This window comes from Zootermopsis nevadensis, unplaced genomic scaffold (assembly GCF_977971745.1).
Source record: "Zootermopsis nevadensis isolate Lab colony 2312 unplaced genomic scaffold, Znev_1.0 Znev_ptg000066l, whole genome shotgun sequence".
Classification (NCBI taxonomy): domain Eukaryota; kingdom Metazoa; phylum Arthropoda; class Insecta; order Blattodea; family Termopsidae; genus Zootermopsis; species Zootermopsis nevadensis.
In genome coordinates this window covers 2,625,450-2,769,628 of record NW_028259197.1, presented here as the reverse complement: position 1 = coordinate 2,769,628, position 144,179 = coordinate 2,625,450, and the positions used below count along the sequence as shown (strand labels likewise).

At 37.1% G+C, this 144,179-nt stretch overlaps 1 protein-coding gene and 1 long non-coding RNA gene across 23 annotated transcripts; one reads left to right on the top strand and one right to left on the bottom strand.

Moving 5' to 3' along the window:
- Nucleotides 1–4,092: 4,092 nt before the first annotated feature.
- Nucleotides 4,093–8,350, bottom strand: LOC110838895 (uncharacterized). 2 transcript variants are annotated; one of them, XR_015532820.1, is made up of 3 exons: nt 8,041–8,350; nt 6,699–6,838; nt 4,093–4,648 (listed from the first exon to the last, which is right to left on the bottom strand). It is a non-coding gene; the product is annotated as an uncharacterized LOC110838895 (long non-coding RNA). The 2 variants fall into 2 exon arrangements; XR_002546277.2 differs by lacking the exon at nt 4,093–4,648 and having other exon boundaries at nt 5,158–6,838; nt 8,041–8,348.
- Nucleotides 8,351–30,857: 22,507 nt separating this feature from the next.
- LOC147871101 (GATOR complex protein Iml1-like) lies at nt 30,858–90,792 on the top strand. Of its 21 annotated transcripts, XM_087341247.1 has the most exons (33): nt 35,038–35,281; nt 35,372–35,467; nt 36,182–36,306; nt 36,736–36,880; nt 37,741–37,911; nt 39,466–39,590; nt 40,622–40,809; nt 41,050–41,246; nt 41,508–41,575; nt 42,643–42,861; nt 43,963–44,204; nt 45,518–45,742; nt 46,387–46,560; nt 47,027–47,164; nt 51,056–51,110; nt 54,375–54,594; nt 54,899–55,119; nt 56,316–56,490; nt 57,385–57,588; nt 62,160–62,285; nt 63,020–63,093; nt 67,905–68,096; nt 69,125–69,335; nt 69,715–69,823; nt 71,566–71,717; nt 72,209–72,284; nt 74,015–74,808; nt 77,611–77,700; nt 81,853–81,985; nt 84,939–85,099; nt 85,328–85,466; nt 85,572–85,747; nt 90,391–90,792. In XM_087341247.1, exons 7-25 carry the CDS (start codon nt 40,797–40,799, stop codon nt 71,583–71,585), a joined length of 2,883 nt encoding a protein of 960 aa, XP_087197373.1. In that variant the 5' UTR covers nt 35,038–35,281; nt 35,372–35,467; nt 36,182–36,306; nt 36,736–36,880; nt 37,741–37,911; nt 39,466–39,590; nt 40,622–40,796; the 3' UTR covers nt 71,586–71,717; nt 72,209–72,284; nt 74,015–74,808; nt 77,611–77,700; nt 81,853–81,985; nt 84,939–85,099; nt 85,328–85,466; nt 85,572–85,747; nt 90,391–90,792. The 21 variants fall into 21 exon arrangements, with proteins under 21 accessions (XP_087197377.1, XP_087197373.1, XP_087197385.1 ...); XM_087341259.1 differs by lacking the exons at nt 85,328–85,466; nt 85,572–85,747; nt 90,391–90,792 and having other exon boundaries at nt 74,015–74,190; nt 74,612–74,808; nt 84,939–85,098; XM_087341250.1 differs by lacking the exons at nt 85,328–85,466; nt 85,572–85,747; nt 90,391–90,792 and having other exon boundaries at nt 74,015–74,190; nt 74,609–74,808; nt 84,939–85,098.
- The last annotated feature ends 53,387 nt before the right edge of the window (nt 90,793–144,179 follow it).

Here is a 144,179-nt window from a genome sequence, read left to right as displayed (position 1 = left end):
TTCATCAGTCAAATACTATTAATTTATGTTGTGTGCAGTAACCACGTAAATAAAAACAAATTTTTAAAATAAATTCAATTAGTTACCAATATTTTTTATATAAAATGACCACATGAGTTCTCTTAACATCATAAAGCATATAAATTTAAATTTTCAATCTTTCGGCCTATGACCGTGCCATACTGGAAATATGTTTGATATTAAACGTGCGACAAAAGGCAGTTCCACATTCTTCAAATTAAAACATGTCTTTATGTGCTCGTACTGTTCTGAGACATCACATCATCAAAGTAATATAATATAATTTCATTTTGTGTTAAAACAAATACTTTTCAATCAGATAATATATGCAGTAAGTGTGAAATTCAGTCAACTTCCTTTGCAAAACCACATGTAATTTAACCATGTTTAATAACCAATTCTTAATTATTTTCAGAAGAACCACGAATACCTACCTCGTTCTAATGTACCATTCATTTGTGCATTTTCCAGTTTGTCGTATGTGACAGCGAGCCTCTCCTCGGACGTCTGGATGGTTTATGCTTCAGTTTGCTTGCAGAAGGTTCTGGTGATGCTCCATTCATTATAAGTTCATCTGCTTCAACAGCATCTTCTGAATAACCACGCTGGAGGCCTAATAGAAACAGACTTGAAGTAAGCCAAGACTCTCTTAACTACAGGGTTATTACACAAGACCATATGGCTAGTTCTGAAGCCACGAGTGCGTCATTAAACTCGTTACAAAGAAAGGAAGGTCTTATTAATGGACAAACAGATACCATAAATGGACAAGGCAAGTGCTGCAACCTGTAACTACTGACAAGTGTGAAGACAGTTTCTTATTCCCAGCACCAATGTTAGTTCATGTGTTGCAAATCACTTCTTGAATTGTATTTATAAAATGATTTAATTTATGACTTCTCAGCTCTATAAAGAAACAAGTGTTGATGAGATTTCACTCCTTGGTTTTCCTTCTTTGTCACTTTTCACACACTCAGTTCAATGTAATTTCTCTAGAACAGCATTTTCAGCCCAATGTGGCCATCATCAGGTTCAATTCCCTGCATTGGGGATCATATCCATCGATTAATGTGATTCGTAGTGTATAAATCACATTCTGTATCAGTTATTTCAAAAGGCAGTTTGATTATTAGTCATCAAAATACAACAGAAATGGTCACAGAAGATCTACTGTAAAATAACTTACGAGACATCGCTCTGTAGCTACAGAAATCAAAATAAGGTCATCGCCGACTCTCACTTTCTCACCCAAACTTGAAATTAGCTTATTATTAGTATTCATATGCTGACATAACACAATTTGATTCATCAAATGATCTACTAAATCATTACAGCATTTCCTTAGTCTTCATTTGAAACAATTAAGAATAACTCCAGCAGCTACTGTGACATGATATATAACCAAGTTTTATTATACAATAAAATCCTCTCGAACTATCCACAAGCGTGGAGATGACTAAAGGAAGAACAAGAAAATGTAACTGACTCCTAGGTTGCTTTTATGGTACAGGTATAACATTGTAAAAATGTTAAAATATTGAAAAGAACAGAACTGGCAAGACTGTATAATGTATATTTCTACTATGGTAAATACAACTATATTTCTCAATATTTTCCTTATGCTTCCATAATCAGGGCAATGAGTGATCATCAGTTATGGATCACAACACTTAAACATTTATTTAATTTATAAATTCTATTACCTTTATCATTCGTAACTGAACCCCTTCATCTGTTTGTGGGCCACCGAAACATACACATAAGATATTTTCCTGGAGTAGCTGAGACAGGAATATTTCCAGCTTAATGTCCATAAGCTATGAGTTTCTGAAATGAATAAGTTTGATTTACAAATGTATGTAGCATGAGAATAAAATCTGTACTTTGCAAAACACGCAAGTTACGTACCTGAAGACAATCTGCTCTGACATGCCAATTCAAATGGAAGAAAGTATTTCTCTGCTGTAATGATATTGGCTTCATCATTCTTTGGTAATGGCAAGGCAGATGATGGATTAGGGGCATCCTGACCTGCACCTTTCAGTTCGTTTCGTATCTACAATGTAAGGTTATGACAATTAATCAGGAAAATTAACCAAGATTAAGAGCTACTACAATTAATGAAAACTTGACATAAAGATATCAACTATTCAATTACATGCAATGCAAAACTACTTACAGTATAACCGCCACTTACTGTGTTCAATCAAAGTATTTTTAAATAAATTTTGTTAATATAATTCGAAACAGAACGAGCAACTTACCAAGCACGTTTCAACCGGGAGTGGTGCTACCACTTTATATCTTGGTCGCTGAGTATCGTCTCTAGAGCCCTCACAATAAACATTTCTTTGGTTTAAAAGTCCTTTGCATCGTTACCTAAAAGAATAACAATAACATTCTTCAAATGTAACGTACTAAATAATATGAATCACTTTACGACGACATTATTCTAATCAATAAAGACAGGCAGCCATTTTGAACGGAACTAATATCGTAGTGAAATTTGAAACTATTGTTCCTTAATTCGGCAACTATTCTCAATATCACACTGATAGAATTTAAGTTCTATAACATGTATGTTTTTCATAATGTGAAAACATATGTCTTAATAACACGCTTTATTATACGGTCAGATTGTCGATTTACTTTCATTACCAACATTCAAGCATGGAAGTTCCTTTTATTTTAACTAATGTTTCAATGCAACTCTTTCACAAACTAAACATTTTCTAGCAGTTATAGGCAAAGTGGAATATCTGAAATTCATATAACTCAATATGTTGTCTTGCGATATTTCACTTAGTGAGACATTATCCCTAAAGTATACATGCCTTCGTTTACCACGTTGGTCACAGTGGATGGTGACCTTACGTACGAAATAAACATTGATGTTTTAAGTGTTAATTCTAAAATGATTATACATATCATTGTATAATATATAGTTACTTATAGTATTTAATACGTATGTACAGGATGAATTACATCTTGTGTGAGGTACACGAAATCCGTCCTGGAACTGGAATTTTTTGTAACAGAATTGGCAGTACTACATTAAGTTTGCATGTGTTGACAAAATATGTCTTATAATATTACAATGAAATTTATTGTATTATAGTTTGAATTTAAAACACAGAACGTATTGGTTATTGTAGGTTGTACTGGAGACATGAACATTGCATAGGTCAGGAACAGAGGTGAAGGAAAAGCTTTCACCTTTTCAACTTAAGTTATGCTAGTTGTGGTTTGTTACCTTCCCCTTAAAGTTATTATGACAATTTCCAGTGTTATGAAACCTTACTTCGAAGCTTTTATGACCAAATTCTGCCTTAAGTGAACTGTCTTTCTGTTGGGTTTTATTCTAAATAAATCAAGTTATTTATTTGCTACCTTGTGACTGAATTCCCTACTGACTCATTTAGAATTGTAAACTGTGAATACTACAAATAAATTTGTCGTCCTTAATTTTACAAGAAGCCCAGAGGAGAAAGCTGTTCCAGTTGTGAAAGTTATTGCAACTCCAGAGATAAAATCAACCGAAGAGTCTGGGATTGTCCCAGAAAATGTATCCAAATCAAAGACGACGAATGAAGTCAAGGGGGAAGGTAAGTTCTCTTCCTTTAAATTATTTAAATTTGTTCTGTAGCATAAGAATTTAATATTTCGTTACTGCCTCAGGGTATTTATATGCTAAGTCTGTAGCAGAAGCTGTGTGACTTCAATATAGAGATAGAATTTTCATTGTGGGTTTATTTGAGTCGCTATTACAAGTACATTGTTTGGTCATGCAAGGGGCCACTCATTTAAAGTTACAGTGCCATAATTTTATGTTGAAAGTAGAATATTTCAAGGCTTTAATGACAATTCAGTACTAATGAATAATGAATTGGACAGATGGATGAGGTATGCAAGTCTCAGTTAGGATAACCAGTCTCAGACCAAGATCTGGACCTTGGACCTCCCAAATTTGAAGCACGATTGCTAATCACTTGGCTTGCAATTTTTGTATCCATTATATATGGGATTTAAATAAGAGAGATTTGAAGGAAGTGGTTTTCAAAAGATCAGATATTGTAATAAATAAAATGTCTTTATTTTAGAACTCTGAAACTATTTGGGGAGACAGAATAAACTGTGTTAATTGTGCCCTCATCTTCTGTTAAAAGTTATTGTAATTTAAAAGTGTGCAAGGACTTATGAAGTATTACCTGGCCTATATTTCATGTTATGAGTTGACACATTTTAGTCTAGAATTTTGTTTTTGACAGTAATCTTTCTTCTGGTGTCAGTTTACATAAACTCTTGATTGACACATTTCAGAATTTTAAAAAAAAAAAAAAATATACAGACTTTTAATTCCATAATTATAATTTCTAATGTCAATTTATAATACATAACCCTAAAATATGAGGAGAGATGGAGACTTCCAGTTTCCCCAGAAATGATAAACACAAGCCTTAACAAGGTGAAAGCCTTCAAACTTCAATTTAGTTCAGTGTTTTGTACAGGAGTTAACTCTATTTAGATTTGATATGGGAGTTTACTGTTAAAATATATTGTTGTTGGTAACCTTTGGTTTCCAAACTGAAAGATGCCATTGGCTGATGAGCTGAGTCACTTATTCTCTCTGGAAATGAAAAAAAACGACAAATGACTGTCTGGATCAAATCAGGAGCCAGGTGGTTCCATCAATTTCCAGTGTACAGCATGTGGAAATATTTACAAATACAGGCGAAGTCTTTTGAGACACGTAAGACTGGAATGTGGAAAGGAACCTCTGTTTCAGTGTCCAGGCTGCCGCCCTGCGGTTTAAACATAGAAATCATTTAACTACTACAAAACATAGCAAATTAAATTCATAATTGTGTGCAACAACCAAGACTTAGTATATTTTGAATGTAAATTTAAATCATGTGAAGATATATATTTCTGTTTTTTTGTGATGTATGCTTGTATTGTTCTGATGACAGTGTGTTCCTGTTATAAATGTTTTTGATTCGTCATATTTTAAACTCTCTTATTGCCAAGCTGCATATTTTTTAAAAAAAACAACTGAGATGCTTTTTTAAAATTTCATAACGATCACAAGAGACCTTTATGATTTATGAAACAGAACATCGCACACCAAAAAATATATTGTGTGATAGTGTAATTTATTAAACGAAACACACACATATTTTTTTAAAATTAAATAATAAATAACAGAAAAGTAATTTTTAAGCATTAGTCATATAGGAGGCTTACAGAATCTGTCACACTGGTAGGAAAATGGGAGAATACATTGTATAAACTTAATTGTACGTGGACCGTCATCTTATCATTTACAAAGATTATCGATGGTATTAAACTTGTGTGTTACAAATGTTGTACCTTTGAAAGAAATTCTCATTATTCTTACACGAAATAATTTTATTTTCCAGTTACTCATCCATAAATCCATCGAGACGCTGTGATTACCAGGTTATAGAAATATGCGTAAGAAGACTTTGGTATATGTTACGTAGTCATCGCAGATGTTTAATCGTGTCTCACCGTAACACGAAGGCAACTATCCCATTGTGAAAGAAATCACTGACCAGTCATTTGCGCTCCTTTAGTTATCCGATGAGACGGAAATAACTTTGGTGGTTCAGAAGCTTCGACTCCGAGACACCCTCACACATTATCACTGGAAGCCTTTTGTTATATATAGTTATTATTTCTGTCAAGTAGAATGCTGTTTTCTTACGCATATTGATGGTTATAAGAGTTAATGTAGTGTATTATGTTGTAGACGTCTGGTCGTATTACAAAAAGGATAACGTTCACAAATGGTTTATTTTTATGTTGGATACAAGATTTTTTTTTAAAAAATATGTACCTTCAGTTACGCCATGATCGCTTCCATGGACGTCTCGTCAAATTCTTTGTTCATTAATAATTTTATCATTTGGTGTTATAGTCTGAGATTCTGACAGTGTTTTAAGTAAGTGAGAAAATATGGAAATGCCTTCAGTTTTCTCTGTTCTCAGTGGCTTCCTTCACTAAGTTATTTAATATTTTTTTTGTTTATTTAATGATTCTTTGTCAGTTGTGAAGATTATATTGACAATGTTTAGTGAGAATTGGCAGAATGATTAAGAGGAATGAAATAAGTTTACATAATTGTATTTGTTATGTGTACTGAAACACCATTTTGCAAGGAACTTGCAGTTTTTCTGAAGAACTTACTGCCTTCCTCTCCAGACTGGAATACATTTTCACTAGTGTGCTTTAGGTGTACTCCCAATACACCAGATGAGTTTTCTAATAATACTTTAATTTCGGTGTTAACAAATTATTTCCTTAAAGTAAATTTAATCATAGTATTGAAGTGAGATATATATTTCTTGTAGATATATTGAAGAGGAGATTTTTACTTCCCAAGAATTACAGAACGTCTGCTGGAAGGCTAATAGTATGAGACGTATGAACTACGGACGAAATGTGGGTGAAGATTTGCTTTATCTGGCTTTCTCACTAATTTTTTTTCATTCTTAAGAGTTATTTTATCGTGCGAACAGACGACGGAAGTTTCACCACTTATCGGAATACAAAAATAGAACATTTTGCTGACAGAACTATTCCATTGTGTGTTACAGAATTGAAAGAAAGCAAACTTCAGCAGTTGTAGTAATCAGAATTCTGACAGAGAGTACCTCAGGGCTGCTGATGGTCAGGAGGTGATATATCATGGCAGACGAGGCATTTCGGCGTATGACGTGGCGAGAGTTACCGATACGAGAAGAACATGGTGAGGCATATTCTCAGTTCCAGTGTCCGCATCGCCCACATCAAACTAAACACAAAAGCAGCATCCAAATGTCTCCGATTAAAGCCCATTAGAAGAGATACAGGTAAGTTGATGCGTACAAACACATACTCATGCATGGATGCATGAGTATGTTCTGTTACTTATTGAAGAATTGAGTTAGCTTCCTCTTGAGTATATGTCATACGGAGACAGATAATATGAAAGGTATATAGAGAGTTACTATTGGGAACAATAATTTATGTAGGATCAGTTCATGGTACGCCTGCATCATATTTTGTCAGTCAGTTTTGGCATTGGGTTTCATTTAAGGTTCTTATGGTGATGGCTGTCTTCTGGGATATTGTGTGGTAGATATTGATCAAAATATCAGAAGAGTTTACTGCCTCCATAACAAAAGCCCTGTTGAAGGAGGCTCTAAGCCCTTCTGTCAGTTTCTACTCAACTCAGAAGACAGCCATATCAAATTTTGATATTTGCAGAGTTTGGTTCATTTAGGCGTTTCTTTATTCAAGGCCTTGAATTAATATATTTAAGTCCTTAGATTCAGTTTAATAAAACTTTGAAAAAAAATGCCACTTCTGTTATAGGTGTCCTGAAAACTCACAATATTTTCATAAGCTCTGATTTTAAGAAACTCGTCGTTAACCTTTGTCAGACACACATCATGGCTTTTGCAGTAGTATATTGTTAAACCATGAACTGCGTAGCTCAACTCTGACTGGCAGCCTCAAATTATTGACGTTTAAATCCCCTGTTACTATATCGAAAAAGATTGCGTGCGCTACCAGAGGTGTTGTCCGAGCCTAACTGATGCATTCCTAAATTTATGTAGTGAATATGCTATATGTAAAGGAATAACAGTTTTGTGATTGTGATTTCGTTCCATTTCTTGTCTTACCCAAGTTTTCTATTAAAGCGTGATTTTAATTAATTTGAATAATTTGTAAATATTATAAATGTATTGTGTGTGATGTTTTATTGTAGCTGGTGGGTTGCATTGAGATTTTTGCTGGGCTCGTGTTGCACATAACTGTACTAGTTTTTTTATAGGTTAATTTGATCTGCGTCATTTCATTCATCTTAATGTTGATCCTTTTTCTTTGGAAATACAGCCTTCATCTACGTAATACAACCACTCAGAATCAGGAACTGCAGTTAACTTGAGAATATTAGAAATGGTTACTGAATTTCTAAAAAAAACTGTCATATGTCCTAAGTCTACTTACTAAATTACCAGTTGCTGATGTAAGGAGTTTGTTAGCAAGGGAAAGGTTAATTTTCTACATCAGTAAAATAACTGATGACTTTTTGAGAAGACTTCTTCTCCACAGTTACTGAGTAGAGTTTTAGTTCCATCCAGATGTGTCCAGTACGTAAAAGTGCACATAACTCAAAAAAAAACACCGTGAAACTGAACACTCATTTTGGCTTAGTGTTATATAAATACCGCATTTAATTCCAAACAATTAAATGGTAAATCCTGTAAGAACTATAATGGTCTTTTAATTTTATTTATTTGATTATTTTCAGCAGAGACTAGAGCAGAAACCGTCACGAATAAAATATTCAGCAATCCCGTTGCTGCTGATGGCTTTACAATTTGTGGAGTGGTATTTCAGGTAGCATTTCAAACAACAGTGCAATGGAGTGTGCTTCGACGTAGATCTACTTCAGACCCGTGATCGGTAGATGGCAGCAGAGTCTGTTACAGTACGCAAAGAATGATCATCAAATATCCCTCATTCTCCCGCGATCCCGGGATTTGTTCGCTGCTTTTCAGATGTTGCCATCCCTGCGTACGAGATAATGGCGTAAGTATTGTGTATATCTTCTGTCCACTGCATTTCTTCTGTCATATATTGCGAGAGCGTGCAAGTTAATGTTATGTTATTTGAGCGTGTGATGAATTTATGTGTGTCATCTTTCCCTTGTGTGGAGGACGTAAAGTAAGAACTAATTCGATTGCGTTGAAGGTCGGCTTAGTTGGCCAATTGATAATGATGTAGAGTGCCTCTATAGGAAAAATTACGTCTGTGACTTGCTTGTGGAAATGCTGTAGCTGATAATTTGTAGTTGTGTAAGAACTTGCTGCAATGAACAAAGTAAAAGTAAGTAGGTAGAGTGACAGGATGCAATAATGGTGATGTGGCACACTTCATTCTTACTGGGATTCTTAGTGACAAGGTATCTGGTGTTCATAAGATGCCTCATAAGGCCATTAGGAAGACCTCAGTCCCTCGTGCGTCTAGTTGCTCTCCGAGGATGTGTACAGTTATAATTTTGGTGTGAATGCCTTGTCTGTATCAAAGAGGAGTTTGAGATCAGAGGATTAATACTGAAGAGGATGTGCTTAATGGCAACTGCCTTGTGAACTGTATCTCCCCTCTTTTATGCATATATCGTGGAGTAATATTACCAAGAGATGGCAGACAAAGTTATCTGAATATTAGTGTTTCAGAAGAGCAGTTGTGTGTGTGATGGGGAACCAGCTTAGGTGGAGTTGGAGATGTGAAGAACCAGACAGAATGAAGCACCTGGAATGTTTGTGACTTGGATAAGGAAATGCAATATTCAGGTATGTTAGAGAGTAGAGTTTATTTACATTCCATAGATCCTTATTAGGACTAAACTAAAGGATGTTGTTAATTGATGAACTTGCAGGCACTGTAAAGCAACAGACTGGAGATGCTGATGTTGCAGCTGTAACTAAAGGAATTGAGACATTAAAGATCCCAAATAGGACAGGTTGTGGGACTAAAGGAAGAAAAACTGGACTTGTCAACGCTTCGGAACAAAATTGCCATTCATTATGATGTGGAATTTAAACCTTCACCATTTCCAAAGAGGCTTTTGAGGTGTGTATAGCCCCATTATATTTTGCATACGATATGTACAGGTAAACTTTGTATGATTTTTTTATGGGATAAAGAATAATAATTATGTTAACATTAGTTTCAAAATGGTTTTATTTGGTTTTACAATAATTCACTCTGATTTGCATTTTTTGGTAACTGGTAAGATTTTAATTGTAAATATTTCAGTGTACTGTTGTCTTTTTCAATTATTTTACCCACAAATCTAAGAACTAAATCAGTTTTGAAGATACGTTGCATGTGAAAATGTGTGCGCTATAATACTAATACGTTTGAATCCAGCAAATACTGAACTTTTCTGCCTTCGTAGACTTTGGACGTCCATGGATATTTGTGTAGCTAGCAGCAAAAATGAATTTCTTACCTGTTGTCTATCTTCTTTAGGTCAGTCTGAATAATATTAAAACTTTTAATGACTTCCGTGTAAAAAGACCTTTTGCTACTCTGATAACTCAGAATAATGTGATGTTAATTTTCTCACATTAATTTGTATGTCGTTGTTAATAAGTAGGAGGCTAAATGTTTATGTTTTGTGTTTATACAATTTGGTAAAATCAATGCATTGCTTATATACTTACAGGTAGATTTTGATTAATCGGGTGTTGAGGAGGATATTTGGGCCTAGGAGAGAAGACAATGGGGCGTGGAGAAAACTGCACAATGACGAGCTTAAAAATCTGTACTGCTCCCCCAGTATTGTCAGGGTGATTAAGTCGAGAAGATTGAGATGGGCGGGGCATGTAGCGCGCATGGATGGGACAAGGTGTGCACCGGGTATTGGTTGGGAAACCTGAAGGAAAGAGACCGCTGGGGAGACCTAGACATAGATGGGAGGATAATCTCAGGCAGGATCTATGGGAGATAGGAGTTGAAGGAGAATGGATTTTGTTGGCCCAGGACAGGGTCCAGTGGAAGGCTTTGGTTAATTCGGTGATGAACCTTCGGGTTCGGTAAGCCATCTAGTTAGTTAGTTAGTTAGATTTTGATTACAGTTTGTTATTGTCAGTGTTGGTAAAATTCAATACAATTTTAAGAGCTAGCCGAGATTTTAGGGACCAAACGTAATGTGGTTGCCATGTGTTGCTGCATTTAACAGTACATTGCAATCAGGTCTTTTCTCATTGTGATTATGAATTAATGACTGCTGCCTCCATTATAGCATTATTTGTAGATGAATGTTGACATCGAGGATGTATTAATTGGTACAGCTATTCTCTGGTTTAAGAGTATTACTGAATGTAATTGCACATTATGTATGAAGCTTCATTCTTTAGGTTTCAAAATCCTAAATTTTTGTTTCTGTAACAATACATGCTCTGGTCCAGTGGTTTTGAAATTGCGGGTCAGAATGAATTGTGAGGGTGCCTTGAAAGGGTCGCAAGCTTAACCTTTTCCTCACTGATTGTTGCATTTGTAACCACACTTGGAGGATACAATCAGGATCTTTGGTTAGCGTATGAACTGTAGTGATCTGATAAGAACAGTTCCATTATTTAATAAAACTATTAATAAGGTAGTATATTTGCGTCATATTGTGAATTAGGTTAATATTTTCTGTCAAATCACAATTTTAATAAGATAATAAAATATAAGATATTTAAAATATCATTTCACGTTCCGCATCGAATGATCGATTTACAAATTGGAACGTCTCTTACGACATGTTTCGGTTATATTTAACCGTCCTCAGGTATAAATTAGATTGGTAAATCTAAAACTCGAATTACAATCATTTACAATGTTATGCAGTTTATTGAAAATGTTATTATCAGATTACTCTTATATATTAGAACGAAGGTATTGTTTTTTATATGGCGTGGTTCATCTGATGTTCAATATTAGTCGGTGATGAGTTGATAGAGACATGACGTGTCTAGCGGAAGACATCTAGAAGTATTACTGTGTCGGGTCGAGGTTTAATACTGAATAGGATGTGCTGAATGGCAACTGCCTTGTGAACTGTATCTCCCCTCTTTTATGCATATATCGTGGAGTAATATTACCAAGAGATGGCAGACCAAGTTATCTGAATATTAGTGTTTCAGAAGAGCAGTTGTGTGTGTGATGGGGAACCAGCTTAGGTGGAGTTGGAGATGTGAAGAACCAGACAGAATGAAGCACCTGGAATGTTTGTGACTTGGATAAGGAAATGCATTATTCAGGTATGTTAGGGAGTAGAGTTTATTTACATTCCATAGATCCTTATTAGGACTAAACTAAAGGATGTTGTTCATTGATGAACTTGCAGGCACTGTAAAGCAACAGACTGGAGACGCTGATGTTGCAGCTGTAACTAAAGGAATTCAGACATTAAAGATCCCAAATAGGACAGGTTGTGGGACTAAAGGAATGAAAACTGTAGTAGAAACCAACTATTTATCAATTTTTCCTGTAGTGATGTTGCTTGGAACACAATTGAAGGTGTGATAGCGCATGTAATATAAACAAAAGTTTTGTTCTCACTGTAGACAGTTTTCCACTCTAAAATGAAAAAGATGTTTCTATCAGAAAGATTCTGATGTGTTTTTATGTTCAGTAAGACAAATATAATAGGAAGCATACTGGCAGTTTTAGTTATGTAATGTGATATCATCGAAGGCCAAGTTGAAGGAAAGCGAGGACCGGGAAGAAGACTGATACAGCTAACCGACGATCTGAAAGAAGGAAAGAAGATGAAGTTCCAGGAATTAAAACGAGAAGCTGAGAATAGGGAAAACTGGAGAGCTCTTTTTGGGCAGAGCAATGGACCTGTCGTAAGACAGAACACTGAATAATAATAATAATAATAATAATAATATAGTAAAAATTTGTGTCATGGTATTAAGCTTTAGTAAGAATCCTTTACTTAAGATTGAATGAAAATACACTTGTTCTAGTCACGCACAACAGAATAGTATTGCGTGCCCACTAAGCAGTGTTATAAATTTGTGTGTAACTAATTTAAAATTGAAATTCATTAGTAAACCACTGTCAGCATAAGGAATAGCTTTCTGTTTCTGTCCATGATAATGTCACGGAGGATATTTACTGACAGACTACCGACGTCCATCTTCTGGCATTCGAAAGAACAGCTTCATTATTGCTTTTCAGGTGATGTCATAGTTATCTTTAGTAATCTTCCACCTTGTCCATAAATTTGTTGGCTCTCCGGTCTGTATTCGGTCCGTGGCCTCCTCGATTCTCCTCTTCCATTCGGTCCTCTGTTAGGTCCATCTGTCCGAGGCTTTGATTGAGGTGTAGTATCTTAATTTGTAAGTATTCCTTTGAGATGGCCTCCGACATGTGTCTAGCAAATCTCGTGTGAGCTGCTTTTAGTCATATTTCTTAATATCCACTTCAGTATTATATCTCATTCTTGTTCTAACCAGGAAGTCTAAGTAATTACCTAGTTGGTGGGCGTGTGCTAGCATTAACAGAGTGACTGTGACTGGTTGTGCTTCAACTGGATATTTCTTGTTATGTTCCAGACAGGCGTTGTTACATCAATGGACAACATTGTTCCTTTTAAGTACCTGCAGTTGCCACAGACAGAGCAAGACAATACAATGGCCTTCCAACTAAGTATTCAACTATTTTCAATTGCCAGGTAATACACAGAATCTGTTACATGCAATATTGTATTCATATTGAATCAGTATATATTCATACGAAACAATCTCTACCAAAACGTACAGGGAAGAAACTACTGCTGAGCATACGGACCGAGCTTTAACACGACTTGTGTTCATGGTTCATCAATTTGATGCGTGCTCAAGGTTCTACTAGAAGGACGGTAGATTTATCACCTCCCTAAGCACTGCAGCTTACCTTATTTGATAGAGGAGTCTCAATGAGCTGTCCTCTTGCTTCTAAGCAAGCCTCGCTCTTCTTCTATGGCTCTCCGGTCCATATTCCGTCCATGGCCTCCTCAATCCTCCTCTTTCATTTGGTCCTATCCTCTGTTAGGTCTGTCTGTCCGAGGCTTTGATTGAGGTTTAACATCATCTTCCTTTTTAAAGTGCAACCCCCAACCTGGAGGACCTGAGTACCTGTCTTAGTCTGACCTCTCCCCCCTCGACCAATCTGGCTAGGGAGGCCCTACCAGCAGCTATGCTACCGCCAACATACCAAGCAAGCCTTGCGCCTTCTAAAATTATTTCTTCACACGTGATGGAGTTGCTATCTTGAAATATTAGCAGTCTCCCTTGGAATATTGCTAGTTTTCGCAAAGAACGCAAAGTACCATCTGCACAACAGACAGAACATCGCAGTCTCAAAATTTGAATGTAAGAATTTAAGAATTTTTGTAACATAATTTTGTGAGACAACAAAAACAGTCTCATGTCTTGGTAAATAGCGATACATAAAATACCAAAGGTGTTTCACACGACGTTAAGAAGAATAATGTAGTTGAATGCGTGTGTCGAGATAACGGACGACACTGCATTCAGCGTTAATAATTGTATAAATATTTATAATTCAGGCTCTGAATATCCAGGTGTGCATTCTAAGCAATAAATTTGAGACAAATAATTGCAAATATAATATAAATAGATTATGGACGGATACCAGTTAATATGACACTGTTGTGAGACAGTGGTGATGATGGAAGCCTGTTTGTCCTGTATACAAGGTGTATACTGTCCTGAAAAATGTAATAGAAGCTAGTTGGTTAAATTTGTGGCTCAATTCACAATCATCACAGCTATGCAATTCTTAGAGCATTGTTACATAAAATAAGACAAGCCTTTGCAATTTTCAATTGCCTCTGGAATGTGAGTAAAATTAATTGTTTACCCACACTCCGAGACACTTCATATTACAAAGTGAGAAAATGTCAGTGGCCTGAAGTATATTTTACTTTGTGTCCATATGCAAATTTTTATTTTCATTACAAAAATTCTGATATCGTGCTCAGGAAGGCGGTTGATCGATAACTTTGAAATTAAATTTTTGTGTTGGAAATTTAATTTTAAAATAATTTTTTAACTTAACTGTACTTTTCCAGATCAAATAATAAGTCACAAAATGGTTTGAAATGATCTCAGTTCTTATTTTCTTGAATAAAGAATATTTATGAATTTAAAATGTATTTTGTTGTTCATTGATGAAATCGCAGGCACCGTAAGGCAACGGACTGGAGACGCTGATGTTGCAGCTGTAACTAAAGGAATTGAGACATTAAAGATCCCAAATAGGACAGGTTGTGGGACTAAAGGAAGAAAAACTGGACTTGTCAACGCTTCGGAACAAAATTGCCATTTATTATGATGTGGAATTTAAACCTTCACCATTTCCAAAGAGGCTTTTGAGGTGTGTATAGCCCCATTATATTTTGCATACGATATGTACAGGTAAACTTTGTATGATTTTTTTATGGGATAAAGAATAATAATTATGTTAACATTAGTTTCAAAATGGTTTTATTTGGTTTTACAATAATTCACTCTGATTTGCATTTTTTGGTAACTGGTAAGATTTTAATTGTACATATTTCAGTGTACTGTTGTATTTTTAAATTATTTTACCCACAAATCTAAGAACTAAATCAGTTTTGAAGATACGTTGCATGTGAAAATGTGTGCGCTATAATACTAATACGTTTGAATCCAGCAAATACTGAACTTTTCTGCCTTCGTAGACTTTGGACGTCCATGGATATTTGTGTAGCTAGCAGCAAAAATGAATTTCTTACCTGTTGTCTATCTTCTTTAGGTCAGTCTGAATAATATTAAAACTTTTAATGACTTCCGTGTAAAAAGACCTTTTGCTACTCTGATAACTCAGAATAATATGATGTTAATTTTCTCACATTAATTTGTATGTCGTTGTTAATAAGTAGGAGGCTAAATGTTATGTTTTGTGTTTATACAATTTGGTAAAATCAATGCATTGCTTATATACTTACAGGTAGATTTTGATTAATCGGGTGTTGAGGAGGATATTTGGGCCTAGGAGAGAAGACAATGGGGCGTGGAGAAAACTGCACAATGACGAGCTTAAAAATCTGTACTGCTCCCCCAGTATTGTCAGGGTGATTAAGTCGAGAAGATTGAGATGGGCGGGGCATGTAGCGCGCATGGATGGGACAAGGTGTGCACCGGGTATTGGTTGGGAAACCTGAAGGAAAGAGACCGCTGGGGAGACCTAGACATAGATGGGAGGATAATCTCAGGCAGGATCTATGGGAGATAGGAGTTGAAGGAGAATGGATTTTGTTGGCCCAGGACAGGGTCCAGTGGAAGGCTTTGGTTAATTCGGTGATGAACCTTCGGGTTCGGTAAGCCATCTAGTTAGTTAGTTAGTTAGATTTTGATTACAGTTTGTTATTGTCAGTGTTGGTAAAATTCAATACAATTTTAAGAGCTAGCCGAGATTTTAGGGACCAAACGTAATGTGGTTGCCATGTGTTGCTGCATTTAACAGTACATTGCAATCAGGTCTTTTCTCATTGTGATTATGAATTAATGACTGCTGCCTCCATTATAGCATTATTTGTAGATGAATGTTGACATCGAGGATGTATTAATTGGTACAGCTCTTCTCTGGTTTAAGAGTATTACTGAATGTAATTGCACATTATGTATGAAGCTTCATTCTTTAGGTTTCAAAATCCTAAATTTTTGTTTCTGTAACAATACATGCTCTGGTCCAGTGGTTTTGAAATTGCGGGTCAGAATGAATTGTGAGGGTGCCTTGAAAGGGTCGCAAGCTTAACCTTTTCCTCACTGATTGTTGCATTTGTAACCACACTTGGAGGATACAATCAGGATCTTTGGTTAGCGTATGAACTGTAGTGATCTGATATGAACAGTTACATTATTTAATAAAAGTATTAATAAGGTAGTATATTTGCGTCATATTGTGAATTAGGTTAATATTTTCTGTCAAATCACAATTTTTAATAAGATAATAAAATATTTAAAATATCATTTCACGTTCCGCATCGAATGATCGATTTACAAATTGGAACGTCTCTTACGACATGTTTCGGTTATATTTAACCGTCCTCAGGTATAAATTAGATTGGTAAATCTAAAACTCGAATTACAATCATTTACAATGTTATGCAGTTTATTGAAAATGTTATTATCAGATTACTCTTATATATTAGAACGAAGGTATTGTTTTTTATATGGCGTGGTTCATCTGATGTTCAATATTAGTCGGTGATGAGTTGATAGAGACATGACGTGTCTAGCGGAAGACATCTAGAAGTATTACTGTGTCGGGTCGAGGTTTAATACTGAATAGGATGTGCTGAATGGCAACTGCCTTGTGAACTGTATCTCCCCTCTTTTATGCATATATCGTGGAGTAATATTACCAAGAGATGGCAGACCAAGTTATCTGAATATTAGTGTTTCAGAAGAGCAGTTGTGTGTGTGATGGGGAACCAGCTTAGGTGGAGTTGGAGATGTGAAGAACCAGACAGAATGAAGCACCTGGAATGTTTGTGACTTGGATAAGGAAATGCATTATTCAGGTATGTTAGGGAGTAGAGTTTATTTACATTCCATAGATCCTTATTAGGACTAAACTAAAGGATGTTGTTCATTGATGAACTTGCAGGCACTGTAAAGCAACAGACTGGAGACGCTGATGTTGCAGCTGTAACTAAAGGAATTCAGACATTAAAGATCCCAAATAGGACAGGTTGTGGGACTAAAGGAATGAAAACTGTAGTAGAAACCAACTATTTATCAATTTTTCCTGTAGTGATGTTGCTTGGAACACAATTGAAGGTGTGATAGCGCATGTAATATAAACAAAAGTTTTGTTCTCACTGTAGACAGTTTTCCACTCTAAAATGAAAAAGATGTTTCTATCAGAAAGATTCTGATGTGTTTTTATGTTCAGTAAGACAAATATAATAGGAAGCATACTGGCAGTTTTAGTTATGTAATGTGATATCATCGAAGGCCAAGTTGAAGGAAAGCGAGGACCGGGAAGAAGACTGATACAGCTAACCGACGATCTGAAAGAAGGAAAGAAGATGAAGTTCCAGGAATTAAAACGAGAAGCTGAGAATAGGGAAAACTGGAGAGCTCTTTTTGGGCAGAGCAATGGACCTGTCGTAAGACAGAACACTGAATAATAATAATAATAATAATAATAATATAGTAAAAATTTGTGTCATGGTATTAAGCTTTAGTAAGAATCCTTTACTTAAGATTGAATGAAAATACACTTGTTCTAGTCACGCACAACAGAATAGTATTGCGTGCCCACTAAGCAGTGTTATAAATTTGTGTGTAACTAATTTAAAATTGAAATTCATTAGTAAACCACTGTCAGCATAAGGAATAGCTTTCTGTTTCTGTCCATGATAATGTCACGGAGGATATTTACTGACAGACTACCGACGTCCATCTTCTGGCATTCGAAAGAACAGCTTCATTATTGCTTTTCAGGTGATGTCATAGTTATCTTTAGTAATCTTCCACCTTGTCCATAAATTTGTTGGCTCTCCGGTCTGTATTCGGTCCGTGGCCTCCTCGATTCTCCTCTTCCATTCGGTCCTCTGTTAGGTCCATCTGTCCGAGGCTTTGATTGAGGTGTAGTATCTTAATTTGTAAGTATTCCTTTGAGATGGCCTCCGACATGTGTCTAGCAAATCTCGTGTGAGCTGCTTTTAGTCATATTTCTTAATATCCACTTCAGTATTATATCTCATTCTTGTTCTAACCAGGAAGTCTAAGTAATTACCTAGTTGGTGGGCGTGTGCTAGCATTAACAGAGTGACTGTGACTGGTTGTGCTTCAACTGGATATTTCTTGTTATGTTCCAGACAGGCGTTGTTACATCAATGGACAACATTGTTCCTTTTAAGTACCTGCAGTTGCCACAGACAGAGCAAGACAATACAATGGCCTTCCAACTAAGTATTCAACTATTTTCAATTGCCAGGTAATACACAGAATCTGTTACATGCAATATTGTATTCATATTGAATCAGTATATATTCATACGAAACAATCTCTACCAAAACGTACAGGGAAGAAACTACTGCTGAGCATACGGACCGAGCTTTAACACGACTTGTGTTCATGGTTCATCAATTTGATGCGTGCTCAAGGTTCTACTAGAAGGACGGTAGATTTATCACCTCCCTAAGCACTGCAGCTTACCTTATTTGATAGAGGAGTCTCAATGAGCTGTCCTCTTGCTTCTAAGCAAGCCTCGCTCTTCTTCTATGGCTCTCCGGTCCATATTCCGTCCATGGCCTCCTCAATCCTCCTCTTTCATTTGGTCCTATCCTCTGTTAGGTCTGTCTGTCCGAGGCTTTGATTGAGGTTTAACATCATCTTCCTTTTTAAAGTGCAACCCCCAACCTGGAGGACCTGAGTACCTGTCTTAGTCTGACCTCTCCCCCCTCGACCAATCTGGCTAGGGAGGCCCTACCAGCAGCTATGCTACCGCCAACATACCAAGCAAGCCTTGCGCCTTCTAAAATTATTTCTTCACACGTGATGGAGTTGCTATCTTGAAATATTAGCAGTCTCCCTTGGAATATTGCTAGTTTTCGCAAAGAACGCAAAGTACCATCTGCACAACAGACAGAACATCGCAGTCTCAAAATTTGAATGTAAGAATTTAAGAATTTTTGTAACATAATTTTGTGAGACAACAAAAACAGTCTCATGTCTTGGTAAATAGCGATACATAAAATACCAAAGGTGTTTCACACGACGTTAAGAAGAATAATGTAGTTGAATGCGTGTGTCGAGATAACGGACGACACTGCATTCAGCGTTAATAATTGTATAAATATTTATAATTCAGGCTCTGAATATCCAGGTGTGCATTCTAAGCAATAAATTTGAGACAAATAATTGCAAATATAATATAAATAGATTATGGACGGATACCAGTTAATATGACACTGTTGTGAGACAGTGGTGATGATGGAAGCCTGTTTGTCCTGTATACAAGGTGTATACTGTCCTGAAAAATGTAATAGAAGCTAGTTGGTTAAATTTGTGGCTCAATTCACAATCATCACAGCTATGCAATTCTTAGAGCATTGTTACATAAAATAAGACAAGCCTTTGCAATTTTCAATTGCCTCTGGAATGTGAGTAAAATTAATTGTTTACCCACACTCCGAGACACTTCATATTACAAAGTGAGAAAATGTCAGTGGCCTGAAGTATATTTTACTTTGTGTCCATATGCAAATTTTTATTTTCATTACAAAAATTCTGATATCGTGCTCAGGAAGGCGGTTGATCGATAACTTTGAAATTAAATTTTTGTGTTGGAAATTTAATTTTAAAATAATTTTTTAACTTAACTGTACTTTTCCAGATCAAATAATAAGTCACAAAATGGTTTGAAATGATCTCAGTTCTTATTTTCTTGAATAAAGAATATTTATGAATTTAAAATGTATTTTGTTGTTCATTGATGAAATCGCAGGCACCGTAAGGCAACGGACTGGAGACGCTGATGTTGCAGCTGTAACTAAAGGAATTGAGACATTAAAGATCCCAAATAGGACAGGTTGTGGGACTAAAGGAAGAAAAACTGGACTTGTCAACGCTTCGGAACAAAATTGCCATTTATTATGATGTGGAATTTAAACCTTCACCATTTCCAAAGAGGCTTTTGAGGTGTGTATAGCCCCATTATATTTTGCATACGATATGTACAGGTAAACTTTGTATGATTTTTTTATGGGATAAAGAATAATAATTATGTTAACATTAGTTTCAAAATGGTTTTATTTGGTTTTACAATAATTCACTCTGATTTGCATTTTTTGGTAACTGGTAAGATTTTAATTGTACATATTTCAGTGTACTGTTGTATTTTTAAATTATTTTACCCACAAATCTAAGAACTAAATCAGTTTTGAAGATACGTTGCATGTGAAAATGTGTGCGCTATAATACTAATACGTTTGAATCCAGCAAATACTGAACTTTTCTGCCTTCGTAGACTTTGGACGTCCATGGATATTTGTGTAGCTAGCAGCAAAAATGAATTTCTTACCTGTTGTCTATCTTCTTTAGGTCAGTCTGAATAATATTAAAACTTTTAATGACTTCCGTGTAAAAAGACCTTTTGCTACTCTGATAACTCAGAATAATATGATGTTAATTTTCTCACATTAATTTGTATGTCGTTGTTAATAAGTAGGAGGCTAAATGTTATGTTTTGTGTTTATACAATTTGGTAAAATCAATGCATTGCTTATATACTTACAGGTAGATTTTGATTAATCGGGTGTTGAGGAGGATATTTGGGCCTAGGAGAGAAGACAATGGGGCGTGGAGAAAACTGCACAATGACGAGCTTAAAAATCTGTACTGCTCCCCCAGTATTGTCAGGGTGATTAAGTCGAGAAGATTGAGATGGGCGGGGCATGTAGCGCGCATGGATGGGACAAGGTGTGCACCGGGTATTGGTTGGGAAACCTGAAGGAAAGAGACCGCTGGGGAGACCTAGACATAGATGGGAGGATAATCTCAGGCAGGATCTATGGGAGATAGGAGTTGAAGGAGAATGGATTTTGTTGGCCCAGGACAGGGTCCAGTGGAAGGCTTTGGTTAATTCGGTGATGAACCTTCGGGTTCGGTAAGCCATCTAGTTAGTTAGTTAGTTAGATTTTGATTACAGTTTGTTATTGTCAGTGTTGGTAAAATTCAATACAATTTTAAGAGCTAGCCGAGATTTTAGGGACCAAACGTAATGTGGTTGCCATGTGTTGCTGCATTTAACAGTACATTGCAATCAGGTCTTTTCTCATTGTGATTATGAATTAATGACTGCTGCCTCCATTATAGCATTATTTGTAGATGAATGTTGACATCGAGGATGTATTAATTGGTACAGCTCTTCTCTGGTTTAAGAGTATTACTGAATGTAATTGCACATTATGTATGAAGCTTCATTCTTTAGGTTTCAAAATCCTAAATTTTTGTTTCTGTAACAATACATGCTCTGGTCCAGTGGTTTTGAAATTGCGGGTCAGAATGAATTGTGAGGGTGCCTTGAAAGGGTCGCAAGCTTAACCTTTTCCTCACTGATTGTTGCATTTGTAACCACACTTGGAGGATACAATCAGGATCTTTGGTTAGCGTATGAACTGTAGTGATCTGATATGAACAGTTACATTATTTAATAAAAGTATTAATAAGGTAGTATATTTGCGTCATATTGTGAATTAGGTTAATATTTTCTGTCAAATCACAATTTTTAATAAGATAATAAAATATTTAAAATATCATTTCACGTTCCGCATCGAATGATCGATTTACAAATTGGAACGTCTCTTACGACATGTTTCGGTTATATTTAACCGTCCTCAGGTATAAATTAGATTGGTAAATCTAAAACTCGAATTACAATCATTTACAATGTTATGCAGTTTATTGAAAATGTTATTATCAGATTACTCTTATATATTAGAACGAAGGTATTGTTTTTTATATGGCGTGGTTCATCTGATGTTCAATATTAGTCGGTGATGAGTTGATAGAGACATGACGTGTCTAGCGGAAGACATCTAGAAGTATTACTGTGTCGGGTCGAGGTTTAATACTGAATAGGATGTGCTGAATGGCAACTGCCTTGTGAACTGTATCTCCCCTCTTTTATGCATATATCGTGGAGTAATATTACCAAGAGATGGCAGACCAAGTTATCTGAATATTAGTGTTTCAGAAGAGCAGTTGTGTGTGTGATGGGGAACCAGCTTAGGTGGAGTTGGAGATGTGAAGAACCAGACAGAATGAAGCACCTGGAATGTTTGTGACTTGGATAAGGAAATGCATTATTCAGGTATGTTAGGGAGTAGAGTTTATTTACATTCCATAGATCCTTATTAGGACTAAACTAAAGGATGTTGTTCATTGATGAACTTGCAGGCACTGTAAAGCAACAGACTGGAGACGCTGATGTTGCAGCTGTAACTAAAGGAATTCAGACATTAAAGATCCCAAATAGGACAGGTTGTGGGACTAAAGGAATGAAAACTGTAGTAGAAACCAACTATTTATCAATTTTTCCTGTAGTGATGTTGCTTGGAACACAATTGAAGGTGTGATAGCGCATGTAATATAAACAAAAGTTTTGTTCTCACTGTAGACAGTTTTCCACTCTAAAATGAAAAAGATGTTTCTATCAGAAAGATTCTGATGTGTTTTTATGTTCAGTAAGACAAATATAATAGGAAGCATACTGGCAGTTTTAGTTATGTAATGTGATATCATCGAAGGCCAAGTTGAAGGAAAGCGAGGACCGGGAAGAAGACTGATACAGCTAACCGACGATCTGAAAGAAGGAAAGAAGATGAAGTTCCAGGAATTAAAACGAGAAGCTGAGAATAGGGAAAACTGGAGAGCTCTTTTTGGGCAGAGCAATGGACCTGTCGTAAGACAGAACACTGAATAATAATAATAATAATAATAATAATATAGTAAAAATTTGTGTCATGGTATTAAGCTTTAGTAAGAATCCTTTACTTAAGATTGAATGAAAATACACTTGTTCTAGTCACGCACAACAGAATAGTATTGCGTGCCCACTAAGCAGTGTTATAAATTTGTGTGTAACTAATTTAAAATTGAAATTCATTAGTAAACCACTGTCAGCATAAGGAATAGCTTTCTGTTTCTGTCCATGATAATGTCACGGAGGATATTTACTGACAGACTACCGACGTCCATCTTCTGGCATTCGAAAGAACAGCTTCATTATTGCTTTTCAGGTGATGTCATAGTTATCTTTAGTAATCTTCCACCTTGTCCATAAATTTGTTGGCTCTCCGGTCTGTATTCGGTCCGTGGCCTCCTCGATTCTCCTCTTCCATTCGGTCCTCTGTTAGGTCCATCTGTCCGAGGCTTTGATTGAGGTGTAGTATCTTAATTTGTAAGTATTCCTTTGAGATGGCCTCCGACATGTGTCTAGCAAATCTCGTGTGAGCTGCTTTTAGTCATATTTCTTAATATCCACTTCAGTATTATATCTCATTCTTGTTCTAACCAGGAAGTCTAAGTAATTACCTAGTTGGTGGGCGTGTGCTAGCATTAACAGAGTGACTGTGACTGGTTGTGCTTCAACTGGATATTTCTTGTTATGTTCCAGACAGGCGTTGTTACATCAATGGACAACATTGTTCCTTTTAAGTACCTGCAGTTGCCACAGACAGAGCAAGACAATACAATGGCCTTCCAACTAAGTATTCAACTATTTTCAATTGCCAGGTAATACACAGAATCTGTTACATGCAATATTGTATTCATATTGAATCAGTATATATTCATACGAAACAATCTCTACCAAAACGTACAGGGAAGAAACTACTGCTGAGCATACGGACCGAGCTTTAACACGACTTGTGTTCATGGTTCATCAATTTGATGCGTGCTCAAGGTTCTACTAGAAGGACGGTAGATTTATCACCTCCCTAAGCACTGCAGCTTACCTTATTTGATAGAGGAGTCTCAATGAGCTGTCCTCTTGCTTCTAAGCAAGCCTCGCTCTTCTTCTATGGCTCTCCGGTCCATATTCCGTCCATGGCCTCCTCAATCCTCCTCTTTCATTTGGTCCTATCCTCTGTTAGGTCTGTCTGTCCGAGGCTTTGATTGAGGTTTAACATCATCTTCCTTTTTAAAGTGCAACCCCCAACCTGGAGGACCTGAGTACCTGTCTTAGTCTGACCTCTCCCCCCTCGACCAATCTGGCTAGGGAGGCCCTACCAGCAGCTATGCTACCGCCAACATACCAAGCAAGCCTTGCGCCTTCTAAAATTATTTCTTCACACGTGATGGAGTTGCTATCTTGAAATATTAGCAGTCTCCCTTGGAATATTGCTAGTTTTCGCAAAGAACGCAAAGTACCATCTGCACAACAGACAGAACATCGCAGTCTCAAAATTTGAATGTAAGAATTTAAGAATTTTTGTAACATAATTTTGTGAGACAACAAAAACAGTCTCATGTCTTGGTAAATAGCGATACATAAAATACCAAAGGTGTTTCACACGACGTTAAGAAGAATAATGTAGTTGAATGCGTGTGTCGAGATAACGGACGACACTGCATTCAGCGTTAATAATTGTATAAATATTTATAATTCAGGCTCTGAATATCCAGGTGTGCATTCTAAGCAATAAATTTGAGACAAATAATTGCAAATATAATATAAATAGATTATGGACGGATACCAGTTAATATGACACTGTTGTGAGACAGTGGTGATGATGGAAGCCTGTTTGTCCTGTATACAAGGTGTATACTGTCCTGAAAAATGTAATAGAAGCTAGTTGGTTAAATTTGTGGCTCAATTCACAATCATCACAGCTATGCAATTCTTAGAGCATTGTTACATAAAATAAGACAAGCCTTTGCAATTTTCAATTGCCTCTGGAATGTGAGTAAAATTAATTGTTTACCCACACTCCGAGACACTTCATATTACAAAGTGAGAAAATGTCAGTGGCCTGAAGTATATTTTACTTTGTGTCCATATGCAAATTTTTATTTTCATTACAAAAATTCTGATATCGTGCTCAGGAAGGCGGTTGATCGATAACTTTGAAATTAAATTTTTGTGTTGGAAATTTAATTTTAAAATAATTTTTTAACTTAACTGTACTTTTCCAGATCAAATAATAAGTCACAAAATGGTTTGAAATGATCTCAGTTCTTATTTTCTTGAATAAAGAATATTTATGAATTTAAAATGTATTTTGTTGTTCATTGATGAAATCGCAGGCACCGTAAGGCAACGGACTGGAGACGCTGATGTTGCAGCTGTAACTAAAGGAATTGAGACATTAAAGATCCCAAATAGGACAGGTTGTGGGACTAAAGGAAGAAAAACTGGACTTGTCAACGCTTCGGAACAAAATTGCCATTTATTATGATGTGGAATTTAAACCTTCACCATTTCCAAAGAGGCTTTTGAGGTGTGTATAGCCCCATTATATTTTGCATACGATATGTACAGGTAAACTTTGTATGATTTTTTTATGGGATAAAGAATAATAATTATGTTAACATTAGTTTCAAAATGGTTTTATTTGGTTTTACAATAATTCACTCTGATTTGCATTTTTTGGTAACTGGTAAGATTTTAATTGTACATATTTCAGTGTACTGTTGTATTTTTAAATTATTTTACCCACAAATCTAAGAACTAAATCAGTTTTGAAGATACGTTGCATGTGAAAATGTGTGCGCTATAATACTAATACGTTTGAATCCAGCAAATACTGAACTTTTCTGCCTTCGTAGACTTTGGACGTCCATGGATATTTGTGTAGCTAGCAGCAAAAATGAATTTCTTACCTGTTGTCTATCTTCTTTAGGTCAGTCTGAATAATATTAAAACTTTTAATGACTTCCGTGTAAAAAGACCTTTTGCTACTCTGATAACTCAGAATAATATGATGTTAATTTTCTCACATTAATTTGTATGTCGTTGTTAATAAGTAGGAGGCTAAATGTTATGTTTTGTGTTTATACAATTTGGTAAAATCAATGCATTGCTTATATACTTACAGGTAGATTTTGATTAATCGGGTGTTGAGGAGGATATTTGGGCCTAGGAGAGAAGACAATGGGGCGTGGAGAAAACTGCACAATGACGAGCTTAAAAATCTGTACTGCTCCCCCAGTATTGTCAGGGTGATTAAGTCGAGAAGATTGAGATGGGCGGGGCATGTAGCGCGCATGGATGGGACAAGGTGTGCACCGGGTATTGGTTGGGAAACCTGAAGGAAAGAGACCGCTGGGGAGACCTAGACATAGATGGGAGGATAATCTCAGGCAGGATCTATGGGAGATAGGAGTTGAAGGAGAATGGATTTTGTTGGCCCAGGACAGGGTCCAGTGGAAGGCTTTGGTTAATTCGGTGATGAACCTTCGGGTTCGGTAAGCCATCTAGTTAGTTAGTTAGTTAGATTTTGATTACAGTTTGTTATTGTCAGTGTTGGTAAAATTCAATACAATTTTAAGAGCTAGCCGAGATTTTAGGGACCAAACGTAATGTGGTTGCCATGTGTTGCTGCATTTAACAGTACATTGCAATCAGGTCTTTTCTCATTGTGATTATGAATTAATGACTGCTGCCTCCATTATAGCATTATTTGTAGATGAATGTTGACATCGAGGATGTATTAATTGGTACAGCTCTTCTCTGGTTTAAGAGTATTACTGAATGTAATTGCACATTATGTATGAAGCTTCATTCTTTAGGTTTCAAAATCCTAAATTTTTGTTTCTGTAACAATACATGCTCTGGTCCAGTGGTTTTGAAATTGCGGGTCAGAATGAATTGTGAGGGTGCCTTGAAAGGGTCGCAAGCTTAACCTTTTCCTCACTGATTGTTGCATTTGTAACCACACTTGGAGGATACAATCAGGATCTTTGGTTAGCGTATGAACTGTAGTGATCTGATATGAACAGTTACATTATTTAATAAAAGTATTAATAAGGTAGTATATTTGCGTCATATTGTGAATTAGGTTAATATTTTCTGTCAAATCACAATTTTTAATAAGATAATAAAATATTTAAAATATCATTTCACGTTCCGCATCGAATGATCGATTTACAAATTGGAACGTCTCTTACGACATGTTTCGGTTATATTTAACCGTCCTCAGGTATAAATTAGATTGGTAAATCTAAAACTCGAATTACAATCATTTACAATGTTATGCAGTTTATTGAAAATGTTATTATCAGATTACTCTTATATATTAGAACGAAGGTATTGTTTTTTATATGGCGTGGTTCATCTGATGTTCAATATTAGTCGGTGATGAGTTGATAGAGACATGACGTGTCTAGCGGAAGACATCTAGAAGTATTACTGTGTCGGGTCGAGGTTTAATACTGAATAGGATGTGCTGAATGGCAACTGCCTTGTGAACTGTATCTCCCCTCTTTTATGCATATATCGTGGAGTAATATTACCAAGAGATGGCAGACCAAGTTATCTGAATATTAGTGTTTCAGAAGAGCAGTTGTGTGTGTGATGGGGAACCAGCTTAGGTGGAGTTGGAGATGTGAAGAACCAGACAGAATGAAGCACCTGGAATGTTTGTGACTTGGATAAGGAAATGCATTATTCAGGTATGTTAGGGAGTAGAGTTTATTTACATTCCATAGATCCTTATTAGGACTAAACTAAAGGATGTTGTTCATTGATGAACTTGCAGGCACTGTAAAGCAACAGACTGGAGACGCTGATGTTGCAGCTGTAACTAAAGGAATTCAGACATTAAAGATCCCAAATAGGACAGGTTGTGGGACTAAAGGAATGAAAACTGTAGTAGAAACCAACTATTTATCAATTTTTCCTGTAGTGATGTTGCTTGGAACACAATTGAAGGTGTGATAGCGCATGTAATATAAACAAAAGTTTTGTTCTCACTGTAGACAGTTTTCCACTCTAAAATGAAAAAGATGTTTCTATCAGAAAGATTCTGATGTGTTTTTATGTTCAGTAAGACAAATATAATAGGAAGCATACTGGCAGTTTTAGTTATGTAATGTGATATCATCGAAGGCCAAGTTGAAGGAAAGCGAGGACCGGGAAGAAGACTGATACAGCTAACCGACGATCTGAAAGAAGGAAAGAAGATGAAGTTCCAGGAATTAAAACGAGAAGCTGAGAATAGGGAAAACTGGAGAGCTCTTTTTGGGCAGAGCAATGGACCTGTCGTAAGACAGAACACTGAATAATAATAATAATAATAATAATAATATAGTAAAAATTTGTGTCATGGTATTAAGCTTTAGTAAGAATCCTTTACTTAAGATTGAATGAAAATACACTTGTTCTAGTCACGCACAACAGAATAGTATTGCGTGCCCACTAAGCAGTGTTATAAATTTGTGTGTAACTAATTTAAAATTGAAATTCATTAGTAAACCACTGTCAGCATAAGGAATAGCTTTCTGTTTCTGTCCATGATAATGTCACGGAGGATATTTACTGACAGACTACCGACGTCCATCTTCTGGCATTCGAAAGAACAGCTTCATTATTGCTTTTCAGGTGATGTCATAGTTATCTTTAGTAATCTTCCACCTTGTCCATAAATTTGTTGGCTCTCCGGTCTGTATTCGGTCCGTGGCCTCCTCGATTCTCCTCTTCCATTCGGTCCTCTGTTAGGTCCATCTGTCCGAGGCTTTGATTGAGGTGTAGTATCTTAATTTGTAAGTATTCCTTTGAGATGGCCTCCGACATGTGTCTAGCAAATCTCGTGTGAGCTGCTTTTAGTCATATTTCTTAATATCCACTTCAGTATTATATCTCATTCTTGTTCTAACCAGGAAGTCTAAGTAATTACCTAGTTGGTGGGCGTGTGCTAGCATTAACAGAGTGACTGTGACTGGTTGTGCTTCAACTGGATATTTCTTGTTATGTTCCAGACAGGCGTTGTTACATCAATGGACAACATTGTTCCTTTTAAGTACCTGCAGTTGCCACAGACAGAGCAAGACAATACAATGGCCTTCCAACTAAGTATTCAACTATTTTCAATTGCCAGGTAATACACAGAATCTGTTACATGCAATATTGTATTCATATTGAATCAATATATATTCATACGAAACAATCTCTACCAAAACGTACACGGAAGAAACTACTGCTGAGCAGACGGACCGAGCTTTAACACGACTTGTGTTCATGGTTCATCAATTTGATGCGTGCTCAAGGTTCTACTAGAAGGACGGTAGATTTATCACCTCCCTAAGCACTGCAGCTTACCTTATTTGATAGAGGAGTCTCAATGAGCTGTCCTCTTGCTTCTAAGCAAGCCTCGCTCTTCTTCTATGGCTCTCCGGTCCATATTCCGTCCATGGCCTCCTCAATCCTCCTCTTTCATTTGGTCCTATCCTCTGTTAGGTCCGTCTGTCCGAGGCTTTGATTGAGGTTTAAAATCATCTTCCTTTTTAAAGTGCAACCCCCAACCTGGATGACCTGAGTACCTGTCTTAGTCTGACCTCTCCCCCCTCGACCAATCTGGGTAGGGAGGCCCTACCAGCAGCTATGCTACCGCCAACATACCAAGCAAGCCTTGCGCCTTCTAAAATTATTTCTTCACATGTGATGGAGTTGCTATCTTGAAATATTAGCAGTCTCCCTTGGAATATTGCTAGTTTTTGCAAAGAACGCAAAGTACCATCTGCACAACAGACAGAACATCGCAGTCTCAAAATTTGGATGTAAGAATTTAAGAATTTGTGTAACATAATTTTGTGAGACAACAAAAACAGTCTCATGTCTTGGTAAATAGCGATACATAAAATACCAAAGGTGTTTCACACGACGTTAAGAAGAATAATGTAGTTGAATGCGTGTGTCGAGATAACGGACGACACTGCATTCAGCGTTAAAAATTGTATAAATATTTATAATTCAGGCTCTGAATATCCAGGTGTGCATTCTAAGCAATAAATTTGAGACAAATAATTACAAATATAATATAAATAGATTATGGATGGATACCAGGTAATATGACACTGTTGTGAGACAGTGGTGATGATGGAAGCCTGTTTGTCCTGTATACAAGGTGTATACTGTCCTGAAAAATGTAATAGAAGCTAGTTGGTTAAATTTGTGGCTCAATTCACAATCATCACAGCTATGCAATTCTTAGAGCATTGTTACATAAAATAAGACAAGCCTTTGCAATTTCCAATTGCCTCTGGAATGTGAGTTTACCCACACTCCAAGACACTTCATATTACAAAGTCAGAAAATGTCAGTGGCCTGAAGCATATTTTACTTTGTATCCATATGCAAATTTTTATTTTCATTACGAAAATTCTGATATTGTGCTCAGGAAGGCGGTTGATCGATAACTTTGAAATTAAATGTTTGTGTTGGAAATTTAATTTTAAAATAATTTTTTAACTTAACTGTACTTTTCCAGATCAAATAATAAGTCACAAAATGGTTTGAAATGATCTCAGTTCTTATTTTCTTGAATAAAGAATATTTATAAATTTAAAATGTATTTTGTTGTTCATTGATGAAATCGCAGGCACCGTAAGGCAACAGACTGGAGACGCTGATGTTGCAGCTGTAACTAAAGGAATTGAGACATTAAAGATCCCAAATAGGACAGGTTGTGGGACTAAAGGAAGAAAAACTGGACTTGTCAACGCTTCGGAACAAAATTGCCATTCATTATGATGTGGAATTTAAACCTTCACCATTTCCAAAGAGGCTTTTGAGGTGTGTATAGCCCCATTATATTTTGCATACGATATGTACAGGTAAACTTTGTATGATTTTTTTATGGGATAAAGAATAATAATTATGTTAACATTAGTTTCAAAATGGTTTTATTTGGTTTTACAATAATTCACTCTGATTTGCATTTTTTGGTAACTGGTAAGATTTTAATTGTAAATATTTCAGTGTACTGTTGTCTTTTTCAATTATTTTACCCACAAATCTAAGAACTAAATCAGTTTTGAAGATACGTTGCATGTGAAAATGTGTGCGCTATAATACTAATACGTTTGAATCCAGCAAATACTGAACTTTTCTGCCTTCGTAGACTTTGGACGTCCATGGATATTTGTGTAGCTAGCAGCAAAAATGAATTTCTTACCTGTTGTCTATCTTCTTTAGGTCAGTCTGAATAATATTAAAACTTTTAATGACTTCCGTGTAAAAAGACCTTTTGCTACTCTGATAACTCAGAATAATGTGATGTTAATTTTCTCACATTAATTTGTATGTCGTTGTTAATAAGTAGGAGGCTAAATGTTTATGTTTTGTGTTTATACAATTTGGTAAAATCAATGCATTGCTTATATACTTACAGGTAGATTTTGATTAATCGGGTGTTGAGGAGGATATTTGGGCCTAGGAGAGAAGACAATGGGGCGTGGAGAAAACTGCACAATGACGAGCTTAAAAATCTGTACTGCTCCCCCAGTATTGTCAGGGTGATTAAGTCGAGAAGATTGAGATGGGCCGGGCATGTAGCGCGCATGGATGGGACAAGAGGTGTGCACCGGGTACTGGTTGGGAAACCTGAAGGGAAGAGACCGCTGGGGAGACCTAGACGTAGATGGGAGGATAATCTCAGGCGGGATCTACGGGAGATAGGAGTTGAAGGAGAGTGGGTCCGGTGGAGGGCTTTGGTTAATTCGGTGATGAACCTTCGGGTTCGGTAAGCCATCTAGTTAGTTAGTTAGTTAGATTTTGATTACAGTTTGTTATTGTCAACATTGTCAGTGTTGGTAAAATTCAATACAATTTTAGGAGCTAGCCGAGATTTTAGGGACCAAACGTAATGTTGCTGCATTTAACAGTACATTGCAATCAGGTCTTTTCTCATTGCTTATTATGAATTAATGACGGCTGCCTCCATTATAGCATTATTTGTAGATGAATGTTGACATCGAGGATGTATTGATTGGTACAGCTCTTCTCTGGTTTAAGAGTATTACGTATGAAGCTTAAAGAATATTGCCTTCATTGTTAAGGTTTCAAAATCCTAAATTTCTGTTTCTGTAACAATACATGCTCTGGTCCAGTGGTTTTGAAATTGCGGGTCAGAATGAATTGTGAGGGTGCCTTGAAAGGGTCACGAGCTTAACCCTTTCCTCACTGATTGTTGCATTTGTGACCACACTTGTAGGATACAATCAGGATCTTTGGTTAGCGTATGAAATGTAGTGATCTGATAAGAACAGTTCCATTATTTAATAAAACTATTAATAAGGTAGTATATTTGCGTCATATTGTGAATTAGGTTAATATTTTCCGTCAAATCACAATTTTAATAAGATAATAAAATATAAGATATTTAAAATATCATTTCACGTTCCGCATCGAATGATCGATTTACAAATTGGAACGTCTCTTACGACATGTTTCGGTTATATTTAACCGTCCGCAGGTATAAATTAGATTGGTAAATCTAAAACTCGAATTACAATCATTTACAATGTTATGCAGTTTATTGAAAATGTTATTATCAGATTACTCTTATATATTAGAACGAAGGTATTGTTTTTTATATGGCGTGGTTCATCTGATGTTCAATATTAGTCGGTGATGAGTTGATAGAGACATGACGTGTCTAGCGGAATACATCTAGAAGTATTACTGTGTCGGGTCTAGGTTTAATACTGAAATTCGATGCGGAACGTGAAATGATATTTTAAATATTTTATATTTTATTATCTTATTAAAATTGTGATTTGACGGAAAATATTAAAATATCAAAACTATTAATGATAAACTGTTTGCACAGCTTTATTCAGTCAGACATTTATGAAATTTTACTATACCAGGTGATCTTAAGGCAGTAAATACTAAATGTATAGTAATTGCTACAACAAAGATATGATTGAGCATTAATTCATTTACATGTGTGGATCCATTGCATGGGCTTTGTATGAACTATGTTTGTCATAAGAGATATTTTGATAGAGATAATTTGAGCTTATGTACAAATTATATAAGTTGAAATATAAACTTATGGTATGTAACATCTAGCTTTCTTGAATTTAATGACATTTCCAGGTACTAGCATTGTTAAGACCTCAAGTAGTTTGGTCTGTAACTTCAAAAATCTTGCTGTTTTATTATGCGTCGTTAGGATCTTGGTAGATTAAAGGTGTTATGCAGATTGTGTATGCTATTTTGAATTTTTATGCTTATGAATATGTCCTGTTTCTCTACGTTTCTAGTTTATGTTAGAATTTATTGAACATGATGCTGTAGAACAGGAATGTATGGGCTATCTGAATCCTGTATTTGAAGATTTATTAGACGAAGATGAAGTTAGAAAAATTCAGGGTGAAGGAGCAAGTAGACCTCTTGTAGGGAACACACCAGAAAAACCTGAGGAGCGAATGGAATCTGAACCACCAGCAGAAGTAAGGCAGTATCCGGAAATTGTCATTTATGACGATACTCAGCATAGATATTTTGTGAGTGCAGTACAAGATGAAATAAGAACAGTGAAATTACCTGAAACAGATGGAATAATTATAAATAAAGGAGAAGAAAAAGATAAAATTAGCATAGCAACTGAAACTGAAGTTATTGCAGATCGAAACCAAGGGGATATTGTGAAAACATTAGAATCTCCTGCACATTCTTCTCAAGATGCAGATGAAATGGATACATTTTGCTTGGCAAAGGACAGTATACTCTTCTCTCAAGTGTCAACGAACACACTTGTGACCAGTAATGCCAAGGTGGAGCACGTAGGCTCCGAACAAGAGGCAGATCCTTGCCAAGTAGTGGAGGTAAAGGGAATTTTAAAGTCAGTAGTCTCTTCTTTGGAACCCATTAAGCATGTGGTCTACCCCAGCAGAAGCATAGAAACAATGGTACAGTTTGGCCCCCATTCCGTTGAAATGTTGGAAATCGTTGAGGAGTCTGCACCAGAGACTGATTCTGAGTCACCTGTTAAATCAACTAATGTCCAAGGAAACACAAGGAAGATGTTGCATGATGTTCAGGGAGGTGCTACTTTGACAATTATCTCTAACAAAAAATTTGCTAGATTATCACTGGAAAATGTTGAGCAACCACGATCTCAACGATTATCAGATGAAGAAATTATCAGGGTGAGTGCAGTTACTAGTAGCGATCCAACTGCATGTCTCCGTCTAACTCAGCTTCAAGCAGAATCAGTTGATAAATTGAATGATTCCCCACGTAAAGTGTCCGATCCTGGTTACTGTGTGAAAATGCATGCAACCTCAAGTGATAACCCACCTTCACTCTGCCTTCAGATGATGGACAGAATCGACAAAACAGAAGAGATCACTGTAACTGCATGGCGTGATTCTGAATATGTAATTCTAGATCCAACTAACAGACAGATTTCACATGCTGACAGCGGTTTGAAAATAGTGGGTAGATCTTCACAGTTTGCTGTTATAGAAGTTGGACAAATATCTGAACATAACACATCTACCGATCTAAAAGAATTAATTCTTAAAAAGGAAATTGAAGTGTCTAAAACATATGAAATAATTGGCAACTTTAGTGACCCAAATCCTTCATGTAACACTGCTGCAGTAGAGTTAAGATATGACTGCAAGAGTTTCTATGGGAATGACAAAGAGACTGATGATAGTGAACCTCCTCTTGAACTGAATGACAGTTCAAGCTCAGATGATGAAAGTCCATCTCTTGGTCACAGTGTGTCTGAAAATATTTTATCTGCTTTTGGTTTTGATGAATGAGAATTTAAATAAACATTCAGTTTATTGATTATAGTATATAAAGTTTATTCTGTAGTTATTCTTTAATATTATATAGAGGTTTTAACATGATCCACTGTGGATTACCCTGAAAACTGAATGATTTGCTACATCACAGGAATATAGCTTTTTACCACTGTGCGTACGCTGATGGGTCTTCAGGTTATGCTGATCGATGAATGACTTGTCACACAAATCGCAGGAATATGGCCGCTGGCCATCATGTAATGTGTTCTCTTCTTTTGCAGGACTGTAGCAAACAAATCGAAAGTCTTCAAAGCCTAGAAAATTTTATTCCATTGTGTGCTGATCATGCATTCGCGTTCACTGGGCGTTGACTGTGACGTCACAACATGGCGGATATGTTTCGTCAACTTTAAAATTTAGAATTAATATAGGTATATGTGCTTGCGTTTCAGATTTTCATTTATTTATATTTATTTATTTATTGAAAATGTACTACATACCGAAATCCTGTATCATTTCAGAGGGTGAATCTGTTAATTTTTTAAAAGATAAGGACAGAACCAAAGCATCTGATACAGAGTTGGATGCTGAGATAGATGAAGAAATCTCAACATTAGGTGAGTGGGTTTTTGTAACACATAGAACAGAGGCGCTGGATACATTAGCAGTTGAGGTGGGGGAGTATAGTTTGGACATTGAAGGAATACGGGAGGTTAGATGGCCTGATGATGGAAGACCAACAAAGGGAACTACGTATTACACGAGACTTGCCAAACATTCTTCAGGGTGTGGGCAACTTTGGCAAAATTTGGTCTGTATGCAGGCAACGTGAAGCTCAATACGTGTGTGTGTGTGTATATATATATATATATATATATATATATATATATATATATATATATATATATATATATATACACTTTTATCTGCATAATTTTCTATACATTATATACAATAAAAATATAATGATGATAACGTGAAAAGTTAGTAAAAAATGCAATTCCCAACCTAGGCTAGGGTGTGTTTATTTTTAGCACATTTTACGTGGTCACCACACCAACAGGTACACACTTTAGATTCCTAGTGACAAAGTATCGGGTGTTTGTAGCATGGCTCACGATGCCACAAGGAAGACCTTAGGCCCTCGTGTGATCTCCTTGCTTTCCGTGGAGGTGTACTGTTATAGATTCAGTGTGAGTGCCTTGTCTGTCTCAAAGAGGAGTTTGAGATCAGGGGATGTGCTTAGTGGCAAATTTCATGTGAACTGTATCTGTAGTGTGTGTTTACTGGCATCAACGAAGACATGGAGGACCAATTTGTCTGAATATCAGTGTTTCAGAAGATCAGTTGTGTGCGTGATGGGGAAGCAGCTTTTTTGGAGTTGGAGTTGTGAAGAACCAGACAGAACGAAGCACCTGGAGTGTTTGTGACTTGGATAAGGAAGTGCAGTATTCAGGTATGTTAGGGATTAGAGTTTATTTACATTCCATAGATCCTTATTACGACTAAACCAAATGATGTAGAACATGTCATTTCATACAACATACATGAACCTCAGTACTTTCGACACAATTACAAGGACGTGTTTCACATGTGAATGTACATAACCTGGAAAATAAGTTTACAAATTAGTTAGTCAATGCTTTTTGGAGGAAATAATCTCTTGTTTACTGTTAAAATAATGTGAAACCTATAAATACACTCTGTGAGCAAACTGCAATTTCTTAATATTAAAGCAGATAGTACATGTAGTTACCATTGGGCTTTAGTCAGTCGTTACAGAACAAGGACTGCATTAGTACAAAGCATTTGATAAAACATTAAAGGTTTCTTGTAAAAACCCCTGTATGGAACATCATTAGCGTGTACTTTTCTGCTCTGCTAGCTGGTTGGGGTGGAGACTGTAGGAAAGGAAGGTGGACCCACCAAGTCGGAGGAATCTCCTACCGGTGAACCCCGGAAGGTCGGAATCCATGATAGCGGCATTCCATGGGCAACATTACGACCGTCTGCTCCTCAAACAAGTACAGGTATGCAAAAGTAATTCTGTAAACTGTCTTTAAAAGGTCGATTTTATGGGTGCCAGACTCGGTATCTCATTTCTATTGAAAGACATAGATTATGGGGTATGTGAGATGAAATAAATAATTCTGTGACATAAGAGTGGATATAAGTGTCCTGTTATTACCTTCAGGTTTTCCAGGCAAACTTTGTGTACATTTTTCATAACTTTTCTTGTCTTATCCTTGTTTAATTGTGTCTCTTTGCCCCCTCCCTCCACCCAATAGTAATAAAAAGAGAAATCATTTGTAAATGTATGAAAGGAATGTTAAAAGATTGATTTCTGGATCACTATAATTTCAGCAGTGGCTTGATTGACATTTCATTATAGCTGTTGGAAAAAAAATGTTACGCACTCGTCTGAATCAGAGGAATCTGGTTGGTGCCGAAATCGGTTAAACCCTCTGACATCCAGCTCTAACACTGGTGGAGTGCTGTTCAATTGTACGTGGAAGTAAATCCGCTAACTGTGAATTTTGTCTTGCGCACAAAAGTACAGAATGAAAATTACCGATTTCTTCTGATCCACTCAATTCTTTTGAACTGAAGTGAGCCATATCTTGAAGTGTCAGTATTTATTACATCCAACAACCAATCAGATTTCTATTCAGTCACTGCAACAGTACCAGTACCAGTTGAAAATAAATAATTCTGAATCTTTATTACGCAGTTTTCTGTTCTCAGTCGTCACTTTATCTCTCTTAGGTCAAGTTATTCGGGTTCTGAACTTCATTTTCAAACATTCCTAATTTGTTTTCTTTTCCAGAGTTGTATGATAAATTTTCACCAAAGTGTTCTGTAGTGCAGATTTGTATGTGCATTATTTCAGGATTAAATTTGGGAAAGTGGCAATGAAATGTCGAGACTGTAGAGCGTCGTCACCCGCAATGCAAAGAACAGGTGCCTCTGCCATGTGTGTCAGTGGATAATACCCCGACTCGTCGTGGAGGTGTGACGGGCACCATCGCTGATTACACTCCTCATGGTGCCATCCATCATTGTGCGTTGTGTCAATGAGGTTGAGCTTTGTGGTCTTAACAAAATTAGCTATTTTTAAGATACTTGACTTTGCAGTATCGTGAGCTGGGATAGCTCAGTCAGTACAGTGACTAGCTGCAGGCTGGGCGATCGGGGTTCGATCCCCGACGGGGACCGAGGATTTTTCCTCTAGTCTCTGCGTCCAGACCGGCTCTGGGGCGCACCTAGCCTCCTCTGCACGATTTTGAATGCTGAAATAAATTAGGATGTAATTTTAATCAGGCTGCATTGAAAAGGTGCATTACAGTTATGGTTGGAACTTACTAATATGATGTAGACTAAAAGGGTAATATTTTGATATAGTATGTAATACATTACAGCAATTTTACTAATCACGACACAAGGAGCATGTGAACTGCTTTGCTCTGAGAACTGTAACATAATTGGGCATTTTTGTTTAAGCAGAAGTTAAACAAATTCTGATGCTGATTTTGCATTTGCATTGTGAGGAAGAGAAGTTTTTAGTGTGAACTGCCTGTTTGGTGTTCCATACATTATTATAGGTTTTTTATTCCAATTTTTGTTAAACTAAGTTAAAAATCCAAGGCAAAGCATGTAGGTAAATGTGTAAGCCTGACTTAGTAACTTCTGAAGAGGTTATTGTATTTGTCTTGACAGACACAGTTTCATAACCAAATATCAAAGTGGAAAGTGTGAAATTGCAGTGATCCATATGTATAACAACATTTATTATTAAGTAAGTAAAGTGTAAGTTAGTTCAAGAGTTAGAATCACGTGTATATCGCAATGTTGTGACAACCTGTAGACTTGTAGGTAGATTGCAATTTTTAAGAGAAACACTGTCTCTATCTTCAGGGCTGACGTGGCCATGCTTGGATGTGGAGAGATTGATACGGGATCACAGGGCCCTTATACCTGTGACCGATTAACTAATATTTTCTCGAAGACAGTGGCACATTGAGTCGGTTAATCAGATGTGCCCTCAGAAGTTATATAGTGTCAAAAGACGTGTTACAACGATTGGGAATGATGCGTCCGGAGAGATTCTGACTCAAGCAGGCAAATATTGCACAGTAATGACTGCATATTTAATTCTAAAGACAGTTTCGAGTTTCCAAACACAATTATGGGCTCATTACTACATGTTTGGTTTATGTACTGCAATATCTTTATATATGATTCATGAGTAAGCTTAGAACAATTGTAAAGTTTGCTTTATGTCTTCTGGTTCTTAATTATCTCCATAGCAGTAGCTGAGATGACATAGTTGATTAGTAGTGTTTTAGTTGGGATATTAAAATTTATTATTAAGCAAACCAAATTCCACAACTAAATGTTTCGTATTAAACTAGTTGATTAGTGTTGAAGTAGTACATTCTCTTCATGAGTTATTGTTCTTTTTTCTCCTTCAACTTTTACATGTGAAACTGTTTCACTTTTAATTTCGTCAAGATTCATTTCAAGTTTCGGTGGATGTGCTGAGTGGCAACTTTCATGTGAACTGGTATCACGGTGTCACACGAAGACACGGCAGACCAATTTGTCTGAATATCAGTGTTTCAGAAGATCAGTTGTGTTCGTGCTGGGGAAGCAGCTTTTTTGGAGTTGGAGATGTGAAGAACCAGACAGAATGAGGCACCTGGAGTGTTTGTGAATTGGATAAGGAAGTGCAGTATTCAGGTATGCTAGAGCGTAGAGTTTATTTACATTCCATAGATCCTTCTTAGGACTAAACCAAATGATGTAGAACATGTCATTTAATAAAATACAGTGAAACCTCTATCCATCGTTCCCGGAACTATCGTTTTCCCGGATGCATCGTCTGTTTTGTTCGGTCCCGAATACATCCCATATAAAATAATGTTACATTTTCCCGCTTCTATCGTTCCTCGAACTATCGTTTTATCGCATCGATCGTTCAAAAATCTTAGTTCCGGCCCGCAATGATCGTTTCTGAGAAATTATAACGAAATTTACGCGATATTTTTAGAATTTAATTCCGAAAGACGCACAATGTTTTTGGAATACACAGTAGCGGTAACCTGTTATGTCGCCCAACCAGCACAGATTCTTTTGGAATGAGGGGTGCTCATTGTCAGAAATTTTACGAGTTAAATTAGGGTGCACTCATATTTCGTTCCAGGGATGCCAGATGGCATGTGCAGTGTGAATTTCTTCACAAATGCTTTTATTACAAGTACAAAGGAAAGGCGGGCGACACTTTTCATTCTTCTGGTTCATCTCGTTTCCAGCGGTTCAGTGTCTCTTCTACAGCTACGTTTCGTTGTGTTCGGCAGTAATAGTACTTCCATTCTGCTGTTATTGTCCGCGAAGGGGGTGGGAGTGGTGAGGAAGACGACGAATGCGAGCCCGAAGCTGTGCCGAGTTTTGCCGAAGCATTGGCAAAAGTGAAGTCGTTCTTTTATGCGCATAATATTACTGAACGTGACGAGGAAAACATTTTGAACGTGGAAAGTGCTCGGTTTGGTCTAAAACGTAAAGTTTCGACAAACCAGTTGTCCATTAAAGACTTTTTTGGTAAAAAGAAGTAACTTTGAAAGAGAAACATTGTTTTTTTTTAAATGTTTAATGCTTTCCCGCATTCATCGTTTTTATTTCCCACCCCCGCCGAAAACAATGCATCGAGGTTTCACTGTATTAATTTCAGTTTCATCTAAACACAAGTAATTGCACATTCTTGACATTTCCAGAGTTGCAGTTCAGAATGAGAGGTATGACGACTGGACAAACACATTGGTACAGTTACGCCGACTTTTCACTGATTATCAGAAGATAGTGCTTGAATATCACAAAAGACCTGGGGTTCAGATTCCAAAAGCTGTCAACTCTACAGCGGCACAAGGAAATTTTCTTGAAGTCTTGAACATGTCTCTCAATGGTTGGTATTTGCTATTTTAACTGAATTATGAAAACCTATTTTTTACTATTTTAATATTTTCAGTAACAAAAAACAGCTGGATGGACAAACACACACCCACATCTTTCCCATTATGCAGTTTGTGCATAGAACATATAAGCCACCATAACTAAATGGATTCTGATGAACTCTGACATTGTCATGCTATTTTACCTCTATAATGAATCTGAATTGTATGTACAAATTTATTTATGTACACAGTTTTTGAAAAACACTACTTAGATCGCAGTTTTGATCGAACTGGACAGTTGTCAGTAGTAATAACACCAGGAGTTGGAGTATTTGAAGTGGACCGGGAGTTAACTAATGTCACAGAGCAGCGCATCATTGATAACGGTGTTGGAAGTGACCTTGTGTGTGTTGGAGAGCAGCCACTTCATGCTGTCCCACTTCTGAAAGTATGTTGACTGAAAAGTGTATTGTATATATTATTAATGCAGTGTAGAAAATTATTTTAACTTCAGGCCAGTTTAGCTTGTTCTGAATTAACCATAGGCTATAGAGCCTCACTAAAATATTGTCAGTGATATTCTCAAACACTGTTGAGATTCTTTCTGCTATAAGTTTTGTCCTAGATGTTGTTCCTTTGAATATTGTTTATATACAGATATCAGTTGAAGACAGTGTTTTAATTACTGTTTTGTTTATTTGTTTCACAGTTCCATAATAAAGATACCTCCTTCAGTGCAGCAGATGACTATAGTATGCCTCATTGGATCAATTTAAGGTTGTTGAAAAATAGTAACACAAGTTTTTCTTTGTAAATAGTTTTTTAGTTCTAAGCAGCAGCATCATCGGCTTAAAGTTATGTACCTTTAGGGCCATTCTGTCCTAAACAGTATTATGTGATTAATATTGAGATATAAAAACCAGAATGACCAACTAGTGAGTAATTGTTTGACTGTGCGTAATATGGAGTGATTTGGTGGTCGGTTACATTGGCTATAAGCATTGGGAAGTGAAACTTGTATATTGGTTTGTACTTAACCTCTTAGGTCAGGCATTTATTCACAGACTAGCCTTTAGAGATCGAAGAATGTGACGTTGCCAATACATGATCAGAAAGAGCATTTCTTCCACACCAGATCAACTACAAACATCATATATCAGTCGTTATTGTTTCCATAATTATGGGCTTTTGAAATTAGGCTTAACAGCAGACCGGGAATTTAAATGCCAGGGCGTCACAAGACGTCCAACCACGGTGAAGGGTTAAGTATTTATTGCATTGTTTACTGGCACCCTATTCAGAGGTGGTTTAATCATACCTTCTCTCCTATATAATGATCATAATTAGTTTGCAGAAGAAGTATTTAAATTTGTACCATACGAACATTTAAAACATGGAGGACCGAGCAGGTGTGTGTAATGATGATTCTGTAGCCTTGTGTTTGCGAGAAACCCAGTTTGAATCTTGCCATGTTATCAGCTGATCTGGTTGAGCTTTTTTCTGTTTCTCCTTATTCACTGATTGACTATCTGGTTAATTAATACCTTCAGATGGGCCATAAATGCTTCCTACTTAAACTTAAGACAGGTTTCCATCTTATTTGTTGGTATGTAGTTGAAACAACATTCTTTATAACTTAAGAATTATTCAGAAACAGAAAATAATTTTTGGTTTAAATTTGAACTGCAAGCTGCACTGCAGAAGCAGAAAATAAAGATTTGAAATGTGAAATGGACTTTGTAAATGTCCTATACAAATGTGCACTACAGTGAAGTTTGAAAATAAAATGGTAGTGACTTCAGATTTTTAGTATATAATAATAACAACTTTTTATCTGATTACAGCTTCTATTCGACAAACAAAAAAGTGGCATATTCTACCTTTATTCCAAGAATCAAACTGCCACCAAAGAGAACAAAACCATCACCTGCATCTAATGGTTGCCCTTTGCAAGCATCAAAATCAAAATTGATCCAAGAAGATGAGTGTATGCCTAATTCACTCTTTGATTATGATGCTTATGATGCTCAAGTGTTCCAGTTGCCTCCCATCCATACAACGAGGTAATTAAGATTTTTTATCATAAGAAATCTTTAATGATCAAGTAAAAATTTAGTTTACTTGTCAAAATAAGAAATTGTGCCAACTTTTGCTGGCAGAACCTCTTTAAAAGTAGCCACTTTTGAGATGAAGAAAGGGGATAATATTAAATGAATGTCATTAAGAAAATTGGAAGGATTTGGAGTAAATATAATTGTGGATTGTAATGTAATGTATGGTGCACAGAAGATAGACTACATTTATTATGTAGTTTAGTTTTAAGACCTTAGCAAATGTAGGAAGAAGTAATATCAATCATAAGGGAAATGGTTTGTGATTTTGTGGGCTGAACTTGTCTTTTTCAGGATAAAGTCCAGTGGTGAGTTCCATGAAAGACAGGAAATGTTTAGGCTAGCAGGGTTTCTTGAAAAGAACTATGCTTGTACTCTGAAGAAATTTAGGAATTATGAGTCCTGCCACATTTCTTTATACAAGGAATCACTGATTTTAAGAGATGGTATAACCTTAGAAAGATTTGGTTTTAAACCCTTTCTATTTGGCAGAGGTCTCATTTTGTAGTTATTATTACAAAAGAGTCTGGAAATTCTTTGGTAGCCTGCTAGGCAAAAATGGGCCAGAGGAAAACTTTTCCATCCATCCAATGGCACTGCAGCCCGAGTCTGAGCCTTGGTCTCCTCCCAGGTAGGAGGTTTCCTAGTCTTTGAAGTGTGCGTTTGTGAGTAGTGAGTGACCAGCCTATTGACACTGCACAATTTCCACTCATTCCGGATTTGTCTGCTAGAGCCATCTAGTAGAGAATCAGGGGAGACGTGTGAGAAATGGCCAATGAATTTTGCTTATGAAACATCTCGTTCATGCTCGTAAGTTTCTTTTACATGCCATAAATCTACAACATGGGACCACCACTTTACTTTCCCCTCCAAAATAAGTAGTGCTACGGATTTTAATCACTCTTAAAAATTCATCATCCTCGGCCAGGTTTGAACCTGCGTACTTTGGGTACAGTGGTGAGTACACTAACCACTAGTCCACTGAGGGTGACAGAGCAAAACTTAACTCCTTTTAATTTCTGTTATTGGGTAAAAGAAAGTATTGAATTGCAGGTTATCCCGTAGCTTGCAGCGTGTGAATAGTAGCCGACACAAGAAAACTAGTGTTTCAGTGTTGGATTCACAGAGTGGGAGTGGACAAAAATTTCTCAAGAGGAAAATGTCTGATCCAGACATTCACCATTCCCTAAGTGATGGCTCGACTGCTGGCACCTCTGCACCTCGCTCAGCAGCCATTTCTATTCCTCAGCATCATTCCAGTAACATCTCACCACATCAGTCTGTTTCAGTTGGATGTGAGTACTCCTATAAAATCCCTCTGACTATGGTTACCATCTGGTACTGAAGATGCCGTTTTATGAAAGTTGTAAAATAAAGTTTAATGTTAGGCATTGTTAAAATATTGTAGACTTACTTTTCATTGGCCTAGTTGTCTTTCTACAAGTAAGATTAATAATAAGCATTTGTGATACCTTTTTATATTTTTCTCTCATTACAGTAAGATAATTTAGTCACTTTGATTAACAACAATTATAATCTTGTGCTATCCCATCGATATATATATATTTATTTCAGTATTGGCATAATCCTCAGTATTTCTTGTTATACTTGAATTTTTGTAAAAGTAAGTTCTGTTAGCTTTTTTGAAGCTTGATAAATGAAGAAAATTAGTCAGCTTCTAACCATGAAAATCTTCCTCCTTAAAAACAAAATTTTACATGGAATTCAGAATAAAAGTTTTGCTTTTTTAGAACTGATAACAAAGACAAAAACCATCAAATTGTTTCCCATGGGATTATTTAAATTATTACTAAAGATTGTTTTGACTGATCCTGAATATGTAGAATATTGTGCTTTAAAATTACATGTGAATCGATGTTGTATCAAAGGTCTTGCAACACCTAAAAGGTAAGTTGTTTGTAACAGATTTTTAAATTTTTGGTGAATGGATTATGTTGCATACATTCTTAAATTGTGTCTGCCTATTCTGATTTAGAGCTTAGATGTTTAAATATTTAAACACGTTTCTTTTACAGGTGGGTGGTTTTCCAAAGGTAGACAGACTTAAGGGGTAATTCGTTGTCCTTTCATTGTCCAAGAGTTAGGAGGCTCTTTGATAGTGCACAGAGTGTTAAGAGCAAGTAACTGTCCAGTATTAGTAACTTCATAAAATTGATCTGCTATGTCATATTCATAACGTTTAAGGGTATAATTTTCAATGTGGAGTTACATCTTTATTACATAATAATAATTGAGTTTATCAGTGTGCCATGTAGTCTGGTTCACTTGTACCATGCTACATGGTGCTACAACCCGGAAGACAGCCATTATCTTTATTACATCTTCTTATGTATTTGATAAGTTGGTTCCAGCACAAGGAATGAATATGTTGTTCTTTCAGTCTTTATATTTCTCAATGTTATAGATTCATATGTTTTTTGTATTATGTGAGAGACACCTTGTTATATATAATTTTTATATTACATTTTGAGTTACTTATTCTGTTTGATAAGTGAGTGCATGTCATCTAAAAGTCCTTAATGTGTAGGTTAGATATCCTTGTAAAGGTAGTTTTTGTCAGCATCAGTTTATACTCTTTTCTCCTTAGCTGTAAAGCATAGGGCATTTGGTGTCCAAACTGAAGCTCCAGAAGCAGAAATGTCCCCTCTGTATCGCCCAGTTGTTGGAAGTGCTGGATCTCCAAATAACCCGTTGCAGTCCCAGACCGATATTCTGCGGCCTGGGCGGGCTCTTATCAACCCTTTCGATCCATCTCATGTCACCATTAAGCTCACATCCAACAGGCGACGTTGGACTCATATCTTTCGCAAAGGTAACAATTATTGCTCAGTGTTCTCGATTGTTCTCTTTGTAGTAATGTGTGTGTGTGTGTGTCTGTAGGTAGCAAAATCAAACATGTATAGAATTTTCTTCGGGAAACTCATTAGTTGTGGGAACTTTGTAGAAAGGTGAATTGTACTGAAATGGATCTTTTAGTATTTTTCTGAATATATGTTTATGATATGCATGCTTTGCTAAGTGACTGCCAGAATATGTATTTGGATAATGCAGAGAATTTGTTTTAATACCTATTGAAGGAGCAGTGTTATTTATGTGTATGCATGATCTTATTTGTCAGTTCAATTATGACAAGGACCATTTGTGATCTACTTAACTTTTTTCATCTCAAAGATGTCTGTTACAACCTCAAACATCCACATCATTGGCATGGCATATTTGTAACTTGTGACACACAAGAGAGTGTGTTAGAAGTTTATAAGTATATTTATGACCAAAGATGGGCTTTATTTTGTACTGTTGTTGACAGAGCTGCGTACTTGGAGACACTTTGTATTATCACATCTCACATATTATGGTTATGTTTTTCTTGTATAGAGAGATATTTTAATTAGTATTTGCATCACATGTATTTGGGTGGTCAGAGATCCATTATATGGAGTATTCATTTTATTGTAGGACCTACTGGGGTGCTTATCCAACAGCATCACTACCAGGCTATTCCAGCTGTTTCAAACCCAGACCAACATGTATATGAGGCTGGATCTACATATAGTACATCTCCAGGCAATGAAAACTCTACCCCAGTTGGTTCACTACCAAGATCAGGCTCTCAGATTACATTTCATGACAGTAAGTATTACATGCCTTCTACGGCCTATAGCTGTCTAAATAGAAATACCAATTAATTCTCTTTACATTTGTCTGTGTATAATTTTTAATGACACTTTCAGCATCTCGGACTATGTAGTGTTGAATGATAGTGAATAATGAATAGGAAAGGACATGGAAGGAAGCAGCCTTGATCTAATTTGGGGTATTATCTTGGCATTTGCCTTGACAGATTGAATAAAGCTACAAAAACTTCAATCAGGATAGCCAGTCTCTGGGCCAAGATCTCTTTATACTGGAATATACACAGACATTGCCAAGTTGATATCTTAAATCAGGGTAGCAAATGGCTAAAGCTGAAATCTTTTTTTAATTTTGGTAGATTTCATATGAGACAGATTTTGCTATATTTAATTAACGAAGAATTATCTTGCAGGGTTTGTTATTACACTACAACAATGTCATGTTTTATTAACTTGTATTTCAGATTCCAAGAATCGATCCTCAGGGCGTCCAGGTGTTGTTCCATCAATATCTGGTGATAATATTATTCAAACTAATAAGAGTTTGACTTTACTCTGGGGAGCTACTGGTGAGCAAGAATGGACTCCTGCTCTCACTACAGGTGAGTTTAATAATAGAGCATATAATTTATACTACTGTATTTCAATTAGTATTTGTCATCACATTTTTTTCAAGTGCACATTCAAACAACTCTTCTAATTTTTTTATCTAGTGATCTAGATTTAATACTGACATGATTATACATGGGGACCTGATGGTCTAAGGATAATATATTGACTGTTTCCCAAATTATTTTATGGATCTAGTGGAGATTTTCTGAATGCCAACTCTGTCTCTTACCTCTGACATGGTTAAAATTACAATACATGCTGAGGTGTGAAATTTTGCTCAACTGGTACTGATGTAGCAGAAATGTATTCTTTCAACCTTGCATGGTCAGAAGAGGCTAGAAAATTAAAATAATATTCTAAAGATGGAATTTTTAAAAATTTTGTCATGTTTGGTATGTGTTCTTTGAACAAAGAGCAGAGGCTTGTTTGATTATCCCTGAAACTACTTAACAGTTTCTGTACTAAAGGATGTTAAACAAATAATTTGTATATGTGTTTGTCCAGTATAGTATCAGAAGCATACATTACATAAAATTCAAATGAATCCATAACTTCCCTCAAAAATAGCAGATCATAAATAAGTAGTACATTATGTATGTAACGTCTTATTATGCATTACATATTTTGCTTGAAAATACTTTTCCTCATATATGTATTTAAAAATACAAGGAACATAATGACTATACAGTGTAATATTTGTAATGTGAGTAGCTCTGCAACAATAAATTTCTATTTGCATTTAACAAACATCAAGGCCAATGTAGTATTCAGAATTGCAAAAAATGCATTTATCAAATATGTGTGCTGAAAATTAAAGTACACCATTGCACTTCTGTACATTATCAGTGTCATAATCCTTGAGGACATTCATGTAATGGTGTTGTTAAATTAATGTTGTGGTATGTGTTTCTGTTGGACATCACTACATTGACTTTCACATAAACGCAGGAAATTCACAAATTTTAGTCTGATACACTGCAGTACATTTGTGAGGTAATTTTTAAAGTACATAAAAGTGATTACTTTTATTATAATGTTCCCCCCTCCCCCTTACATGTCTTGTGTATAAGCATTCTTCACAAATGGAACATTGTAACTTGCATCATGGTGAGTATATAGTTTGGATTATACTAACAAATTTCATAATACACATATTTTAACTACTGTCAGAACATGCAGCTTTTATCTGCTATGTTATGAGAATATACAACTCAGTGCTGGTGTATTCACATTGCATTTTTGAATGAGTCCAAAAGCCACTGTAATGTTGGAAGTCATGTCATTCAAATTTCTAATTTTATTCAAGTGTTACAAGAAAATATTGGAAAGAACAGTGGTAAATTCATATACCATTTATTCTTGTTGTATCCCAATAATGTGTGATGTGATGTCAGATTAAACTAAAGTAGCCTTTATGTTTGATAGCATGATATTGATCATAATTTACTCTCTAATATGGTGTGCTAAAATGTATTTAACTTTCTTTGCTAAATTGTTTCCCTGTCTTTTTAACAACACTGTTCTCCTTTAAGAAAGAAAAATCTCTTGTGGCTTACCTTGTATGAGCTTGGATTGACTTTCAAAATGTTTCTTTTTGTGTGTGTCCATCCACATGTAATAACACCAGAGTAGATGAATAGAGTTTTATGAGATTTGATGTTTTGGTGTTTAGTAAAATTTATCCACTAACTAACCAACCAGATGGCTTACCGAACCCGAAGGTTCATCACCGAATTAACCAAAGCCCTCCACCAGACCCTGTCCTGGGCTAACAAAATCCAGTCTCCTTCAACTCTTATCTCCCATAGATCCCGCCTGAGATTATCCTCCCATCTACGTCTAGGTCTCCTCAGAGTTCTCTTCCCTTCAGGCTTCCCAAATAGTAGACCCAACCAACCAGATGGCTTACGGAACCCGAAGGTTCATCACCGAATTAACCAAAGCCCTCCACCGGACCCTGACCTGGGAAAACAAAATCCAGTCTCCTTCGACTCCTATCTCCCATAGATCCCGCCTGAGATTATCCTCCCATCTACGTCTAGGTCTCCCCAGCGGTCTCTTCCCCTCAGGCTTCCCAACCAATACCCGGTGCACACCTCTTGTCCCATCCATGCGTGCTACATGCCCTGCCCATCTCATTCTTCTTGACTTAATCACCCTGACAATATTGGGGGAGGAGTACAGATTTTTAAGCTGCTCATTATGCAGTTTTAAAATTTATCCACACACTGGTTAAATTGGATATTGTGTATTAATAATGGGCACTTTATTTGAAGACTTCTGTAAGTTTCTGTGCATTTAAGTAATTGGGTGGGACACCCTGTGTGGAGACTCTCCTATGAATCATGCAACTATGTGAGAATTCTTAGGGGTCCTTCCTTCATGGTGATGCCTTTACCAGTGTAGTTCACGTATTTACTGCAGGTTCCTTTGTATTGTATTGACTGCATGTTTATTTGAAGTTTGGCTGCCTTCTGGGATGCTGCACCTTATAGTCTTGGAGAAATTGACTTGACATTTCAGAGGTGCTTACTGCCCCTGTCATTGTGGTGATGAGTTATCATCCTTATCACCTTGATGTGGAAGCAGTGAACACCTCTGAAACACTGGTCAGTTTCTACCAGACTACAAGGTGCAGCATCCCTGATGACTGTCTTCTTCATACTTGTCGCCATGAGAACTTGAAATATCACCAGATTGCAGTGTTCATGTGCTTCAAGTAGTAAGTAATATGCTCTCAAATGAAATTTCTTTGGAGTCTTAATGCCTGCACTAGCTTAAATATTATCTTTGTAGCATGTTGGTCTTTCTGGAACTTGTCACTCTACAGATTTATAATTCTGTGCTGTCTGCTCTTATTCTATGTGCATTCTTCTTTTATTTCTTCCTGTATGCAGTAATCTCTTGAACTTATTATCTGACTTGAGTTTATCTTGTATGTCTATTATTTCCGTCCATGTATATTCAATAAGTTATCATACTTTTGCCCCTTACATTAATTTCTTGTGTCTTACCCTATACCCATGTCTTCCTAGGTTTGAACATTAGTTTGCATAATTTTTAATATGTGCTTTTGGACATTATTTTACCAGTGTCTGTGAATTGTACTTGTCTTTAATCCTGCAAAATCTCTCTTGTGATATAAACGTACTTGTTTTAAGTATTTCATTATTTACATTCATGTGAGTGTTCTATTGGTTTTAAAATTGATGTGTTTAAGTACTTATAATTCACTGTCATTCTCTTCAGTAAGAGACCTTACCTACCTTGAATGATGCTGGACCCTACTTGCTTTATTTCCAAATACTTGGCTTCCTCATTATATTAGATTTTTATTTTGTCCTCAGATTATTCATCTTTGTTCCACCTGTTTTTATTATCTTTTCTGAATCATTCTATTATTCGTTTTGGATCTACACTGTAAGTGACAGTAGTGTTTGACTTCATTTATAATAGTACAAAAATTTCATACATAGTGTGTCAGTCAGTTGTGAAATTAATTGATGATATATGATATATGATGTTTGAAAGAGTAATGCATTCTCTGCTAGTTAGTTTTTAATTTTTATCCAAAACATGTTTGTGTGCATGTTTCATATCTATATGGAGATCTTGTGGGAGGAGTATGGACTATTTAGAATGTGAAATATATCAGTGATACTTAACTTTTAATTGACTGGGTGTTGTGTAGCAGAAGATAATCATCAACTTGTCATAGCCTGTTGTGTTTATGTTATTTATATCCATATGTGCAGAAGGCATACATTATGTTAATTTTATGTTATTGTAATTATGTGCTAGCTTTTGAGGCTAATGAGTGTAATTTTTGTTTTCCTTTTCATGTCTGTCTGTGGGACGTGTGATCGTGTGCAATCAATCAGTCAGCAAAGTTATCATAGGTTTGGAAATGTATTTCAAAATCTGCTGTAGTAGGAGGTAGAGTAGATCAGCACCTTTCAAACTGTGGGTCACGATCCACCAGAGTAATATTCAAAACATGAAAAAGTTCTCATTAATTTATAAATTTTTTATCAGTGAAGTTGCTTGTTGTTTGGGTTTTAAACTACTCCTATCCACATATGAAGCTTGTTACTGTTAATCTTGAAACCTGCATACCGTGCAGTGTATTGATATATAAAATCATGCATTCAAACAAAACTGTTTACACTTGAAAAAACACTTAGTGCCAAACGCGTTTTGACCTCGATAGGTCATCATCAGTGGCAAACAGATTAATTCATATTAAATCAAACAATTCATAAAACAATGGTTTATTATAAAGCATAACAGGTTGCACTTTACAAAACCATTGAAGTTCACAGGCACAGACAACGCAGCCATGGCTAACCATAGACCAACAACGGAAATCAGGCCAGTGGACATAAAGCTAAGTACTCAATTTAGTGAGTACACCAACTCTTGTGCAATTAACATCCAGTGTGGTATTACATAAAATATAGTTTTGCTCGCTCTACTCCAAGTGGTCTAGAATAGTACATATTTCATTACATATTTTCTCTATGCTTTCAGTTGTATTGATTTGCAGCGTAATTGCTGAACAAAACTTTTATAAAGAGGTGTGCTGATTAAAGTTTTTGAAACCCAATTATTTATATATATTTTTTTTTTAAAAACACTCTTGGTTCTGTGATTATGAGAAGGATTGTCACATCCGTTCAGTAACAAGCATTCATTCTCTCACCTAAGTATCATAATAAGCAGCTTTAAAAGACAAGCATAAGTGAGTTGGTGTTCTATCCATATTGCTGGGCTGGCAATTGGCAAGGCTCCAGAAATATGCTTACCCATGCTATGTTGTCAACCGGTGGTGAGTACATATTTAGTTTTAATTTAAATGGATCGGAGTTAAATGGAAACCTACTTTTTGTCAGAGATTTTTTCTTGTTCCAAGAATATAGAGTAAACACAAATGTAAAATACAGGATTTGTTAGTCACACATGGGAAAGAAGTGTATAAAATATATTTATATGGCAGAAGTAAAAATGAAAGAAAATTAAGGAGAAACGAAAAAAAGAAATAAAACTGGAAACTTCACAATACACATTACACACATTATGGATTTTTTTCATGTATTTTGGATTATTAGTATATTATACAATATTTTATCTGAAGTAAGTGTATTCAACAGAAACCAGACAGTATTCAGGTCTTTTGGGATTCTGTTTTAAGAAGATTTTATATTTCTGGAGTCCTGACATCTGGTATGCATTATAAAATTAACACTTTAGTGGGAAGGTGTTCGTGACCCAGAAGGTTTGAAATATAAGCTGTCCTATAATATATATATTTTTTGCCTTCTGTTTTTAAATGCTTTTAATTCTTTGTGCATGATGCATATAAAAAATGGTACAGGGAAGAAGAATTCATGAATTGTGTTGTTGTTCAACTCAGATTTCTTCCTGAAGCAGTTGGCCTACATGCAGTCTGCTGCAGGAACAATTTTAGATCATGAAGAAGTGAGAGAGAGAGAGTGTGTGTGCATGTGCGCTCATGTGTGCACATACATGTTTGTGTATGTGTTTATCTACATGTTTAGTTATCTGAAATATAACAATGCATTTTTTTATCTTACAGGAAGAACTGATTTCTGTAGAGTATGTTCATGAGCCATTACAGTTTTCTCAATATTATTTGTGCTAATTGGAGAGAGAAGCAGCATGAATAATTTAAATTGTGAATAGTCCAGAATTATCTTGTTTATAAATAAAATAATTTCTTTATTAATAATTGGGAGTATACTGTGTGTGTTGGTAAGAGAAGGTGTGTGCATGTGTGTGCGCACGTGTGTGTGAGTGCATGTGAATAGCTATATATATGTATATAAAGTAGACACATTACTTAAGGAATCTCTGAGTGAAAATTAAGTTTAGTGAATGTAAAAATGATGACATTTTAAGTATAAGAAAGTGAATCAGAAACATGTTAACTTTTGTTGACATTTTTACATGCATATGTAAACATTTCCAGAAGTAGAGTATAAATCAGAATTTAATTTTCTTCCTTACATCTGCATTTCAAGGGTGCTTTTTACCTTCTGTTCTACTGAATAACCAGCAGGCATTTCTGGTGTCATGCATTTCAGAATTTCTTGTTAATTCTTGTGATAAGATATTGATTTATCTTACTACTGTATGTAAGCCGAAAGAAAATTAGGAAAATAACTATATTGTATACATGCCGTAAAATACTTTCATTTGCTAGGTGATGCCATCAGAACTGAGAGAACATAAATTAATAATTACACAGCACTTTGTTACATTAGTACAAATATTTTGCACCATTGCAGTTCCAACTGAGTACCTGAAAGACCTGTATTTTAATCTGAAATTGTAGAATGATAATTGTCATGTTCATAGCTTTGGGGACAACATATATATTCCATGTGGAATCTGTAGGTGTGTTTATGATCTCATGCCATGCCTAATTTCATATGCCCAGGGATTTCTACATTGTTTTGTATTTTACTAAAAAATTGCTAGAGCAAAAGTTGCATATTCATCAAAGATCTAGTACTCTACAAAATATTAGGGTATGCATTGAATGACACAAGTATTACCCCCATCTTGGAACTTAGCACAGTTGCTGCTCTAGTAGTTTTGATAATACAGAATTAAAAATTATGAATGTATAGAAACCTCTACTGGCATGACTAAAATCAGTGGAGACTGGATATTTGTTTCAAAAGTTTTTAGTGGGAGATAAATGCATGGATGTACATGTATATGTGAAACAGGAAACCTCGTTATTTTTCTAAATAAGTAATGTAAGGTGAAAGGATGTTCAAAATGTTGGTATATATACTGTGTTATGAAACATAATTTGTTCTTTGCCCTAAGTAATACATAACAACAGAGAAAACAAGTGTTATAAATTGTTTTTACATTGTCAAAATATCCAAGTTATTTGGTATTCTGCCCACATAAAATCTTTGAATCATTGTTACGTAGTATAAGAAGTGTTTTTAACTAAATGAAATCTTTGTTTTTAATAAGCATGTAGCTGTAACATTAAGCTAAAATGTTATTAATTTCAAACTAAATAACTGTTACTTATTATTCCCTCATTTATACATTTCATCATTCATTTAAAAGACTTTTTCATGAAAATTATACAGTTGCACTTATTTGAAGGCCAATTTAAGTTAATAATATCTATGAAGTGTGTTTTATTTTGTTTAGGTGTGGACTGTGGAAGTCCCTTACCATTCCAGCGTGTCTACCTATCACCACGGATTACTTTCCCGACAAGCGCAGCCTTCAGAATGACTATGTTGTGTCTGACTACAATCTTCTGCCTGATGATGTGAATGCAGATTTTGCTCAGCAGAGGGCAATCTACAAAAAGCCTTTAACCACTGCAGAAGTGTTTAAAGAATTGGTTTCACAGAGACTTGCTCAGGTTGGATATGACATGCTAATGAATTAATATAATGTTGTATACCATTAATATTTTAATAGTAGCTATGGCAAGTTATTATTGAAGACCTGGTGCTTAATAATTCTCAGTATGCTTTAATTTGGGAATGTTTACTGCTTTAATAAAGCATTTATATTTTTAAAACATTTTTTAAAGTTAGAAAACACAAGTTACAAAATAAATTATTTTTCTGTTAAATATAGGCAAAAGAATAAGTTGCGAGTGTTTGTATAGTAGGACATGTTATTTTGTTTATATCTTTATTTTTATATTGTTTACTTCTTAGGGGTTCCAGTTGATTGTGTTGTCTGAGCACAATCCGAAGAAACAGGCACAGACACCAGGCAGTAATTCCACCTCTGCCACAGCTGGTATTATAAGCTCACCTGTGATGTCTCGTCCTTGTGATATTGAACCAACTGAAGAATATTTTCTCAGCATTGGGCGAGTGTTCCACAAGATATCCCTCAGTGGATCATCTATTACTGTTAGAAGATACAGACCCAGGTATTTTTCTGTTTTATAATATACAGTATATTGTCAGTTTTGTTCTTTTGGGTTATGGCACTGTGTGAACTTATAGGTAGATACCAACATTTTGGAGAAGCATCCGTTCTCCATTTTTAGGGCACTGCAACCCAGAACAACATTGACAGTGTCACTGTGTGAACCTTAAATCTCATACAGTATGTTGGTTTGCCACATGCTTTGGAGTCAGTGCATGACTTAAATGTGAATGGAGAAGCTGTGTATCTTCTTTAATTTGCATATTTCAGCTCCCAAAACACCTGATAAGTTTTTAAGAATTTGGTGTTGGAAGTGTACACTTTTTGTTGCCAGGTAATCTGAGTTTTAGTTTATTTTTATTTTATAGGGGTTTGTTTTACGTAAATGTATGGATGGATGGATACATAGATAGTTGGAAAGAAACATTGATTGACTGTTTGGATTGATTAATAGGTAGAGGAAAACAAAATAAGTGGTTATAAAAATATACAAGGTACCTAGACTAAGGACACATTGTCCCTATATGTAAGCATTTTGGTATGAGGACATGGATGTAAAGCTTCACACATTCCAGATCACAGAACTAGTTGGAGGTGTTTGGCTTCATGCTTTGGCTGCTTTACCCTGGTGCCCATTAGATAGAAGGTGGGTTGACTTCAGAGCTGTTCTGCTTGCACCCAGTTGTGCAGCCTGTAGCCAGTCACCACACTGACTGAGCTGTGCTGGCACTTTGTAAAAGTACTTACAGTGATATCTGTGACCATTTGAAATGTATTTGAGACTTAACGAACAGGACTTTTGAGATACACAGGGAGAGAAGAAGAGATAATCTCTCCTAGAGAGGGGTTGATAGATTAACCGGTGATAGTGTATGAGAGAGGAACACATCCACATTTCTTACGATGATTTTAAAAATTAATTCATATTATGAATATTAACCATGTGTTAGGAAGTGACAATTGTCTAAATGTCTTGTATCTTGTACTTGGAAGAATGTGAGAGCGCCGACATTCGTAATTATGTGGCTAACATGGTTGTGAATTTTTATAGTTCTTTTTGGTACCCAATGAACAGTTCCACATCTTTGCCAGTTTGAAATTCATCCTATCATTTGATAAATAATACATAACTTATGCAGTTGGAAAACATTGTTAATAAACCAGTGATCAATCAACATAACATTTCTTTGCTTTCAGACATCCATACCCTCCTTTTAATATACATTATCGTTACCGGTTTCATGCCCCTCATCATGACAACTATGAAATATCATGGGTATCTTTCACAACAGAGAAATTAGAAAATTTTAATTGGAACTATCTGGATCACTACATTTGTACAAGAGGAGATACAGATTTTGCCCTTGCAGAGGTAAGGTGTTACGTTTGACTATATCATGACGTTACTGAAACTTACAGTGGGCCAAGATTTTACCATATTGCAATCTTTCATTGCACAATTCATGTCCTCATATGATTTACTTACCTTCATTTTCACTGTAAAGTAAAGTTCCTGTGGATGATGTGTGTGTGAAAGGAGTCAACACTGAAAAATGTAGTTTCCAGCATCCAGAAGGGATAGACAGGTATAAAATCTGAAGCACGTAGGAAAGCATTACATTTGGCATAGTTTAGTGAGAATTGTTCTTCGCTGTTGCTATAGGTCATGTGATCTATGGTGTGACGTTCCAGCCATGTGAACCAAGATATGAAGTACTGTAGTGCAGAAAGGAAAATTAAAGGTGTGGCATGACAATTGAGTTAAGCTTAAATGTGATAAAGAAATTGTCTTTTCTTAACTGTTAGGTCTATATACAGACTATAAAATTTATTGGAGAAAATGATTCTTTTATGTGGGTAGGTTATGTATACAATGACATTTTGCACAATAGACCATTTTCATAACTCCTCACATAAATCATACATCAGAGTTTTTGATTTAAGTTTTTTCATTCTGTAATATGTTAGTGATATGAGGAAATGCAATTATCTTGTTTTACATTATTCCATGTGAAGTTAACCTGGGAACTGGAGCCAGTATGTGAAATGATGAGTATAGTAAGATCCATCAGTATAAGATTACTTGAAATTCCATTCAGCCTGTGTAGAATTTCTTTATGCGCAAAGAGGCTACTCACAGTAGGCACATTTCTTCAACTTTGAACTTGAACTCATGCCAAACTGAAAAGGAATTAACAGAATTTTATTCAGTTTACAGTTCATAAATCTGTCTTATTTTACTAACAATATTCTCTTTATTTAAAAGGCCCAAAAGTACTGGCGCTTTCGTGTTTATCTTCTTCCACTGAATCATCAGGCTACAAAGAAGATATTAGAAGGTTCTGACCACTGTGATATTTACACACTTCCTTCCCTTGAGGATCAGGGTCATATGGTGGAAAACTTCTTACGATTTCTTGAGTCTTGGGTGAATAGAATTCGCCGTCCAAATACCTGCAAGAAACCAAGGGTAGGACCAACCACTTTTTCCATACTTCTTATGAGTATTTGTTTCGTCTTAAAGCATGGAGTAATTTCTATAATTTTTTATTTATTTATTTGAGAAGAGAATGAAAATGGCTGTCTTCTGGGTCATTATGCTGTATAGTCTGATAGAAGTTTAGTGACATTTCAGAGGTGCTGACTCCATCATCAGGGCATTGTCCCTGATGATGGAGTCAGCAAACATCTCTGAAATGTCACTGAATTTCTACCACAATATGCAGTGCCCAGAAGCCAGCCATCTTTACACTTGTTACTGTGAGACACTGAAATCTCACTTTGCAAGAGTTCCCCCCCCCCCCCCCCCCCCATGTTTATACATATGTTACAAATCTGTGTTTGGAATGGTATGCTGTAAATATAATATTTCTTTAATGCTACACAACTGAATGTGTAGTGATCTTATTTTACAGATAACATAAGTTTGATTTTGTAAATATGTAGTATATGGTTGCAAGTTTATTCTTTATATGTGCTGTAAGTTTAGTTTTGAGATGTAACTTGAGCTTTACTTTTAATTTGAAGTATGATTTCTTGTTTTGAATGTAGCATCATATGTCATATATTTTAAGATGCTAATTAAAACCGTGATCTGCATCTCTCTTTAATTTAAATTGCTTGTGTGCATTGCTTTATTGATCTTAAGAAGTTATGCTAGTTAATTAGAACTTGATGTGACACTTCTTTCTTTGTTAGTGAACATTACAGATACATTTTTATAATGCTTGTAACAATTTTAACACCCCTTTTTTGTCATGAATACCACTCAACCACAATTTCATGCATATTGTAGGAACACTTTTCCTGTGGGACTCCACTGGCTGTAGTGTAAGTGACCATAGTTATGGTCAAGTAATTAACACTCCTTTGTATTCTTGTTGTCCTGGGTGAGCTTGGGGGCTAGTTGTCCTGACAAAAGATGTTTGTAGTTTTCTTCAGTCATTCCCTCCAGGTAAATACTGGTGCAGTTCTTATTCTAACAGCAATCTCCTTTAACTGATATCTCCATTAATAAAATATTTCTGGGCTGTCAGCCATATCAGTTCATTAAAAATCAGCATTTCAGGGACTACCTCTGTCCCTATCAACAGGTTTTGCTGTAACAGTTCATCCAGACTGGCCCACATATATATTTGTCCAGCGCCTGTCTTTGAAGCTGAGTGTGAACTGGTGGGTGCTAATGGGCAGAGTCAAGTTCTTGCTTAGCTTAGCCTTGCTTCTGGATTGATTTGGTTCTGTATTGTTTCAGAATGTTAGATACCAGGTACGAGGACTGACTGACTGACAGAGTGAAACCGCTGCCCTTGTTAAAATTTTAAGGTAGAGCCTGAACTCAGTAGCCTCTTTTATTACACAGTCCATGTATCCTGTGGCCTTATCCAGCATGTATATGCTCTTTAAATTGATGTTATGTCCTGTGTCAAATCTCTGCTCTGCCATGGTTGACTTCTGTGGCTGGCCCATATGTATGCGTCTCATGTGTTCTTTGCATCTGGTTTTGATGGATCTGCCAGTCTTTCCAACATGGACTTCGCTGAATTTGCAGAGGACACAGTATATGCCTGCAATTTTTAGGACCATTTTGCCTTAAACAGGTCCACCCATTGTTGTTCATCTTGACTGGGATGTGGATGGTTATGATGTTGTATTTGGCAAGGAGCCTGCTGATTTTGTGTGAGGCCACTTTGAAATTATATTAATGATACACTTGTCAGCTTCTCAATCTGTATTTGTGGCTTCTGTTTTGTGGCTAGGGTATGCTTGACAGAACAGCTGCTGTGTCCATTTTGTTTAAAGGTTTTCCTTAGGTGGTTGATTTCCTTGTCTAGGCTCTCAGCATCACAAACGGTCCTTACCCAGTGAATGAGCATATTCGGCATAGGCTGCTTCTGTAGCAGATTGTGTTCAGACTTCACATGGAAGTACAGGTCCATATGCATGGGCATCTCACATGTATTTAGAAAGCAAATCTTCAAATTAATCCTGAGGATGAGTTATCTTAACAGGTCATTTTGGATTTCCAGCATTTGGTGGGATAATACCTCAAAAATAAGCCACTTATGCTGCCTCGTATATCCTTTCCAATTCACAGTTGTGATCATCATCATCATCATTACATTTCATAATACACTAAATATTGATACACTATCATTCAGTAATCTACAATTTAAGCAAAATCATGCATACTGATTAAGTAACTTTCTGTTTAGTAATAGAATCCAAATTTTTAACAGCATTAATACTGAAATCCATGATTTGACGTGATCTTGTGCCAGTTCCAAACCTCCCAGTCTCAGAATTTAGCTCCAAAAGATACAGCTTAACTTTCATTTTGTAGGAATAGGGGATTTAAAGACCTATGCTAAGGCGCTGCCAGCCAGACTTTAACTCCATGGTTAATGGTCTAGTGATATGCTGGTGTAACGCATGGTCATCTGGAACATGGATGATGAGAGTTAATGTTATTTTCCCATCTTCTTTCTTCTTGGTCTTCAAGTGGCCACTTTCCAAGAGGTTTTTCTACCAAAACACTACATTTGTTTGTCTCCCCATCGAAACTACACGTCTAGTTCACCTCCTTTATTTTTATACCCTAACAGTGCTAGGTAACCTATAGAAATCAAAGTACACGCAGCATCACAAGTTCCCAGTATCTTTGCACATAACTTAATTGATTGCATGTGTTGACTAGACAAGAAAGAGACACTGATTATAGTAATTATTTTTTCCAGTCTCATTCTAAATAATGAAGGAACATGTGCCAGATTGTATTATTTGTTAATAAACTAAACCATGTCAGTACTTTTTTTTAATAGGAGTCAATAAGGTATGATTGAAAAGGAATATACTATAAAAAATATCGTTAGAGCCACTCTGGATGAACTCGTTAACACTGGATTAATTAGAATCATATAGTATTTCTTAATTTCTTTGTATTGTAATTGGATGCTGCATGCTTTTTTATGACAGATCTTCCCAATTGACTTTTTTTAAGCAAAGGTAGTTTTGAATTCTTCAATCATGAGAAATTAAGTTATTGCGGAATGTCATTCCACTGGTGCTGGGGGAATGCCACCTCAGAGTCTGTACAGAAATTAACTGCAGGTACTATCCATACAGTTAAACTCACTGCTTCTCAGCCAGCAGCAGCCAGTCAGCAAGACAATATCTTATTTCCGATTTCATTTAGCATGTGAAGGGAAGAGAAGTGTAGGAAGACCATTGAACAGATGGCATGAAACTGTAACAGGCCTGGTGCATAATAGGTTTTATTTAGGTTATCATCTTAATTGAAGATATTTCAAGTTAAATAATTGTTATAACAAGGTATGTTGGTGGAATGATAGATTTTTTTTCTCTTTGGGTGGAGGTCATTTTAAATGTGTAACAGTCAGGTGGAGGATCTTCTTCCAACATATCTTATTAATTAAATGAATACCAGCTATTTATTGAAACGAATTGAAAGCAAGGTAACATTTTTAAGATTTATGATAAAATCCTTTGAAAATTTCAGTCATATATTCTAGTAAGAAAAGAAAAAAAATCTCTTTTTTTTAGTGGTAACTAATTAGTCTATAACTGTTTTCATAATCATGCACCAGAGTGGTTATTTGTTTGAAGAATTGGCATAATGATTGTCTTTCTTCGACAGAAGCATAAGTAAACACATGATTGTTTGCTTCCTCTTATGAACCAAGAAATATTTTATTGCATTTTATTTCTGGCTATATGGTAACACTCTGCCATTTACATTCCATTGTTACATTCTTTGCACAAGGTGCATTAATTTAATACATAATGGAGAAGTTGTGTGTGTCTGTGTTCATATTTGATCCTTAAAACTTTTAACAGATTACAATGAAATTTGGTATTGAGGGGTGTGAATGAAGCATTTCAGGATGAATTTAGTTTTTTCCCATATATATATCTGTCTGTATTGAATATCTTCTTACATAAAGCTCAAATAGAAGTTGATCAAATTTCTCTAAAACACATTGATGTTGGACTACTGTGTCGTAATACCATGTGGACGTGTAGGTAGATCAGTGTTTTTGAGGAACATACTACCTCCATCTTCAGTTTACAAAAATTAGCATGTGACATCAGAGATATGATATAAATCTTGTTAAGATCTGTAAAATTTGCCTGGAATTTTTTGATATTGTGGTATTTAATAGAATATAAGGACATACTTTCTGCCTCTGTGCAGTCAAATACCTGTACTATTAATTAGGTTTGCCAGCAATAAAATGTATGTCTCCATGCTATTATAATGTATTGTTCTGATGATTACCTCTGCTAGCAGAATACGTGTCCACAATGAATAAACATAAAGATTCTGGTTTCAAAATTGCAAAGAATGCGTTTGTTTGTGTTCAAGTCTTGCTGCATATAGATTTCAGTTTTGGTTATGTAGCTTATAGGCTAAAATATTAAGGCATTGACTGGGAAGATTTGTTGTCATTGTTTTAGAATATACAGTAGATCTGAGTTGCTTGTCTGTCTTCTTTGCTTGCCAACTGCATGCCTATGTTACAGAGCCCTGGCTTTTCAACAGGAAGCAAGGGCCGACAAAAGTTGATACATCGTCGCCATAGCTCCAGTTTGACTTTCCTCTCCCACAGTAACAGCTCATCAACAAGTAACCCATCGAATAATTCACAGGTACATTTCCATTCCTGACCTGTCATCCCATCCATAAACTAATAAAACTTATTAGGATTTTGTATATTCCATTATGATAAATCATACAAGAACATGGTGTATTCTGTTGTAACTAATCAAAAGTGTAATACTTAATATAATATACAAGCTTCAGATATGAATCTGTTTAAATGCAGAGCAGTAATATTTTTTTTATGAGTTACAACATTACCTTAGCTGTGAATGTTTCTATTTTCATTGGGCTTCATATTGCTGCAAGTACTTACACCGTTTTAAGCATTTATATTAGAACATTATTTCCAAAATGTTCTATACATTGAGCTCTTTTGTACTAATATAATATTTATGAGGCCCCAACCAAATAAAGAAAGATGTAGGACAAAGCTGTTTTTAAGCTTGCAGACAGGACAAAGAACGGTAATTAATCTTTGTTGTATGGGCATAGGGAATTTAAATCCCTATGTTACAGGACAACCAGCTTAGCTCTGGATGTAACAGAAAACTACAAAAAATTTTCAGTCAGGATAGTCGGTATCCAAGCCAAGATTCTAATCCAGGTCCTTCCTAATATAAAGTTATTTGCTAACCTTTTGACCATGATGTTCAAGTGATTTATGTTCTTCTGTCAGCGTAAGAGACCATGTTTCCCAACTCACTGTATGTGATGTGCATAACTTATAAACTGTTAACGTGCATACACTCTTGTCAAGAGTCATCTTTTTCCTTGGTTTCAGACAAGTGTTGTTGGCAATTCTCCATTCAGAGAAAGATTGGGCAGCAACCGTGTTGTCGACAAGCCACGTCCGAGGTTTGTTGCAGATGGGTTTCTTTTTGTTTGCACACACTTGATTTAATATCTATTCCAGCTTTCTTCAAGTGCAAAATTGTAATATTCATCAACTTGTGTTTATTCCTCCAGCAGCATGGTGAAGGCATTACTTATAGACAGTAGATTATGGATTGTGTTATGAGTAAGATTTGTGGGTAGGTAAAGATAAAATCTGTTTCAGCTTGGCAGCTTTCCTCATCAACATGGTGAAGGCTTAATGTTGGCTGATTGTTTGTAGGCTTTACAAATTAATTGTACAGAAATGTCTTTATTTTCTAATAATAACATTTTCAGTATCTTGTACCATAAAGTATCTCTGAAGTTATTCTATGAAAATAGGAATATATTCTATTGTACAAGGTCTTTTTTAAACAATTGTTAATCAGATGACTGAGAAATACCTTAAATTTATAACTGTCATCATCAGAGTGCACAATTGGATCTAATCTTGGACCATTTCAGTATTTTCTTTATATTTGCGCCTACATCTCCTAAATGTTGCCTACCTTTGAGGTTTTACATCTAAATGGTGTATACATTTTGTGTTTCCCCCATATATGATTCATGTCACGTCTTCATGTATTTAATAACCCTAAAAATATTAAGTGGATAGTGAAACCTTTTAGTGTGTAATTTTCTGCATTTTCCTGTTATGTCGTCTCTTCTAGATGCAGAAATTCTCCATGACCATCTATTCTTGGATTCTTTTGATCTGTGTTCTTTCCTCCAAAGGAGAAACCATGTTTCGGATCTATATGAAACAGTAATTGGAATTGTAGTTCTATGTAGTGATATTTTTGTTCTGGGCTTTTAGGAAGGAGGAGGGAAGATATTGTAATTAGTATATTTTCTGGCATGAAAGATGCATTCTTTCTCCTCAGTATATCAGGAATATTTAATTCTGAAATCATGGTGTGTAATACACTAGTAAATATGATGCTAGGATCTTTGCATTGAAATGTTATGTCTTATCTGTGAAATGTTTACACTATGTTGACAGTCTTACTTTAAACTCCAGAACCTATAAATTGACACAACTGACAGACTGTATGCACTATTGTCAGTCTTTCACTAAACTACACTGTCTCACTCAGTTACACTCTTACCTTCTGCTTTGGCTATAATAGATACCAAGTGTGAACTATAGTTTGCTAGGACATCTGCTGGTTGTACATACAAACAGTTCAAATGCAGAATAGTACTTTACATATAGACATGTGTACATACATTTTACTTTTACATGTCTGAACAATAATTTACCAGCTACAGAGAATATTTAGTGTTGAACGAAGAAAGTGGTTTTTGTCTCCTTTTCATTTTTATGGCACTCACAGAATTGTTTATTTTAAACATATCACAAAATTAATATTGGCTACAGATTTTTCAGATTTCCAGCTTTATAGTTTTCTTGTGTAATGTATATTCCTGTTTTTGTTGTGTAACTTCATGAATGCTATTAATATGGTTTTGTGTTTCATGTGCTTGTTTTAATGAGATAGACCTGGGTACTGACCCCATACTGGAATGCTGCAAATTGTGTTCTCTCTTGGGGACAGATCCTTATTCTTCTGAGAATGATCTCGCTAGATTCTATGTAGGCAAGAGTAGGCTCCAACAAGAATGCAAGCATCTTCTTTCTTGAGTTTATTATATTTTCTTGTAAGACAGTTTAACAAATTCAGACCCATCTGGAAATTTATTAGATGGCCCTTGCAACATGGACATTTTGTTCAATGCACAGTTTATTTCAACCATATTTTTGATTGCTTTAAAATAACAGTATTTAAATGTTGCTTGAATTGTTCTCTATAAACATTTTATTGTGATGTAATCTACAAAAGCATTTCTTAACCCTGAATGTGGGAATTTAACCTTTATCATACAGAGATGGGAGATTTAAACCCATGTACTATGACACTGTCAGCCTGATGAGCAGTTTACAATATGCTAGTGTAACACAGCTCATTTGCACATAAACCACAATACACAGTTGTTAAAGGTTAATAGAGGTGAAGTTACATTAGCCTATAGCTTAATAGAGATTCATATGCTGCACTTTTGCTTGTCATTTAAATTTCACTTAAATTGCATAAATTGAAAGGTAGTTAGGAAAAGAATTTATTAAGCTAAAGTTTAGAAGTTTTCAGCCATTGGTTTGAATCTGTTTATGCTTTTTGGTGTGACTCGGTATGGGATGTCATGATGCACAGTTTGAGGTACACTGGCATAAAATTATTTTTATTTTGATGTTGGTGTGGGAATGCAGTTTAAACTGTAATGCTGCCTTTGTGAATAATCATGTACAGATTCAAAATATGTCATTGAATTTTTGTGCTCTTGTTTTATGGCCATTTCACCTTGGTATGGAGTTATGTGTATGTTTGATGTTTGATCAAAATTGCTGCCTCTTTTGTTTCTCACTGTATCCTCTTTCTGCTAGGAGAAGCATGGTTCTAATCGCATGGCTGAACGACATACCACCAGGTCAGTATCATTGTGTCCATCATTTTAATAGCATTGCGCTTCTGTTTTCTGACACATAAGACACATTTTACCATCTGCTTGAATATACATATGTAACACAGTAGTACAGACTCATCTGTGCAAAGTTACAGTTACCTACCTCAGCATAGTCCAGCTGATGGCCTGCGGGCCACTTCCAGCCCAAAACCACTTGTGAATTGTGTCAGATACAAGCTGTTGGAGAAAAAAATTTAAAATAATGTGTAACTCTATAGTAATTTTTTTACATTTCAATAAAACTTACATTTGAGCATGTAATTTGTAATTTATGAATAAATATTCTCATCAACAACGAAAACTGGCTATTAGTTTAAGAAATGTGCCAGGAAGGGTTTATTGGCCCTTGATCCAACAGGAAAGCTATTCTTAGCCCAAGAGAAGAAAGAGGTTGTACTACCATGACTTGGCTGATGAAGAAATTCATTATAGTTTTTACAAAAGCCCTCCACTGCTCAATAACCTGAGCTAGATCAATCCAGTCCACATCTTAATACCTAATTTCTGTGCTTACGTCTCTTAAGTGGTCTTTTTCCTTTGTGGTTTACCAACCAAAATGTTTAATGTACTGTATTTCTCATTTTACCCATACTACATTTCCAGGCTCATCTTTTCTTTCTTGATTTAACCACTGTAAGTGTTCAAATGATACATTTAATAACTTGGGAGACTCAGCTTTGAGAAAAGGATAATTTTGAGATGGATCTTATGGGTGCAGGATATGAAGATTTGAACTGAATTCTGTTCTTTGGTGATTGAATCAAGAGGCATGCATGGAAATCCACTTTTAGTTCCAAAACTTGCAGGGAATTTCTTTACAAGCTGAGTAACTGTAACTTTTCCATAAAACCATGTACCCCAGACTGAGTGAGAGAGAGATGTTATCAGAGTAAGTTGCTAGTTTTATTAATATGGCATATTTTTGAAGTATTCAGACTCTCAGTTTGAAAATTCTGTACATATACATAGGTCTTGTAATAATTTGACGTGTTTTGTATAACAGAAAATATGTTAATAGCTAAAAGAATGGGACTGTAATTTATAATTTTATCTTCTGTATTTTAATATTAAAACATCAAAACACATTGGGGCATGAATAAGATGGAGTATTGCATGTTTATACAATTCTGCAATTTCTTATATGTATTAACCTGATCCCCGCTATTGTATGCGCTAAAAGTGTTTAATGCCATGTGTTGAGTGAAAATTAAAAAAAATAGGCATATTGTTCTACAGTATTCTATTCTCACAAGTTAAGAGAACTTCAAAGTGTGTTTACTGCATTGTCTCGTGTTTGTAAGTGAAGAGTTTTTGTCTTGTATGTTTATTACAAGAAGCCAAACCCATACAAAAGTTTTTGAAAGATTCTGTTGTCGCTGTAACTCAAACCACTTCCATGCGCATGGCTTACTCATCGCCCTGATGATGGAGGCAGCAAGGACCTCTGAAATGTTGGTAAATGCACAGTTTAGGCTTTTTGAAATGAGTGATGTTGAAATTTTGAATTATTCAGTGTTTTGGCAAACATTGTAGTTGCCATCTTCAGGATGAGTACATAATGGTTGGGTATTTTTGGAAGCCTTATAAGTGCATGTAGTAGGTAGGGAGTTGGGTTTGGTGGATTGGAAGAGTGCTTCACCAGTCAGCACAAGAGACAATAGTAGAGAATTGAGATACTTATGTTTAAACATTGCCTTTGCATATATAAATTGATGTATGAGGTACATTGTAAAAGTAAGTTTGATTTTACTGTAAAGGAATGCTACTGAGAACAGAGTGCACAGTTTGTTCATTTTCCTAAATAGTTTCCTTGCTCTGTACGTAACTGCCACGTGTCCAATTTTAGAAGTGTTTTAGGAAGTCTTTAGTAGTTTATTTGCAACAGTGGTAATTCATTTTTCATGTTAAGTTTTTGACTGATACTCTCTCAAGGTACATCTCTAGTCTTCCATATTTGGGTATAGCCAGAAGTTAGACAGGCCCAAGACATGTGTGCAGAAGAGAAGAAACTTGAGAATTTCATGCCAATACATTCTTCAGAAGTAGCATTTATAGTGAAATTACAACTGTTAAATGTGAAATATTACAGTTACAGCTTACAGTTGAGGTAATTGAGTTTTGTGCTAAGAAAAACATAAGAGAGAGCTTTTGTAACACCTAGCAAGTGTAACTTACTTTTAGAATGCATCTCATATGTATGTCAGATATACAGATAGAGTTATAACCGTTTACAATTCATTCAGTTGTATTTATTGTAATTGATGCATTAGGTCACGTTCTAAAGTCATGGAGCGAGTGAAGGCAGAAGTAAGTAGCAGTGGTCGCATCTCTCCTGCCAGCGAGGCAGCTTTGGGAGACAAGATTTCAGGTCAACAGCCAGTGTCTCCTGAACAGCAACAACAACAACAGCAGCAGCAGCAAACAACTGACTCCCCACATCATCAGGACCCCACAGATGATAGGCAAGTCATCATATATAGCCATTGAGTTGATAATACTCCTGCTCTTTTTTCAGTTTTTCATTCCTCCCCCCATTGCTTCTTACAGACAAATGCTGGAATGGGACCTTAAGATGGTCTATAATCTGGAAAACAGGTTCTGGGCACTGCGTAAAATGCTGAAATATAAAATAAACAGTAAAGTTTGTATGCAGTATAACAGGTACAGAAATAGCAAGAGACTATAAAAATTGTGATTTTGCTAATAAATTTGTTTTATCAGTAGCTTTTATGGTAGGTAGCCCAGTGGTGTTCAGGCCTAACAAGGGGGATGATGCTCTGTGGGGCATAACCACTGGAGCAGCAAGTGCAGGGGCAGGGTCCCATGGAACAAAAATGCAAGGGAAAGGCCAGCTTTGTAATGTTGCCAATGTCAACCCCAGTTTCAAGCAAGATTGAGGATGTTTTAGAACTGGAAATTTGTGCAGTAGGAATGAAACTTTTACCTTTGGCAACCTTTTGATTGCTTGTGTATAATACCGGTAATCATACAACATCTACCTCTTTAAAGACTGATTAATAAATAAGATAATAAAATGGTTTGTACATGTTTGAAGAATGACAGAAGAGAGAATTATAAAGGAGGTACTGAACATGAAACTAGAAGGAAGATGTCCAAGAGGGAGATTGAGAACAAGATCAAGATGTGGACAACAGATTAGGAAAGATGTCACACAAAAAGAAGGGAACAGCATGATGGAAAGTGAGGATTAGAAGTTATGCAAATATAGAGATGAGGAGGCTTGGTTGCTACACAACCTGCATAAAAAGTGGGAACTTCTTTGAAAAAAAGGAGGTGATTATTTCCATACCAACAACGACTGGATAATTTTGACCCTGTATCATGCCCTGAATTTCTGCTGTGATGGTGGGATGATGATGTGTAATGGTAAATAATAGGTTCTGTAATAGTAGTGTCCTGTGAACAGTTGAAGACGTGATTGATTATTCTGTACTAAATAATTAATGAAATTTTGAAACTGTTATTTCAGTCAGAGTCATTTTGACATCCATCGACTGAAGAGCACAGCAACAATATTAGAAATTATTGAAGCTATGCGAAACACAGCGTCAGGTGTTGGTTTTCTAACTCATCATCCCAGCTTGCCAAGCTATACATTTGTGAGTGCAGATGCTGTGCAGTGGTTGATATGTCATGTGGAAGGAGTACTGCATGAAGAGAGGGCTGTTAATATTATGGAGGTCAGTGTTTGTTTAAATCAGAACTCTTTGTTCTTTGTATATTTCATAGTGGTGCCATCTCTTAACATCAGCATGCATGTGTGTGTGGGTGAGGGAGTGTACTCATGTGCAATACAAAACTGACTGATAAAAATCTGAACCCCGAATTCCATCTGCAAGATTGAAAAATAAAAAGCTTACCAAACTTGCATCACGAGCTCAGTTGGTTCACTGGGACATACTTTCATCCATCTTCACTTTAATGGCTGAAATTTTTTAAACCACATTGTGTTTCTTCTACAGTTTTTTTTTATTTTCAAAAGTATGTGCTTTTATCGTGTTGTGATTTGGGAGCTTTGCAGCTACGGTTGAATATATTGATCTGTCATCAACTTTTCAGCAAATGCTGAAGGAACACATGATATGCCATGCATCAGGTGATTTCTCCCATCCATTTATTGTGGGCTTCCACTTATACCACATAGTTCAGCAAGAGAAATATCAGAAAGGTTAGTATTCTTTAATTTAATTATGATTTCTGGCTTCATAAACTTGACTTTCCACTTTGTAAAACAATGTCACTGAAGCTTTTGCTTGGAGGAATACATGTATAGGCTCAGTATTTCTTTAATTTTATGTCCAACTATAAATTTTTTTGACTTTAAAAAAACTTGCATTAAATTATTTGTTGTTTATGTGCCAACCTTGAGTTTATTTTATTAGATTCTCTTTGTTTGCATTGTGCAAAACAAAGAACGCATTACTGGGAAATGGGAGTTATTATTGTTCATCCATTTGCATGTTCCACTTTATACTGTTTTATGAAACCATATTAAATCTGGTGCAGGATGTATCTTGCAGTAAGTTGTCATTTAGCAGCTAAGAATCTGTTTTCCCCAGTTCTTCCAGGCAAATTCTGGGATAGTAGCTTAAAACAGGCCATAATGGGTTCCACATTTTTTCCATTTTGTTATTCACAGCAATCTGATGCTGCATAGCCAATGCAGCTGAAAAACCATAATTAAATAAACCAAGAACCACAAATATGTGAATATTTTTGCCTTATGAAATTTACACCAAATTGATAAGTGGTTAAAATAAAAATTACAAGTCTCAGCATGGTATGTTTTATATTATGTACATTTATTGGTTAATTTTTGTGAAGATAAATTCTTGAGAAGTGTAATGAGTCAAGTTTTTCATTTTAACAAAGGAAATTCTATTGGATGCTGTAAGCATCGTGCTCCTTCCCACTCATGTTAAACCTGTTAAATCCAGAATCCTTGTTCAGAAGCTAATAATCAGTCTGGTACAAAAGTCCCTACTTAGTGTGGTACTCAAAGTATAATTACCATCTTTACAAGAACCCACCATTGGCTCTATCCTGATCCAGATGGATCCAGTCCATAACCTCCCATTCTAAGATAACATTTTAATGTTTCCTCTGTTGGTGGCTGGGTGGCCCATGTTGTGTTTTCCCTTCAGGTCTACATACTAAAATTTTGTCTGTATTTCTCATGTCTCATGTACAGTGAAACCTCTATCCATCGTTCCCCGAACTATCGTTTTCCCAGATGCATCGTCCGTTTTGTTCGGTCCCGGATACATCCCATATAAAATAATGTTACATTTTCCCGCATCTATCGTTTTCCCGCATTCATCGTTTTTATTTCCCACCCCCGCCAAAAACGATGCATCGAGGTTTCACTGTATACATAAACCTCAGAATTTTAAATAAGAATACAAAACCACTTTAAATATAGATTATAGAAATACATAAATCTTAAGAAATTTCAGCAGAGGTGAAATAATCTGCAGAATGGAAAGAGTGAGTGAAGAGGTGACCTCTCAATGCACGCTTGAACACCTTTAAATCATTTAGAGTTTTAATTGTTGGTGGAAGATTATTAAATAACTTGATACCTGTATAGTACGTTCCTTTTTGACGTTTATTAGGGTTAGCATAGATTATACAAAAATTATATGCTTGTAGTTAATTTTTATTTCAGTGTTGCTGAGATTTGTCAAATTTGTTTTTTACATACAAAATAAAAGTCTAGGTGTCCATGAAACCCAAAGGTTCTGGAAATAAATATGACATGCGCCCTGATGTGGAGAAAAGGTGTTTAGAGTATTACAGTAAGTGCAGTACGTGAAAGTATTATAACAATGCCGCATGGAAGTTACTGTAACTAAAACATTTCACTTTCCTTAGTCGTTATAACTTGAAACTGTTGCTTGTGTTTTCCAGGTCGTGGAGACAGCATCTAGTGCTCTGAAGTCAAGCACGACGGATCCGTTCTACCGTCGTCAGTGCTGGGAAGTAATTTGCTGTTTCTTGGTGGCATCCCTGAATTTTAATGATGATGAGAATAGAGTGCAGCAGCTTTTCTCCTGTCCAAGGTATATAAGAGCAGTTGGAGGCAGAAGAATATTGTCAAACTAACCTCATTCTTGATATTAAAATAGTGTACAAAATAAAAGATGTTTTTCCAGCCTGATGGTACTAACATGACATAACAGATTGTTAATCACTGGCTTTTCAACGCAGAATTGTAAGCGAGTCCCAAGGCAGTCCATGAGGCACTGTTATAGACTTTTCTCTGAGCACCCAGAACTCATTATTTACTGGTACAGTGAGCCCGTTAGAGGCTGTATCACAATTAGTTTGGGTTTAGTATCCTGCCAGTACCAGGAGGCTTCTACAAGTAATGTATTTCTTTGTCATATCATAAACCCAGATTTCCCATTTGCTCTGTGCCCCGTACATCAGTTGCTGATTTAGGAAGCAGCTACTGCATTGGCCACTGTTGTGACCAACATTTTGTACACTGAACATTAGGATGCGAGTGTAATTATCTGTACTCATTGTGATTGATGATCCACATGTGGAGATCTCCGCAGTCCATGGGATTCCCTACAGATTGCAGGACAAGCAAGCCAGAGCCACTCACCAGACGTCAGTCACAGGCAAGTTCATCTATTTGAGTAAATTGTTTAATAAACTTCTTTTCTGAATTATAATGCCATTATTGAAAGAAGAAGACCTTTTTTTCCTGAAAAGTAGTAAATGGTTTTAATGAAATAAAGAACTTGTCTATTTCTTCTATTGAGACTAAAAAGAAACAATGAAGAACGTGATTTTTCTTTGCCAGTGTAAGGAACCACATTTTGAGGCTGACCTCCACATAGTTCTATACGAGGTGCGATCAGAAAGTTTCAGGCTGTGTCAATAGAGGGTGAACCGGATGTAGTACGAGCTTCTGCCTTTAGGGGGTGCGGCCTACATTCATAGTGAATCAGTGTGCCAGCCGGCATCATCGAATTAGCATTTGTTTCTTAGTTACGGGCGTATTGGTAGTGCATTACACCGACCCTCCTGCGATTTCGGAATGGCGTGTGCATCAAATTTTGCCAAAGACTCGCCAGAACGGCTACGGAAACCTATGAAATGCTAAAGCAAGCATTTGGGGAGTCCACAATGGGTCGTGCACAAACTTTTGTGTGGCATTCACGTTTTAAAAATGGCCGAACCTCTGTCGATGATGACGAGCGTTCTGGACGACCATCTTCGAGCACAACGCCCGAAAATGTTACGAAGATTCGGCAGGCCATTCACGAAGATCGACGTTGTACCATCAACGACTTGTGCGACATTGTTAGGATAGGCTATGGGACCTGTCAGCTGATTCTAAAGGAAGAACTCCACATGCGACGCATCCTGTCTGAGGACCAGAAGCAGAATCGACTTCTCGTTTGTCAGGAGCTCAAAGATCTTGCAAGAACCGACCCCAACTTCCTTTCTAAGCTCCGTGTGACTTCTTCCTCTTCCCAAAGATGAAAATTCAGCTAAAGGGAAGGAGATTTGAGACGATAGAAGAGATTCGGGCAGAATCGCAGATGGTGCTTGACAGGCTGACAAAGAAAGATTTCCAGGGATGCTTCCAGGCTTGGCAGCGGCGCTGGGATCGTTGTGTTCACTCCCAGGGGAACTACTTCGAGGGTGATGGATGAATTTAATACCTGAGATAAGTGTACGGGTTTTTATAGGCGCAGTCTAGAAACTTTCTGATCGCACATCGTAATTGAGAATGCATGGAGTTTACCTCCATGCTCCCACTGCCTCATGGCATTGCGCTTAGTCACAAGGATAACTTCAGCTGATATAGCGAACCATTAAATGTTTAAAAATCGTAATCGGTGTTGGTTTTCTGTAAGTCCAAGTGGTGTTAGAACCCAAAGACGACTGTGAGAACCTGAAATCTCTCTTTAAACCATATTTAGTACGTGAACTGGTTGAAAGCGTCTGACGTACTTATTTCTGCTTCATATCTGGAAAAACCAGTAAGGCCTGTTGTGTAAGTTGGTAGGAGTGTTTGTTGCTGCAGCCATGAAAGAGTTATGACGGTGTTCCTTGTTTGTCACTACACAATGGTGGCGATATCACAGGAAGCTGGTGAGTTCAGTTTTATAAATTTAGATTGTTCAACATTGAAACAATTTATATTACTGACGGTGAAGTTTCCACCTTTGCTTCCAGAAGGCATTATAAAGTGGCATTACTAATGGTGATATGGAAAATAAATCTAATTGATACGGCTACCTCTTGCCCCTTGTCGGTTGAATTCACCTTAGTAGTAGAAGTGCTACAGATGTTGGCTGTGTTGTAGTGGCTTGCCATTTCTTAATCTTTCATTTAGGTCCTTTCTTCATGACATCAAAACAGGCGAACCTGAAGGGCATGGACCGACTGGTGTTTATAGACTCCCTTGCTGTCATAATGGGGCACGAGGAGAGGGAGCCGTGTAAGCCGGGACACCTGGCACTTGTTCCTATCTTGGAGACAGCGATCAACATCCTCGGCTCCAGACAGACGGCAAGCGAACTGTTCATTAAATATCCACTGAATCAGTGGCAACGGAAGTTGCGTGGGTCTGACGTGATGTGTGTGAGTTGTAGAGTTTGTAGTTGCAGTATTATGACGTGTGGAATAATGGCCCACTTGGCGAATGTTTTAAATTTGCTGGGGGGGACGAAAGAAAGGTTGCAATATGAATCTGTAAGCGAGGGAGTTCAGATTTTGTCAGGTCGCTGGTCGTGACCCATATTTAAAGTTAACTTGTGAATGGGTTTGTAATGAACATGACAAAATTTGTCTTCTGAAAATGGAAGGTGCTTGTTCATTGGCTAAGGTGGGAGTGTTAACTGCTTGGTGAAGTAAAACTGTGTGTTCTTTGAAGAGTGTGATGTCTTGATTTCTTGAATGTGAATGTATTTTCTCTTTGTGGGAGTAGCAGATTACGAGAAACAGAATGATCCTTCAGATTCTACTGAGCACCACGTGACCTGCGTACTGCTAGCCAGAGAAGCGTTGAAGTACGTGCGGCAACAGTTGGCAGACCGACTTGATGTCAGAAGATTAAACCTGCTGGGACAAAGAAGGAACCTCGAATCCGCAAGAGACTGATATCGGTCTGAACCAGGCATTCGTTGTGTGAGTACATGAGCATTAGAATGTATTTGATGTGGTTGTCGTGTGAGAGAGATGAGTCTGTCCAATTTTATTAGGTACTTTAGATGTTGTGAACTTAAATGTGAGATTTGATATGTTGAAAGACATAAATGTGGTGAGGGATTGGCATTATTGCAGTATCTGTGGTACGCTGGAGGCATTCATGATTCTCTAGTGAATATATTGTTCATAGGACACCAAAATTGGAGGTTAGGTGTAGCTTGTAGACGAGGGTGGTGACTATTTGTGATAAGGTTTTGTTACATGTGAGATGTGCACAGTGAGCGGAGCTGCCGGGATATTTTCTGTTCTTGTGCTTAAGTTTAGAGTTTGCTGTGTTGAGCAAGGGGATCGGTTACAAAACTTGTAAGTTTGTGGTGTGGTGTTCGTTATGAATTTGGATTTGCTTGCAAAAATGGAGATGACTGTCAGAGGTTCCATTTATTCGAGACTTAACCATAAGTTGAGAGTTGTCAGGTGTCAGTCTCATGGACATGTGATGAGGCTCAGTATTACTTCTGGTATATTTCATGGTTGGGGGTGGGGATGGGATTTGCATTAGGATCGAGGAGTGGTGTGGTTGGTTGGAACCAAGTATAGAAAGGCAGTGCCACTTATGTGGGTCACAATGTACCAGTGCTGGTGTTGTCAGGATTGTTATATTATGTGTGTAAAATGGTTGTGAAGAGTTCTTGGCTTAGGAAAGACTAATTTGTTAGTCTTGTCAGTCAGATTGTTTATAGGAAGAATGTAGAGTTATTGACCATTTAGTTTGGTTAAAGATTGTTGACCTGGAAATGAAATGATATATGATGTCTGTTTGGTGTTCGTTGACCACCTTGGCTGCTCCCTCATAAATATATTTTTACATAACCCCTCCTTCCTCTCATCTTGGGCTCCCATATCGCACCCACGAAACCCTCAGTTATTTTTTTTAGAGGGCAGAAATCAGGAAGGAAATGCATACAATACGAAACCCGTGTCTCCCCTCCTTTCATTTCTAAAACGTATTACTACTGTAAGAATCTGTGCTGAAATGGAAGGGAGAGGACTTTAAGTGGTACAGCTCTTTTGCAGGATGTTTGTTAAAATATTAGATGTTCGAGCCGTCTGTGAGTGAAGATTCCTTTGCGTATGATTCTTGGAGGCAGAACGTAGCTTTGTTTGTTGCACGTTTTATTGATCTTGTTATTGGGTAGTCAATCAACATACGATGACGATGTTGAAGGGGTCCCGGGATCTTAATAAACATTGTGACCACAATCAGAAATTCTCATGTAGACATGCTGGCAATTCAGTAATCAGCGTGCACTAAAACTCATCTCGTAAAACTGTTTATTGACGTAATGTCAGATGCAAAATATTGTTTTGTAGAATTGCTTTCTTTATTTTGTTGTGTTTCTACTTGTTAAAGTTGTTACATTGAGAGTGCTGCTGCTGGTGTCATGGAGAGATGTTTCCTCAAAGTAAGAAATTTTTGGTGGCTCTCCTTTACTTAGTGGGGAATCCCCATGTCCACAGTACAGAGTGTCTAAGTATTTGCGACCGGGTTGGTGGCCCCAGCACCCTGCCAGTTTCTTTGGCACTTACAGTCATCCTTCCATCATGTTATGTGAATTGGGTGTGGAGCGACAGAGAGAAGGCAGGCAGTTGTCTGCTGGTTCTGTAATTGCTGGAAATGTGACCATACGAGTAACCAAGACTTCGAATAAAAATCTTCCCCAAGATGTGGGCGTAGGTGTGCGGATTGTTTTAAAAAGGGTAGCAGAAAAATTGAACGTAGTTTAGCATAATGAATGGCGCATTGCTTTGGTTAACAAGGAAATGATCATTTTTTTTACCGTAGCCGAAACAAATTATTTACGAACACACAGTCACGAAGGTCATATTGAACGGCTTTTCGCGTTTGCTTTACTTCATCGTTTTGTCGTCTGATTTGACTTCGTTTGTCCCCACCATTTTCCTACGTAATACGACCATAATTCGTTGCTTTGGATACGTTACTGGGGGGGGGGGGAAAGGGTCCCTTTGTAATTTATGAAAGTGACATTTGACAACTTCCTGAAGCGTAGCCTAGAACGTTTGTACATTGGCCGACAGAATTCGTGTATTTCTACATTGTTTTGAGGTCTTGTTCGTCCTCGTAATCTTTAAAAAACAACTCAGCTCAATTTGAATACTAAGAAAAGTGTTAAAACTAGTTACTACGTGTTTGTCCAGGAAGGCACTGATGTTTTGTAGTTGGTAATATTACCAGTTTGTTACGATTCTAGTGAGGCAGTCAGAAAGGGAAAGAATGAGCACGGAAGTTGCATATGGCAGATTAGATGTTTGGAAGAAGATGGCAATAATGATGATGACAGTAATTGCAGTAAACTTGTCTTCGCGATGTGTGTGTTACTTTTTCTTCAGAATCGTCACCTTTACTCGGAACACCTGATGTGATCTGGATATGCCATTCTGGTCGCTGTGGTGTGACAGCAGATAGGTTGCGGTGTTTAAATATCAGTGTTGTAATGCAGTTTGGAATAAGCAGGGTTCCTAATGACGTAGGATGTGGAAAGAGGCAACTCCATTCTGAATGAACCTGGTTTCATGCGGAATGTCACGGACATTGCACTTTGGAATTTCCTGGAAACTCGGCTATGCTGTCAGAGGAATTTTGCACTTATCTTCATCCAAGATCGTTTCCTTCCACACAAGAGACTGAGCTACTGTCGCAGTTTAAAATATAAGGTGACATTTTCATTGATCTGTCTTTTACATGAACATTTGTCATTTCAGAGTTGGTGACCTTGAAATAATGACTTTTTGTACAGACTGGATGCAGCGGCTTGTCACCGTTTAGATTCAGCTGTAACGAGTATTGCCCAGGTAAATGTTAGGTGGAGGGAATATGTTGTTTGTGGCAATTATTACTAATATAGAATATCGCAAGTTCTTATCTATTAAAAGAATTATTAAGAAATCTGTGCTCCTGCCCTCCACTCTCTCCGTTTTAGTTTTGATTAGATCGATCATTGACAGTGGACGTCATGGTCTCTTACAATTGAACAAAGTTTGAGATAAGGGATTCCTATTTATTATTAATGTTCATCACATTTAATGTTTTCGTCTGAATTTGTGAACTCTTGTAAGAGAATTAAACTTTTTTAACACAATTTCAAGTAACATTAGATTGACTTCTGTTTGTTCACGGCAACATTGATAATAAAAGAATATTCCAGTAGGCAATTAATATTTTAAAGGAATGAAAGGTGTTTCGTATCCCAGAATCTTAATAAAAATTAATGGATCTTAAGAAGTGGGGTTTATATTCTGAACAATAATTCTAACACTTTACATCTCTTGATACATGGACATTATTAAAGCGTTTTAGGGAGCTGAAAGAAATTTTTATTCCGGATTTAGAGGAATAAATATCGAAGAATCTCCCTCTCATTATCTCCTACATCAGCAGATTAAATCCGGGGAATGCTTGCTATTATTGAGTGCAAAGTATTTATGGGTGCAAAACGTGGTCTTTCACATTGAGGGAGGAACATAGACTGAGGAGCTCTGAGAACAGAGTGTCGAGGAAGATGTCTGGACCCAAAATGAAGGTGGGACGGATAATAGAGAAAAATGCATGACGAGCTCCTCAGCCGATGTTTTTAGGGCGAGTTGAAAGTTTACAAGGCCTGAAGGGAACACCTCGGCGTAGGTGGGAAGATAACATTAACACGAATCTTACGGAGATGGGGTCTCAATGGAGTGAACTGGATGCAACTGACTCAGGATAGACCCCGGTGGCGGACTTTTGTGAACACGATGATGTACCCGACAGACATTAAGGTGGCTCATAAATCCTTTGAAAGGGTTACAAAGTTCAAATACTTGGGAACAACAAAAACGATTCAAAATGATGCTCACGACGAAGTTAGGAGGAGACTAAATTCCGGAAATGCTTGCAACTTCTCAGTCCAAAATATTTTGTCTTCCCGTCTGATTTCTAAGAACCTGAAGATTAAAATATACAAGACAATAATTTTGCCTGTTGTTTTGTATGGGTGCGAAACATGGCTTCTCACTCAGAGGGAAGAACACAGATTGCAGGTGTTTGAGAATCGGGTGTTGAGGAGGATATTTGGGCCTAGGAGGGAAGACGATGGGGCGTGGAGAAAACTGCACAATGACGAGCTTAAAAATCTGTACTCCTCCCCAAATATTGTCAGGCTGATTAAGTCGAGAAGAATGAGATGGGCTGGGCATGTAGCGCGCATGGATGGGACAAGAGGTGTGCACCGGGTACTGGTTTGGAAGCCTAAAGGGAAGAGACCGCTGGGGAGACCTAGACGTAGATGGGAGGATAATGTCAGGCGGGATCTGTGGGAGATAGGAGTTGAAGGAGACTGGATTTTGTTGGCCCAGGACAGAGCTTTGGTTAATTCGGTGATGAACCTTCGGGTTCGGTAAGCCATCTAGTTAGTTAGTCAATCGGTCAACGACATGGCCAGCTTTCTTATTAATTATGATTGTCCCAGTTGGCGCTACTCGCAACAGTTACCTTCGTTGCAACTAAAGGTACGACATTTTATTTTACATCCATTGTCCTAGCACTGTGCGAGATTATGTCAAGAACTTCTTTACAGTTCGTGTACTGATTAAGTTACAAGTTCACGCTGCAACCTGTAGCAACTAGATATCCCACCCGACATGTAGGACTGTTTGTAGTGGCAGCATGCTGCAATGGAGTGCGATACTGACCGGGTTAATACGACCCACACAATCGTATGTCCCAGTGACGCATTAAACCACGGAAGACATTGTAAAGAACCTTGACTTAATCACATTAACGTATAGATGCTTCTGGAGTGTGTGCCCATAAGAATAGCAGTAACTTGGGTGTGCTGTTTTAATGGATTTATCTGAAATGACATATGGGAATACCTCCCCCTACAAGCGTTGATGGGTACCTCATTCAGGCGTAAGCTCCCAGTCTATTTGCGCAAACGCAATTATGACAGAAACAATATCTGCTGTGGAAACCTCAAATCTTACAATTTAGTTCTGGTTTGAGGGGGTAAGTAGAGGATTACATGACCTACGAAGCTAAGATGCTAGCCAAACCTCGACTGCTAACACTTAATTGTTCATCATGGAAGATAAATTACGATCCAAAAACTCAACTGCCAAAGTTTTAACTCCCCTGACCCCCATCCCGGAGTGGGGTTTGGCCAACACTTTTGAAAAAGTCACGCTTTGCCACTGTGGGAATTCCTTTTCGAAATTTTTTGCTCAGAATATAACTTTTGGGCCAAGCTGGTGCGGCATTACTTTTCTCTCTTTAACTCCCTCTGCATTTATGATCTCCTCCCTCCCCCCCCCCCATTTGGACACATCACATCAACTGGATGCTGTATGGACGTAGAATACCACACGGCAAACACGTACGTACTGTGGCAAAGTCCGTCATAAATAAATATGAATCTGCCTTCAATGTGTGGATAATGGCAACCCATATCAACCTTCAGACATACATGAATGTACAAAAGAAATGTATCTAATCTCGATCTTATGTGTACATGATGCCTTTTATGTTGATTTTATCATTTTGTTTTCTATATTACTCCATATTTATTAATGTTTTCTTTAAATCATTGCTTTACAGACTAATATTGAACATCAGATGAACCACGCCATATAAAAAACAATACCTTCGTTCTAATATATAAGAGTAATCTGATAAGAACATCTTTCATAAACTGCATAACATTGTAAAGGATTGTAATTCGAGTTTTAAATTTACCAATCTAATTTATACCTGAAGACGGTTAAATATAACCGAAACATGTCGTAAGAGACGTTCCAATTTGTAAATCGATCATTCGATGCGGAACGTGAAATGATATTTTAAATATTTTATATTTTATCATCTTATTAAAAATTGTGATTTGACGGCAAATATTAAAACATTTATCAGTGTTGTTTTGCATGTCTTACGTTTGCACAAACTTGGTGACTATGAACTGTCTGCTGGATATATGATTGATTTCTTAGTTACCTAACCAGCAGACATTCGCAAGTACGTTATTCTGAAGTTTTGTCATTTCCTTTTGATTTATTGTCTGGTAACTTTCAAGGATCTGTATTAGGACCTTTGTTGTTTAATGTGCAATGTCATTAAATTTTAAGGCCATAAAGTCTCCTCAATATAGTTCTTTACTTCGAAAGGACGCAGAAAGCTTAAAGAATTTGAAAAATGTAAACTTCAAAAAATTTTGAAAAATTTCAAAATTTTTGGGTTTTGTGTTGTTTTTTTTGACAATTTCCAGCAATTTTAGTTTTTTTCAAAAAAATTAAAAAAAATATGAAAATGTCGAAATTTTTCCCATTCTATACCTACCAGAAACGTTGAATGACACCCAGTCCATGCGAGACTCCGTCTGTGCAGCACCCAATCTCTGCTTCTCACGGTCTCGGCCGGGCTGGCCATGGGGCGTTTCCCGCGAAAGAGTTCCCGGCGACCGGCCGACCATTGTATCTGTCCCCTCTTCGAGGCCTGCCTCGCTCGCGGCACTGCGTTCTGAGCCACCCGTAAATCAGCAATCGCCGGTCGTCGGGGTCCGCAGGCCGGCAGTCGGCTCCTCGGCTGCCGCCAGAGGCACGGGCAGCCTCCCCTTGACAGCTCACTAACACTTATTTGCAAAAATATATATAAATACGTACATAAAAACGTATGTATGCATATATATATTATTTTTTATTCTTACCAAGTCGGTATCGCCGAGGGGTTTGTGGTGCCAAGCATTACAGAAAACTACGACGCACCGCCGGACATTGACTCGGAACTCGACCGACCAAGTAGCATGCACCGCACTCGCGCGCGCACACAGAAGCCACGGCAACGTACTTTATGTGATTTCTTATTATATTATGTTTTTACTCTTTTTTGATTCTACCAAAATTTCTTATTCTCTCAAAAATATATATGCATATTTATATACACATGCGTATTTATATATTCTTAATTTTATTCTTATGTAGTCGGTATCGCCGAGGGACTTGTGCTGTCAGGCAACGCGGAAAGTAGCACGCACCGAAGAAGTTAGCCAGTCAGATATTACGCACCGTGTGACTTTGACTCAGGCAGCCAACTACCGCACACAAACGAGACACGGTAAGCTGCTTGTACGTGATGTTTATTTATATTTTAATTTGGAGTTCCCCCCTTCTCTTATTGTTTCATTCTTCGCACTGCGTCGTACATGGACGGTCGAGCTCTGCGGCTATGTCCCACGGTGCGTGGTAGTTAAGACAGTCGAGCAAAGTCCGTCATAAATAAATATGAATGTACAAAAGAAATGTATCTAATCTCGATCTTATGTGTACATGGGATATACGGATATCCGCACGTAGGAACGTTGAAACTTCGATATCAGCAGACGTGCGTGATTACACCAAACGCACTGATGATAATGTTTGGCATGTATTGCCCTACGTCAGTGGTCCCCAACCTTTTTTTTGCCCAAGGGCACATTTGAGAGTTTATGAGATTGTGGCGGGCACCAACCAATTAACAAAGCCAAATTTTGTTTTCTCTGGACAAATAAGATACGGACACCAAATAATACACAAAAGAACACGACGTTTATTGATACAAGAAACCACGCAATAAAAAATACGTACTTTTATAAGTACAATTATTATTACCCAAGTGGGAAGTTAGTGTGATGTTTGGCGCTGCATTTCAGCGGCCAGTTTTACAAATTTGGAAGAGTAGGATGATGTTGCTGCTCGCAATCGTCAAGATGGGCATTAGTACGTAGAGAACTGTGCTTTGATTTTATAATGTTCATGGTTGAACGGCATTTATTATTCAGTATAACCTCTTTCCGTATCAACGCGGGCACCGCGTTGGGGACCACTGTTGTACATTATTTCGCCCTCACATCTTCGTCAGTTATCAGAGTGATTATTCTCTTGTAACATTGATGTCACTGTTAGGTCAAGGTCATGACAAAGTCAAGACAAGATCGCCCCAAAAGTTTGCCAGATAGAGGTCTTTAAAATTCTCAAGGTCATACGTATTTATGCCAAACGGCAAATACCTGATTGACCATACTCATGTCAAAATGAGGTCACGTATAGGTCAAGGAAGCCACGACAAATTCGGCCCAATAGTTTCGTAGATACTGGTCTTAAAAAATCTCAAGGTTATATCTTCTCACCAATATTTCTGCTAGCCAGCCACCCTAGGGCCACACCCTTTACCCCAGGGCCACTACCCCAGTCGCACCCCTTCCCAGGGCTATCCCCTTCTTTGGGCCAACCCTCATGATCACCCCTACCCAAGATCGCCCCCCCGGGACCATCCCCTCAGGATCCCTGCAGCATCACCATATCCCAGGAACCACAGGATCCCCTAGGACCCCAGGATTCCCTGGACACTGCCCTCTAGGATCACGGCAGGATCCCCGAAGACAATCACCTCTAGGATCCCCTATAACCCCCTCCAGGATTCCTCGGATTTACCAGGACTCCCCATGACCATCCTAGTATTCCCCACAGATTTCCTAGGATCCCCACCAAGGATTCCCTACCCAGATCTAGCAGAATCTGCCACCAAACATTTCCAACAGAATTTCCCACGATCGCAACCCATGATTCCCAGGATATTCCCCTGGATTCACCACATAATATTACCCACGATCCTGCAGGATTCCCCACCAAAAATCCCCATATTATCCCACATAGGATCCACAACCAGAATTCAAAACGGGCGCCCTAACCCCCGCGCCCTAACCCCCGCGCCCTAACCCCCGCGCCCTAACCCCCGCGCCCTAACCCCCGCGCCCTAACCCCCGCGCCCTAACCCCCGCGCCCTAACCCCCGCGCCCTAACCCCACGAAGGGAGGTGGAGGCCCAGGCCGTTTCTTGAGCGAGCAGAGGCGCGGACCCGGCTCCGGACAATGGCCCGGGCGCCGGGTTCCAACGAACCACCCGAGTCGGACGAGTCCAACTCGTTGGCTTTGCGCTCGCACGCTACGCAAAACAGGACCTCGTGGGCGAGGCGAGTCGTTCAACTCTTTCGACTAACCGACCTGGCAACAGATCTTGTCTAGGGGATATAGCAGGAACATAGTAAGATTAGGTATAATGAGAGGACCACTCAAAATTCGAAAATAGTACCAGCAACGAAAGCGCGGTAATTGATATGGAATAATACCGACAGGGGGGCTCAACCCCAGCCGCTAAGTGGTCATAGGAACTTAAAACAAACCTCTTAAAGCAAAATAACCTCTTGCGCCCTCTGTGCGGGACGGCGCTTGTGGTGGGTCCCGATGTTCCCGCACAGAGGACGGTGCCATTTATTTTATGTTTTTGAGCCTTGTTTTATTCTGTACGACCATTTACAGGATCCTCGGTCCCTCGATTTGGTTTCATTCGATTAAATCATTGAGTTTTCGCTGCTCGTAGTATTTTCGCTTTTAGTGTTTTATTACTGGACGTATAATTTTATCTGCCCCTTAGTCATCTCTGCCGACACGCGTTGGATGAGTTTTTCATCTTTGCCTTTCCCAGCATGCTCCGCGAAACTTGTTTCCTCGAACAAGTTGAGTTCTTTCCGTTTGTCTGTCTCCTGCTTCGGTACAGCGCGTATGTACGCAGTCTTTAGGTAAGTTGGGGCTTCAGTCGGCCATTTTGATATTACGTCTCAGCTTGTGTTTGGTTTAATTCTCGATTTATTCGACAGCCAAAGAGTTGTTGAAGGTTTCGTGGTGGTAGTACGAAGCTCTAAAGAATGCAGGCGATTTCGTGATAGTGAAAATACTAACCGATTTTCTCTAGAAATTACAAACGTCTTTGAGTTAGATTTTATTAACCCTTGCACCATTGAAAATTTAATCCTGAAATCTGAAGCGAAAATAATAATAATAAATTCTTATTGTGTGGATTTCCACCTCTTTTTCCATTCACTGTACGTGTAATGTAAGCACAAATCGATGAAAATTGTAATATTGATTATAATTGACTCCTGGATTTGACCTTATCATAATGAATACAGATTTAACCTGGTCGGATAGATAACGACCCTGACTTATCGGCATTTCTGTCTGGCGGCTTTACAGGTGAATTACGTCGCTTTTCCATGGAGAAAGTGGAGTGATATAAGATCGTCTATATATTTTTCTCAAGGACTGTGACACGCACATGCGAGAGTACATGTGTCCTGTTGTGGGTCCTCGGGTGCTACGTCCTGTACAACGCGAGCCTACTTAAGTCATTCAAGGTGAGTTGCATGAAATATTCCGTCCTCTGAAGTAGAGAGTTCTGAAAGTACGTTGAGAGAAAAACTTATATTGCGTGCTGTTACCGATACAACGTGACTTGGCATACGTCACACAAGACAAGATGGCTGAAATGACGTTGCAATACTGAACTAAGTATTCTGAGATATTATTTTATTTTACGTTTTGATTGTTCTGTGATTCTGCCCACGCATTCCGTCTCCTTCTAGGTCAGTGGTAACAACCACGTGACACTCGTTCAAGACTTGAGGTTTACGGAGCGGTGAGGATGACGGCCGCTTACATCGTGAGGTCGCTAACACGACAACCCGAAAATTATATTACAGCAGCAGCGAACTAAGGACTCCGGTGAGTACAATGAGAAATTGTCAGATAATGCCCACTGATCGAGTTTCAGAGCGTACGTACAGAAGCGACGTAATTATAAATTCTTGTCATTATGTCTGCTTTGAGGTGATTGGCGGAGCCCTCTTCACATTCACGGTGATTATGATATCATCATTCTTCATCGCCGTCGTGAATTTCTGAACCAGAAGATTTTTCCACGTCTCGCTCCTGGACGCTGCTCTGTGACGTCGTCTGGCTCGAGACGTCTGAAACGATGAGGCACCAGTGAGCGATGGACTCGGGTGAGTACGGTGATGTATTATTTCGAGGTTGATTCAAAATTATAATGACTTTCGTAGATAGTGTTCTGTGGGAAATTAGAAATTAGTATGTCTCGACGGTAATGTAGTGTCTGAGTAAAACCTGGTCTACGTGGATGGGATTTCGCGAAGGTACCGATATCGTCAAAAATCAAAGAATGTTTGAAACCCCCTACGTACGGTAAGGAATCGAGTTCTTTTATGAGTTGGAAACAGAAAGGAAAAGTTACAGATCATTTGAGAATTGTTGATGGGAAAGATTGGAAAAGGAGAAAATGCTGACAATCGCAGAGACGTTGCGTGTCCGGTGATGGACACGCACACTTGCGGTATGAGACCAGTTTCTTGCGTCTGTCTTGTAAACATGTACGGCAGTCATCGTGTAGCTGACAGTCGTTTAACTGGTCAAGGCCTTTCTCTTCGTGTATAAACACAGAAATTTTAAAAACTGACTGGTCGTCCTTACTTCATTTCTGTTGGATAAATTTCGTAAGGAAATGCTGTTGGTGTTAGGTGGACCGAGTATTGCGTACGGAGTCTGTATTGATTTGGATTAACCGTCTGCCAGGGACGCGACTAGTTTTGTGAGCTGTTTATTCCGAGAATCATAGTTCGTCTGAATTATATTTAAGAATTCAGTCCGTACCTCGAAGAAAACACAACTCTTCACCATTACGAAGATCAACTGGGTAACGCTGTTTAAGGAAATGATCGTTGTTTATTCCGAGAATCATAGTTCGTCTGATTTATATTTAAGAATCCAGTCCGTACCGCGAAGAAAACACAACTCTACACCATTACGAAGATCAACTGGTTAACGCTGTTTAAGGAAATGATCGCTGTTTATTCCGAGAATCATAGTTCGTCTGATTTATATTTAAGAATCCAGTCCGTACCGCGAAGATAACACAACACTTCACCATTAAGAAGATCAACTGGTTAACGCTGTTTAAGGAAATGATCGCTGTTTATTCCGAGAATCATAGTTCGTCTGAATAATATTTAAGAATCCAGTCCGTACCGCGAAGAAAACACAACACTTCACCATTACGAAGATCAACTGGTTAACGCTGTTTAAGGAAATGATCGCTATTTATTCCGAGAATCATAGTTCGTCTGATTTATATTTAAGAATCCAGTCCGTACCTCGAATAAAACACAACTCTTCACCATTACGAAGATCAACTGGTTAACGCTGTTTAAGGAAATGATCGTAGTTTATAGTGAGAATCATAGAAAATCCATAAATATAAAAGGCATCATAAATAAAACACTTTGTACATACGTTGAAGTAAACTTTCAGAATTGAACTAATTGGTATTAAGCATTCTCTGTTGAAGGCTTAATGTACCGTTTACATACCTTTTTCTTTATCAGTATTACTTCGCCCCACTCGCTTGTAAATAATCTTCTTGAATCTCTTTCCCTAAGTGTTTTCAAGTTCGGATTGTCTTACAGAGTGAGAAACGAAGTATTACGCCTGTCTAAATCATCAAGAAATATTATAGGACTGTTAACTTAGTTGAAGCATCTCTCTCTCTGTCTGTCTGTCTGTCTGTGTTTTTAATAAGTTCCGAAGATTAGGATGGGTTGACACTCAGGTTACAGTAAATTGGTTCATCGATTCTCGACAGATTCTGACGAATTTAGGACCGCGTTCAGGTGTGTGTTGCTCTAAAATCCAGTCGTTCCTCAGCTCGAATATTTGTTGCGCCATTGAACATTGTCTCGAGAATAATAGCAAAACTTGAAGAAGTCGCTGTTTCCAGCACTTCGTGTCCCATTTGATAAGTTGAACACGTGTACGTGTTCAGTACGAGAAAGAAATTGCTGCCGTGTTTGAAAACATGTTTTAAGCTGGAAGAAACCAGCAGATAGTCTCAATAAATGCACTGCGTGAATGGAATTCTTAGGAATATTACACATTCTCCAACTTTGTCGCATTGCTCATATCACGTGTAACCATGGATTAAATTCCTTGTGGAATCGAATTCAGACAAATAATTATCTTTTTCTGTTATTTCGTGTCATGAACTGTTGACCTTGGTTGAAAGAGTGCGTCTTAATGCACTTCCATAAAATTCTCCGCTGTTCGTGGAGACGCTTTCAAAAAATTATGCAGTACTTGAAAGAATTGGCACAATGGCGGCGTGACCTGTTGATTTGACCCTAGGGATCCGTGTAATGTTTGCCCAAGTGCATGGTAACAAATTAAACATGTCTGTGCGCACGGGCGTAATATCGAAAGTCAATTTTGGAGCTACCTGCCTTGTCCAATGCCTAATCCATTCAGAATTTTTTGTCCTAGATGCATGCAAGTTTAAATTTATGGATATTCTTAATCGTGGATTTGTACTTTTAATACATAAATTAATAACGAGGGTCATGGCTGATAGTACCAATGGAAGGTAACAGATAGTGACATACAGTTAATATCGAATTTGACGAAAATCGGCCTGTGTAATGTTAGTAGTACGTGTTAGAAACGAAGAGTATTGACTGCGAATGGTTGTTTGGAAATGGGGGGCACGTTTTGACCTTAAGGTCGTATCGCAGGGCCGGTATCCAGCCGATATTCCAGCAAGCTTCTGGTAGCGTCGGACACCATCGTACATATACGTGCGTTCGACTGTGAGTTATACAGTAGCTGTGCATGGTCCCAGATCAAAATAACCCTTTAAAGCAAATATTATTATTATTATATGTCCAAATTTCTGTAATAATCAGTGAGACTTTAATTTCTATTTTTATCGTATGCGTGTATGGCATTATTAATTATTTTAGAAAGAATTTATTTTATTGAAATGACACCAGATGCCATACTACTTTCTTTTTTAAATTTTACATGCTTTGCCATCGATATGACCATCAAAGGTAGTCTTGCGAATTTCTGAGGTGGGAGTTAGAAGCTAACAATAGGCTCAGCCAGTCAAATTATCCGCCTTGAATGGAAAGTTCAGCGTAGTGTTCACAAAATCCCGTCACTGGTGTCTTTCCTGAGCCATATTAATCCATTTCGCAACCTTGAAAAGTACTTCCGTAAGAACAATTTTAATATTATCCTCCCAGTTACACCTAATGTTGTAGAATGTAACATTAATGCTCACCGATCTTTAGCCCTGAGGATGGAAGAAATATATTCCTCGGAAATATTTGTTACTCCACATGATACTTGAACGAATAATATCTGATTTCTTTAAATCCGGGTCGTATGAGTCATTACATCCAGACTCTATATCCTCTGCAATATGTCAATTTTAAAAGAGATTATTCTTGTTTAATGTTTCACGGACTAATCACATTTCTGTTCCTTGTTTGAGTCTCTCATATCTTTGTAAACTTTTCCGCATAAAATGATTATTATCCAATTTCTTTTAAATCGAATATTGACAAATTACACCCGTATCTGTTTTGCCAGAGCATGGGATTATGAACATGTGGACGTCATTCTCTGTTCCGTAATACGTCGTTAACTGGTCAGATGTTTACAGCAGGTCGCAGTAACCCCGTACCCGTTTAACCGTTGAGCACACTGGCTAGAACCTGGTGCTGTTGGAATGTCTTGGTGTAGATAGAAATCACTGTCTTCCTTTGATGTATGGTCCCTCATCATGCACGTAGTCTGTTTAATGATCGGTCAGGGTTAGTTCCACAGATCAGGAGAGTTGGGTAAGTAAACATAAAAGAAATAAATATTGAGTTGTCCTACTCGATAGGTTTCGGGTTCGAATCTCTCCCCGTCGACAGACAATCGTTAGAGATCTTTCTCGTCCTTTTTAGTATTCTGAAGCATATTTTAAGACACATTAAATGTAGACAGCTATCGCTTTATTCAATGTAATTTCAAGTTCATATTTTAGAAGAATCATGCCATTTTATGGGGTATAACGGACAAAATTTTAAGACTAATAAATTGCCCGCTAAGAATGACGGCAAAAATGTAAAGTAGTAAACAATAATAATCATAAGAATTATCCGATTAGACCCAACATCTCTTAGCAGCGTTACCATGGCAACGGTTATTTATAAATGTTATCCCGTAAGGTCCAAAATCGCTTGGGAGCAAATAATCATAACCGAAAAATGTTTTATGAATGTCTTTTGTGATGTTGCGTCATCATAAGGGCCCACCATCATCGCTGTTATGATGGAGGTAGCAATATCATTTCCTAAACGTCGGTAAACTTAATCATCACAATTACCACAGTGAGAACAGGAGATAACAATTTACGCGCAGATTGAAGATGTAAGGCACAAATTTCTATCTTGCGAGGCCGAGGCGTAGTGTCGGGACAGATAATACCCGCATCCCCCCCCCGAAGCTGCTTTTAATGAGTGCTTTTTCTATAATTAGTCTAGCATTTCAGAAAAGAGTGTGTTGTGTTTAGGAGATAACTTTCAACCAAGCTGTTTGTATGTTCTAATCAAAATAACGTTGACCATGAATTTAGAATCTTTTGTCTTCTAGTCTGATAAATAAAAGTTGTAAATATTAATGAACAACACACGGTTATGTTTAAATTTGGTTTGCTATCATCGTAATTAATGTTAATATGAATAATATGGAGCTTCAGACCCTACATATAAATTCTTGTCATTATATGGGACATTCTGTCTGGTTTCAGGGGAACGGCAAGTGAATCTTCGTGGTTCCGAAACTCAGAGGAGGATCTTCATGGCATTTTCACCCGTGCGGTTGCGTCTACACGCTCCGGGGAACCCGGACGCTGCACTCTTGTCGTGTTTCCAGTGTCGGCGGTCATCTCTCCGGCATATTTCGTTTCTACCATCTTTGCTGGCGAGTGAAACGAATTACTTTAATTTTAAATTAACACACGACTAACGCCTGGGGTGCAGGGGTTAAACTCCTTCCAATGTTCCTTAATTTTGAGTCTCCAATTAATGTTTTGCTTGTTCCATCCCTTGAGCAAAATGAATTCAGATTCTTTCTATTTACTCGTCTTCTTCTTTCTTTTCTTCTTTTTCGCCTTCTTCCTACCCTCAGAGGATAGACGGGTTAGAGTAGAGTTGTAGCTGCATGCATTCTTAACCACTAACAACATCATCGACCCTGCAGTCCAGCCGCTGCGCTGCAACGGAATATCAGCGGAATCCAGCAAAGACGCAGTTAGTTTGCCCACAATATTAGAAATGTTGAGGGTGTGAGGTCACAGACCATGCGTTAAGTTGCAGTGGTGGGATTTGCTAAAGCATATATAGAAGATATTGAGGATTTTAAAAAGTGGGGATTTTCTGTTTTGATGATCTGAGTAACGGCTAGCTTTTCAAGTTAAGTAATTTTGAGGTGACTTAAGCGTCTGCTAACACAAACTATAAAGCGGGGAAGATTTTAAATTTGGAAAATTTCATGGGGCTGAAAACTACATTATCGTTCTTTATTTACATAGCTTTGCCCTTAGATTACAATCATATTGCAGGACAGACGTACAGTTCAAATTTAACCACCTCTGACGCAGACAAAGTTCATTCAGTGAAAGTGATTGAGATTTATGGTATCGTAGGCATCAGTACTATGACATTAAAGTGTGGATTGATGGGAGATCCACACTGAAATTAGGGACGAGACGTAGTGGACAACGAAATCACATACAAATAACATGTGAATAAAATAATACAGGCTTTTTGAAGCCGAAATAATTGAAACGCCGCCACTGAGATTTTAAATGAAGTTTTCAGATTGTTATATGTTCAAGATGTTATTTAATAAATAAATAAATAAATAAATAACTTGTACTTTTATTTTTTCCGATTGTAGAAACATCGAAAACTGTAACACTTGCTTGTATACCTCTGTTTCCATCTCCCTTTATAACAGGTAGAAGAACGACATGTCACTATTTCGTCTTTAAATTTTCGCATATGAGTTGACTTTCAATGAGATCAGATTTTAACAGCAGCTAAAATTTCCATGACTTGTTACATTATAATTATTAATTATATAGTAGCGTACTAGCAAATTAAAGTGTGCATTGATGGCAAACCAAAAGTTCTCAATTGGATTTAAATCTAGCGAGTTTGGTGGCAAAAATTCAACTTTGCATCCGACACTTTCTATTAATTCCCTTGTTCTTTCAGAGTTATGAAAGCTTGCATTGTCAAGTCATTTGCAAAGAACGTCGCTCATATTATATATAAATCAAATAATACAGAAATCATAGAGAGCCTCCCCCCCCAAAAAAAAGAAGTCAACTAAAATTGCTCATTGCTTTGTGAATGGAGGCAGCGCGTAGCTCTGAAACGTGAGTGAACTTGTAGCAGACGACACGAGAAACAACGGACGATTGCCATGTCCAGCGACGACGTCATCTAAGAAACCTCCAGTTCATCGCTGGTGGGTGAAATTTATCTCTTCAATGTTGCAGTAGAAGTAGTTTGTAGCTTAGTTTTTGCCAGTATCCCGTAGTTGAGAGGTTTTATCTAATGAAGTCCTTGTTTCCATCCTTGAAGGAAAACGAATTGCAAATCTTCATCTTCTCGCTCTTTCTCATCATCTTATTACTTACACGGGATAGACTAATTTCTTTTTAAATATAAGTTGCGTCCGTGTTTAATTACGCACTACGGCATGAAGGCGTATGGGTTATTGAAGGTTTAGGTACGTGCATCTTTAACAGCTAGCTAGATAGAGATACGTGGACAGCATCACGTTCCAGCCGGTTTTACCCGAAGGAAAAATTCACGGTATCTTCTGTGTATATTATTGAATTGGACCGAACTTGATTGTGTCGCTGTCGGTAGTTGAACCGCGGACTTGCAGAGGATCCAGAAATAAAGTATTAATCGTGGTAAAAATCGGGGATGACTTAGAAATTACAAGTGAATACGGATTTTGGGTATGAAAAAAACCCCGAAGGGAAGACATAAAATTTGATGTGAAGATAATATAGTGTCTAGTAGTAACAGGTGCTGTGAACATGGCAACTGTCCAAGTTTCTCATGCTTACTGCGTGGCCGGTTTCAAAGATGGCGTTGCAGCAGGAGAAGGCTTTCTGTGTGCTCCGTTTTGAGGTGTCCAGAGCGTGAGTTTCGTGCACGGTTTCAAAAAGACGCACCACACAAGAATAACATAAGCAGGTGGTACCGACAGTTTGTAGAAACTGGATGCTTGTGTAAAGGCAAGAGTCCTGGTCGACCTCGTATGACTGATGACAACATTGAAAGAGTTCGTGAGGCGTTTCAGCGAAGTCCCCGCAAGTCAGTGGCTAGAGGAAGCATGGAATTGGACATGCCAAACCGTACAAGATTGCGATTGGTGCAGGCCCTTAAACCATCAGACAAAGTGAAAAGGCGAGGCTTTTGCGAGGAGATGCGGTTTAAAATGGAGGAAGATGGGTTCGTCGAAAGACTGATCTTCTCCGATGAAGCCACATTCCACATCAGTGGCAAGGTGAACATACACGATGTCCGTATCTGGGGAACCGAGCACCAGCGTGACTCTCCAAAAGTCAACGTTTTCTGTGCGGTGTCCAGCAAAAAAGTGCACGGCTCATCTTTCTTCGCTGAAGCAACTTAGACAGCGACTCATTTCTGGACATGTTGGAAAGCTGGTTGTTACCCCAACTGAATACCAATTATGACGATTACATTCTACAACTGGACATTTTCATAGGAATGTACGAGTGCTTCTCAACCATGTCTTTCCACAGCGCTGGTGTGGGATGAGTTTGATTACCATGTGGATGTGTGTCGTGTGATCCAGGATGCACACATTGAAGGATTGTAATGAACGCATGAGAAACTTTGAGAGTTGCCGCCGCTGACGGTGTATGTTGTGCACATGTAAGTTGGTAAATAATTTTTTTATTAACGTTTGAAACCGCACCATTCTTTTGTGTATACACTGTACTGCCTCTCCAGCCAAGCGTCCCACATGGCGTGTATGAGGACTGCGTTACTTTTTTCATATGACATAATAGATTTTTGGCTACATGAGTGGATACACTTGAGTATGTGTGGAATACATTCTTGGATTAAATATTTTAGTTTAGTTATTTAGAGAAAGAAGCCAATTATATTATTAATATGTTATGAATACAAATACTCATTAGAGATGGGGTTTAGGTATTTTCAGAATTAGCTTCGAGGATGTAGTGAAAAGCGATCCTTACTCATATAACATTTGATGACAGACGGTTGTTCACTCAGGCCACAGAATAGTAGGAGTATAAAAGATTATCAGGCCGGCTTTAGATATCTCGGTTTCTCTACCTATATAATCTATCTATTCTATCTATCTGAATATCTCTATCTCTCTCTCTCTGTGTATCTGTTTCTCTGTCTCCTGTCTATGTGTCTGCCTATTTATCTATTTACCCATCTACATATCTATCCATCCGTTCATGTATTTACCAATCTATGTATACATACGAAGATTAACCCAAACACGCACCCACCCACATCATGCATGTTTTGTAGCTCGTATTTTGTTTGTTAAGACAAAAATTAGTCACACATCACACAGAATTTATAATATTTCAAATGGCAATTTATTGTGTCATACGCTACTGTATGATGATGTATTGTGTTCCTTGAGCTGGTGTGCTGTATGCAAGTGCGTTGTTTTGTGATATTTATACTTTATTCCGATGAATTCCATAAGACACGACAAGAGTACATTTACCTATGACGTACGAGATTGAGAAAAGACAGTACCACCGTGAAGACAAGGCAGAGGTACATTTAGCAATGACACGCGTGTTTCAGATACGTTACCAACAGTTTGAAGACACGGCAGGAGTTTTGTCTCTCAGTTTCCTACAGATCGGAAGATATATGAATTTGAAAAATTGACTTTCGAATACCCGCGAAAAAGTAAAAGTTCTCTATCCTGCAAACCCTTGGACGTACATTGTCGTGACTCTGACATGAAGTTGACATGTACGTGACCCCACAGTGACATGAGTTCTTTCTCTCAGATTCCTACACATCGCGAGATAAATGCCTTTGAAAAATTGATTTTCGAATAACCGTGAAAAATTAAAATGTCTCTATCCTTCAAACCCTTGGACATACATTGACGTGACTCTGACATGAAGTTGACATATAAGTGTCCTCATACTGATATGAGGTTTGTCTCACAGATTCCTACACATCGCGAGATATATGCCTTTGAAAAATTGACTTTCGAATAACTGTGAAAAATTAAAATGTCTCTATCCTTCAAACCCTTGGACATACATTGACGTGACTCTGACATGAAGTTGACATATACGTTCCCTCAAAGTGACATAAGTTTTGTCTCTAAGATTCCTACAGATCGGGAGATATTTGCCTTTTCAAAAATTGACTTTCGAATAATCTCTAAAAATTCAAATGTCTCTATCCTCCAAACCCTTGGACATACAATGACTTAAATCTGGCATGAAGTTGACATATACGTTCCCTCAAAGTGACATAAGTTTTGTCTCTCAGATTCCTACAGATCGGGAGATATTTGCCTTTTCAAAAATTGACTTTCGAATAATCTCGAAAAATTCAAATCTCCCTATCCTCCAAACCCTTGGACATACATTGACGTGACTCTGACAGGACGTTGACATATACGTTCCCTCAAAGTGACATAAGTTTTGTCTCTCAGATTCCTACAGATCGGGAGATATTTGCCTATTAATAATTGACTTTCGAATAATCTCTAAAAATTTAAATGTCTCTATCCTCCAAACCCTTGGACATACATTGACGTGACTATGACATGAAGTTGACATTTGCGTTCCCTCAAAGTGACATAAGGTTTGTCTCTCAGATGCCTACAGATCGGGAGATATTTGCCTTTTAGAAATTGACTTTCGAATAATCTCGAAAAATTCAAATATTTCTATCCTCCAAACCCTTGGACATACAGTGACGAGACTCTGACATGAAGTTGACATATAAGTTCTCTCAAGGTGGCATAAGGCTTGTCTCTCAGATTCCTACAGATCGGGAGATATTTGCCTTTTAAAAATTGACTTTCGAATAATCTCGAAAAATTAAAATGTCTCTATCCTCCAAACCCTTGGACATACATTGACGTGACTATGACATGACTCTGACATAAACGTTCCCTCAATGTGACATAAGTTTTGTCTCTCAGATGCCTACAGATCGGGAGATATTTGCCTTTTCAAAAATTGACTTTCGAATAATCTCGAAAAATTCAAATCTCCCTATCCTCCAAACCCTTGGACATACATTGACGTGACTCTGACAGGACGTTGACATATACGTTCCCTCAAAGTGACATAAGTTTTGTCTCTCAGATTCCTACAGATCGGGAGATATTTGCCTATTAATAATTGACTTTCGAATAATCTCTAAAAATTTAAATGTCTCTATCCTCCAAACCCTTGGACATACATTGACGTGACTATGACATGAAGTTGACATTTGCGTTCCCTCAAAGTGACATAAGGTTTGTCTCTCAGATGCCTACAGATCGGGAGATATTTGCCTTTTAGAAATTGACTTTCGAATAATCTCGAAAAATTCAAATATTTCTATCCTCCAAACCCTTGGACATACAGTGACGAGACTCTGACATGAAGTTGACATATAAGTTCTCTCAAGGTGGCATAAGGCTTGTCTCTCAGATTCCTACAGATCGGGAGATATTTGCCTTTTAAAAATTGACTTTCGAATAATCTCGAAAAATTAAAATGTCTCTATCCTCCGAACCCTTGGACATACATTGACGTGACTATGACATGACTCTGACATAAACGTTCCCTCAATGTGACATAAGTTTTGTCTCTCAGATGCCTACAGATCGGGAGATATTTGCCTTTTCAAAAATTGACTTTTTAATAATCTCTAAAAATTTAAATGTCTCTATTCTCCAAACCCTTGGACATACATTGACGTGACTCTGACATGAGGTTGACATATACGTTCCCTCAAAGTGACATAAGTTTTGTCTCTCAGATTCCTACAGATCGGGAGATATTTGCCTTTTAAAAATTGACTTTCGAATAATCTCTAAAATTTAAATGTCTCTATCTTCCAAACCTTTGGACATACATTGACGTGACTCTGACAGGAAGTTGACATATACCATCCCTCAAAGTGACATAAATTTTGTATCTCAGATTCCTACAGATCGGGAGATATTTGCCGTTTAAAAATTGACTTTCGAATAATCTCTAAAAATTTAAATGTTTCTATCCTCCAAACCCTTGGACATACATTGACGTAACTCTGACAGGAAGTTGACATATACGTTCCCTCAAAGTGACATAAGGTTTGTCTCTCGGATTCCTACAGATCGGGAGATATTTAAATCTTAAAAATTGACTTTCGAATAATCTCTAAAAATTTAAATGTCTCTATCCTCCAAACCCTTGGACATACATTGACGTGACTATGACAGGACGTTGACATATACGTTCCCTCAAAGTGACATAAGGTTTGTCTCTCAGATTCCTACAGATCGGGAGATATTTGCCTTTTAAAAATTGACTTTCGAATAATCTCTAAAAATTTAAATGTCCCTATCCTCCAAACCCTTGGACATGCATTGACGTGACTCTGACAGGAAGTTGACATATACGTTCCCTCAAAGTGGTATAAGTTTTGTCTCTCAGATTCCTACAGATCGGGAGATATTTGCCTTTTAAAAATTGACTTTCGAATAATCTCTAAAAATGTAAATGTCTCTATCCTCCAAACCCTTGGACATACATTGACGTGACTCTGACAGGAAGTTGACATATACGATCCCTCAAAGTGACATAAGTTTTGTCTCTCAGATTCCTACAGATCGGGAGATATTTGCCCTTTAAAAATTGACTTTCGAATAATCTCTAAAAAATAAAATGTCTGTATCCTCTAAACCCTAGGACATACATTGACGTGACACTGACAGGACGTTTACATATACGTTCCCTCAAAGTGACATAAGTTTTGTCTCTCAGATTCCTAAAGACCGGGAGATATTTGAATCTTAAAAATTGACTTTCGAATAATCTCTAAAAAGTTAAATGTCTCTATCCTCCAAACCCTTGGACATACATTGACGTCACTGCGACATGAAGTTGACATATACATTCCCTAGAAAGCGGCATAAGTTTTGTCTCTCAGATTCCTACAGATCGGGAGATATTTCCCTTTTAAAAATTGACTTTCGAATAATCTATAAAAATTTAAATGTCTCTATCCTCCAAACCCTTGGACATACATTAACGTGACTCTGACAGGAATTTGACATATACTTTCCCTCAAGGTTATATAAGTTTTGTCTCTCAGATTTGTACAGATCGGGAGATATTTGCCTTTTAAAAATAGACTTTCGAATAATCTCTAATAATTTAAATGTCTCTATCCTCCAAACCCTTGGACATACATTGACGTGACTCTGACAGGAAGTTGACATATACGATCCCTCAAAGTGACATAAGGGTTGTATCTCAGATTCCTACAGATCGGGAGATATTTGCCCTTTAAAATTGACTTTCGAATAATCTCTAAAAATTTAAATGTCTCTATCCTCCAAACCCTTGGACATACGTTGACGTGACTTGACAGGAAGTTACCATATACGTTCCCTCAAAGTGACATAAGTTTTGTCTCTCAGATTCCTACAGATCGGGAGATATTTGCCTATTAATAATTGACTTTCGAATAATCTCGAAAAATTCAAATGTCTCTATCCTCCAAACGTTTGGACATACATTGACGAGACTCTGATTTGAAGTTGACATATACGTTCCCTCAAAGTGACATAAGGTTTGTCTCACAGATTCCTACAGATCGGGAGATATTTGCCTTTTAAAAATTGACTTTCGAATAATCTCGTAAAATTAAAATGTCTCTATCCTCCAAACCCTTGGACATACGTTGACGTGACTCTGACAGGAAGTTGACATATACGTTCCCTAAAAGTGACATAAGGTTTGTCTCTCAGATTCCTACAGATCGGGAGATATTTGCATTTTAAAAATTGACTTTCGAATAATCTCGAAAAATTTAAATGTCTCTATCCTCCAAACCCTTGGACATACAATGACGTGACTCTGACATGAAGTTGACATTTGCGTTCCCTCAAAGTGACATAAGGGTTGTCTCTCAGATTCTACAGATCGGGAGATATTTGCCTTTTAAATATTGACTTTGGAATAATCTTTAAAAATTTAAATGTCTCTATCCTCCACCCCTAAGACATACATTGACGTGACTCTGACAGGAAGTTGACATATACGATCCCTCAAAGTGACATAAGTTTTGTCTCTCAGATTCCTACAGATCGGGAGATATTTGCCCTTTAAGAATTGACTTTCGAATAATCTCTAAAAAATAAAATGTCTGTATCCTCTAAACCCTAGGACATACATTGACGTGACACTGACAGGACGTTTACATATACGTTCCCTCAAAGTGACATAAGTTTTGTCTCTCAGATTCCTAAAGACCGGGAGATATTTGAATCTTAAAAATTGACTTTCGAATAATCTCTAAAAAGTTAAATGTCTCTATCCTCCAAACCCTTGGACATACATTGACGTCACTGCGACATGAAGTTGACATATACATTCCCTAGAAAGCGGCATAAGTTTTGTCTCTCAGATTCCTACAGATCGGGAGATATTTCCCTTTTAAAAATTGACTTTCGAATAATCTATAAAAATTTAAATGTCTCTATCCTCCAAACCCTTGGACATACATTGACGTGACTCTGACAGGAATTTGACATATACGTTCCCTCAAAGTTATATAAGTTTTGTCTCTCAGATTTGTACAGATCGGGAGATATTTGCCTTTTAAAAATAGACTTTCGAATAATCTCTATTAATTTAAATGTCTCTATCCTCCAAACCCTTGGACATACATAGACGTGACTCTGACAGGAAGTTGACATATACGATCCCTCAAAGTGACATAAGGGTTGTATCTCAGATTCCTACAGATCGGGAGATATTTGCCCTTTAAAATTGACTTTCGAATAATCTCTAAAAATTTAAATGTCTCTATCCTCCAAACCCTTGGACATACGTTGACGTGACTTGACAGGAAGTTGCCATATACGTTCCCTCAAAGTGACATAAGTTTTGTCTCTCAGATTCCTACAGTTCGGGAGATATTTCCCTATTAATAATTGACTTTCGAATAATCTCGAAAAATTTAAATGTCTCTATCCTCCAAACCCTTGGACATACATTGACGTGACTATGACATGAAGTTGACATTTGCGTTCCCTCAAAGTGACATAAGGTTTGTCTCTCAGATGCCTACAGATCGGGAGATATTTGCCTTTTAAAAATTGACTTTCGAATAATCTCGAAAAATTAAAATGTCTCTATCCTCCAAACCCTTGGACATACATTGACGTGACTATGACATGACTCTGACATAAACGTTCCCTCAATGTGACATAAGTTTTGTCTCTCAGATTCTTACAGATCGGGAGATATTTGCCTTTTAAAAATTGACTTTCGAATAATCTCTAAAATTTAAATGTCTCTATCTTCCAAACCTTTGGACATACATTGACGTGACTCTGACAGGAAGTTGACATATACCATCCCTCAAAGTGACATAAATTTTGTATCTCAGATTCCTACAGATCGGGAGATATTTGCCGTTTAAAAATTGACTTTCGAATAATCTCTAAAAATTTAAATGTTTCTATCCTCCAAACCCTTGGACATACATTGACGTAACTCTGACAGGAAGTTGACATATACGTTCCCTCAAAGTGACATAAGGTTTGTCTCTCGGATTCCTACAGATCGGGAGATATTTAAATCTTAAAAATTGACTTTCGAATAATCTCTAAAAATTTAAATTTCTCTATCCTCCAAACCCTTGGACATACATTGACGTGACTATGACAGGACGTTGACATATACGTTCCCTCAAAGTGACATAAGGTTTGTCTCTCAGATTCCTACAGATCGGGAGATATTTGCCTTTTAAAAATTGACTTTCGAATAATCTCTAAAAATTTAAATGTCCCTATCCTCCAAACCCTTGGACATGCATTGACGTGACTCTGACAGGAAGTTGACATATACGTTCCCTCAAAGTGGTATAAGTTTTGTCTCTCAGATTTGTACAGATCGGGAGATATTTGCCTTTTAAAAATTGACTTTCGAATAATCTCTAAAAATTTAAATGTCTCTATCCTCCAAACCCTTGGACATACATTGACGTGACTCTGACAGGAAGTTGACATATACGATCCCTCAAAGTGACATAAGTTTTGTCTCTCAGATTCCTACAGATCGGGAGATATTTGCCCTTTAAAAATTGACTTTCGAATAATCTCTAAAAAATAAAATGTCTGTATCCTCTAAACCCTAGGACATACATTGACGTGACACTGACAGGACGTTTACATATACGTTCCCTCAAAGTGACATAAGTTTTGTCTCTCAGATTCCTAAAGACCGGGAGATATTTGAATCTTAAAAATTGACTTTCGAATAATCTCTAAAAAGTTAAATGTCTCTATCCTCCAAACCCTTGGACATACATTGACGTCACTGCGACATGAAGTTGACATATACATTCCCTAGAAAGCGGCATAAGTTTTGTCTCTCAGATTCCTACAGATCGGGAGATATTTCCCTTTTAAAAATTGACTTTCGAATAATCTATAAAAATTTAAATGTCTCTATCCTCCAAACCCTTGGACATACATTGACGTGACTCTGACAGGAATTTGACATATACGTTCCCTCAAAGTTATATAAGTTTTGTCTCTCAGATTTGTACAGATCGGGAGATATTTGCATTTTAAAAATTGACTTTCGAATAATCTCGAAAAATTTAAATGTCTCTATCCTCCAAACCCTTGGACATACAATGACGTGACTCTGACATGAAGTTGACATTTGCGTTCCCTCAAAGTGACATAAGGGTTGTCTCTCAGATTCTACAGATCGGGAGATATTTGCCTTTTAAATATTGACTTTGGAATAATCTCTAAAAATTTAAATGTCTCTATCCTCCAAACCCTTGGACATACATTGACGTGTCTATGACATGAAGTTGACATGTACGTTCCCTCAATGTGACATAAGTTTTGTCTCTCAGATTCCTACAAATCGGGAGATATTTGCCTTTTAAAAATTGACTTTCGAATATGTCGAAAAATTCAAATGTCTCTATCCTCCAAACCCTTGGACCTACAATGACGTGACTCTGACAGGACGTTGACGTATGCGTTTCCTCAAAGTGGCATACGTTTTGTCTCTCAGATTCCTACAATCGGGAGATATTTCCCTTTTAAAATTTGACTTCCGAATAATCTTTAAAAATTTAAATGTCTCTATCCTCCACCCTTAAACATACATTGACGTGACTCTGACAGGAATTTGACATATACGTTCCCTCAAAGTTATATAAGTTTTGTCTCTCAGATTCCTACAGATCCGGAGATATTTGCCTTTTAAAAATTGACTTTGGAATAATCTCGAAAAATTAAAATGTCCCTATCCTCCAATCCCTTGGACATACATTGACGTGACTCTGACAGGAAGTTGACATATACGTTCCCTCAAAGTGATATAAGTTTTGTCTCTCAGATTTGTTCAGATCGGGAGATATTTGCCTTTTAAAAATTGACTTTCGAATAATCTCTAAAAATTTAAATGTCTCTATCCTCCAAACCCTTGGACATACATTGACGTGACTCTGACAGGAAGTTGACATATACGATCCCTCAAAGTGACATAAGTTTTGTCTCTCAGATTCCTACAGATCGGGAGATATTTGCCCTTTAAGAATTGACTTTCGAATAATCTCTAAAAAATAAAATGTCTGTATCCTCTAAACCCTAGGACATACATTGACGTGACACTGACAGGACGTTTACATATACGTTCCCTCAAAGTGACATAAGTTTTGTCTCTCAGATTCCTAAAGACCGGGAGATATTTGAATCTTAAAAATTGACTTTCGAATAATCTCTAAAAAGTTAAATGTCTCTATCCTCCAAACCCTTGGACATACATTGACGTCACTGCGACATGAAGTTGACATATACATTCCCTAGAAAGCGGCATAAGTTTTGTCTCTCAGATTCCTACAGATCGGGAGATATTTCCCTTTTAAAAATTGACTTTCGAATAATCTATAAAAATTTAAATGTCTCTATCCTCCAAACCCTTGGACATACATTGACGTGACTCTGACAGGAATTTGACATATACGTTCCCTCAAAGTTATATAAGTTTTGTCTCTCAGATTTGTACAGATCGGGAGATATTTGCCTTTTAAAAATAGACTTTCGAATAATCTCTATTAATTTAAATGTCTCTATCCTCCAAACCCTTGGACATACATAGACGTGACTCTGACAGGAAGTTGACATATACGATCCCTCAAAGTGACATAAGGGTTGTATCTCAGATTCCTACAGATCGGGAGATATTTGCCCTTTAAAATTGACTTTCGAATAATCTCTAAAAATTTAAATGTCTCTATCCTCCAAACCCTTGGACATACGTTGACGTGACTTGACAGGAAGTTGCCATATACGTTCCCTCAAAGTGACATAAGTTTTGTCTCTCAGATTCCTACAGTTCGGGAGATATTTGCCTATTAATAATTGACTTTCGAATAATCTCGAAAAATTTAAATGTCTCTATCCTCCAAACCCTTGGACATACATTGACGTGACTATGACATGAAGTTGACATTTGCGTTCCCTCAAAGTGACATAAGGTTTGTCTCTCAGATGCCTACAGATCGGGAGATATTTGCCTTTTAAAAATTGACTTTCGAATAATCTCGAAAAATTCAAATATTTCTATCCTCCAAACCCTTGGACATACAGTGACGAGACTCTGACATGAAGTTGACATATAAGTTCTCTCAAGGTGGCATAAGGCTTGTCTCTCAGATTCCTACAGATCGGGAGATATTTGCCTTTTAAAAATTGACTTTCGAATAATCTCGAAAAATTAAAATGTCTCTATCCTCCAAACCCTTGGACATACATTGACGTGACTATGACATGACTCTGACATAAACGTTCCCTCAATGTGACATAAGTTTTGTCTCTCAGATTCTTACAGATCGGGAGATATTTGCCTTTTAAAAATTGACTTTCGAATAATCTCTAAAATTTAAATGTCTCTATCTTCCAAACCTTTGGACATACATTGACGTGACTCTGACAGGAAGTTGACATATACCATCCCTCAAAGTGACATAAATTTTGTATCTCAGATTCCTACAGATCGGGAGATATTTGCCGTTTAAAAATTGACTTTCGAATAATCTCTAAAAATTTAAATGTTTCTATCCTCCAAACCCTTGGACATACATTGACGTAACTCTGACAGGATGTTGACATATACGTTCCCTCAAAGTGACATAAGGTTTGTCTCTCGGATTCCTACAGATCGGGAGATATTTAAATCTTAAAAATTGACTTTCGAATAATCTCTAAAAATTTAAATGTCTCTATCCTCCAAACCCTTGGACATACATTGACGTGACTATGACAGGACGTTGACATATACGTTCCCTCAAAGTGACATAAGGTTTGTCTCTCAGATTCCTACAGATCGGGAGATATTTGCCTTTTAAAAATTGACTTTCGAATAATCTCTAAAAATTTAAATGTCCCTATCCTCCAAACCCTTGGACATGCATTGACGTGACTCTGACAGGAAGTTAACATATACGTTCCCTCAAAGTGGTATAAGTTTTGTCTCTCAGATTTGTACAGATCGGGAGATATTTGCCTTTTAAAAATTGACTTTCGAATAATCTCTAAAAATTTAAATGTCTCTATCCTCCAAACCCTTGGACATACATTGACGTGACTCTGACAGGAAGTTGACATATACGATCCCTCAAAGTGACATAAGTTTTGTCTCTCAGATTCCTACAGATCGGGAGATATTTGCCCTTTAAAAATTGACTTTCGAATAATCTCTAAAAAATAAAATGTCTGTATCCTCTAAACCCTAGGACATACATTGACGTGACACTGACAGGACGTTTACATATACGTTCCCTCAAAGTGACATAAGTTTTGTCTCTCAGATTCCTAAAGACCGGGAGATATTTGAATCTTAAAAATTGACTTTCGAATAATCTCTAAAAAGTTAAATGTCTCTATCCTCCAAACCCTTGGACATACATTGACGTCACTGCGACATGAAGTTGACATATACATTCCCTAGAAAGCGGCATAAGTTTTGTCTCTCAGATTCCTACAGATCGGGAGATATTTCCCTTTTAAAAATTGACTTTCGAATAATCTATAAAAATTTAAATGTCTCTATCCTCCAAACCCTTGGACATACATTGACGTGACTCTGACAGGAATTTGACATATACGTTCCCTCAAAGTTATATAAGTTTTGTCTCTCAGATTTGTACAGATCGGGAGATATTTGCATTTTAAAAATTGACTTTCGAATAATCTCGAAAAATTTAAATGTCTCTATCCTCCAAACCCTTGGACATACAATGACGTGACTCTGACATGAAGTTGACATTTGCGTTCCCTCAAAGTGACATAAGGGTTGTCTCTCAGATTCTACAGATCGAGAGATATTTGCCTTTTAAATATTGACTTTGGAATAATCTCTAAAAATTTAAATGTCTCTATCCTCCAAACCCTTGGACATACATTGACGTGTCTATGACATGAAGTTGACATGTACGTTCCCTCAATGTGACATAAGTTTTGTCTCTCAGATTCCTACAAATCGGGAGATATTTGCCTTTTAAAAATTGACTTTCGAATATGTCGAAAAATTCAAATGTCTCTATCCTCCAAACCCTTGGACCTACAATGACGTGACTCTGACAGGACGTTGACATATGCGTTTCCTCAAAGTGGCATACGTTTTGTCTCTCAGATTCCTACAATCGGGAGATATTTCCCTTTTAAAATTTGACTTCCGAATAATCTTTAAAAATTTAAATGTCTCTATCCTCCACCCTTAAACATACATTGACGTGACTCTGACAGGAATTTGACATATACGTTCCCTCAAAGTTATATAAGTTTTGTCTCTCAGATTCCTACAGATCCGGAGATATTTGCCTTTTAAAAATTGACTTTGGAATAATCTCGAAAAATTAAAATGTCCCTATCCTCCAATCCCTTGGACATACATTGACGTGACTCTGACAGGAAGTTGACATATACGTTCCCTCAAAGTGATATAAGTTTTGTCTCTCAGATTTGTTCAGATCGGGAGATATTTGCCTTTTAAAAATTGACTTTCGAATAATCTCTAAAAATTTAAATGTCTCTATCCTCCAAACCCTTGGACATACATTGACGTGACTCTGACAGGAAGTTGACATATACGATCCCTCAAAGTGACATAAGTTTTGTCTCTCAGATTCCTACAGATCGGGAGATATTTGCCCTTTAAGAATTGACTTTCGAATAATCTCTAAAAAATAAAATGTCTGTATCCTCTAAACCCTAGGACATACATTGACGTGACACTGACAGGACGTTTACATATACGTTCCCTCAAAGTGACATAAGTTTTGTCTCTCAGATTCCTAAAGACCGGGAGATATTTGAATCTTAAAAATTGACTTTCGAATAATCTCTAAAAAGTTAAATGTCTCTATCCTCCAAACCCTTGGACATACATTGACGTCACTGCGACATGAAGTTGACATATACATTCCCTAGAAAGCGGCATCAGTTTTGTCTCTCAGATTCCTACAGATCGGGAGATATTTCCCTCTTAAAAATTGACTTTCGAATAATCTATAAAAATTTAAATGTCTCTATCCTCCAAACCCTTGGACATACATTGACGTGACTCTGACAGGAATTTGTCATATACGTTCCCTCAAAGTTATATAAGTTTTGTCTCTCAGATTTGTACAGATCGAGAGATATTTGCCTTTTAAAAATAGACTTTCGAATAATCTCTATTAATTTAAATGTCTCTATCCTCCAAACCCTTGGACATACATTGACGTGACTCTGACAGGAAGTTGACATATACGATCCCTCAAAGTGACATAAGGGTTGTATCTCAGATTCCTACAGATCGGGAGATATTTGCCCTTTAAAATTGACTTTCGAATAATCTCTAAAAATTTAAATGTCTCTATCCTCCAAACCCTTGGACATACGTTGACGTGACTTGACAGGAAGTTGCCATATACGTTCCCTCAAAGTGACATAAGTTTTGTCTCTCAGATTCCTACAGATCGGGAGATATTTGCCTATTAATAATTGACTTTCGAATAATCTCGAAAAATTCAAATGTCTCTATCCTCCAAACGTTTGGACATACATTGACGAGACTCTGATTTGAAGTTGACATATACGTTCCCTCAAAGTGACATAAGGTTTGTCTCACAGATTCCTACAGATCGGGAGATATTTGCCTTTTAAAAATTGACTTTCGAATAATCTCGTAAAATTAAAATGTCTCTATCCTCCAAACCCTTGGACATACATTGACGTGACTCTGACATGAAGTTGAGATATACGTTCCCTAAAAGTGACATAAGGTTTGTCTCTCAGATTCCTACAGATCGGGAGATATTTGCATTTTAAAAATTGACTTTCGAATAATCTCGAAAAATTTAAATGTCTCTATCCTCCAAACCCTTGGACATACAATGACGTGACTCTGACATGAAGTTGACATTTGCGTTCCCTCAAAGTGACGATAAGGGTTGTCTCTCAGATTCTACAGATTGGGAGATATTTGCCTTTTAAATATTGACTTTGGAATAATCTCTAAAAATTTAAATGTCTCTATCCTCCAAACCCTTGGACATACATTGACGTGTCTATGACATGAAGTTGACATGTACGTTCCCTCAATGTGACATAAGGTTTGTCTCTCAGATTCCTACAAATCGGGAGATATTTGCCTTTTAAAAATTGACTTTCGAATATGTCGAAAAATTCAAATGTCTCTATCCTCCAAACTTTTGGACCTACAATGACGTGACTCTGACAGGACGTTGACATATGCGTTTCCTCAAAGCGACATACGTTTTGTCTCTCAGATTCCTACAATCGGGAGATATTTCCCTTTTAAAAATTGACTTTCGAATAATCTTTAAAAATTTAAATGTCTCTATCCTCCAAACCCTAAGACATACATTGACGTGACTCTGACAGGAAGTTGACATAGACGTTCCCTCAAAGTGATATAAGTTTTGTCTCTCAGATTTGTTCAGATCGGGAGATATTTGCCTTTTAAAAATTGACTTTCGAATAATCTCTAAAAATTTAAATGTCTCTATCCTCCAAACCCTTGGACATATATTGACGTGACTCTGACAGGAAGTTGAAATATACGATCCCTCAAAGTGTCATAAGTTTTGTCTCTCAGATTCCTACAGATCGAGAGATATTTGCCCTTTAAAAATTGACTTTCGAATAATCTCTAAAAATTTAAATGTCTCTATCCTCCAAACCCTTGGCCATACATTGACGTGACTATGACATGAAGTTGACAACTGCGTTCCCTCAAAGTTACATAAGGTTTGTCTCTCAGATGCGTACAGACCGGGAGATATTTGCCTTTTCAAAAATTGACTTTCGAATAATCTCTAAAAATTTAAATGTCTCTATCCTCCAAACCCTTGGACATACCTTGACGTGACTATGACATGAAGTTGACATATACGTTCCCTCAAAGTGACATAAGTTTTGTCTCTGATTCCTACAGATCGGGAGATATTTGCCTTTAAAAATTGACTTTCGAATAATCTCGAAAAATTAAAATGTCTCTATCCAAACCCTTGGACATACATTGACGTGACTCTGACATGAAGTTGACATATGCGTTCCCTCAAAGTGACATAAGGTTTGTCTCTGAGATTCCTACAGATCGGGAGATATTTGCCTTTTCACAAATTAACTTTCGAATAATCTCGAAAAATTAAAATGTTTGTATCCTCCAAACCCTAGGACCTACATTGACGTGATACTGACAGGACGTTTACATATACGTTCCCTCAAAGTGACATAAGTTTTGTCTCTCAGATTCCTACAGACCGGGAGATATTTCAATCTTAAAAATTGACTTTCGAATAATCTCGAAAAATTTAAATGTCTCTATCCTCCAAACCCTTGGACATACATTGACGTGACTCTGACATGAAGTTCACATATGCGTTCCCTCAAAGTGACATAAGTTTTGTCTCTCAGATTCATACAGATCGGGAGATATTTGCCTTTAAAAAATTGACTTTCGAATAATCTCGAAAAATTTAAATGTCTCTATCCTCCAAACCCTTAGACATACAATGACGTGACTCTGACATGAAGTTGACATATGCGTTCCCTCAAAGTGACATAAGTGTTGTCTCTCAGATTCCTGCAGATCGGGAGATATTTGCTCTTTTAAAAATTGACTTTCGAATAATGTCAAAAAATTCAAATGTCTCTATCCTCCAAACCCTTTGACCTACATTGCCATGACTCTGACAGGAAGTTGACACATGCGTTCCCTCAAAGTGACATAAGTTTTGTCTCTCAGATTCCTACAGATCGGGAGATATTTGCCTATTAATAATTGACTTTCGAATAATCTCTAAAAATTTAAATGTCTCTATCCTCCAAACCCTTGGCCATACATTAACGTGACTATGACATGAAGTTGACATATGCGTTCCCTCAAAGTGACATAAGTTTTGTCTCTCAGATTCCTACAGATTGGGAGATATTTGCCTTTTAAAAATTGACATTCGAATAATCTCTAAAAATTTAAATGTCTCTATCCTCCAAACCTTTGGACATGCATTGACGAGACTCTGATATGAAGTTGACATATACGTTCCCTCAAAGTGACATAAGGTTTGTCTCACAGATTCCTACAGATCGGGAGATATTTGCCTTTTAAAAATTGACTTTCGAATAATCTCGAAAAATTAAAATGTCTATTTCCTCGAAACCCTTGGACATATGTTGACGTGACTCTGACAGGAAGTTGACATATACGTTCCCTAAAAGTGACATAAGGTTTGTCTCTCAGATTCCTACAGATCGGGAGATATTTGCCTTTTAAAAATTGACTTTCGCGTAATCTCTAAAAATTTAAATGTCTCTATCCTCCAAACCCTTGGACATACATTGACGTGACTCTGACAGGAAGTTGACATATACGATCCCGCAAAGTGACATAAGTTTTGTCTCTCAGATTCCTACAGATCGGGAGATATTTGCCCTTTAATAATTGACTTTCGAATAATCTCTAAAAAATAAAATGTCTGTATCCTCTAAACCCTAGGACATACATTGACGTGACACTGACAGGACGTTTACATATACGTTCCCTCAAAGTGGCATAAGTTTTGTCTCTCAGATTCCTAAAGACCGGGAGATATTTGAATCTTAAAAATTGACTTTCGAATAATCTCTAAAAAGTTAAATGTCTCTATCCTCCAAACCCTTGGACATACATTGAAGTCACTGCGACATGAAGTTGACATATACATTCCCTAGAAAGCGGCATAACTTTTGTCTCTCAGATACCTACAGATCGGGAGATATTTCCCTTTTAAAAATTGACTTTCGAATAATCTATAAAAATTTAAATGTCTCTATCCTCCAAACCCTTGGACATACATTGACGTGACTCTGACAGGAAGTTGACATATACGATCCCTCAAAGTGACATAAGGGTTGTATCTCAGATTCCTACAGATCGGGAGATATTTGCCCTTTAAAATTGACTTTCGAATAATCTCTAAAAATTTAAATGTCTCTATCCTCCAAACCCTTGGACATACGTTGACGTGACTTGACATGAAGTTAACATTTGCGTTCCCTCAAAGTTAAATAAGGTTTGTCTCTCAGATGCCTACAGATCGGGAGATATTTGCCTTTTAAAAATTGACTTTCGAATAATCTCGAAAAATTCAAATGTCTCTATCCTCCAAACCTTTGGACATACATTGTCGAGACTCTGATTTGAAGTTGATATATACGTTCCCTCAAAGTGACATAAGGTTTGTCTCACAGATTCCTACAGATCGGGAGATATTTGCCTTTTAAAAATTGACTTTGGAATAATCTCGTAAAATTAAAATGTCTCTATCCTCCAAACCCTTGGACATACGTTGACGTGACTCTGACAGGAAGTTGACATATACGTTCCCTAAAAGTGACATTAGGTTTGTCTCTCAGATTCCTACAGATCGGGAGATATTTGCATTTTAAAAATTGACTTTCGAATAATCTCGAAATATTTAAATGTCTCTATCCTCCAAACCCTTGGACATACGATGACGTGACTCTGATATGAAGTTGACATTTGCGTTCCCTCGAAGTGACATAAGGGTTGTCTCTCAGATTCTACAGATCGGGAGATATTTGCCTTTTAAATATTGACTTTGGAATAATCTCTAAAAATTTAAATGTCTCTATCCTCCAAACCCTTGGACATACATTGACGTGTCTATGACATGAAGTTGACATGTACGTTCCCTCAATGTGACATAAGGTTTGTCTCTCAGATTCCTACAAATCGGGAGATATTTGCTTTTTAAAAATTGACTTTCGAATATGTCGAAAAATTCAAATGTCTCTATCCTCCAAACCCTTTTACCTACAATGACGTGACTCTGACAGGACGTTGACATATGCGTTTCCTCAAAGTGACATACGTTTTGTCTCTCAGATTCCTACAATCGGGAGATATTTCAATTTTAAAAATTGACTTTCGAATAATCTATAAAAATTTAAATGTCTCTATCCTCCAAACCCTAAGACATACATTGACCTGACTCTGACAGGAATTTTACATATACGTTCCCTCAAAGTTATATAAGTTTTGTCTCTCAGATTCTAACAGATCCGGAGATATTTGCCTTTTAAAAATTGACTTTCGAATAATCTCTAAAAATTTAAATGTCCCTATCCTCCAATCCCTTGGACATACATTGACGTGACTCTGACAGGAAGTTGACATATACGTTCCCTCAAAGTGATATAAGTTTTGTCTCTCAGATTTGTTCAGATCGGGAGATATTTGCCTTTTAATAATTGACTTTCGAATAATCTCTAAAAATTTAAATGTCTCTATCCTCCAAACCCTTGGACATACATTGACGTGACTCTGCAAGGAAGTTGAAATGTACGATCCCTCAAAGTGTCATAAGTTTTGTCTCTCAGATTCCTACAGATCGAGAGATATTTGCCCTTTAAAAATTGACTTTCGAATAATCTCTAAAAATTTAAATGTCTCTATCCTCTAAACCCTTGGCCATACATTGACGTAACTATGACATGAAGTTGACAACTGCGTTCCCTCAAAGTTACATAAGGTTTGTCTCTCAGATGCCTACAGACCGGGAGATATTTGCCTTTTCAAAAATTGACTTTCGAATAATCTCTAAAAATTTAAATGTCTCTATCCTCCAAACCCTTGGACATACCTTGACGTGACTATGACATGAAGTTGACACATACGTTCCCTCAAAGTGACATAAGTTTTGTCTCTGATTCCTACAGATCGGGAGATATTTGCCTTTAAAAATTGACTTTCGAATAATCTTGAAAAATTAAAATGTCTCTATCCAAACCCTTGGACATACATTGACGTGACTCTGACATGAAGTTGACATATGCGTTCCCTCAAAGTGACATAAGGTTTGTCTCTGAGATTCCTACAGATCGGGAGATATTTGCCTTTTCACAAATTGACTTTCGAATAATCTCGAAAAATTTAAATGTCTGTATCCTCCAAACCCTAGGACCTACATTGACGTGACACTGACAGGACGTTTACATATACGTTCCCTCAAAGTGACATAAGTTTTGTCTCTCAGATTCCTACAGACCGGGAGATATTTCAATCTTAAAAATTGACTTTCGAATAATATCGAAAAATTTAAATGTCTCTATCCTCCAAACCCTTGGACATACAATGACGTGACTCTGACATGAAGTTGACATATGCGTTCCCTCAAAGTGACATAAGTGTTGTCTCTGAGATTCCTACAGATCGGGAGATATTTGCCTTTTCACAAATTGACTTTCGAATAATCTCGAAAAATTTAAATGTCTGTATCCTCCAAACCCTAGGACCTACATTGACGTGACACTGACAGGACGTTTACATATACGTTCCCTCAAAGTGACATATGTTTTGTCTCTCAGATTCCTACAGATCGGAAGATATTTGCCTTTAAAAAATTGACTTTCGAATAATCTCGAAAAATTTAAATGTCTCTATCCTCCAAACCCTTGGACATACAATGACGTGACTCTGACATGAAGTTGACATATGCGTTCCCTCAAAGTGACATAAGTGTTGTCTCTCAGATTCCTGCATATCGGGAGATATTTGCTCTTTTAAAAATTGACTTTCGAATAATGTCAAAAAATTCAAATGTCTCTATCCTCCAAACCCTTTGATATATGTTGACGTGACTCTGTCAGGAAGTTGACATATACGTTCCCTATTAGTGACATAAGGTTTGTCTCTCAGATTCCTACAGATCGGGAGATATTTGCCTTTTAAAAATTGACTTTCGAATAATCTCTAAAAATTTAAATGTCTCTATCCTCCAAACCCTTGGACATACAATGACGTGACTCTGACATGAAGTTGACATTTGCGTTCCCTCAAAGTAACATAAGGGTTGTCTCTCAGATTCTAGAGATCGGGAGATATTTGCCTTTTAAAATTGGCTTTCGAATAATCTCTAAAAATTTAAATGTCTCTATTCTCCAAACCCTTGGACATACATTGACGTGTCTATGACATGAAGTTGACATGTACGTTCCCTCAAAGTGACATCAGGTTTGTCTCTCAGATTCCTACAGATCGGAAGATATTTGCCTTTTAAAAATTGACCTTCGAATAATGTCGAAAAATTCAAATGTCTCTGTCCTCCAAACCCTTGGACCTACAGTGACGTGACTCTGACAGGACGTTGACATATACGTTCCCTCAAAGTGACATAAGGTTTGTCTCTCAGATTCCTACAGATCGGGAGATATTTGCCTATTAATAATTGACTTTCGAATAATCTCTAAAAATTTAAATGTCTCTATCCTCGAAACCCTTGGACATACATTGACAAGACTATGACATGAAGTTGACAATTGCGTTCCCTCAAAGTTACATAAGGTTTGTTTCTCAGATGCCTAGAGATCGGGAGATATTTGCATTTTAAAAATTGACTTTCGAATAATCTCGAAAAATTCAAATGTCTCTATCCTCCAAACCCTTGGACCTACATTGACGTGACTCTGACAGGACGTTGACATATGCGTTCCCTCAAAGTGACATACGTTTTGTCTCTCAGAATCCTACAGATCGGGAGATATTTGCCTTTTAAAAATTGACTTTCGATTAATCTCTAAAAATTTAATTGTCTCTATCCTCCAAACCCTTGGACATACCTTGACGTGACTATGACATGAAGTTGACACATACGTTCCCTCAAAGTGACATAAGTTTTGTCTCTGATTCCTACAGATCGGGAGATATTTGCCTTTAAAAATTGACTTTCGAATAATCTTGAAAAATTAAAATGTCTCTATCCAAACCCTTGGACATACATTGACGTGACTCTGACATGAAGTTGACATATGCGTTCCCTCAAAGTGACATAAGGTTTGTCTCTGAGATTCCTACAGATCGGGAGATATTTGCCTTTTCACAAATTGACTTTCGAATAATCTCGAAAAATTTAAATGTCTGTATCCTCCAAACCCTAGGACCTACATTGACGTGACACTGACAGGACGTTTACATATACGTTCCCTCAAAGTGACATAAGTTTTGTCTCTCAGATTCCTACAGACCGGGAGATATTTCAATCTTAAAAATTGACTTTCGAATAATATCGAAAAATTTAAATGTCTCTATCCTCCAAACCCTTGGACATACAATGACGTGACTCTGACATGAAGTTGACATATGCGTTCCCTCAAAGTGACATAAGTGTTGTCTCTGAGATTCCTACAGATCGGGAGATATTTGCCTTTTCACAAATTGACTTTCGAATAATCTCGAAAAATTTAAATGTCTGTATCCTCCAAACCCTAGGACCTACATTGACGTGACACTGACAGGACGTTTACATATACGTTCCCTCAAAGTGACATATGTTTTGTCTCTCAGATTCCTACAGATCGGGAGATATTTGCCTTTAAAAAATTGACTTTCGAATAATCTCGAAAAATTTAAATGTCTCTATCCTCCAAACCCTTGGACATACAATGACGTGACTCTGACATGAAGTTGACATATGCGTTCCCTCAAAGTGACATAAGTGTTGTCTCTCAGATTCCTGCATATCGGGAGATATTTGCTCTTTTAAAAATTGACTTTCGAATAATGTCAAAAAATTCAAATGTCTCTATCCTCCAAACCCTTGGATATATGTTGACGTGACTCTGTCAGGAAGTTGACATATACGTTCCCTATTAGTGACATAAGGTTTGTCTCTCAGATTCCTACAGATCGGGAGATATTTGCCTTTTAAAAATTGACTTTCGAATAATCTCTAAAAATTTAAATGTCTCTATCCTCCAAACCCTTGGACATACAATGACGTGACTCTGACATGAAGTTGACATTTGCGTTCCCTCAAAGTAACATAAGGGTTGTCTCTCAGATTCTAGAGATCGGGAGATATTTGCCTTTTAAAATTGGCTTTCGAATAATCTCTAAAAATTTAAATGTCTCTATTCTCCAAACCCTTGGACATACATTGACGTGTCTATGACATGAAGTTGACATGTACGTTCCCTCAAAGTGACATCAGGTTTGTCTCTCAGATTCCTACAGATCGGAAGATATTTGCCTTTTAAAAATTGACCTTCGAATAATGTCGAAAAATTCAAATGTCTCTGTCCTCCAAACCCTGGGACATACGTTGACATGACTCTGACAGGAAGTTGACATATACGTTCCCTAAAAGTGACGTAAGGTTTGTCTCTCAGATTCCTACAGATCGGGAGATATTTGCCCTTTAAAATTGACTTTCGAATAATCTCTAAAAATTTAAATGTCTCTATCCTCCAAACCCTTGGACATACGTTGACGTGACTTGACATGAAGTTGACATATGCGTTCCCTCAAAGTGACATAAGGTTTGTCTCTGAGATTCCTACAGATCGGGAGATATTTGCCTTTTCACAAATTGACTTTCGAATAATCTCGAAAAATTAAAATGTCTGTATCCTCCAAACCCTAGGACATACATTGACGTGACACTGACAGGACGTTTACATATACGTTCCCTCAAAGTGGCATAAGGTTTGTCTCTCAGATTCCAACAGATCGGGAGATATTTGCCTTTTAAAAATTGACTTTCGATTAATCACTTAAAATTTAAATATCTCTATCCTCCAAACTTTTGGACATACATTGACGTGACTCTGACAGGACGTTGACATATACGTTCCCTCAAAGTGACATAAGGTTTATCTCTCAGATCCCTACAGATCGGGAGATATTTGCCTATTAATAATTGACTTTCGAATAATCTCTAAAAATTTAAATGTCTCTATCCTCCAAACCCTTGGCCATACATTGACGTGACTATGACATGAAGTTGACAATTGCGTTCCCTCAAAGTTACATAAGGTTTGTTTCTCAGATGCCTAGAGATCGGGAGATATTTGCCTTTTAAAAATTGAATTTCGAATAATCTCGAAAAATTCAAATGTCTCCATCCTGCAAACCTTTGGACATACATTGACGAGACTCTGACATGAAGTTGACATATACGTTCCCTCAAAGTGACATAAGGTTTGTCTCTCAGATTCCTACAGATCGGGAGATATTTGCCTTTTAAAAGTTGACTTTCGAATAATCTCGAAAAATTCAAATGTCTCTATCATGCAAACCTTTGGACATACGTTGACGTGACTCTGACAGGAAGTTGACGTATACGTTCCCTCAAAGTGACGTAAGGTTTGTCTCTCAGATGCCTACAGATCGGGAGATATTTGCCTTTTCAAAAATTGACTTTCATATAATCTCTAAAAATTTAAATGTCTCTATCCTCCAAACCCTTGGACATAACTTGACGTGACTATGACATGAAGTTGACATATACGTTCCCTCAAAGTGACATAAGTTTTGTCTCTGATTCCTACAGATCGGGAGATATTTGTCTCTTAAAAATTGACTTTCGAATAATCTCTAAAAATTTAAATGTCTCTATCCTCCAAACCCTTCGACATACATTGACGTGACTCTGACATGAAGTTGACATATGCGTTCCCTCAAAGTGACATAAGGTTTGTCTCTGAGATTCCTACAGATCGGGAGATATTTGCCTTTTCACAAATTGACTTTCGAATAATCTCGAAAAATTTAAATGTCTCTATCCTCCAAACCCTTGGACCTACATTGACGTGACTCTGACAGGACGTTGACATATGCGTTCCCTCAAAGTGACATACGTTTTGTCTCTCAGAATCCTACAGATCGGGAGATATTTGCCTTTTAAAAATTGACTTTCGATTAATCTCTAAAAATTTAAATATCTCTATCCTCCAAACCCTTGGGCATACATTGACGTGACTCTGACAGGACGTTGACATATACGTTCCCTCAAAGTGACATAAGGTTTATCTCTCAGATCCCTGCAGATCGGGAGATATTTGCCTTTTAAAAATTGACTTTCGAATAATCCCTAAAAATTTAAATGTCTCTATCCTCCAAACCCTTGGACACACATTGACGTGATTCTGACAGGAAGTTGACATATACGATCCCACAAAGTGACATAAGTTTTGTATCTCAGATTCCTACAGATCGGGAGATATTTCCCCTTTAAAAATTGACTTTCGAATAATCTCTAAAAATTTAAATGTCTCTATCCTCCAAACCCTTGAACATACATTGACGTGACTCTGACAGGACGTTGACATATACGTTCCCTCAAAGTGACATAAGGTTTGTCTCTCAGATTCCTACAGATCGGGAGATATTTGCCTTTTCACAAATTGACTTTCGAATAATCTCGAAAAATTTAAATGTCTCTATCCTCCAAACCCTTGGACATACATTGACGTGACTCTGACAGGACGTTGACATATACGTTCCCTCAAAGTGACATAAGGTTTGTCTCTCAGATTCCTACAGATCGAGAGATATTTGCCTATAAATAATTGACTTTCGAATATTCTCGAAAAATTTAAATGTCTCTATCCTCCAAACCCTTGGACATACATTGACGTGACTCTGACAGGACGTTGACATATACGTTCCCTCAAAGTGACATAAGGTTTGTCTCTCAGATTCCTACAGACCGGGAGATATTTGAATGTTAAAAATTGACTTTCGAATAATCTCTAAAAAGTTAAATGTCTCTATCCTCCAAACCCTTGGACATACATTGACGTCACTGCGACATGAAGTTGACATATACATTCCCGTCAAAGCGGCATCTTTTTTGTCTCTCAGATTCCTACAGTTCGGGAGATATTTGCCTTTTAAAAATTGACTTTCGAATAATTTATAAAAATTTAAATGTCTCCATCCTCCAAACCCTTGGACATACATTAACGTGACTCTTGCAGGAATTTGACATATACGTTCCCTCAAAGTTATATAAGTCTTGTCTCTCAGATTCCTACAGATCGGGAGATATTTGCCTTTTAATAATTGACTTTCGAATAATCTCTACAAATTTAAATGTCTCTATCCTCCAACCCCTTGGACATACATTGACGTGTCTATGACATGAAGTTGACATATACGTTCCCTCAAAGTGACATAAGTTTTGTCTCTCAGATTCCTACAGATCGGGAGATATTTGCCTTTTAAAAATTGACTATCGAATAATGTCGAAAAATTCAAATGTCTCTATCCTCCAAACCCTTGGACCTACATTGACGTGACTCTGACAGGACGTTGACATATACGTTCCCTCAAAGTGACATAAGGTTTGTCTCTCAGATTCCTACAGATCGAGAGATATTTGCCTATTAATAATTGACTTTCGAATAATCTCTAAAAATTTAAATGTCTCTATCATCCAAACCCTTCGCCATACATTGACGTGACTATGACATGAAGTTGACATTTGCGTTCCCTCAAAGTGACATTAGGTTTGTCTCTCAGATTCCTACAGATCGGGAGATATTTGCCTATTAATAATTGACTTTCGAATAATCTCTAAAAATTTAAATGTCTCTATCATCCAAACCCTTCGCCATACATTGACATGACTATGACATGAAGTTGACATTTGCGTTCCCTCAAAGTGACATTAGGTTTGTCTCTCAGATTCCTACAGATCGGGAGATATTTGCCTTTTAAAAAATTGACTTTCGAATAATCTCTAAAAATTTAAATGTCTCTATCCTCCAAACCCTTGGACATACATTGACGTGACTATGACATGAAGTTGACATATACGTTCTCTCAAAGTGACATATGTTTTGTCTCTGATTCCTACAGATCGGGAGATATTTGCCTTTAAATATTGACTTTTAAATAATCTCGAAAATTAAAATGTCTCTATCCAAACCCTTGGACATACATTGACGTGACTCTGACATGAAGTTGACATATGCTTTGTCTCTGAGATTCCAACAGATCTGGAGATATTTGCCTTTTCACAAATTGACTTTCGAATAAACTCGAAAAATAAAAATGTCTCTATCCTCCAAACCCTTGGACATACATTGACGTGACACTGACAGGACGTTTACATATACGTTCCTTAAAGTGACATAAGGTTTGTCTCTCAGATGCCTACAGATCGGGAGATATTTGCCTTTTCAAAAATTGACTTTCGAATAATCTCTAAAAATTTAAATGTCTCTATCCTCCAAACCCTTGGACATACATTGACGTGACTCTGACAGGAATTTGACATATACGTTCCCTCACAGTTATATAAGTTTTGTCCCTCAGATTCCTACAAATCGGGAGATATTTGCCTTTTAATAATTGACTTTCGAATAATCTCTAAAAATTTGAATGTCTCTATCCTCCAAACCCTTGGACATACATTGACGTGACTCTGACAGGAAGTTGACATATACGATCCCTCAAAGTGACATAAGTTTTGTCTCTCAGATTCCTACAGATCGGGAGATATTTGCCCTTTAAGAATTGACTTTCGAATAATCTCTAAAAATTTAAATGTCTCTATCCTCCAAACCCTTGGACATACATTGATGTGACTCTGTCAGGAAGTTGCCATATACGTTCCCTCAAAGTGACATAAGTTTTGTCTCTCAGATTCCTACAGATCGGGAGATATTTGCCTTTAAAAATTGACTTTCGAATAATCTCGAAAAATTTAAATGTCTCTATCCTCCAAACCCTTGGACATACATTGACGTGTCTATGACATGAAGTTGACATGTACGTTCCCTCAAAGTGACATAAGGTTTGTCTCTCAGATTCCTACAGATCGGGAGATATTTGCCTTTTAAAAATTGACTTTCGAATAATCTCTAAAAATTTAAATGTCTCTATCCTCCAAACCCTTGGACATACATTTACGTGTCTATGACAGGACGTTGACATATACGTTCCCTCAAAGTGACGTAAGGTTTGTCTCTCAGATTCCTACAGATCGGGAGATATTTGCCTATTAATATTTGACTTTCGAATAATCTCTAAAAATTTAAATGTCTCTTTCCTCAAACCCTTGGACATACATTGACGTGACTCTGAAAGAACGTTGACATATACGTTCCCTCAAAGTGACATAAGGGTTGTCTCTCAGATTCCTACAGATCGGGAGATATTTGCCTTTTAAAAATTGACTTTCGAATAATGTCAAAAAATTCAAATGTCTCTATCCTCCAAACCCTTGGACCTACAGTGACATGATTCTGACAGGACGTTGACATATACGTTCCCTCAAAGTGACAAAAGGTTTGTCTCTCAGATTTCTACAGATCGGGAGATATTTGCCTATTAATAATTGACTTTCGAATATACTCTAAAAATTTAAATGTCTCTATCCTCCAAACCCTTGGCCATACATTGACGTGACTATGACATGAAGTTAACATTTGCGTTCCCTCAAAGTTAAATAAGGTTTGTCTCTCAGATGCCTACAGATCGGGAGATATTTGCCTTTTAAAAATTGACTTTCGAATAATCTCGAAAAATTCAAATGTCTCTATCCACCACACCTTTGGACATACATTGACGAGACTCTGATATGAAGTTGACATATACGTTCCCTCAAAGCGACATAAGGTTAGTCTCACAGATTCCTACATATCGGGAGATATTTGCCTTTTAAAAATTGACTTTCGAATAATCTCGTAAAATTTAAATGTCTCTATCCTCCAAACCCTTGGACATACGTTGACGTGACTCTGACAGGAAGTTGACATATACGTTCCCTCAAAGTGACATAAGATTTGTCTCTCAGATTCCTACAGATCGGGAGATATTTGCCTTTTAAAAATTGACTTTCGAATAATCTCGAAAAATTTAAATGTCTCTATCCTCCAAACCCTTGGACATACATTGACGTGACTTTGACATGAAGTTGACATATGCGTTCCCTCAAAGTGACATAAGGGTTGTCTCTCAGATTCTACTAATCGGGAGATATTTGCCTTTAAAAAATTGACTTTGGAATAATGTCGAAAAATTCAAATGTCTCTAGCCTACAAACCCTTGGACCTACATTAACGTGACTCTGACTCGACGTTGACATATGCGTTCCCTCAAAGTGACATACGTTTTGTCTCTCAGATTCCTACAGATCGGGAGATATTTGCCTTTTAAAAATTGACTTTCGATTAATCTATAAAAATTTAAATGTCTCTATCCTCCAAACCCTTGGACATACATTGACGTGACTCTGATAGGACGTTGACATATACGTTCCCTCAAAGTGACATAAGGTTTATCTCTCAGATCCCTACAGATCGGGAGATATTTGCCTATAAATATTGACTTTCGAATAATCTCTAAAAATTTAAATGTCTCTATCCTCCAAACCCTTGGACATACATTGACGTGACTCTGACAGGAAGTTGACATATACGATCCCTCAAAGTGACATAAGTTTTGTCTCTCAGATTCCTACAGATCGGGAGATATATGCCCTTTAAGAATTGACTTTCGAATAATCTCTAAAAATTTAAATGTCTCTATCCTCCAAACCCTTGGACATACATTGATGTGACTCTGTCAGGAAGTTGCCATATACGTTCCCTCAAAGTGACATAAGTTTTGTCTCTCAGATTCCTACAGATCGGGAGATATTTGCCTTTAAATATTGACTTTCGAATAATCTCGAAAAATTTAAATGTCTCTATCCTCCAAACCCTTGGACATACATTGACGTGTCTATGACATGAAGTTGACATGTACGTTCCCTCAAAGTGACATAAGGTTTGTCTCTCAGATTCCTACAGATCGGGAGATATTTGCCTTTTAAAAATTGACTTTCGAATAATCTCTAAAAATTTAAATGTCTCTATCCTCCAAACCCTTGGACATACATTTACGTGTCTATGACAGGACGTTGACATATACGTTCCCTCAAAGTGACGTAAGGTTTGTCTCTCAGATTCCTACAGATCGGGAGATATTTGCCTATTAATATTTGACTTTCGAATAATCTCTAAAAATTTAAATGTCTCTTTCCTCAAACCCTTGGACATACATTGACGTGACTCTGACAGAACGTTGACATATACGTTCCCTCAAAGTGACATAAGGGTTGTCTCTCAGATTCCTACAGATCGGGAGATATTTGCCTTTTAAAAATTGACTTTCGAATAATGTCAAAAAATTCAAATGTCTCTATCCTCCAAACCCTTGGACCTACAGTGACATGATTCTGACAGGACGTTGACATATACGTTCCCTCAAAGTGACAAAAGGTTTGTCTCTCAGATTTCTACAGATCGGGAGATATTTGCCTATTAATAATTGACTTTCGAATATACTCTAAAAATTTAAATGTCTCTATCCTCCAAACCCTTGGCCATACATTGACGTGACTATGACATGAAGTTAACATTTGCGTTCCCTCAAAGTTAAATAAGGTTTGTCTCTCAGATGCCTACAGATCGGGAGATATTTGCCTTTTAAAAATTGACTTTCGAATAATCTCAAAAAATTCAAATGTCTCTATCCACCACACCTTTGGACATACATTGACGAGACTCTGATATGAAGTTGACATATACGTTCCCTCAAAGCGACATAAGGTTAGTCTCACAGATTCCTACATATCGGGAGATATTTGCCTTTTAAAAATTGACTTTCGAATAATCTCGTAAAATTTAAATGTCTCTATCCTCCAAACCCTTGGACATACGTTGACGTGACTCTGACAGGAAGTTGACATATACGTTCCCTCAAAGTGACATAAGATTTGTCTCTCAGATTCCTACAGATCGGGAGATATTTGCCTTTTAAAAATTGACTTTCGAATAATCTCGAAAAATTTAAATGTCTCTATCCTCCAAACCCTTGGACATACATTGACGTGACTTTGACATGAAGTTGACATATGCTTCCCTCAAAGTGACATAAGGGTTGTCTCTCAGATTCTACTAATCGGGAGATATTTGCCTTTAAAAAATTGACTTTGGAATAATGTCGAAAAATTCAATGTCTCTAGCCTACAAACCCTTGGACCTACATTAACGTGACTCTGACACGACGTTGACATATGCGTTCCCTCAAAGTGACATACGTTTTGTCTCTCAGATTCCTACAGATCGGGAGATATTTGCCTTTTAAAAATTGACTTTCGATTAATCTCTAAAAATTTAAATGTCTCTATCCTCCAAACCCTTGGACATACATTGACGTGACTCTGATAGGACGTTGACATATACGTTCCCTCAAAGTGACATAAGGTTTATCTCTCAGATCCCTACAGATCGGGAGATATTTGCCTATAAATATTGACTTTCGAATAATCTCTAAAAATTTAAATGTCTCTATCCTTCAAACCCTTGGACATACATTGACGTGACTCTGACAGGAAGTTGACATATACGATCCCTCAAAGTGACATAAGTTTTGTATCTCAGATTCATACAGATCGGGAGGTATTTGCCCTTTAAAAATTGACTTTCGAATAATATCTAAAAATTTAAATGTCTCTATCCTCCAAACCCTCGGACATACATTGACGTGACTCTGACAGGAAATTGACATATAAGTTCCCTCAAAGTGACATAAGTTTTGTCTCTCAGATGCCTAGAGATCGGGAGATATTTGCCTTTTAAAAATTGACTTTCGAATAATCTCGAAAAATTCAAATGTCTCTATCCTGCAAACCTTTGGACATACATTGACGAGACTCTGACATGAAGTTGACATATACGTTCCCTCAAAGTGACATAAGGCTTGTCTCTCAGATGCCTACAGATCGGGAGATATTTGCCTTTTTAAAAATTGACTTTCGAATAATCTCTAAAAATTTAAATGTCTCTATCCTCCAAACCCTTGGACATACATTGACGTGACTATGACATGAAGTTGACATATACGTTCCCTCAAAGTGACATAAGTTTTGTCTCTGATTCCTAAAGATCGGGAGATATTTGCCTTTAAAAATTGACTTTTGAATAATCTCAAAAAATTAAAATGTCTCTATCCAAACCCTTGGACATACATTGACGTGACTCTGACATGAAGTTGACATATGCGTTCCCTCAAAGTGACATAAGGTTTGTCTCTGAGATTCCAACAGATCTGGAGATATTTTCCTTTTCACAAATTGACTTTCGAATAATCTCGAAAAATTAAAATGTCTGTATCCTCCAAACCCTAGGACATACATTGACGTGACACTGACAGGACGTTTACATATACGTTCCCTCAAAGTGACATAAGTTTTGTCTCTCAGGTTCCTACAGACCGGGAGATATTTGAATCTTAAAAATTGACTTTCGAATAATCTCTAAAAAGTTAAATGTCTCTATCCTCGAAACCCTTTTACATGCATTGACGTCACTGCGACATGAAGTTGACATATACATTCCCTCAAAGCTTCATAAGTTTTGTATCTCAGATTCCTACAGATCGGGAGATATTTGCCTTTTAAAAATTGACTTTCGAATAATCTATAAAAATTTAAATGTCTCTATCCTCCAAACCATTAAACACACATTGACGTGACTCTGACAGGAATTTGACATATACGTTCCCTCACAGTTATATAAGTTTTGTCTCTCAGATTCCTACAGATCGGGAGATATTTGCCTTTTAAAAATTGACTTTCGAATAATCTCTAAAAATTTGAATGTCTCTATCCTCCAAACCCTTGGACATACATTGACGTGACTCTGACAGGAAGTTGACATATACGATCCCTCAAAGTGACATAAGTTTTGTCTCTCAGATTCCTACAGATCGGGAGATATTTGCCCTTTAAAAATTGACTTTCGAATAATCTCGAAAAATTTAAATGTCTCTATCCTCCAAACCCTTGGACATACATTGACGTGACTCTGACATGAAGTTCACATATGCGTTCCCTCAAAGTGACATAACGGTTGTCTCTCAGATTCCTACAGATCGGGAAATATTTGGCTTTTAAAAATTGACTTTTGAATAAGCTCGAAGCATTTAAATGTCTCTATCCTCCAAACCCTTGGACATACATTGACGTGTCTATGACATGAAGTTGACATGTACGTTCCCTCAAAGTGACTTAAGGTTTGTCTCTCAGATTAATACAGAACGGGAGATATTTGCCTTTTAAAAATTGACTTTCGAATAATGTCGAAAAATTCAAATGTCTCTATCCTCCAAACCCTTGGACCTACATTGACGTGACTCTGACAGGACGTTGACATATGCGTTCCCTCAAAGTGACATACGTTTTGTTTCGCAGATTCCTACAGATCGGGAGATATTTGCCTTTTAAAAATTGACTTTCGATTAATCTCTAAAAATTTAAATGTATCTATCCTCCAAACCCTTGGACATACATTGACGTGACTCTGACAGGACGTTGACATGTTCGTTCCCTCAAAGTGACATAAGGTTTGTCTCTCAGATCCCTACAGATCGGGAGATATTTGCCTTTTAAAAATTGACTTTCGAATAATCTCTAAAAATTTGAATGTCTCTATCCTCCAAACCCTTGGACATACATTGACGAGACTCTGACATGAAGTTGACATATGCGTTCCCTCAAAGTGACATAAGGGTTGTGTCTCAGATTCCTACAGATCGGGAGATATTTGCCTTTTAAAAATTGACTTGCGAATAATCTCTAAAAATTTAAATGTCTCTATCCTCCAAACCCTTGGACATACATTTACGTGTCTATGACAGGACGTTGACATATACGTTCCCTCAAAGTGACAAAAGGTTTGTCTCTCAGATTTCTACAGATCGGGAGATATTTGCCTATTAATAATTGACATTCGAATAATCTCTAAAAATTTAAATGTCTCTATCCTCCAAAACCTTGGCCATACATTGACGTGACTATGACATGAAGTTAACATTTGCGTTCCCTCAAAGTTTAATAAGGCTTGTCTCTCAGATGCCTACAGATCGGGAGATATTTGCCTTTTAAAAATTGACTTTCGAATAATCTCGAAAAATTCAAATGTCTCTATCCTCCAAACCTTTGGACATACATTGACGAGACTCTGATATGAAGTTGACATATACGTTCCCTCAAAGCGACATAAGGTTAGTCTCACAGATTCCTACATATCGGGAGATATTTGCCTTTTAATAATTGACTTTCGAATAATCTCGTAAAATTAAAATGTCTCTATCCTCCAAACCCTTGGACATACGTTGACGTGACTCTGACAGGAAGTTGATATATACGTTCCCTCAAAGTGACATAAGGTTTGTCTCTCAGATTCCTACAGATCGGGAGATATTTGCCTTTTAAAAATTGACTTTCGAATAATCTCGAAAAATTCAAATGTCTCTATCCTCCAAACCTTTGGACATACATTGACGAGACTCTGATATGAAGTTGACATATAAGTTCCCTCAAAGCGACATAAGGTTAGTCTCACAGATTCCTACATATCGGGAGATATTTGCCTTTTAATAATTGACTTTCGAATAATCTCGTAAAATTAAAATGTCTCTATCCTCCAAACCCTTGGACATACATTGATGTGACTCTGACATGAAGTTGACATATGCGTTCCCTCAAAGTGACATAAGGGTTGTCTCTCAGATTCTACAGATCGGGAGATATTTGCCTTTAAAAAATTGACTTTGGAATAATGTCGAAAAATTCAAATGTCTCTAGCCTACAAACCCTTGGACCTACATTGACGTGACTCTGACACGACGTTGACATATGCGTTCCCTCAAAGTGACATACGTTTTGTCTCTCAGATTCCTACAGATCGGGAGATATTTGCCTTTTAATAATTGACTTTCGATTAATCTCTAAAAATTTAAATGTCTCTATCCTCCAAACCCTTGGACATACATTGACGTGACTCTGATAGGATGTTGACATATACGTTCCCTCAAAGTGACATAAGGTTTATATCTCAGATCCCTACAGATCGGGAGATATATGCCTTTAAAAATTGACTTTCGAATAATCTCTAAAAATTTAAATGTCTCTATCCTCCAAACCCTTGGCCATACATTGACGTGACTCTGACAGGAAGTTGACATATATGATCCCTCAAAGTGACATAAGTTTTGTATCTCAGATTCATACAGATCGGGAGATATTTGCAATTTAAAAATTGACTTTCGAATAATCTCTAAAAATTTAAATGTCTCTATCCTCCAAACCCTTGCACATACATTGACATGACTCTGACAGGAAATTTACATATACGTTCCCTCAAAGTGACATAAGTTTTGTCTCTCAGATTCCTACAGATCGGGAGATATTTGCCTTTAAAAAATTGACTTTCGAATAATCTCGAAAAATTTAAATGTCTCTATCCTCCAAACCCTTGGACATACATTGACGTGACTCTGACAGGACGTTGACATATACGTTCCCTCAAAGTGACATAAGGTTTGTCTCTCAGATTCCTACAGATCGGGAGATATTTGCCTATTAATAATTGACTTTCGAATAATCTGTAAAAATTTAAATGTCTCTATCATCCAAACCCTTGGCCATACATTGACGTGACTATGACATGAAGTTGACATTTGCGTTCCCTCAAAGTTACATAACGTTTGTCTCTCAGATTCCTACAAATCGGGAGATATTTGCCTTTTAATAATTGACTTTCGAATAATCTCTAAAAATTTGAATGTCTCTATCCTCCAAACCCTTGGACATACATTGACGTGACTCTGACAGGAAGTTGACATATACGATCCCTCAAAGTGACATAAGTTTTGTCTCTCAGATTCCTACAGATCGGGAGATATTTGCCCTTTAAGAATTGACTTTCGAATAATCTCTAAAAATTTAAATGTCTCTATCCTCCAAACCCTTGGACATACATTGATGTGACTCTGTCAGGAAGTTGCCATATAAGTTCCCTCAAAGTGACATAAGTTTTGTCTCTCAGATTCCTACAGATCGGGAGATATTTGCCTTTAAAAATTGACTTTCGAATAATCTCGAAAAATTTAAATGTCTCTATCCTCCAAACCCTTGGACATACATTGACGTGTCTATGACATGAAGTTGACATGTACGTTCCCTCAAAGTGACATAAGGTTTGTCTCTCAGATTCCTACAGATCGGGAGATATTTGCCTTTTAAAAATTGACTTTCGAATAATCTCTAAAAATTTAAATGTCTCTATCCTCCAAACCCTTGGACATACATTTACGTGTCTATGACATGACGTTGACATATACGTTCCCTCAAAGTGACGTAAGGTTTGTCTCTCAGATTCCTACAGATCGGGAGATATTTGCCTATTAATATTTGACTTTCGAATAATCTCTAAAAATTTAAATGTCTCTTTCCTCAAACCCTTGGACATACATTGACGTGACTCTGACAGAACGTTGACATATACGTTCCCTCAAAGTGACATAAGGGTTGTCTCTCAGATTAATACAGATCGGGAGATATTTGCCTTTTAAAAATTGACTTTCGAATAATGTCAAAAAATTCAAATGTCTCTATCCTCCAAACCCTTGGACCTACAGTGACATGATTCTGACAGGACGTTGACATATACGTTCCCTCAAAGTGACAAAAGGTTTGTCTCTCAGATTTCTACAGATCGGGAGATATTTGCCTATTAATAATTGACTTTCGAATATACTCTAAAAATTTAAATGTCTCTATCCTCCAAACCCTTGGCCATACATTGACGTGACTATGACATGAAGTTAACATTTGCGTTCCCTCAAAGTTAAATAAGGTTTGTCTCTCAGATGCCTACAGATCGGGAGATATTTGCCTTTTAAAAATTGACTTTCGAATAATCTCGAGAAATTCAAATGTCTCTATCCACCACACCTTTGGACATACATTGACGAGACTCTGATATGAAGTTGACATATACGTTCCCTCAAAGCGACATAAGGTTAGTCTCACAGATTCCTACATATCGGGAGATATTTGCCTTTTAAAAATTGACTTTCGAATAATCTCGTAAAATTTAAATGTCTCTATCCTCCAAACCCTTGGACATACGTTGACGTGACTCTGACAGGAAGTTGACATATACGTTCCCTCAAAGTGACATAAGATTTGTCTCTCAGATTCCTACAGATCGGGAGATATTTGCCTTTTAAAAATTGACTTTCGAATAATCTCGAAAAATTTAAATGTCTCTATCCTCCAAACCCTTGGACATACATTGACGTGACTTTGACATGAAGTTGACATATGCGTTCCCTCAAAGTGACATAAGGGTTGTCTCTCAGATTCTACTAATCGGGAGATATTTGCCTTTAAAAAATTGACTTTGGAATAATGTCGAAAAATTCAAATGTCTCTAGCCTACAAACCCTTGGACCTACATTAACGTGACTCTGACACGACGTTGACATATGCGTTCCCTCAAAGTGACATACGTTTTGTCTCTCAGATTCCTACAGATCGGGAGATATTTGCCTTTTAAAAATTGACTTTCGATTAATCTCTAAAAATTTAAATGTCTCTATCCTCCAAACCCTTGGACATACATTGACGTGACTCTGATAGGACGTTGACATATACGTTCCCTCAAAGTGACATAAGGTTTATCTCTCAGATCCCTACAGATCGGGAGATATTTGCCTATAAATATTGACTTTCGAATAATCTCTAAAAATTTAAATGTCTCTATCCTCCAAACCCTTGGACATACATTGACGTGACTCTGACAGGAAGTTGACATATACGATCCCTCAAAGTGACATAAGTTTTGTCTCTCAGATTCCTACAGATCGGGAGATATATGCCCTTTAAGAATTGACTTTCGAATAATCTCTAAAAATTTAAATGTCTCTATCCTCCAAACCCTTGGACATACATTGATGTGACTCTGTCAGGAAGTTGCCATATACGTTCCCTCAAAGTGACATAAGTTTTGTCTCTCAGATTCCTACAGATCGGGAGATATTTGCCTTTAAAAATTGACTTTCGAATAATCTCGAAAAATTTAAATGTCTCTATCCTCCAAACCCTTGGACATACATTGACGTGTCTATGACATGAAGTTGACATGTACGTTCCCTCAAAGTGACATAAGGTTTGTCTCTCAGATTCCTACAGATCGGGAGATATTTGCCTTTTAAAAATTGACTTTCGAATAATCTCTAAAAATTTAAATGTCTCTATCCTCCAAACCCTTGGACATACATTTACGTGTCTATGACAGGACGTTGACATATACGTTCCCTCAAAGTGACGTAAGGTTTGTCTCTCAGATTCCTACAGATCGGGAGATATTTGCCTATTAATATTTGACTTTCGAATAATCTCTAAAAATTTAAATGTCTCTTTCCTCAAACCCTTGGACATACATTGACGTGACTCTGACAGAACGTTGACATATACGTTCCCTCAAAGTGACATAAGGGTTGTCTCTCAGATTCCTACAGATCGGGAGATATTTGCCTTTTAAAAATTGACTTTCGAATAATGTCAAAAAATTCAAATGTCTCTATCCTCCAAACCCTTGGACCTACAGTGACATGATTCTGACAGGACGTTGACATATACGTTCCCTCAAAGTGACAAAAGGGTTGTCTCTCAGATTTCTACAGATCGGGAGATATTTGCCTATTAATAATTGACTTTCGAATATACTCTAAAAATTTAAATGTCTCTATCCTCCAAACCCTTGGCCATACATTGACGTGACTATGACATGAAGTTAACATTTGCGTTCCCTCAAAGTTAAATAAGGTTTGTCTCTCAGATGCCTACAGATCGGGAGATATTTGCCTTTTAAAAATTGACTTTCGAATAATCTCGAAAAATTCAAATGTCTCTATCCACCACACCTTTGGACATACATTGACGAGACTCTGATATGAAGTTGACATATACGTTCCCTCAAAGCGACATAAGGTTAGTCTCACAGATTCCTACATATCGGGAGATATTTGCCTTTTAAAAATTGACTTTCGAATAATCTCGTAAAATTTAAATGTCTCTATCCTCCAAACCCTTGGACATACGTTGACGTGACTCTGACAGGAAGTTGACATATACGTTCCCTCAAAGTGACATAAGATTTGTCTCTCAGATTCCTACAGATCGGGAGATATTTGCCTTTTAAAAATTGACTTTCGAATAATCTCGAAAAATTTAAATGTCTCTATCCTCCAAACCCTTGGACATACATTGACGTGACTTTGACATGAAGTTGACATATGCTTCCCTCAAAGTGACATAAGGGTTGTCTCTCAGATTCTACTAATCGGGAGATATTTGCCTTTAAAAAATTGACTTTGGAATAATGTCGAAAAATTCAAATGTCTCTAGCCTACAAACCCTTGGACCTACATTAACGTGACTCTGACACGACGTTGACATATGCGTTCCCTCAAAGTGACATACGTTTTGTCTCTCAGATTCCTACAGATCGGGAGATATTTGCCTTTTAAAAATTGACTTTCGATTAATCTCTAAAAATTTAAATGTCTCTATCCTCCAAACCCTTGGACATACATTGACGTGACTCTGATAGGACGTTGACATATACGTTCCCTCAAAGTGACATAAGGTTTATCTCTCAGATCCCTACAGATCGGGAGATATTTGCCTATAAATATTGACTTTCGAATAATCTCTAAAAATTTAAATGTCTCTATCCTTCAAACCCTTGGACATACATTGACGTGACTCTGACAGGAAGTTGACATATACGATCCCTCAAAGTGACATAAGTTTTGTATCTCAGATTCATACAGATCGGGAGGTATTTGCCCTTTAAAAATTGACTTTCGAATAATCTCTAAAAATTTAAATGTCTCTATCCTCCAAACCCTCGGACATACATTGACGTGACTCTGACAGGAAATTGACATATAAGTTCCCTCAAAGTGACATAAGTTTTGTCTCTCAGATGCCTAGAGATCGGGAGATATTTGCCTTTTAAAAATTGACTTTCGAATAATCTCGAAAAATTCAAATGTCTCTATCCTGCAAACCTTTGGACATACATTGACGAGACTCTGACATGAAGTTGACATATACGTTCCCTCAAAGTGACATAAGGCTTGTCTCTCAGATGCCTACAGATCGGGAGATATTTGCCTTTTTAAAAATTGACTTTCGAATAATCTCTAAAAATTTAAATGTCTCTATCCTCCAAACCCTTGGACATACATTGACGTGACTATGACATGAAGTTGACATATACGTTCCCTCAAAGTGACATAAGTTTTGTCTCTGATTCCTAAAGATCGGGAGATATTTGCCTTTAAAAATTGACTTTTGAATAATCTCAAAAAATTAAAATGTCTCTATCCAAACCCTTGGACATACATTGACGTGACTCTGACATGAAGTTGACATATGCGTTCCCTCAAAGTGACATAAGGTTTGTCTCTGAGATTCCAACAGATCTGGAGATATTTTCCTTTTCACAAATTGACTTTCGAATAATCTCGAAAAATTAAAATGTCTGTATCCTCCAAACCCTAGGACATACATTGACGTGACACTGACAGGACGTTTACATATACGTTCCCTCAAAGTGACATAAGTTTTGTCTCTCAGGTTCCTACAGACCGGGAGATATTTGAATCTTAAAAATTGACTTTCGAATAATCTCTAAAAAGTTAAATGTCTCTATCCTCGAAACCCTTTTACATACATTGACGTCACTGCGACATGAAGTTGACATATACATTCCCTCAAAGCTTCATACGTTTTGTATCTCAGATTCCTACAGATCGGGAGATATTTGCCTTTTAAAAATTGACTTTCGAATAATCTATAAAAATTTAAATGTCTCTATCCTCCAAACCATTAAACATACATTGACGTGACTCTGACAGGAATTTGACATATACGTTCCCTCACAGTTATATAAGTTTTGTCTCTCAGATTCCTACAGATCGGGAGATATTTGCCTTTTAAAAATTGACTTTCGAATAATCTCTAAAAATTTGAATGTCTCTATCCTCCAAACCCTTGGACATACATTGACGTGACTCTGACAGGAAGTTGACATATACGATCCCTCAAAGTGACATAAGTTTTGTCTCTCAGATTCCTACAGATCGGGAGATATTTGCCCTTTAAAAATTGACTTTCGAATAATCTCGAAAAATTTAAATGTCTCTATCCTCCAAACCCTTGGACATACATTGACGTGACTCTGACATGAAGTTCACATATGCGTTCCCTCAAAGTGACATAACGGTTGTCTCTCAGATTCCTACAGATCGGGAAATATTTGGCTTTTAAAAATTGACTTTTGAATAAGCTCGAAACATTTAAATGTCTCTATCCTCCAAACCCTTGGACATACATTGACGTGTCTATGACATGAAGTTGACATGTACGTTCCCTCAAAGTGACTTAAGGTTTGTCTCTCAGATTAATACAGAACGGGAGATATTTGCCTTTTAAAAATTGAGTTTCGAATAATGTCGAAAAATTCAAATGTCTCTATCCTCCAAACCCTTGGACCTACATTGACGTGACTCTGACAGGACGTTGACATATGCGTTCCCTCAAAGTGACATACGTTTTGTTTCGCAGATTCCTACAGATCGGGAGATATTTGCCTTTTAAAAATTGACTTTCGATTAATCTCTAAAAATTTAAATGTATCTATCCTCCAAACCCTTGGACATACATTGACGTGACTCTGACAGGACGTTGACATGTTCGTTCCCTCAAAGTGACATAAGGTTTGTCTCTCAGATCCCTACAGATCGGGAGATATTTGCCTTTTAAAAATTGACTTTCGAATAATCTCTAAAAATTTGAATGTCTCTATCCTCCAAACCCTTGGACATACATTGACGAGACTCTGACATGAAGTTGACATATGCGTTCCCTCAAAGTGACATAAGGGTTGTGTCTCAGATTCCTACAGATCGGGAGATATTTGCCTTTTAAAAATTGACTTGCGAATAATCTCTAAAAATTTAAATGTCTCTATCCTCCAAACCCTTGGACATACATTTACGTGTCTATGACAGGACGTTGACATATACGTTCCCTCAAAGTGACAAAAGGTTTGTCTCTCAGATTTCTACAGATCGGGAGATATTTGCCTATTAATAATTGACATTCGAATAATCTCTAAAAATTTAAATGTCTCTATCCTCCAAACCCTTGGCCATACATTGACGTGACTATGACATGAAGTTAACATTTCCGTTCCCTCAAAGTTTAATAAGGCTTGTCTCTCAGATGCCTACAGATCGGGAGATATTTGCCTTTTAAAAATTGACTTTCGAATAATCTCGAAAAATTCAAATGTCTCTATCCTCCAAACCTTTGGACATACATTGACGAGACTCTGATATGAAGTTGACATATACGTTCCCTCAAAGCGACATAAGGTTAGTCTCACAGATTCCTACATATCGGGAGATATTTGCCTTTTAATAATTGACTTTCGAATAATCTCGTAAAATTAAAATGTCTCTATCCTCCAAACCCTTGGACATACGTTGACGTGACTCTGACAGGAAGTTGATATATACGTTCCCTCAAAGTGACATAAGGTTTGTCTCTCAGATTCCTACAGATCGGGAGATATTTGCCTTTTAAAAATTGACTTTCGAATAATCTCGAAAAATTGAAATGTCTCTATCCTCCAAACCCTTGGACATACATTGACGTGACTCTGACATGAAGTTGACATATGCGTTCCCTCAAAGTGACATAAGGGTTGTCTCTCAGATTCTACAGATCGGGAGATATTTGCCTTTAAAAAATTGACTTTGGAATAATGTCGAAAAATTCAAATGTCTCTAGCCTACAAACCCTTGGACCTACATTGACGTGACTCTGACACGACGTTGACATATGCGTTCCCTCAAAGTGACATACGTTTTGTCTCTCAGATTCCTACAGATCGGGAGATATTTGCCTTTTAATAATTGACTATCGATTAATCTCTAAAAATTTAAATGTCTCTATCCTCCAAACCCTTGGACATACATTGACGTGACTCTGATAGGATGTTGACATATACGTTCCCTCAAAGTGACATAAGGTTTATCTCTCAGATCCCTACAGATCGGGAGATATATGCCTTTAAAAATTGACTTTCGAATAATCTCTAAAAATTTAAATGTCTCTATCCTCCAAACCCTTGGACATACATTGACGTGACTCTGACAGGAAGTTGACATATATGATCCCTCAAAGTGACATAAGTTTTGTATCTCAGATTCATACAGATCGGGAGATATTTGCAATTTAAAAATTGACTTTCGAATAATCTCTAAAAATTTAAATGTCTCTATCCTCCAAACCCTTGCACATACATTGACATGACTCTGACAGGAAATTTACATATACGTTCCCTCAAAGTGACATAAGTTTTGTCTCTCAGATTCCTACAGATCGGGAGATATTTGCCTTTAAAAAATTGACTTTCGAATAATCTCGAAAAATTTAAATGTCTCTATCCTCCAAACCCTTGGACATACATTGACGTGACTCTGACAGGACGTTGACATATACGTTCCCTCAAAGTGACATAAGGTTTGTCTCTCAGATTCCTACAGATCGGGAGATATTTGCCTATTAATAATTGACTTTCGAATAATCTGTAAAAATTTAAATGTCTCTATCATCCAAACCCTTGGCCATACATTGACGTGACTATGACATGAAGTTGACATTTGCGTTCCCTCAAAGTTACATAACGTTTGTCTCTCAGATGCCTAGAGATCGGGAGATATTTGTCTTTTAAAAATTGACTTTCGAATAATCTCGAAAAATTCAAATGTCTCTATCCTGCAAACCTTTGGACATACATTGACGAGACTCTGACATGAAGTTGACATATACGTTCCCTCAAAGTGACATAAGGTTTGTCTCTCAGATGCCTACAGATCGGGAGATATTTGCCTTTTTAAAAATTGACTTTCGAATAATCTCTAAAAATTTAAATGTCTCTATCCTCCAAACCCTTGAACATACATTGACGTGACTCTGACAGAAATTTGACATATACGTTCCCTCAAAGTGACATAAGTTTTGTCTCTCAGATTCCTACAGATCGGGAGATATTTGCCCTTTAAAAATTGACTTTCGAATAATATCTAAAAATTTAAATGTCTCTATCCTCCATACCCTTGGACATACATTGAAGTGACTCTGACAGGAAGTTGCCATGCACGTTCCCTCAAAGTGACATAAGTTTTGTCTCTCAGATTCCTACAGATCCGGAGATATTTGCCTTTAAAAATTTACTTTCGAATAATCTCTAAAAATTTAAATGTCTCTATCCTCCAAACCCTTGGACATACATTGACGTGACTCTGACAGGAATTTGACATATACGTTCGCTCAAAGTGACATAAGTTTTGTCTCTCAGATTCCTACAGATCGGGAGATATTTGCCCTTTAAAAATTGACTTTCGAATAATCTCTAAAAATTTAAATGTCTCTATCCTCCATACCCTTGGACATACATTGAAGTGACTCTGACAGGAAGTTGCCATATACGTTCCCTCAAAGTGACATAAGTTTTGTCTCTCAGATTCCTACAGATCCGGAGATATTTGCCTTTAAAAATTGACTTTCGAATAATCTCGAAAAATTTAAATGTCTCTATCCTCCAAACCCTTGGACATACATTGACGTGACTCTGACATGAAGTTCACATATGCGTTCTCTCAAAGTGACATAAGGGTTGTCTCTCAGATTCCTACAGATCGGGAGATATTTGGCTTTTAAAAATTGACTTTCGAATAATCTCGAAACATTTAAATGTCTCTATCCTCCAAACCCTTGGACATACATTGACGTGTCTATGACATGAAGTTGACATGTACGTTCCCTCAAAGTGACATAAGTTTTGTCTCTCAGATTCCTACAGAACGGGAGATATTTGCCTTTTAAAAATTGACTTTCGAATAATGTCGAAAAATTCAAATGTCTCTATCCTCCAAACCCTTGGACCTACATTGACGTAACTCTGACAGGACGTTGACATATACGTTCCCTCAAAGTGACATACGTTTTGTTTCGCAGATTCCTACAGATCGGGAGATATTTGCCTTTTAAAAATTGACTTTCGAATAATCTCTAAAAATTTGAATGTCTCTATCCTCCAAACCCTTGGACATACATTGACGTGATTCTGACATGAAGTTGACATATGCGTTCCCTCAAAGTGGCATAAGGGGTGTCTCTCAGATTCCTACAGATCGGGAGATATTTGCCTTTTAAAAATTGACTTTCGAATAATCTCTAAAAATTTGAATGTCTCTATCCTCCAAACCCTTGGACATACATTGACGTGACTCTGACATGAAGTTGACATATGCGTTCCCTCAAAGTGACATAAGGGTTGTCTCTCAGATTCCTACAGATCGGGAGATATTTGCCTTTTAAAAATTGACTTTCGAATAATCTCTAAAAATTTAAATGTCTCTATCCTCCAAACCCTTGGACATACATTTACGTGTCTTTGACAGGACGTTGACATATACGTTCCCTCAAAGTGACAAAAGGTTTGTCTCTCAGATTTCTACAGATCGGGAGATATTTGCCTATTAATAATTGACTTTCGAATAATCTCTAAAAATTTAAATGTCTCTATCCTCCAAACCCTTGGCCATACATTGACGTGACTATGACATGAAGTTAACATTTGCGTTCCCTCACAGTTAAATAAGGCTTGTCTCTCAGATGCCTACAGATCGTGAGATATTTGCCTTTTAAAAATTGACTTTCGAATAATCTCGAAAAATTCAAATGTCTCTATCCTCCAAACCTTTATACATACATTGACGAGACTCTGATATGAAGTTGACATATACGTTCCCTCAAAACGACATAAGGTTAGTCTCACAGATTCCTACATATCGGGAGATATTTGCCTTTTAAAAATTGACTTTCGAATAATCTCGTAAAATTAAAATGTCTCTATCCTCCAAACCCTTGGACATACGTTGACGTGACTCTGACAGGAAGTTGATATATACGTTCCCTCAAAGTGGCATAAGGTTTGTCTCTCAGATTCCTACAGATCGGGAGACATTTGCCTTTTAATAATTGACTTTCGAATAATCTCGAAAATTTTAAATGTCTCTATCCTCCAAACCCTTGGACATACATTGACGTGACTTTGACATGAAGTTGACATATGCGTTCCCTCAAAGTGACATAAGGGTTGTCTCTCAGATTCTACAGATCGGGAGATATTTGCCTTTAAAAAATTGACTTTGGAATAATGTCGAAAAATTCAAATGTCTCTAGCCTACAAACCCTTGGACCTACATTGACGTGACTCTGACACGACGTTGACATATGCGTTCGCTCAAAGTGACATACGTTTTGTCTCTCAGATTCCTACAGATCGGGAGATATTTGCCTTTTAAAAATTGACTTTCGATTAATCTCTAAAAATTTAAATGTCTCTATCCTCCAAACCCTTGGACATACATTGACGTGACTCTGATAGGACGTTGACATATACGTTCCCTCAAAGTGACATAAGTTTTGTCTCTGATTCCTAAAGATCGGGAGATATTTGCCTTTAAAAATTGACTTTTGAATAATCCCGAAAAATTAAAATGTCTCTATCCAAACCCTTGGACATACTTTGACGTGACTCTGACATGAAGTTGACATATGCGTTCCCTCAAAGTGACATAAGGTTTGTCTCTGAGATTCCAACAGATCTGGAGATATTTTCCTTTTCACAAATTGACTTTCGAATAATCTCGAAAAATTAAAATGTCTGTATCCTCCAAACCCTAGGACATACATTGACGTGACACTGACATGACGTTTACATATACGTTCCCTCAAAGTGACATAAGTTTTGTCTCTCAGGTTCCTACAGACCGGGAGATATTTGAATCTTAAAAATTGACTTTCGAATAATCTCTAAAAAGTTAAATGTCTCTATCCTCGAAACCCTTTTACATACATTGACGTCACTGCGACATGAAGTTGACATATACATTCCCTCAAAGCGGCATAAGTTTTGTATCTCAGATTCCTACAGATCGGGAGATATTTGCCTTTTAAAAATTGACTTTCGAATAATCTATAAAAATTTAAATGTCTCTATCCTCCAAACCCTTAAACATACATTGACGTGACTCTGACAGGAATTTGACATATACGTTCCCTCACAGTTATATAAGTTTTGTCTCTCAGATTCCTACAGATCGGGAGATATTTGCCTTTTAAAAATTGACTTTCGAATAATCTCTAAAAATTTGAATGTCTCTATCCTCCAAACCCTTGGATATATGTTGACGTGACTCTGTCAGGAAGTTGACATATACGTTCCCTATTAGTGACATAAGGTTTGTCTCTCAGATTCCTTTAGATCGGGAGATATTTGCTCTTTTAAAAATTGACTTTCGAATAATGTCAAAAAATTCAAATGTCTCTATCCTCCAAACCCTTGGATATATGTTGACGTGACTCTGTCAGGAAGTTGACATATACGTTCCCTATTAGTGACATAAGGTTTGTCTCTCAGATTCCTACAGATCGGGAGATATTTGCCTTTTAAAAATTGACTTTCGAATAATCTCTAAAAATTTAAATGTCTCTATCCTCCAAACCCTTGGACATACAATGACGTGACTCTGACATGAAGTTGACATTTGCGTTCCCTCAAAGTAACATAAGGGTTGTCTCTCAGATTCTACAGATCGGGAGATATTTGCCTTTTAAAATTGGCTTTCGAATAATCTCTAAAAATTTAAATGTCTCTATTCTCCAAACCCTTGGACATACATTGACGTGTCTATGACATGAAGTTGACATGTACGTTCCCTCAAAGTGACATCAGGTTTGTCTCTCAGATTCCTACAGATCGGAAGATATTTGCCTTTTAAAAATTGACTTTCGTATAATGTCGAAAAATTCAAATGTCTCTGTCCTCCAAACCCTTGGACCTACATTGACGTGACTCTGACAGGACGTTGACATATGCGTTCCCTCAAAGTGACATACGTTTTGTCTCTCAGAATCCTACAGATCGGGAGATATTTGCCTTTTAAAAATTGACTTTCGATTAATCTCTAAAAATTTAAATATCTCTATCCTCCAAACCCTTGGACATACATTGACGTGACTCTGACAGGACGTTGACATATACGTTCCCTCAAAGTGACATAAGGTTTATCTCTCAGATCCCTGCAGATCGGGAGATATTTGCCTTTTAAAAATTGACTTTCGAATAATCCCTAAAAATTTAAATGTCTCTATCCTCCAAACCCTTGGACACACATTGACGTGACTCTGACAGGAAGTTGACATATACGATCCCACAAAGTGACATAAGTTTTGTATCTCAGATTCCTACAGATCGGGAGATATTTCCCCTTTAAAAATTGACTTTCGAATAATCTCTAAAAATTTAAATGTCTCTATCCTCCAAACCCTTCAACATACATTGACGTGACTCTGACAGGACGTTGACATATACGTTCCCTCAAAGTGACATAAGGTTTGTCTCTCAGATTCCTACAGATCGGGAGATATTTGCCTTTTCACAAATTGACTTTCGAATAATCTCGAAAAATTTAAATGTCTCTATCCTCCAAACCCTTGGACATACATTGACGTGACTCTGACATGACGATGACATATACGTTCCCTCAAAGTGACATAAGGTTTGTCTCTCAGATTCCTATTGATCGGGAGATATTTGCCTTTTCAAAAATTGGCTTTCGAATAATCTCTAAAAATTTAAATGTCTCTATCCTCCAAACCCTTGGACATACATTGACGTGACTCTGACAGGACGTTGACATATACGTTCCCTCAAAGTGACATAAGGTTTGTCTCTCAGATTCCTACAGACCGGGAGATATTTGAATCTTAAAAATTGACTTTCGAATAATCTCTAAAAAGTTAAATGTCTCTATCCTCCAAACCCTTGGACATACATTGACGTCACTGCGACATGAAGTTGACATATACATTCCCGTCAAAGCGGCATCAGTTTTGTCTGTCAGATTCCTACAGTTCGGGAGATATTTGCCTTTTAAAAATTGACTTTCGAATAATTTATAAAAATTTAAATGTCTCCATCCTCCAAACCCTTGGACATACATTAACGTGACTCTTGCAGGAATTTGACATATACGTTCCCTCAAAGTTATATAAGTCTTGTCTCTCAGATTCCTACAGATCGGGAGATATTTGCCTTTTAAAAATTGACTTTCGAATAATCTCGTAAAATTAAAATGTCTCTATCCTCCAAACCCTGGGACATACGTTGACATGACTCTGACAGGAAGTTGACATGTACGTTCCCTCAAAGTGACATAAGGTTTGTCTCTCAGATTCCTACAGAACGGGAGATATTTGCCTTTTAAAAATTGACTTTCGAATAATGTCGAAAAATTCAAATGTCTCTATCCTCCAAACCCTTGGACCTACATTGACGTAACTCTGACAGGACGTTGACATATACGTTCCCTCAAAGTGACATACGTTTTGTTTCGCAGATTCCTACAGATCGGGAGATATTTGCCTTTTAAAAATTGACTTTCGAATAATCTCTAAAAATTTGAATGTCTCTATCCTCCAAACCCTTGGACATACATTGACGTGACTCTGACATGAAGTTGACATATGCGTTCCCTCAAAGTGGCATAAGGGTTGTCTCTCAGATTCCTACAGATCGGGAGATATTTGCAATTTAAAAATTGACTTTCGAATAATCTCTAAAAATTTGAATGTCTCTATCCTCCAAACCCTTGGACATACATTAACGTGACTCTGACATGAAGTTGACATATGCGTTCCCTCAAAGTGACATAAGGGTTGTCTCTCAGATTCCTACAGATCGGGAGATATTTGCCTTTTAAAAATTGACTTTCGAATAATCTCTAAAAATTTAAATGTCTCTATCCTCCAAACCCTTGGACATACATTTACGTGTCTTTGACAGGACGTTGACATATACGTTCCCTCAAAGTGACAAAAGGTTTGTCTCTCAGATTTCTACAGATCGGGAGATATTTGCCTATTAATAATTGACTTTCGAATAATCTCTAAAAATTTAAATGTCTCTATCCTCCAAACCCTTGGCCATACATTGACGTGACTATGACATGAAGTTAACATTTGCGTTCCCTCAAAGTTAAATAAGGCTTGTCTCTCAGATGCCTACAGATCGTGAGATATTTGCCTTTTAAAAATTGACTTTCGAATAATCTCGAAAAATTCAAATGTCTCCATCCTCCAAACCTTTGGACATACATTGACGAGACTCTGATATGAAGTTGACATATACGTTCCCTCAAAACGACATAAGGTTAGTCTCACAGATTCCTACATATCGGGAGATATTTGCCTTTTAAAAATTGACTTTCGAATAATCTCGTAAAATTAAAATGTCTCTATCCTCCAAACCCTTGGACATACGTTGACGTGACTCTGACAGGAAGTTGATATATACGTTCCCTCAAAGTGGCATAAGGTTTGTCTCTCAGATTCCTACAGATCGGGAGATATTTGCCTTTTAAAAATTGACTTTCGAATAATCTCGAAAATTTTAAATGTCTCTATCCTCCAAACCCTTGGACATACATTGACGTGACTTTGACATGAAGTTGACATATGCGTTCCCTCAAAGTGACATAAGGGTTGTCTCTCAGATTCTACAGATCGGGAGATATTTGCCTTTAAAAAATTGACTTTGGAATAATGTCGAAAAATTCAAATGTCTCTAGCCTACAAACCCTTGGACCTACATTGACGTGACTCTGACACGACGTTGACATATGCGTTCGCTCAAAGTGACATACGTTTTGTCTCTCAGATTCCTACAGATCGGGAGATATTTGCCTTTTAAAAATTGACTTTTGAATAATCTCGAAAAATTAAAATGTCTCTATCCAAACCCTTGGACATACTTTGACGTGACTCTGACATGAAGTTGACATATGCGTTCCCTCAAAGTGACATAAGGTTTGTCTCTGAGATTCCAACAGATCTGGAGATATTTTCCTTTTCACAAATAGACTTTCGAATAATCTCGAAAAATTAAAATGTCTGTATCCTCCAAACCCTAGGACATTCATTGACGTGACACTGACATGACGTTTACATATACGTTCCCTCAAAGTGACATAAGTTTTGTCTCTCAGGTTCCTACAGACCGGGAGATATTTGAATCTTAAAAATTGACTTTCGAATAATCTCTAAAAAGTTAAATGTCTCTATCCTCGAAACCCTTTTACATACATTGACGTCACTTCGACATGAAGTTGACATATACATTCCCTCAAAGCGGCATAAGTTTTGTATCTCAGATTCCTACAGATCGGGAGATATTTGCCTTTTAAAAATTGACTTTCGAATAATCTATAAAAATTTAAATGTCTCTATCCTCCAAACCCTTAAACATACATTGACGTGACTCTGACAGGAATTTGACATATACGTTCCCTCACAGTTATATAAGTTTTGTCTCTCAGATTCCTACAGATCGGGAGATATTTGCCTTTTAAAAATTGACTTTCGAATAATCTCTAAAAATTTGAATGTCTCTATCCTCCAAACCCTTGGACATACATTGACGTGACTCTGACAGGAAGTTGACATATACGATCCCTCAAAGTGACATAAGTTTTGTCTCTCAGATTCCTACAGATCGGGAGATATTTGCCCTTTAAAAATTGACTTTCGAATAATCTCGAAAAATTTAAATGTCTCTATCCTCCAAACCCTTGGACATACATTGACGTGACTCTGACATGAAGTTCACATATGCGTTCCCTCAAAGTGACATAAGGGTTGTCTCTCAGATTCCTACAGATCGGGAAATATTTGGCTTTTAACAATTGACTTTTGAATAATCTCGAAACATTTAAATGTCTCTATCCTCCAAAACCTTGGACATACATTGACGTGTCTATGACATGATGTTGACATGTACGTTCCCTCAAAGTGACTTAAGGTTTGTCTCTCAGATTCCTACAGAACGGGAGATATTTGCCTTTTAAAAATTGACTTTCGAATAATGTCGAAAAATTCAAATATATCT

Excerpts from the sequence above, each read along its gene's own strand:
- LOC147871101 (XM_087341247.1), top strand. Across the intron at positions 41,247-41,507 it reads ATGCTGTCCCACTTCTGAAA|TTCCATAATAAAGATACCTC; the intron begins GTATGTTGACTG and ends TTTGTTTCACAG. Across the intron at positions 54,595-54,898 it reads TTTCACAGAGACTTGCTCAG|GGGTTCCAGTTGATTGTGTT; the intron begins GTTGGATATGAC and ends TTTACTTCTTAG.